This window comes from Rhipicephalus microplus, chromosome X (assembly GCF_043290135.1).
Source record: "Rhipicephalus microplus isolate Deutch F79 chromosome X, USDA_Rmic, whole genome shotgun sequence".
Lineage (NCBI taxonomy): Eukaryota > Metazoa > Arthropoda > Arachnida > Ixodida > Ixodidae > Rhipicephalus > Rhipicephalus microplus.
In genome coordinates this window covers 512,999,371-513,143,549 of record NC_134710.1, presented here as the reverse complement: position 1 = coordinate 513,143,549, position 144,179 = coordinate 512,999,371, and the positions used below count along the sequence as shown (strand labels likewise).

At 41.4% G+C, this 144,179-nt stretch overlaps 1 protein-coding gene across 1 annotated transcript; it reads left to right on the top strand.

Moving 5' to 3' along the window:
• Positions 1-51,458: 51,458 nt before the first annotated feature.
• On the top strand, positions 51,459-52,638 carry LOC142775573 (uncharacterized; the record flags this gene model as incomplete). The annotated part of the gene is made up of 2 exons (XM_075877030.1): positions 51,459-52,369; positions 52,471-52,638. Coding segments are annotated over 2 exons (1,079 nt in total), but the record flags the coding sequence as incomplete, so codon positions are not given.
• Positions 52,639-144,179: the final 91,541 nt, after the last annotated feature.

Genomic DNA, 144,179 nt, shown 5'->3' with positions numbered 1-144,179 from the left:
CCTAACCTAACCTAACGTAACCAAACCTAACTTAACGTAACCTAACCTAACCTAACGACGGTTGCAAGCGCTTTCACATTAGATATCGCAGTTCCCGACTTGTAATGCTGAAAAACACCGCATCTCACTAAGTGACATTGTTTAATGCAGTTTTACGACGGTTCATTACTTAACATAACCTAACATAACCTTCGCACTTCTATCGTTAAAAAACGCTTTACTCGCTACTTTACAATGCTCTCTACAATATACGACGGTTTCATGCGCTTTCACATTAGATATCGGAGTTCCGGACTTGTAATGGTGAAAAACACTGCATCTCACTAAGTGACATTGTTTAATGCGGTTTTGCGATGGTTCATATGTTAACCTAACGTAACATTCGCACTTGTATCTCAAAACGCTCTATTACACTTTTTCGTTCACAATTACGATATTTGCATGACCTCACAGTTTTTCACCAACTTATTACAGTACAAAACGCTGTATCTCGCTAAATGACATCATTCTTTAAGGTTTCACGATGCTTGCATGCGCTTTAACGAGAATATCACAACATAGCAGTTTCGCACTTGTAACGGTACAACACGCAGTATTTGGCTTGTTCATGCCGTTTTGTGTGCTTTCACAACTTTTACCACCTATCGCAGTTTCGTACTCGCAATAAAACAACACTATCTCGTTAGATGACGTCGTTTTTGGTGGTTTCACGACGATACCTAGCTTAAACTAACTTAACCTAACATAACCTTCGCACTTCTATCGTTAGAAAACGTTTTACTCGCTACTTTCTAATGCTTTCTACAACATTACGACGGTTGCATGCGATTTAACATAAGATGTCGCAGTTACTGACTTGTAATGGTGAAAAACACTGCATCCCACTAAGTGACATTGTTTATTGCGGTTTTACGATGGTTCATATCTTAACCTAACCTAACCTAACCCAACCTTACCTTACCTAACCTAACCTAACCAAACTTAACCTAACCTAACCTAACCTAAGCCAACCCAACCCAACCCAACCCTACCCAACCCAACCCAACCCTACCCTACCCAACCCAACCCAACCCAAACTAACCTAAACTAACCTAAACTAACCTAAACTAACCCCACCCAACCTAACCCAACCTAACGTAACCCAACGTAACATAACGTAACCCAACGTAACCTAACCTAACCCAACCTAACCTAACCTAACGTAACCCAACCTAACCTAACCTAACGTAACCCAACCTAACCTAACGTAACCAAACCTAACCTAACGTAACCCAACCTAACCTAACGTAACCTAACCTAACCTAACCTAACGACGGTTGCAAGCGCTTTCACATTAGATATCGCAGTTCCCGACTTGTAATGGTGAAAAACACCGCATCTCACTAAGTGACATTGTTTAATGCAGTTTTACGACGGTTCATATCTTAACATAACCTAACATCGCACTTGTATCTAAAAACGCTCTATTACACTGTTTCGTTCACAAATACGATATTTGCATAACCTCACAGTTTTTCACCAACTTATTGCAGTACAGAACTCTGTATCTCGCTAAATGACATCGTTTTATAAGGTTTCACGATGCTTGCATGCGCTTTAACGAGAATATCACAATATAGCAGTTTCGCACTTGTAACGGTACAACACGCAGTACCTGGCTAGTTCATGCTGTTTTGTGTCCTTTCACAATATTTCACCTATCGCAGTTTCGTAGTCACAATAAAAAACACTATCTCGTTAGATGACGTCGTTTTTGGTGGTTTCACGACGCTACCTAGCTTAAACTAACTTAACCTAACATAACCTTCGCACTTCTATCGTTAGAAAACGTTTTACTCGCTACTTTACAATGTTTTCTACAACATTACGACGGTTGCATGCGATTTCACATTAGATATCGCAGTTCCCGACTTGTAATGGTGAAAAACACTGCATCTCACTAAGTGACATTGTTTAATGCGGCTTTACGACGGTTCATATCTTAACCTAACCCAACATTCGCACTTGTATCTCAAAACGCTCTATTACACTGTTTCGTTCACAATTACGATATTTGCATGACCTCACAGTTTTTCACCAACTATTTACAGTACAGAACGCTGTATCTCGCTAAATGACATCATTCTTTAAGGTTTCACGATGCTTGCATGCGCTTTAACGAGAATATCACAACATAGCAGTTTCGCACTTGTAACGGTACAACGCGCAGTATTTGGCTTGTTCATGCCGTTTTGTGTGCTTTCACAACATTTCACCTATCGCAGTTTCGTACTCGCAATAAAACAGCACTATCTTGCTAGATGACGTCGTTTTTGGTGGTTTCACGACGCTACCTAGCCTAAACTAACGTAACCTAACATAACCTTCGCACTTCTATCGTTAGAAAACGCTTTACTCGCTACTTTACAATGCTGTCTACAATATACGACGGTTTCATGCGCTTTCATATTAGATATCGGAGTTCCCGACTTGTAATGGTGAAAAACACTGCATCTCACTAAGTGACATTGTTTAATACGGTTTTGCGACGGTTCATATGTTAACCTAACGTAACATTCGCACTTGTATCTCAAAACGCTCTATTACACTTTTTCGTTCACAATTACAATATTTGCATGACCTCACAGTTTTTCACCAACTTATTACAGTACAGAACGCTGTATCTCGCTAAATGACATCATTCTTTAAGGTTTCACGATGCTTGCATGCGCTTTAACGAGAATATCACAACGTAGCAGTTTCGCACTTGTAACGGTACAACACACAGTATTTGGCTTGTTCATGCCGTTTTGTGTGCTTCCACAACTATTACCACCTATCGCAGTTTCGTACTCGCAATAAAACAACACTATCTGGTTAGATGACGTCGTTTTTGGTGGTTTCACGACGCTACCTAGCTTAAACTAACATAACTACACCTAACATAACCTTCGCATTTTTGTCGGTTGAAAACGTTTTACTGGCTACTTTACATTGCTTTCTACAACATTACGACGGTTTCAAGCGCTTTCACATTAGACAATGCAGTTCCCGACTTGTAATGGTGAAAAACACTGCATCTCACTAAGTGACATTGTTTAATGCGGTTTTACGACGGTTCATATCAACCTAACCTAACCTAACCTAACATAACCTAACCCAATCTTACCTAACCTGACCTAACCTCACCAAACCTAACCTAAACCAACCCAACCCAACCCAACCCAACCCAACCTAACCTAACCTAACCTAACCTAACCGAACCGAACCTAACCTAACCTAACCTAACCGAACCTAACCTCACCTAACCTTACCTAACCTAACCTAACCTAATCTTACCTAACCTAACCTAACCTAACCTAACGTAACCTAACCTAACGTAACCTAACCTAACCTAACCTAATGTAACGTAACGTAACGTAACCTAACCTAACCTAACCCAACTTAACCCAACCCAACCCCCGACCCAACCCAACCCAACCCAACCCAACCTAACCTAATCCAACCCAAACCAACCTAACCTAACCTAACCTAACCTAACGACGGTTGCATGCGCTTTAACGAGAATATCACAATATAGCAGTTTCGCACTTGTAACGGTACAACACGCAGTATCTGGCTTGTTCATGCCGTTTTGTGTGCTTTTACAACATTTCTTCTATTGCAGTTTCGTACATGCAATAAAACAACACTATCTCGTTAGATGACGTCCTTTTTGGTTGTTTCACGACGCTACCTAGCTTAAACTAACTTAACCTAACATAACCTTCGCACTTCTATCGTTAGAAAACGTTTTACTCGCTACTTTACAATGCTTTCTACAACATTACGACGGTTGCATGCGATTTAATATAAGATGTCGCAGTTACCGACTTGTAATTGTGAAAAACACTGCATCCCACTAAGTGACATTGTTTATTGCGGTTTTACGATGGTTCATATCTTAACCTAACCTAACCTAACCCAACCTTACGTTACCTAACCTAACCTAACCAAACTTAACCTAACCTAACCTAACCCAACCCAACCCAAACCAACCCTACCCAACCCAACCCAACCCTACCCTACCCAACCCAAACCAACCCAAACTAACCTAAACTAACCTAAACTAACCCAACCCAACCCAACCCAACCTAACGTAACCCAACGTAACATAACGTAACCCAACGTAACCTAACCTAACCCAACCTAACCTAACCTAAAGTAACCCAACCTAACCTAACCTAACGTAACCCAACCTAACCTAACGTAACCAAACCTAACCTAACGTAACCCAACCTAACCTAACGTAACCTAACCTAACCTAACGACGGTTGCAAGCGCTTTCACATTAGATATCGCAGTTCCCGACTTGTAATGGTGAAAAACACCGCATCTCACTAAGTGACATTGTTTAATGCAGTTTTACGACGGTTCATATCTTAACATAACCTAACATCGCACTTGTATCTAAAAACGCTCTATTACACTGTTTCGTTCACAAATACGATATTTGCATAACCTCACAGTTTTTCACCAACTTATTGCAGTAGAGAACTCTGTATCTCGCTAAATGACATCGTTTTATAAGGTTTCACGATGCTTGCATGAGCTTTAACGAGAATATCTCAATATAGCAGTTTCGCACTTGTAACGGTACAACACGCAGTACCTGGCTAGTTCATGCTGTTTTGTGTCCTTTCACAATATTTCACCTATCGCAGTTTCGTAGTCACAATAAAAAACACTATCTCGTTAGATGACGTCGTTTTTGGTGGTTTCACGACGCTACCTAGCCTAAACTAACTTAACCTAACATAACCTTCGCACTTCTATCGTTAGAAAACGTTTTACTCGCTACTTTACAATGTTTTCTACAACATTACGACGGTTGCATGCGATTTCACATTAGATATCGCAGTTCCCGACTTGTATTGGTGAAAAACACTGCATCTCACTAAGTGACATTGTTTAATGCGGCTTTACGGCGGTTCATATCTTAACCTAACCCAACATTCGCACATGTACCTCAAAACGCTCTATTACACTGTTTCGTTCACAATTACGATATTTGCATGACCTCACAGTTTTTCACCAACTATTTACAGTACAGAACGCTGTATCTCGCTAAATGACATCATTCTTTAAGGTTTCACGATGCTTGCATGCGCTTTAACGAGAATATCACAACATAGCAGTTTCGCACTTGTAACGGTACAACGCGCAGTATTTGGCTTGTTCATGCCGTTTTGTGTGCTTTCACAACATTTCACCTATCGCAGTTTCGTTCTCGCAATAAAACAACACTATCTTGTTAGATGACGTCGTTTTTGGTGGTTTCACGACGCTACCTAGCCTAAACTAACATAACCTAACATAACCTTCGCACTTCTATCGTTAGAAAACGCTTTACTCGCTACTTTACAATGCTGTCTACAATATACGACGGTTTCATGCGCTTTCATATTAGATATCGGAGTTCCCGACTTGTAATGGTGAAAAACACTGCATCTCACTAAGTGACATTGTTTAATACGGTTTTGCGACGGTTCATATGTTAACCTAACGTAACATTCGCACTTGTATCTCAAAACGCTCTATTACACTTTTTCGTTCACAATTACAATATTTGCATGACCTCACAGTTTTTCACCAACTTATTACAGTACAGAACGCTGTATCTCGCTAAATGACATCATTCTTTAAGGTTTCACGATGCTTGCATGCGCTTTAACGAGAATATCACAACGTAGCAGTTTCGCACTTGTAACGGTACAACACACAGTATTTGGCTTGTTCATGCCGTTTTGTGTGCTTTCACAACTATTACCACCTATCGCAGTTTCGTACTCGCAATAAAACAACACTATCTCGTTAGATGACGTCGTTTTTGGTGGTTTCACGACGCTACCTAGCTTAAACAAACATAACTACACCTAACATAACCTTCGCATTTTTGTCGGTTGAAAACGTTTTACTGGCTACTTTACATTGCTTTCTACAACATTACGACGGTTTCAAGCGCTTTCACATTAGACGATGCAGTTCCCGACTTGTAATGGTGAAAAACACTGCATCTCACTAAGTGACATTGTTTAATGCGGTTTTACGACGGTTCATATCAACCTAACCTAACCTAACCTAACATAACCTAACCCAATCTTACCTAACCTGACCTAACCTCACCAAACTTAACCTAAACCAACCCAACCCAACCCAACCCAACCCAACCTAACCTAACCTAACCTGACCTAACCGAACCGAACCTAACCTAACCTAACCTAACCGAACCTAACCTCACCTAACCTTGCCTAACCTAACCTAACCTAATCTTACCTAACCTAACCTAACCTAACCTAACGTAACCTAACCTAACGTAACCTAACCTAACCTAATGTAACGTAACGTAACGTAACCTAACCTAACCTAACCCAACTTAACCCAACCCAACCTCCGACCCGACCCAACCCAACCCAACCCAACCCAACCTAACCTAATCCAACCCAAACCAACCTAACCTAACCTAACTTAACCTAACCTAACGACGGTTGCATGCGCTTTAACGAGAATATCACAATATAGCAGTTTCGCACTTGTAACGATACAACACGCAGTATCTGGCTTGTTCATGCCGTTTTGTGTGCTTTCACAACATTTCTTCTATTGCAGTTTCGTACATGCAATAAAACAACACTATCTCGTTAGATGACGTCCTTTTTGGTTGTTTCACGACGCTACCTAGCTTAAACTAACTTAACCTAACATAACCTTCGCACTTCTATCGTTAGAAAACGTTTTACTCGCTACTTTACAATGCTTTCTACAACATTACGACGGTTGCATGCGATTTAACATAAGATGTCGCAGTTACCGACTTGTAATGGTGAAAAACACTGCATCCCACTAAGTGACATTGTTTATTGCGGTTTTACGATGGTTCATATATTAACCTAACCTAACCTAACCGAACCTTACCTTACCTAACCTAACCTAACCAAACTTAACTTAACCTAACCTAACCTAACCCAACCCAACCCAAACCAACCCTACCCAACCCAACCCAACCCTACCCTACCCAACCCAACCCAAACTAACCTAAACTAACCTAAACTAACCCAAACCAACCCAACCCAACCTAACGTAACCCAACGTAACATAACGTAACCCAACGTAACCTAACCTAACCCAACCTAACCTAACCTAAAGTAACCCAACCTAACCTAACCTAACGTAACCCAACCAACCTAACGTAACCAAACCTAACCTAACGTAACCCAACCCAACCTAACCCAACCTAACCTAACCTAACCTGACGACGGTTGCAAGCGCTTTCACATTACATATCGCAGTTCCCGACTTGTAATGGTGAAAAACACTGCATCTCACTAAGTGACATTGTTTAATGCGGCTTTACGACGGTTCATATCTTAACCTAACCCAACATTCGCACTTGTCTCTCAAAACGCTCTATTACACTGTTTCGTTCACAATTACGATATTTGCATGACCTCACAATTTTTCACCAACTATTTACAGTACAGAACGCTGTATCTCGCTAAATGACATCATTCTTTAAGGTTTCACGATGCTTGCATGCGCTTTAACGAGAATAACACAACATAGCAGTTTCGCACTTGTAACGGTACAACGCGCATTATTTGGCTTGTTCATGCCGTTTTGTGTGCTTTCACAACATTTCACCTATCGCAGTTTCGTACTCGCAATAAAACAACACTATCTTGTTAGATGACGTCGTTTTTGGTGGTTTCACGACGCTACCTAGCCTTAACTAACATAACCTAACATAACCTTCGCACTTCTATCGTTAGAAAACGCTTTACTCGCTACTTTACAATGCTGTCTACAATATACGACGGTTTCATGCGCTTTCACATTAGATATCGGAGTTCCCGACTTGTAATGGTGAAAAACACTGCATCTCACTAAGTGACATTGTTTAATACGGTTTTGCGACGGTTCATATGTTAATCTAACGTAACATTCGCACTTGTATCTCAAAACGCTCTATTACACTTTTTCGTTCACAATTACGATATTTCCATGACCTCACAGTTTTTCACCAAATTATTACAGTACAGAACGCTGTATCTCGCTAAATGACATCATTCTTTAAGGTTTCACGATGCTTGCATGCGCTTTAACGAGAATATCACAACGTAGCAGTTTCGCACTTGTAACGGTACAACACGCAGCATTTGGCTTGTTCATGCCGTTTTGTGTGCTTTCACAACTTTTACCACCTATCGCAGTTTCGTACTCGCAATAAAACAACACTATCTCGTTAGATGACGTCGTTTTTGGTGGTTTCACGACGCTACCTAGCTTAAACTAACATAACTACACCTAACATAACCTTCGCATTTTTGTCGTTAGAAAACGTTTTACTGGCTACTTTACATTGCTTTCTACAACATTACGACGGTTTCAAGCGCTTTCACATTAGACAATGCAGTTCCCGACTTGTAATGGTGAAAAACACTGCATCTCACTAAGTGACATTGTTTAATGCGGTTTTACGACGGTTCATATCAACCTAACCTAACCTAACCTAACATAACCTAACCCAATCTTACCTAACCTGACCTAACCTCACCAAACTTAACCTAAACCAACCCAACCCAACCCAACCGAACCCAACCCAACCTAACCTAACCTAACCTAACCTAACCGAACCGAACCTAACCTAACCTAACCTAACCTAACCGAACCTAACCTCACCTAACCTTACCTAACCTAACCTAATCTTACCTAACCTAACCTAACCTAACCTAACGTAACCTAACCAAACGTAACCTAACCTAACCTAACCTAACGTAACGTAACGTAACGTAACCTAACCTAACCCAACTTAACCCAACCCAACCCCCGACCCGACCCAACCCAACCCAACCCAACCCAACCTAACCTAATCCAACCCAAACCAACCTAACCTAACCTAACCTAACCTAACGACGGTTGCATGCGCTTTAACGAGAATATCACAATATAGCAGTTTCGCACCTGTAACGGTACAACACGCAGTATCTGGCTTGTTCATGCCGTTTTGTGTGCTTTCACAACATTTCATCTATTGCAGTTTCGTACATGCAATAAAACAACACTATCTCGTTAGATGACGTCCTTTTTGGTTGTTTCACGACGCTACCTAGCTTAAACTAACTTAACCTAACATAACCTTCGCACTTCTATCGTTAGAAAACGTTTTACTCGCTACTTTCTAATGCTTTTTACAACATTACGACGGTTGCATGCGATTTAACATAAGATGTCGCAGTTACTCACTTGTAATGGTGAAAAACACTGCATCCCACTAAGTGACATTGTTTATTGCGGTTTTACGATGGTTCATATCTTAACCTAACCTAAACTAACCCAACCTTACCTTACCTAACCTAACCTAACCAAACTTAACCTAACCTAACCTAACCTAAGCCAACCCAACCCAACCCAACCCTACCTAACCCAACCCAACCCTACCCTACCCAACCCAACCCAACCCAAACTAACCTAAACTAACCTAAACTAACCTAAACTAGCCCAACCCAACCCAACCCAACCTAACGTAACCCAACGTAACATAACGTAACCCAACGTAACCTAACCTAACCCAACCTAACCTAACCTAACGTAACCCAACCTAACCTAACCTAACGTAACCCAACCTAACCTAACGTAACCAAACCTAACCTAACGTAACCCAACCTAACCTAACGTAACCTAACCTAACCTAACCTAACGACGGTTGCAAGCGCTTTCACATTAGATATCGCAGTTCCCGACTTGTAATGGTGAAAAACACCGCATCTCACTAAGTGACATTGTTTAATGCAGTTTTACGACGGTTCATATCTTAACATAACCTAACATCGCACTTGTATCTAAAAACGCTCTATTACATTGTTTCGTTCACAAATACGATATTTGCATAACCTCACAGTTTTTCAACAACTTATTGCAGTACAGAACTCTGTATCTCGCTAAATGACATCGTTTTATAAGGTTTCACGATGCTTGCATGCGCTTTAACGAGAATATCACAATATAGCAGTTTCGCACTTGTAACGGTACAACACGCAGTACCTGGCTAGTTCATGCTGTTTTGTGTCCTTTCACAATATTTCACCTATCGCAGTTTCGTAGTCACAATAAAAAACACTATCTCGTTAGATGACGTCGTTTTTGGTGGTTTCACGACGCTACCTAGCTTAAACTAACTTAACCTAACATAACCTTCGCACTTCTATCGTTAGAAAACGTTTTACTCGCAACTTTACAATGCTTTCTACAACATTACGACGGTTGCATGCGATTTCACATTAGATATCGCAGTTCCCGACTTGTAACGGTGAAAAACACTCTATCTCACTAAGTGACATTGTTTAATGCGGTTTTACGACGGTTCAAATCTTAACCTAACCTAACATTCGCACTTGTATCTCAAAACGCTCTATTACACTGTTTCGTTCACAATTACGATATTTGCCTGACCTCAGTTTTTCACCAACTTATTACAGTACAGAACGCTGTATATCGCTAAATGACATCGTTCTTTAAGGTTTCACGGTGCTTGCATGCGCTTTAACGAGAATATCACAATATAGCAGTTTCGCACTTGTAACGGTACAACACGCAGTACCTGGCTAGTTCATGCCGTTTTGTGTGCTTTCACAACATTTCACCTATTGCAGTTTCGTACATGCATTGATACAACACATCTCGTTAGATGACGTCCTTTTTGGTGCTTTCACGACGCTGCCTAGCTTAAACTAACATAACTCAACCTAACATAACCTTCGCACTTCTATCGTTAGAAAACGCTTAACTCGCTACTTTACAATGCTCTCTACAACATTACGACGGTTTCATGCGCTTTCACATTAGATATCACAGTTCCCGACTTGTAACGGTGAAAAAATCTCTATCTCACTAAGTGACATTGTTTAATGCGGTTTTACGACAGTTCATAACTTAACCTAACCTAACATTCGCACTTGTATCTCAAAACGCTCTATTACACTGTTTCGTACACAGTTACGATATTTGCATGACCTCACAGTTTTTCACCAACTTATTACAGTACAGAACGCTGTATCTCGCTAAATGACATCATTCTTTAAGGTTTCACGATGCTTGCATGCGCTTTAACGAGAATATCACAACATAGCAGTTTCGCACTTGTAACGGTACAACACGCAGTATTTGGCTTGTTTATGCCGTTTGTGTGCTTTCACAACATTTCACCTATCGCAGTTTTGTACATGCAATAAAACAACACTATCTCGTTAGATGACGTCTTTTTTGGTGGTTTCACGACGCTACCTAGCTTAAACTAACATAACTCAACCTAACATTGCCTTCGCACTTCTATCGTTATAAAACGTTTTACTCGCTACTTTACAATGCTCTCTACAACATTACGACGGTTTCATGCGATTTAAAATAAGATATCGCAGTTCCCGACTTGTAATGATGAAAAACACTGCATCTGAGTAAGTGACATTGTTTAATGCGGTTTTACGACGGATAATATCTTAACCTAACCTAACCTAACCTTACCTAACCTAACCTAACCTAACCTAACCCAACCCAACCTAACCTAACCTAACCTAACCTAACCCAACCCAACCCAACGCAACCCCACCCAACCCAACCTAACCTAACCTAACCTAACCCAACCTAACCTAACCTAACCTAACCTAACCTTACCTAACCTAACGTAACCTAACCTAACCTAACCTAACCTAACCTAAAGTAACCTAACCTAACCTAACCTAACCCAACCCAACCCAACCTATTCTAACCTAATCCAACCCAAACCAACCTAACCTAACCTAACATAACCTTCGCACTTCTATCGTTAGAAAACGTTTTACTCGCTACATTACAATGCTTTCTACAACATTACGACGGTTTCATGCGATTTAACATAAGATATCGCAGTTCTCGACTTGTATAGGTGAAAAACACTGCATCTCACTAAGTGACATTGTTTAATGCGGTTTTACGACGGTTCATATCTTAACCTAACCTAACCTAACCTAACCTTACCTAACCTAACCTAAGCTAACCTAACCTAACCTAACTTAACCTAACCTAACCGAACCTAACCTAACCTAACCCAACCCAACCCAACCCAACCTAACCTAACCTAACCTAACCCAACCCAATCCAACCCAACCCCACCCAACCCAACCTAACCTAACCTAACCTAACCCAACCCAACCCAACCCAACCTAACCTAAACTAACCTAAAATTACCTAACCTAACCTAACCTAACCCAACCCAACCAACCTAACCTAACCTAACCTAACCCAACCCAACCCAACCCAACCCAACCTAACCTAACCTAACAAACCTAACCTAACCTGACCTAACCTAACCTTACCTAACCTAACGTAACCTAACCTAACCTAACCTAACGTAACCTAATGTAACCTAACTTAACCCAACCTAACCCAACCCAAGCCAACCCAACCTAACCTAATCCAACCCAAACCAACCTAACCTAACCTAACTAACCTAACCCAACCTAACGACGGTTGCAAGCGTTTTCACATTAGATATCGCAGTTCCCGACTTGTAATGGTGAAAAACACTGCATCTCACTAAGTGACATTGTTTATAGCGGTTTTACGACGGTTCATATCTTAACCTAACCTAACATTCGCACTTGTATCTAAAAACGCTCTATTACACTGTTTCATTCAAAATTACGATATTTTCATAACCTCACAGTTTTCAGCAACTTATTGCAGTACAGAACGCTGTATCTCGCTAAATGACATCGTTCTTTAAGGTTTCACGATGCTTGCATGCGCTTTAACGAGAATATCACAATATAGCAGTTTCGCACTTGTAACGGTACAACACGCAGTAACTGGCTAGTTCATGCCGTTTTGTGTCCTTTCACAATATTTCACCTATCGCAGTTTCGTAGTCACAATTAAACAACACTATCTCGTTAGATGACGTCGTTTTTGGTGGTTTCACGACGCTACCTAGCCTAAACTAACTCAACCTAACATAACCTTCGCACTTCTATTGTTAGAAAACGTTTTACTCGCTACTTTACAATGCTTTCTACAACATTACGATGGTTCATGCGATTTAACATAAGATATCGCAGTTCCCGACTTGTAATGGTGAAAAACACTGCATCTCACTAAGTGACATTGTTTAATGCGGTTTTACGACGGTTCATTTCTTAACCTAACCTAACCTAACCTAACCTAACATAACCTAACTTAACCTAACCTAACCTAACCTAACCTAACCCAACCCAACCCAATGACACCCAACCTATCCAACCTAACCTAACCTAATCCAACCAAACCCAACCCAACCCCACCCAACCCAACCTAACCTAACCCAACCCAACCCAACCTAACCTAAACTAACCTAAAATTACCCAACGTAACCTAACCTAACACAACCCAACCCAACCCAACCCAACCTAACCTAACCTAACCCAACCTAACCTAACCTAACCTAACCCAACCCAACCCAACCCAACCCAACCCAACCCAACCTAACCTAACCTAACCTAACCAAACCTAACCTAACCTAACCTAACCTAACCTAACGTAACCTTACCTAACCTAACCTAACATAACCTAACCTAACCTAACCTAACCTAACCTAACCCAACCTAACCCAACCCAACCCAACCCAACCTAACCTAATCCAACCCAAACCAACCTAACCTAACCTAACCTAACCTAACCCAACCTAACGACGGTTGCAAGCGCTTTCACAATAGATATCGCAGTTCCAGAATTGTAATGGTGAAAAACACTGCATCTCACTAAGTGACATTGTTTATTGCGGTTTTACGACGGTTCATATCTTAACCTAACCCAACATTCGCACTTGTATTTAAAAACGCTCTATTACACTGTTTCGTTCACAATTACGATATTTGCATAACCTCACAGTTTTTCAGCAACGTATTGCAGTACAGAACGCTGTATCTCGCTAAATGACATCGTTCTTTAAGGTTTCACGATGCTTGCATGTGCTTTAACGAGAATATACAATATATCAGTTTCGCAGTTGTAACGGTACAACAAGCAGTACCTGGCTAGTTCATGCCGTTTTGTGTCCTTTCACAATATTTCACCTATCGCAGTTTCGTAGTCACAATAAAACAACACTATCTCGTTAGATGACGTCGTTTTTGATGGTTTCACGACGCTACCTAACCTAACCTAACATAACCTTCGCACTTCTATCGTTAGAAAACGTTTTACTCGCTACTTTACAATGCTTTCTGCAACATTACGACGGTTTCATACGATTTAACATAAGATATCGCAGTTCCCGACTTGTAATGGTGAAAAACACTGCATCTCACTAAGTGACATTGTTTATTGCGGTTTTACGACGGTTCATATCTTAACCTAACCTAACCTACCCTAACCTTACCTAACCTAACCTAACCTAACCTGACATAACTTAACCTAACCTAACCTAACCTAACCCAACCCAACCCAACCCCACCCAACCCAACCTAACCTAACCTAACCTAACCTAACCCAACCCAACTCAACCTAACCTAAACTAACCTAAAATCACCTAACCTAACCTAACCAAACCCAACCCAACCCAACCCAACCTAACCTAACCTAACCTAACCCAACCTAACCTAACCTAACCTAACCTAACCCTACCCAACCCAACCCAACCTAACCTAACCTAACCAAACCTAACCTAACCTAACCTAACCTAACCTAACCTTACCTAACCTAACGTAACCTAACCTAACCTAACCTAACCTAACCTAACGTAACCTAACCTAACCTAACCTAACCCAACCTAACCTAACCTAACCTCACCTAACCCTACCCAACCCAACCCAACCCAACCCAACTTAACCTAACCTAACCTAACCTAACCAAACCTAACCGAACCTAACCTAACGTAACCTAACCTAACCTAACCTAACCTATCCCAACCTAACCCAACCCAACCCAACCCAACCCAACCTAACCTAATCCAACCCAAACTAACCTAACCAAACCTAACCTAACCTAACCCAGCCTAACAACGGTTGCTAGCGCTTTCACATTAGATATCGCAGTTCCCGACTTGTAATGGTGAAAAACACTGCATCTCACTAAGTGACATTGTTTAATGCGGTTTTACGACGGTTCATATCTTAACCTAACCTAACATTCGCACTTGTATCTAAAAACGCTCTAATACACTGTTTTGTTCACAATTACGATATTTGCATAACCTCACAGTTTTTCAGCAACTTATTTCAGTACAGAACGCTGTATCGTCCTAAATGACATCGTTCTTTAAGGTTTCACGACGCTTGCATGCGCTTTAACGAGAATATCACAATATAGCAGTTTCGCACTTGTAACGGTACAACACGCAGTACCTGGCTAGTTCATGCCGTTTTGTGTCCTTTCACAATATTTCACCTATCGCAGTTTCGTAGTCACATTAAAACAACACTATATCGTTAGATGACGTCGTTTTTGGTGGTTTCACGACGCTACCTAGCTTAAACTAACTCAACCTAACATAACCTTCGCACTTCTATCGTTAGAAAACGTTTTACTCGCTACTTTACATTGCTTTCTACAACATTACGACGGTTGCAAGCACTTTCATATTAGATATCGCAGTTCCAGAATTGTAATGGTGAAAAACACTGCATCTCACTAAGTGACATTGTTTATTGCGGTTTTACGACGGTTCATATCTTAACCTAACCCAACATTCGCACTTGTATTTAAAAACGCTCTATTACACTGTTTCGTTCACAATTACGATATTTGCATAACCTCACAGTTTTTCAGCAACGTATTGCAGTACAGAACGCTGTATCTCGCTAAATGACATCGTTCTTTAAGGTTTCACGATGCTTGCATGTGCTTTAACGAGAATATACAATATATCAGTTTCGCAGTTGTAACGGTACAACAAGCAGTACCTGGCTAGTTCATGCCGTTTTGTGTCCTTTCACAATATTTCACCTATCGCAGTTTCGTAGTCACAATAAAACAACACTATCTCGTTAGATGACGTCGTTTTTGATGGTTTCACGACGCTACCTAACCTAACCTAACATAACCTTCGCACTTCTATCGTTAGAAAACGTTTTACTCGCTACTTTACAATGCTTTCTGCAACATTACGACGGTTTCATACGATTTAACATAAGATATCGCAGTTCCCGACTTGTAATGGTGAAAAACACTGCATCTCACTAAGTGACATTGTTTATTGCGGTTTTACGACGGTTCATATCTTAACCTAACCTAACCTACCCTAACCTTACCTAACCTAACCTAACCTAACCTAACATAACTTAACCTAACCTAACCTAACCTAACCCAACCCAACCCAACCCCACCCAACCCAACCTAACCTAACCTAACCTAACCTAACCCAACCCAACTCAACCTAACCTAAACTAACCTAAAATCACCTAACCTAACCTAACCAAACCCAACCCAACCCAACCCAACCTAACCTAACCTAACCTAACCCAACCTAACCTAACCTAACCTAACCTAACCCTACCCAACCCAACCCAACCTAACCTAACCTAACCAAACCTAACCTAACCTAACCTAACCTAACCTAACCTTACCTAACCTAACGTAACCTAACCTAACCTAACCTAACCTAACCTAACCTAACGTAACCTAACCTAACCTAACCTAACCCAACCTAACCTAACCTAACCTCACCTAACCCTACCCAACCCAACCCAACCCAACCCTACTTAACCTAACCTAACCTAACCTAACCAAACCTAACCGAACCTAACCTAACGTAACCTAACCTAACCTAACCTAACCTATCCCAACCTAACCCAACCCAACCCAACCCAACCCAACCTAACCTAATCCAACCCAAACTAACCTAACCAAACCTAACCTAACCTAACCCAGCCTAACAACGGTTGCTAGCGCTTTCACATTAGATATCGCAGTTCCCGACTTGTAATGGTGAAAAACACTGCATCTCACTAAGTGACATTGTTTAATGCGGTTTTACGACGGTTCATATCTTAACCTAACCTAACATTCGCACTTGTATCTAAAAACGCTCTAATACACTGTTTCGTTCACAATTACGATATTTGCATAACCTCACAGTTTTTCAGCAACTTATTTCAGTACAGAACGCTGTATCGTCCTAAATGACATCGTTCTTTAAGGTTTCACGACGCTTGCATGCGCTTTAACGAGAATATCACAATATAGCAGTTTCGCACTTGTAACGGTACAACACGCAGTACCTGGCTAGTTCATGCCGTTTTGTGTCCTTTCACAATATTTCACCTATCGCAGTTTCGTAGTCACATTAAAACAACACTATATCGTTAGATGACGTCGTTTTTGGTGGTTTCACGACGCTACCTAGCTTAAACTAACTCAACCTAACATAACCTTCGCACTTCTATCGTTAGAAAACGTTTTACTCGCTACTTTACATTGCTTTCTACAACATTACGACGGTTGCAAGCACTTTCATATTAGATATCGCCGTTCCCGACTTGTAATGGTGAAAAACTCTGCATCTCACTAAGTGACATTGTTTAATGCGGTTTTACGACGGTTGATATCCTAACCTAACCTAACATTCGCACTTGTATCTAAAAACGCTCTATTACACTGTTTCGTTCACAATTACGATATTTGCATAACCTCAGTTTTTCAGCAACTTATTGCAGTACAGAACGCTGTATCTCGCTAAATGACATCGTTCTTTAAGGTTTCACGATGCTTGCATGCGCTTTAACGAGAATATCACAATAAAGCAGTTTCGCACTTGTAACGGTACAACACGCAGTAACTGGCTAGTTCATGCCGTTTTGTGTCCTTTCACAATATTTCACCTATCGCAGTTTCGTAGTCACAATAAAACAACACTATCTCGTTAGATGACGTCGTTTTTGGAGGTTTTACGACGCTACCTAGCCTAAACTAACTCAACCTAACATAACCTTCGCACTTCTATTGTTAGAAAATGTTTTACTCGCTACTTTACAATGCTTTCTACAACATTACGACGGTTCATGCGATTTAACATAAGATATCGCAGTTCCCGACTTGTAATGGTGAAAAACACTGCATCTCACTAAGTGACATTGTTTAATGCGGTTTTACGACCGTTCATATTTTAACCTAACCTAACCTAACCTAACCTAACGTAACCTAACTTAACCTAACCTAACCTAACCTAACCCAACCCAACCCATTGACACCCAACCTATCCAACCTAACCTAACCTAACCCAACCAAACCCAACCCAACCCCACCCAACCCAACCTAACCTAACCTAACCTAACCCAACCCAACCCAACTCAACCTAACCTAAACTAACCTAAAATTACCCAACGTAACCTAACCTAACACAACCCAACCCAACCCAACCCAACCTAACCTAACCTAACCCAACCTAACCTAACCTAACCCAACCCAACCCAACCCAACCCAACCTAACCTAACCTAACCTAACCAAACCTAACCTAACCTAACCTAACCTAACCTAACGTAACCTAACCTAACCTAACCTGACCTAACATAACCTAACCTAACCTAACCTAACCTAACCCAACCTAACCTAACCCAACCCAACCCAACCTAACCTAATCCAACCCAAACCAACCTAACCTAACCTAACCTAACCCAACCTAACGACGGTTGCAAGCGCTTTCACAATAGATATCGCAGTTCCAGAATTGTAATGGTGAAAAACACTGCATCTCACTAAGTGACATTGTTTATTGCAGTTTTACGACGGTTCATATCTTAACCTAACCCAACATTCGCACTTGTATCTAAAAATGCTCTATTACACTGTTTCGTTCACAATTACGATATTTGCATAACCTCACAGTTTTTCAGCAACGTATTGCAGTACAGAACGCTGTATCTCGCTAAATGACATCCTTTTTTAAGGTTTCACGATGCTTGCATGCGCTTTAACGAGAATATACAATATATCAGTTTCGCAGTTGTAACGGTACAACACGCAGTACCTGGCTAGTTCATGCCGTTTTGTGTCCTTTCACAATATTTCACCTATCGCAGTTTCGTAGTCACAATAAAACAACACTATCTCGTTAGATGACGTCGTTTTTGATGGTTTCACTACGCTACCTAACCTAACCTAACATAACCTTCGCACTTCTATCGTTAGAAAACGTTTTACTCGCTACTTTACAATGCTTTCTGCAACATTACGACGGTTTCATGCGATTTAACATAAGATATCGCAGTTCCCGACTTGTAATGGTGAAAAACACTGCATCTCACTAAGTGACATTGTTTAATGCGGTTTTACGACAGTTCATAGTTTAACCTAACCTAACATTCGCACTTGTATCTAAAAACGCTCTAATACACTGTTTCGTCCATAATTACGATATTTGCATAACCTCACAGTTTTTCAGCAACTTATTGCAGTACAGAATGCTGTATCGTCCTAAATGACATCGTTCTTTAAGGTTTCACGACGCTTGCATGCGCTTTAACGAGAATATCACAATATAGCAGTTTCGCACTTGTAACGGTACAACACGCAGTACCTGGCTAGTTCATGCCGTTTTGTGTCTTTTCACAATATTTCACCTATCGCAGTTTCGTAGTCACATTAAAACAACACTATATCGTTAGATGACGTCGTTTTTGGTGGTTTCACGACGCTACCTAGCTTAAACTAACTCAACCTAAAGTAACCTTCGCACTTCGATCGTTAGAAAACGTTTTACTCGCTACTTTACAATGCTTTCTACAACATTACGACGGTTCATGCGATTTAACATAAGATATCGCAGTTCCCGACTTGTAATGGTGAAAAACACTGCATCTCACTAAGTGGCATTGTTTAATGCGGTTTATGACGGTTCACATCTTAACCTAACCTAACCTAACCTAACCTTACCTAACCTAACCTAACCTAACCTAACTTAACCTAACCTAACCTAACCTAACTCAACCCAACCCAACCCAAACCAACCTAACCTAACCTAACTTAACCTAACCCAACCCAACCCAACCCAACCAAACCCCACCCAACCCAACCTAACTTAACCCAACCCAACCCAACCCAACCTAACCTAACCTAACCTAACAAACCTAACCTAACCCAACCCAACCTAACCTAACCTAACCTAACCTAACAAACCTAACCTAACCTAGCCTAACCTAACCAAACCTAACGTAACCTAACCTAACCTAACCTAACGTAACCTAACCTAAACGAACCCAAACCAACCTAACCTAACCTAACCTAACCTAACCCAACCTAACGACGGTTGCAAGCGCTTTCACATTGGATATCGCAGTTCCCGACTTGTAATGGTGAAAAACACTGCATCTCACTAAGTGACATTGTTTAATGCGGTTTTACGACGGTTCACATCTTAACCTAACCTAACCTAACCTAACCTTACCTAACCTAACCTAACCTAACCTAACTTAACCTAACCTAACCTAACCTAACCTAACCTAACTCAACCCAACCCAACCCAAACCAACCTAACCTAACCTAACTTAACCTAACCCAACCCAACCCAACCCCACCCAACCCAACCTAACCTGACCTAACACAACCCAACTCAACCTAAACTAAACTAACCTAAAATTACCTAACCTAACCTAATCAAACCCAACCCAACCCAACCCAACCTAACCTAACCTAACCTAACCCAACCTAACCTAACCTAACCTAACCCTACCCAACCCAACCCAACCCAACCTAACCTAACCTAACTAACCAAACCTAATCTAACCTAGCCTAACCTAACCTAACCTTACCTAACCTAACGTAACCTAACCTAACCTAACCTAACCTAACCTAACCCAACCTAACCCAACCCAACCCAACCCAACCTAACCTAATCCAACCCAAACTAACCTAACCTAACCTAACCTAACCCAACGTAACGACGGTTGCAAGCGCTTTCACATTAGATATCGCAGTTCCCGACTTGTAATGGTGAAAAACACTGCATCTCACTAAGTGACATTGTTTAATGCGGTTTTACGACGGTTCATATCCTAACCTAACCTAACATTCGCACTTGTATCTAAAAACGCTCTATTACACTGTTTCGTTCACAATTACGATATTTGCATAACCTCACAGTTTTTCAGCAACTTATTGCAGTGCAGAACGCTGTATCTTGCTAAATGACATCATTCTTTAAGGTTTCACGATGCTTGCCTGCGCTTTAACGAGAATATCAAAACATAGCAGTTTCGCGCTTGTAACGGTACAACACGCAGTACCTGGCTAGTTCATGCCGTTTTGTGTCCTTTCACATTATTTCACCTATCGCAGTTTCGTAGTCACAATTAAACAACACTATCTCGTTAGATGACGTCTTTTTTGGTGGTTTCACGACGCTACCTCGCTTAAACTAACTCAACCTAACATAACCTTCGCACTTCTATCGTTAGAAAACATTTACTCGCTACTTTACAATGCTTTCTACAACATTACGACGGTTCATGCGATTTAACATAAGATATCGCAGTTCCCGACTTGTAATGGTGAAAAACACTGCATCTCACTAAGTGACATTGTTTAATGCGGTTTTACGACCGTTCATATTTTAACCTAACCTAACCTAACCTAACCTAACGTAACCTAACTTAACCTAACCTAACCTAACCTAACCCAACCCAACCCAATGACACCCAACCTATCCTACCTAACCTAACCTAACCCAACCAAACCCAACCCAACCCCACCCAACCCAACCTAACCTAACCTAACCTAACCTAACCCAACCTAACCTAACCTAACCCAACCCAACCCAACCCAACCTAACCCAACCCAACCCAACCTAACCTAACCTAACCTAACCAAACCTTACCTAACCTAACCTAACATAACCTAACGTAACCTAACCTAACCTAACCTAACCCAACCTAACCCAACCCAACCCAACCCAACCTAACCTAATCCAACCCAAACCAACCTAACCTAACCTAACCTACCTAACCCAACCTGACGACGGTTGCAAGCGCTTTCACAATAGATATCGCAGTTCCAGAATTGTAATGGTAAAAAACACTGCATCTCACTAAGTGACATTGTTTATTGCGGTTTTACGACGGTTCATATCTTAACCTAACCCAACATTCGCACTTGTATCTAAAAACGCTCTATTACACTGTTTCGTTCACAATTACGATATTTGCATAACCTCACAGTTTTTCAGCAACGTATTGCAGTACAGAACGCTGTATCTCGCTAAATGACATCGTTCTTTAAGGTTTCACGATGCTTGCATGCGCTTTAACGAGAATATACAATATATCAGTTTCGCAGTTGTAACGGTACAACACGCAGTACCTGGCTAGTTCATGCCGTTTTGTGTCCTTTCACAATATTTCACCTATCGCAGTTTCGTAGTCACAATAAAACAACACTATCTCGTTAGATGACGTCGTTTTTGATGGTTTCACGACGCTACCTAACCTAACCTAACATAACCTTCGCACTTCTATCATTAGAAAACGTTTTACTCGCTACTTTACAATGCTTTCTGCAACATTACGACGGTTTCATGCGATTTAACATAAGATATTGCAGTTCCCGACTTGTAATAGTGAAAAACACTGCATCTCACTAAGTGACATTGTTTATTGCGGTTTTACGACGGTTCATATCTTAACCTAACCTAACCTAACCTTACCTAACCTCACCTAACCTAACCTAACATAACTTAACCTAACGTAACCTAACCTAACCCAACCCAACCCAACCCCACCCAACCCAACCTAACCTAACCTAACCTAACCCAACCCAACCCAACCTAACCTAAACTAACCTAAAATCACCTAACCTAACCTAACCAATCCCAACCCAACCCAACCCAACGTAACCTAACCTAACCCAACCTAACCTAACCTAACCTAACCCTACCCAACCCTACCCAACCTAACCTAACCTAACCTAACCTAACCTAACTTGACCTATGCTAACCTAACCCAACCCAACCCAACCCAACCTAACCTAACCTAACCTAACCTAACCAAACCTAACCTAACCTAACCTAACCTTACCTAACCTAACCTAACCTAACCTAACCTAACCTAACCTAACCCAACCCAACCCAACCCAACCCAACCTAACCAAACCTAACCTAACCTTACCTAACCTAACGTAACCTAACCTAACCTAACCTAACCTAACCCAACCTAACCCAACCCAACCCAACCTAACCTAACCTAACCTAACCAAACCTAACCTAACCTAACCCAACCTAACAACGGTTGCAAGCGCTTTCACATTAGATATCGCAGTTCCCGACTTGTAATGGTAAAAAACACTGCATATCACTAAGTGACATTGTTTATTGCGGTTTTACGACGGTTCATATCCTAACCTAACCTAACATTCGCACTTGTATCCAAAAACGCTCTATTACACTGTTTCGTTCACAATTACGATATTTGCATAACCTCACAGTTTTTCAGCAACTTATTGCAGTACAGAACGCTGTATCTCGCTAAATGACATCGTTCTTTAAGGTTTCACGATGCTTGCATGCGCTTCAACGAGAATATCACAATATATCAGTTTCGCACTTGTAACGGTACAACACGCAGTATCTGGCTAGTTCATGCCGTTTTGTGTCGTTTCACAATATTTCACCTATCGCAGTTTCGTAGTCACAATAAAACAACACTATCTCGTTAGATGACGTCGTTTTTGGTGGTTTCACGACGCTACCTAGCCTAAACTAACTCAACCTAACATAACCTTCGCACTTCTATCGTTAGAAAACGTTTTACTCGCTACTTTACAATGCTTTCTACAACATTACGACGGTTCATGCGATTTAACATAAGATATCGCAGTTCCCGACTTGTAATGGTGAAAAACACTGCATCTCACTAAGTGACATTGTTTAATGCGGTTTTACGACGGTTCACATCTTAACCTAACCTAACCTAACCTTACCTAACCTAACCTAACCTAACCTAACTCAACCCAACCCATCCCAAACCAACCTAACCTAACCTAACCTAACTTAACCTAACCCAACCCAACCCAACCCCACCCAACCCAACCCCACCCAACCCAACCTAACTTAACCCAACCCAACCCAACCCAACCTAACCTAACCTAACCTAACAAACCTAACCTAACCCAACCCAACCCAACCCAACCTAACCTAACCTAACCTAACAAACCTAACCTAACCTAACCCAACCTTACCAAACCTAACGTAACCTAACCTAACCTAACCTAACGTAACCTAACCTAACCTAACCTAACCTAACCCAACCTAACCCAACCCAACGCAACCCAACCCAACCTAACCTAAACGAACCCAAACCAACCTAACCTAACCTAACCTAACCTAACCTAACCCAACCTAACGACGGTTGCAAGCGCTTTCACATTGGATATCGCAGTTCCCGACTTGTAATGGTGAAAAACACTGCATCTCACTAAGTGACATTGTTTAATGCGGTTTTACGACGGTTCATATCTTAACCTAACCTAACATTCGCACTTGTATCTAAAAACGCTCTATTACACTGTTTCGTTCACAATTACGATATTTGCATAACCTCACAGTTTTTTACCAACCTATTGCAGTACAGAACGCTGTATCTCGCTAAATGACATCGTTCTTTGAGGTTACACGATGCTTGCATGCGCTTTAACGAGAATATCACAATATAGCAGTTTCTCACTTGTAACGGTACAACACGCAGTACCTGGCTAGTTCATGCCGTTTTGTGTCCTTTCACAATATTTCACCTATCGCAGTTTCGTAGTCACAATAAAACAACACTATCTCGTTAGATGACGTCGTTTTTGGTGGTTTCACGACGTTACCTAGCCTAAACTAACTCAACCTAACATAACCTTCGCACTTCTATCGTTAGAAAACGTTTTACTCGCTACTTTACAATGCTTTCTACAACATTACGACGGTTCATGCGATTTAACATAAGATATCGCAGTTCCCGACTTGTAATGGTGAAAAACACTGCATCTCACTAAGTGGCACTGTTTAATGCGGTTTATGACGGTTCACATCTTAACCTAACCTAACCTAACCTAACCTTACCTAACCTAACCTAACCTAACCTAACTTAACCTAACCTAACCTAACCTAACTCAACCCAACACAACCCAAACCAACCTAACCTAACCTAACTTAACCTAACCCAACCCAACCCAACCCAACCCCACCCAACCCAACCTAACATAACCCAACCCAACCCAACCCAACCTAACCTAACCTAACCTAACAAACCTAACCTAACCCAACCCAACCTAACCTAACCTAACCTAACAAACCTAACCTAACCTAACCTAACCAAACCTAACGTAACCTAACCTAACCTAACCTAACGTAACCTAACCTAACCTAACCTAACCTAACCCAACCTAACGACGGTTGCAAGCGCTTTCACATTGGATATCGCAGTTCCCGACTTGTAATGGTGAAAAACACTGCATCTCACTAAGTGACATTGTTTAATGCGGTTTTACGACGGTTCACATCTTAACCTAACCTAACCTAACCTAACCTTACCTAACCTAACCTAACCTAACCTAACTTAACCTAACCTAACCTAACCTAACTCAACCCAACCCAACCCAAACCAACCTAACCTAACCTAACTTAACCTAACCCAACCCAACCCAACCCAACCCAACCCCACCCCACCCAACCCAACCTAACTTAACCCAACCCAACCCAACCCAACCTAACCTAACCTAACCTAACAAACCTAACCTAACCCAACCCAACCTAACCTAACCTAACCTAACCTAACAAACCTAACCTAACCTAACCTAACGTAACCTAATCTAACCTAACCTAACCTAACCCAACCCAACGCAACCCAACCCAACCTAACCTAAACGAACCAAACCAACCTAACCTAACCTAACCTAACCTAACCTAACCCAACCTAACGACGGTTGCAAGCGCTTTCACATTGGATATCGCAGTTCCCGACTTGTAATGGTGAAAAACACTGCATCTCACTAAGTGACATTGTTTAATGCGGTTTTACGACGGTTCACATCTTAACCTAACCTAACCTAACCTAACCTTACCTAACCTAACCTAACCTAACCTAACTTAACCTAACCTAACCTAACCTAACCTAACTCAACCCAACCCAACCCAAACCAACCTAACCTAACCTAACTTAACCTAACCCAACCCAACCCAACCCCACCCAACCCAACCTAACCTTACCTAACACAACCCAACCCAACCTAAACTAAACTAACCTAAAATTACCTAACCTAACCTAATCTAACCCAACCCAACCGAACCCAACCTAACCTAACCTAACCTAACCCAACGTAACCTAACCTAACCTAACCTAACCCTACCCAACCCAACCCAACCCAACCTAACCTAACCTAACCTAACCAAACCTAATCTAACCTAGCCTAACCTAACCTAACCTTACCTAACCTAACGTAACCTAACCTAACCTAACCTAACCTAACCCAACCTAACCCAACCCAACCCAACCCAACCTAACCTAATCCAACCCAAACTAACCTAACCTAACCTAACCTAACCCAACGTAACGACGGTTGCAAGCGCTTTCACATTAGATATCGCAGTTCCCGACTTGTAATGGTGAAAAACACTGCATCTCACTAAGTGACATTGTTTAATGTGGTTTTTCGACGGTTCATATCTTAACCTAACCTAACATTCGCACTTGTATCTAAAAACGCTCTTATACACTGTTGCGTTCACAATTACGATATATGCATAACCTCACAGTTTTTCACCAACTTATTACAGTGCAGAACGCTGTATCTTGCTAAATGACATCATTCTTTAAGGTTTCACGATGCTTGCCTGCGCTTTAACGAGAATATCACAACATAGCAGTTTCGCGCTTGTAACGGTACAACACGCAGTACCTGGCTAGTTCATGCCGTTTTGTGTCCTTTCACATTATTTCACCTATCGCAGCTTCGTAGTCACAATTAAACAACACTATCTCGTTAGATGACGTCTTTTTTGGTGGTTTCACGACGCTACCTCGCTTAAACTAACTCAACCTAACATAACCTTCCCACTTCTATCGATAGAAAACGTTGTACTCGCTATTTTACAATGCTTTCTACAACATTACGACAGTTTCATGCGATTTAACATAAGATATCGCAGTTCCCGACTTGTAATGGTGAAAAACACTGCATCTCACTAAGTGACATTGTTTAATGCGGTTTTACGACAGTTCATACCTTAACCTAACCTAACATTCGCACTTGTATCTCAAAACGCTCTATTACACTGTTTCGTTCACAGTTACGATATTTGCATGACCTCCCAGTTTTTCACCAACTTATTACAGTACAGAACGCTGTATCTCGCTAAATGACATCATTCTTTAAGGTTTTACGATGCTTGCATGCGCTTTAACGAGAATATCACAACATAGCAGTTTCGCACTTGTAACGGTACAACACGCAGTATTTGGCTTGTTTATGCCGTTTTGTGTGCTTTCACAACATTTCACCTATCGCAGTTTTGTACATGCAATAAAACAACACTATCTCGTTAGCTGACGTCTTTTTTGGTGGTTTCACGACGCTACCTAGCTTAAACTAACATAACTCAACCTAACATAGCCTTCGCACTTCTATCGTTATAAAACGTTTTACTCGCTACTTTACGATGCTCTCTACAACATTACGACGGTTTCATGCGATTTAAAATAAGATATCGCAGTTCCCAACTTGTAATGATGAAAAACACTGCATCTGACTAAGTGACATTGTTTAATGCGGTTTTACGACGGTTAATATCTTAACCTAACCTAACCTAACCTTACCTAACCTAACCTAACCTAACCTAACCCAACCCAACCCAACCTAACCTAACCTAACCTAACCTAACCCAACCCAACCCAACGCAACCCCACCCAACCCAACCTAACCTAACCTAACCTAACCTTACCTAACCTAACGTAACCTAACCTAACCTAACCTAACCTAAAGTAACCTAACCTAACCTAACCTAACCTAACCAACCCAATCCAACCTATTCTTACCTAATCCAACCCAAACCAACCTAACCTAACCTAACATAACCTTCGCACTTCTATCGTTAGAAAACGTTTTACTCGCTACAATACAATGCTTTCTACAACATTACGACGGTTTCATGCGATTTAACATAAGATATCGCAGTTCTCGACTTGTGTAGGTGAAAAACACTGCATCTCACTAAGTGACATTGTTTAATGCGGTTTTACGACGGTTCATATCTTAACCTAACCTAACCTAACCTAACCTTACCTAACCTAAGCTAACCTAACCTAACCTAACTTAACCTAACCTAACCGAACCTAACCTAACCTAACCCAACCCAACCCAACCCAACCTAACCTAACCTAACCTAACCTAACCCAACCCAATCCAACCCAACCCCACCCAACCCAACCTAACCTAACCTAACCTAAAATTACCTAACCTAACCTAACCTAACCCAACCCAACCAACCTAACCTAACCTACCCTACCCTAACGCAACCCAACCCAACTTAACCTAACCTAACCTAACCTAACCAAACCTAACCGAACCTAACCTAACGTAACCTAACCTAACCTAACGTAACCTAACCTAACCTAACCTAACCTAACCCAACCTAACCCAACCCAACCCAACCCAACCTAACCTAATCCAACCCAAACTAACCTAACCAAACCTAACCTAACCTAACCCAACCTAACAACGGTTGCAAGCGCTTTCACATTAGATATCGCAGTTCCCGACTTGTAATGGTGAAAAACACTGCATCTCACTAAGTGACATTGTTTAATGCGGTTTTACGACGGTTCATATCCTAACCTAACCTAACATTCGCACTTGTATCTAAAAACGCTCTATTACACTGTTTCGTTCACAATTACGATATTTGCATAACCTCACAGTTTTTCAGCAACTTATTGCAGTACAGAATGCTGTATCTCGCTAAATGACATCGTTCTTTAAGGTTTCACGATGCTTGCATGCGCTTTAACGAGAATATCACAATATAGCAGTTTCTCACTTGTAACGGTACAACACGCAGTACCTGGCTAGTTCATGCCGTTTTGTGTCCTTTCACAATATTTCACCTATCGCAGTTTCGTAGTCACAATAAAACAACACTATCTCGTTAGATGACGTCGTTTTTGGTGGTTTCACGACGTTACCTAGCCTAAACTAACTCAACCTAACATAACCTTCGCACTTCTATCGTTAGAAAACGTTTTACTCGCTACTTTACAATGCTTTCTACAACATTACGACGGTTCATGCGATTTAACATAAGATATCGCAGTTCCCGACTTGTAATGGTGAAAAACACTGCATCTCACTAAGTGGCACTGTTTAATGCGGTTTATGACGGTTCACATCTTAACCTAACCTAACCTAACCTAACCTTACCTAACCTAACCTAACCTAACCTAACTTAACCTAACCTAACCTAACCTAACTCAACCCAACCCAACCCAAACCAACCTAACCTAACCTAACTTAACCTAACCCAACCCAACCCAACCCAACCCCACCCAACCCAACCTAACTTAACCCAACCCAACCCAACCCAACCTAACCTAACCTAACCTAACAAACCTAACCTAACCCAACCCAACCTAACCTAACCTAACCTAACAAACCTAACCTAACCTAACCTAACCAAACCTAACGTAACCTAACCTAACCTAACCTAACGTAACCTAACCTAACCTAACCTAACCCAACCCAACGCAACCCAACCCAACCTAACCTAAACGAACCCAAACCAACCTAACCTAACCTAACCTAACCCAACCTAACGACGGTTGCAAGCGCTTTCACATTGGATATCGCAGTTCCCGACTTGTAATGGTGAAAAACACTGCATCTCACTAAGTGACATTGTTTAATGCGGTTTTACGACGGTTCACATCTTAACCTAACCTAACCTAACCTAACCTTACCTAACCTAACCTAACCTAACCTAACTTAACCTAACCTAACCTAACCTAACTCAACCCAACCCAACCCAAACCAACCTAACCTAACCTAACTTAACCTAACCCAACCCAACCCAACCCAACCTAACTTAACCCAACCCAACCCAACCCAACCTAACCTAACCTAACCTAACAAACCTAACCTAACCCAACCCAACCTAACCTAACCTAACCTAACCTAACAAACCTAACCTAACCTAACCTAACGTAACCTAATCTAACCTAACCTAACCTAACCCAACCCAACGCAACCCAACCCAACCTAACCTAAACGAACCAAACCAACCTAACCTAACCTAACCTAACCTAACCTAACCCAACCTAACGACGGTTGCAAGCGCTTTCACATTGGATATCGCAGTTCCCGACTTGTAATGGTGAAAAACACTGCATCTCACTAAGTGACATTGTTTAATGCGGTTTTACGACGGTTCACATCTTAACCTAACCTAACCTAACCTAACCTTACCTAACCTAACCTAACCTAACCTAACTTAACCTAACCTAACCTAACCTAACTCAACCCAACCCAACCCAAACCAACCTAACCTAACCTAACTTAACCTAACCCAACCCAACCCAACCCCACCCAACCCAACCTAACCTTACCTAACACAACCCAACCCAACCTAAACTAAACTAACCTAAAATTACCTAACCTAACCTAATCTAACCCAACCCAACCGAACCCAACCTAACCTAACCTAACCTAACCCAACGTAACCTAACCTAACCTAACCTAACCCAACCTAACCCAACCCAACCCAACCCAACCTAACCTAATCCAACCCAAACTAACCTAACCTAACCTAACCTAACCCAACGTAACGACGGTTGCAAGCGCTTTCACATTAGATATCGCAGTTCCCGACTTGTAATGGTGAAAAACACTGCATCTCACTAAGTGACATTGTTTAATGTGGTTTTTCGACGGTTCATATCTTAACCTAACCTAACATTCGCACTTGTATCTAAAAACGCTCTTATACACTGTTGCGTTCACAATTACGATATATGCATAACCTCACAGTTTTTCACCAAATTATTACAGTGCAGAACGCTGTATCTTGCTAAATGACATCATTCTTTAAGGTTTCACGATGCTTGCCTGCGCTTTAACGAGAATATCACAACATAGCAGTTTCGCGCTTGTAACGGTACAACACGCAGTACCTGGCTAGTTCATGCCGTTTTGTGTCCTTTCACATTATTTCACCTATCGCAGCTTCGTAGTCACAATTAAACAACACTATCTCGTTAGATGACGTCTTTTTTGGTGGTTTCACGACGCTACCTCGCTTAAACTAACTCAACCTAACATAACCTTCCCACTTCTATCGTTAGAAAACGTTGTACTCGCTATTTTACAATGCTTTCTACAACATTACGACAGTTTCATGCGATTTAACATAAGATATCGCAGTTCCCGACTTGTAATGGTGAAAAACACTGCATCTCACTAAGTGACATTGTTTAATGCGGTTTTACGACAGTTCATATCTTAACCTAACCTAACATTCGCACTTGTATCTCAAAACGCTCTATTACACTGTTTCGTTCACAGTTACGATATTTGCATGACCTCCCAGTTTTTCACCAACTTATTACAGTACAGAACGCTGTATCTCGCTAAATGACATCATTCTTTAAGGTTTTACGATGCTTGCATGCGCTTTAACGAGAATATCACAACATAGCAGTTTCGCACTTGTAACGGTACAACACGCAGTATTTGGCTTGTTTATGCCGTTTTGTGTGCTTTCACAACATTTCACCTATCGCAGTTTTGTACATGCAATAAAACAACACTATCTCGTTAGCTGACGTCTTTTTTGGTGGTTTCACGACGCTACCTAGCTTAAACTAACATAACTCAACCTAACATAGCCTTCGCACTTCTATCGTTATAAAACGTTTTACTCGCTACTTTACGATGCTCTCTACAACATTACGACGGTTTCATGCGATTTAAAATAAGATATCGCAGTTCCCAACTTGTAATGATGAAAAACACTGCATCTGACTAAGTGACATTGTTTAATGCGGTTTTACGACGGTTAATATCTTAACCTAACCTAACCTAACCTTACCTAACCTAACCTAACCTAACCTAACCCAACCCAACCCAACCTAACCTAACCTAACCTAACCTAACCCAACCCAACCCAACGCAACCCCACCCAACCCAACCTAACCTAACCTAACCTAACCTTACCTAACCTAACGTAACCTAACCTAACCTAACCTAACCTAAAGTAACCTAACCTAACCTAACCTAACCTAACCAACCCAACCCAACCTATTCTAACCTAATCCAACCCAAACCAACCTAACCTAACCTAACATAACCTTCGCACTTCTATCGTTAGAAAACGTTTTACTCGCTACAATACAATGCTTTCTACAACATTACGACGGTTTCATGCGATTTAACATAAGATATCGCAGTTCTCGACTTGTATAGGTGAAAAACACTGCATCTCACTAAGTGACATTGTTTAATGCGTTTTTACGACGGTTCATATCTTAACCTAACCTAACCTAACCTAACCTTACCTAACCTAAGCTAACCTAACCTAACCTAACTTAACCTAACCTAACCGAACCTAACCTAACCTAACCCAACCCAACCCAACCCAACCTAACCTAACCTAACCTAACCTAACCCAACCCAATCCAACCCAACCCCACCCAACCCAACCTAACCTAACCTAACCTAAAATTACCTAACCTAACCTAACCTAACCCAACCCAACCAACCTAACCTAACCTACCCTACCCTAACGCAACCCAACCCAACTTAACCTAACCTAACCTAACCTAACCAAACCTAACCGAACCTAACCTAACGTAACCTAACCTAACCTAACGTAACCTAACCTAACCTAACCTAACCTAACCCAACCTAACCCAACCCAACCCAACCCAACCTAACCTAATCCAACCCAAACTAACCTAACCAAACCTAACCTAACCTAACCCAACCTAACAACGGTTGCAAGCGCTTTCACATTAGATATCGCAGTTCCCGACTTGTAATGGTGAAAAACACTGCATCTCACTAAGTGACATTGTTTAATGCGGTTTTACGACGGTTCATATCCTAACCTAACCTAACATTCGCACTTGTATCTAAAAACGCTCTATTACACTGTTTCGTTCACAATTACGATATTTGCATAACCTCACAGTTTTTCAGCAACTTATTGCAGTACAGAATGCTGTATCTCGCTAAATGACATCGTTCTTTAAGGTTTCACGATGCTTGCATGCGCTTTAACGAGAATATCACAATATATCAGTTTCGCACTTGTAACGGCACAACACGCAGTACCTGGCTAGTTCATGCCGTTTTGTGTCCTTTCACAATATTTCACCTATCGCAGTTTCGTAGTCACAATAAAACAACACTATCTCGTTAGATGACGTCGTTTTTGGTGGTTTCACGACGCTACCTAGCCTAAACTAACTCAACCTAACATAACCTTCGCACTTCTATCGTTAGAAAACGTTTTACTCGCTACTTTACAATGCTTTCTACAACATTACGACGGTTCATGCGATTTAACATAAGATATCGCAGTTCCCGACTTGTAATGGTGAAAAACACTGCATCTCACTAAGTGGCATTGCTTAATGCGGTTTATGACGGTTCACATCTTAACCTAACCTAACCTAACCTAACCTTACCTAACCTAACCTAACCTAACCTAACTTAACCTAACCTAACCTAACCTAACTCAACCCAACCCAACCCAAACCAACCTAACCTAACCTAACTTAACCTAACCCAACCCAACCCAACCCAACCAAACCCCACCCAACCCAACCTAACTTAACCCAACCCAACCCAACCCAACCTAACCTAACCTAACCTAACAAACCTAACCTAACCCAACCCAACCTAACCTAACCTAACCTAACCTAACAAACCTAACCTAACCTAACCTAACCTAACCTAACCTAACGTAACCTAACCTAACCTAACCTAACGTAACCTAACCTAACCTAACCTAACCCAACCCAACGCAACCCAACCCAACCTAACCTAAACGAACCCAAACCAACCTAACCTAACCTAACCTAACCTAACCCAACCTAACGACGGTTGCAAGCGCTTTCACATTGGATATCGCAGTTCCCGACTTGTAATGGTGAAAAACACTGCATCTCACTAAGTGACATTGTTTAATGCGGTTTTACGACGGTTCACATCTTAACCTAACCTAACCTAACCTAACCTTACCTAACCTAACCTAACCTAACCTAACTTAACCTAACCTAACCTAACCTAACCTAACCTAACCTAACTCAACCCAACCCAACCCAAACCAACCTAACCTAACCTAACTTAACCTAACCCAACCCAACCCAACCCCACCCAACCCAACCTAACCTGACCTAACACAACCCAACCCAACCTAAACTAAACTAACCTAAAATTACCTAACCTAACCTAATCTAACCCAACCCAACCCAACCCAACCTAACCTAACCTAACCTAACCTAACCCAACCTAACCTAACCTAACCTAACCTAACCCTACCCAACCCAACCCAACCTAACCTAACCTAACCTAACCAAACCTAATCTAACCTAGCCTAACCTAACCTAACCTTACCTAACCTAACGTAACCTAACCTAACCTAACCTAACCTAACCCAACTTAACCCAACCCAACCCAACCCAACCTAACCTAACCCAACCCAAACTAACCTAACCTAACCTAACCTAACCCAACGTAACGACGGTTGCAAGCGCTTTCACATTAGATATCGCAGTTCCCGACTTGTAATGGTGAAAAACACTGCATCTCACTAAGTGACATTGTTTAATGTGGTTTTACGACGGTTCATATCTTAACCTAACCTAACATTCGCACTTGTATCTAAAACGCTCTTATACACTGTTTCGTTCACAATTACGATATTTGCATAACCTCACAGTTTTCACCAACTTATTACAGTGCAGAACGCTGTATCTTGCTAAATGACATCATTCTTTAAGGTTTCACGATGCTTGCCTGCGCTTGAACGAGAATATCAAAACATAGCAGTTTCGCGCTTGTAACGGTACAACACGCAGTACCTGGCTAGTTCATGCCGTTTTGTGTCCTTTCACATTATTTCACCTATCGCAGTTTCGTAGTCACAATTAAACAACACTATCTCGTTAGATGACGTCTTTTTTGGTGGTTTCACGACGCTACCTCGCTTAAACTAACTCAACATAACATAACCTTCCCACTTCTATCGTTAGAAAACGTTGTACTCGCTACTTTACAATGCTTTCTACAACATTACGACGGTTTCATGCGATTTAACATAAGATATCGCAGTTCCCGACTTGTAATGGTGAAAAACACTGCATCTCACTAAGTGACATTGTTTAATGCGGTTTTACGACAGTTCATACCTTAACCTAACCTAACATTCGCACTTGTATCTCAAAACGCTCTATTACACTGTTTCGTTCACAGTTACGATATTTGCATGACCTCCCAGTTTTTCACCAACTTATTACAGTACAGAACGCTGTATCTCGCTAAATGACATCATTCTTTAAGGTTTTACGATGCTTGCATGCGCTTTAACGAGAATATCACAACATAGCAGTTTCGCACTTGTAACGGTACAACACGCAGTATTTGGCTTGTTTATGCCGTTTTGTGTGCTTTCACAACATTTCACCTATCGCAGTTTTGTACATGCAATAAAACAACACTATCTCGTTAGCTGACGTCTTTTTTGGTGGTTTCACGATGCTACCTAGCTTAAACTAACATAACTCAACCTAACATAGCCTTCGCACTTCTATCGTTATAAAACGTTTTACTCGCTACTTTACGATGCTCTCTACAACATTACGACGGTTTCATGCGATTTAAAATAAGATATCGCAGTTCCCGACTTGTAATGATGAAAAACACTGCATCTGACTAAGTGACATTGTTTAATGCGGTTTTACGACGGTTAATATCTTAACCTAACCTAACCTAACCTTACCTAACCTAACCTAACCTAACCTAACCCAACCCAACCTAACCTAACCTAACCTAACCTAACCCAACCCAACCCAACGCAACCCCACCCAACCCAACCTAACCTAACCTAACCTAACCTTACCTAACCTAACGTAACCTAACCTAACCTAACCTAACCTAAAGTAACCTAACCTAACCTAACCTAACCTAACCAACCCAACCCAACCCAACCTATTCTAACCTAATCCAACCCAAACCAACCTAACCTAACCTAACATAACCTTCGCACTTCTATCATTAGAAAACGTTTTACTCGCTACAATACAATGCTTTCTACAACATTACGACGGTTTCATGCGATTTAACATAAGATATCGCAGTTCTCGACTTGTATAGGTGAAAAACACTGCATCTCACTAAGTGACATTGTTTAATGCGGTTTTACGACGGTTCATATCTTAACCTAACCTAACCTAACCTAACCTTACCTAACCTAAGCTAACCTAACCTAACCTAACTTAACCTAACCTAACCGAACCTAACCTAACCTAACCCAACCCAACCTAACCCAACCTAACCTAACCTAACCTAACCTAACCCAACCCAATCCAACCCAACCCCACCCAACCCAACCTAACCTAACCTAACCTAAAATTACCTAACCTAACCTAACCTAACCCAACCCAACCAACCTAACCTAACCTACCCTACCCTAACCCAACCCAACCCAACTTAACCTAACCTAACCTAACCTAACCAAACCTAACCGAACCTAACCTAACGTAACCTAACCTAACCTAACGTAACCTAACCTAACCTAACCTAACCTAACCCAACCTAACCTAACCCAACCCAACCCAACCTAACCTAATCCAACCCATACTAACCTAACCAAACCTAACCTAACCTAACCCAACCTAACAACGGTTGCAAGCGCTTTCACATTAGATATCGCAGTTCCCGACTTGTAATGGTGAAAAACACTGCATCTCACTAAGTGACATTGTTTAATGCGGTTTTACGACGGTTCATATCCTAACCTAACCTAACATTCGCACTTGTATCTAAAAACGCTCTATTACACTGTTTCGTTCACAATTACGATATTTGCATAACCTCACAGTTTTTCAGCAACTTATTGCAGTACAGAACGCTGTATCTCGCTAAATGACATCGTTCTTTAAGGTTTCACGATGCTTGCATGCGCTCTAACGAGAATATCACAATATATCAGTTTCGCACTTGTAACGGTACAACACGCAGTACCTGGCTAGTTCATGCCGTTTTGTGTCCTTTCACAGTATTTCAGCTATCGCAGTTTCGTAGTCACAATAAAACAACACTATCTCGTTAGATGACGTCGTTTTTGGTGGTTTCACGACGCTACCTAGCCTAAACTAACTCAACCTAACATAACCTTCGCACTTCTATCGTTAGAAAACGTTTTACTCGCTACTTTACAATGCTTTCTACAACATTACGACGGTTCATGCGATTTAACATAAGATATCGCAGTTCCCGACTTGTAATGGTGAAAAACACTGCATCTCACTAAGTGGCATTGTTTAATGCGGTTTATGACGGTTCACATCTTAACCTAACCTAACCTAACCTAACCTTACCTAACCTAACCTAACTTAACCTAACCTAACCTAACCTAACTCAACCCAACCCAACCCAAACCAACCTAACCTAACCTAACTTAACCTAACCCAACCCAACCCAACCCAACCCAACCAAACCCCACCCAACCCAACCTAACTTAACCCAACCCAACCCAACCCAACCTAACCTAACCTAACCTAACAAACCTAACCTAACCCAACCCAACCTAACCTAACCTAACCTAACCTAACAAACCTAACCTAACCTAACCTAACCTAACCAAACCTAACGTAACCTAACCTAACCTAACCTAACGTAACCTAACCTAACCTAACCTAACCCAACCCAACGCAACCCAACCCAACCTAACCTAAACGAACCCAAACCAACCTAACCTAACCTAACCTAACCTAACCCAACCTAATGACGGTTGCAAGCGCTTTCACATTGGATATCGCAGTTCCCGACTTGTAATGGTGAAAAACACTGCATCTCACTAAGTGACATTGTTTAATGCGGTTTTACGACGGTTCACATCTTAACCTAACCTAACCTAACCTAACCTTACCTAACCTAACCTAACCTAACCTAACTTAACCTAACCTAACCTAACCTAACCTAACTCAACCCAACCCAACCCAAACCAACCTAACCTAACCTAACTTAACCTAACCCAACCCAACCCAACCCCACCCAACCCAACCTAACCTGACCTAACACAACCCAACCCAACCTAAACTAAACTAACCTAAAATTACCTAACCTAACCTAATCTAACCCAACCCAACCCAACCCAACCTAACCTAACCTAACCTAACCTAACCCAACCTAACCTAACCTAACCTTACCTAACCCTACCCAACCCAACCCAACCCAACCTAACCTAACCTAACCTAACCAAACCTAATCTAACCTAGCCTAACCTAACCTAACCTTACCTAACCTAACGTAACCTAACCTAACCTAACCTAACCTAACCCAACCTAACCCAACCCAACCCAACCCAACCTAACCTAATCCAACCCAAACTAACCTAACCTAACCTAACCTAACCCAACGTAACGACGGTTGCAAGCGCTTTCACATTAGATATCGCAGTTCCCGACTTGTAATGGTGAAAAACACTGCATCTCACTAAGTGACATTGTTTAATGTGGTTTTACGACGGTTCATATCTTAACCTAACCTAACATTCGCACTTGTATCTAAAACGCTCTTATACACTGTTTCGTTCACAATTACGATATTTGCATAACCTCACAGTTTTTCACCAACTTATTACAGTGCAGAACGCTGTATCTTGCTAAATGACATCATTCTTTAAGGTTTCACGATGCTTGCCTGCGCTTTAACGAGAATATCAAAACATAGCAGTTTCGCGCTTGTAACGGTACAACACGCAGTACCTGGCTAGTTCATGCCGTTTTGTGTCCTTTCACATTATTTCACCTATCGCAGTTTCGTAGTCACAATTAAACAACACTATCTCGTTAGATGACGTCTTTTTTGGTGGTTTCACGACGCTACCTCGCTTAAACTAACTCAACCTAACATAACCTTCGCACTTCTATCGTTAGAAAACATTTACTCGCTACTTTACAATGCTTTCTACAACATTACGACGGTTCATGCGATTTAACATAAGATATCGCAGTTCCCGACTTGTAATGGTGAAAAACGCTGCATCTCACTAAGTGACATTGTTTAATGCGGTTTTACGACCGTTCATATTTTAACCTAACCTAACCTAACCTAGCCTAACGTAACCTAACTTAACCTAACCTAACCTAACGTAACCCAACCCAATGACACCCAACCTATCCTACCTAACCTAACCTAACCCAACCAAACCCAACCCAACCCCACCCAACCCAACCTAACCTAACCTAACCTAACCTAACCCAACCTAACCTAACCTAACCCAACCCAACCCAACCCAACCTAACCCAACCCAACCCAACCTAACCTAACCTAACCTAACCAAACCTTACCTAACCTAACCTAACATAAACTAACGTAACCTAACCTAACCTAACCTAACCCAACCTAACCCAACCCAACCCAACCCAACCTAACCTAATCCAACCCAAACCAACCTAACCTAACCTAACCTACCTAACCCAACCTGACGACGGTTGCAAGCGCTTTCACAATAGATATCGCAGTTCCAGAATTGTAATGGTAAAAAACACTGCATCTCACTAAGTGACATTGTTTATTGCGGTTTTACGACGGTTCATATCTTAACCTAACCCAACATTCGCACTTGTATCTAAAAACGCTCTATTACACTGTTTCGTTCACAATTACGATATTTGCATAACCTCACAGTTTTTCAGCAACGTATTGCAGTACAGAACGCTGTATCTCGCTAAATGACATCGTTCTTTAAGGTTTCACGATGCTTGCATGCGCTTTAACGAGAATATCACAATATAGCAGTTTCTCACTTGTAACGGTACAACACGCAGTACCTGGCTAGTTCATGCCGTTTTGTGTCCTTTCACAATATTTCACCTATCGCAGTTTCGTAGTCACAATAAAACAACACTATCTCGTTAGATGACGTCGTTTTTGGTGGTTTCACGACGTTACCTAGCCTAAACTAACTCAACCTAACATAACCTTCGCACTTCTATCGTTAGAAAACGTTTTACTCGCTACTTTACAATGCTTTCTACAACATTACGACGGTTCATGCGATTTAACATAAGATATCGCAGTTCCCGACTTGTAATGGTGAAAAACACTGCATCTCACTAAGTGGCACTGTTTAATGCGGTTTATGACGGTTCACATCTTAACCTAACCTAACCTAACCTAACCTTACCTAACCTAACCTAACCTAACCTAACTTAACCTAACCTAACCTAACCTAACTCAACCCAACCCAACCCAAACCAACCTAACCTAACCTAACTTAACCTAACCCAACCCAACCCAACCCAACCCCACCCAACCCAACCTAACTTAACCCAACCCAACCCAACCCAACCTAACCTAACCTAACCTAACAAACCTAACCTAACCCAACCCAACCTAACCTAACCTAACCTAACAAACCTAACCTAACCTAACCTAACCAAACCTAACGTAACCTAACCTAACCTAACCTAACGTAACCTAACCTAACCTAACCTAACCCAACCCAACGCAACCCAACCCAACCTAACCTAAACGAACCCAAACCAACCTAACCTAACCTAACCTAACCTAACCCAACCTAACGACGGTTGCAAGCGCTTTCACATTGGATATCGCAGTTCCCGACTTGTAATGGTGAAAAACACTGCATCTCACTAAGTGACATTGTTTAATGCGGTTTTACGACGGTTCACATCTTAACCTAACCTAACCTAACCTAACCTTACCTAACCTAACCTAACCTAACCTAACTTAACCTAACCTAACCTAACCTAACTCAACCCAACCCAACCCAAACCAACCTAACCTAACCTAACTTAACCTAACCCAACCCAACCCAACCCAACCTAACTTAACCCAACCCAACCCAACCCAACCTAACCTAACCTAACCTAACAAACCTAACCTAACCCAACCCAACCTAACCTAACCTAACCTAACCTAACAAACCTAACCTAACCTAACCTAACGTAACCTAATCTAACCTAACCTAACCTAACCCAACCCAACGCAACCCAACCCAACCTAACCTAAACGAACCAAACCAACCTAACCTAACCTAACCTAACCTAACCCAACCTAACGACGGTTGCAAGCGCTTTCACATTGGATATCGCAGTTCCCGACTTGTAATGGTGAAAAACACTGCATCTCACTAAGTGACATTGTTTAATGCGGTTTTACGACGGTTCACATCTTAACCTAACCTAACCTAACCTAACCTTACCTAACCTAACCTAACCTAACCTAACTTAACCTAACCTAACCTAACCTAACTCAACCCAACCCAACCCAAACCAACCTAACCTAACCTAACTTAACCTAACCCAACCCAACCCAACCCCACCCAACCCAACCTAACCTTACCTAACACAACCCAACCCAACCTAAACTAAACTAACCTAAAATTACCTAACCTAACCTAATCTAACCCAACCCAACCGAACCCAACCTAACCTAACCTAACCTAACCCAACGTAACCTAACCTAACCTAACCTAACCCAACCTAACCCAACCCAACCCAACCCAACCTAACCTAATCCAACCCAAACTAACCTAACCTAACCTAACCTAACCCAACGTAACGACGGTTGCAAGCGCTTTCACATTAGATATCGCAGTTCCCGACTTGTAATGGTGAAAAACACTGCATCTCACTAAGTGACATTGTTTAATGTGGTTTTTCGACGGTTCATATCTTAACCTAACCTAACATTCGCACTTGTATCTAAAAACGCTCTTATACACTGTTGCGTTCACAATTACGATATATGCATAACCTCACAGTTTTTCACCAAATTATTACAGTGCAGAACGCTGTATCTTGCTAAATGACATCATTCTTTAAGGTTTCACGATGCTTGCCTGCGCTTTAACGAGAATATCACAACATAGCAGTTTCGCGCTTGTAACGGTACAACACGCAGTACCTGGCTAGTTCATGCCGTTTTGTGTCCTTTCACATTATTTCACCTATCGCAGCTTCGTAGTCACAATTAAACAACACTATCTCGTTAGATGACGTCTTTTTTGGTGGTTTCACGACGCTACCTCGCTTAAACTAACTCAACCTAACATAACCTTCCCACTTCTATCGTTAGAAAACGTTGTACTCGCTATTTTACAATGCTTTCTACAACATTACGACAGTTTCATGCGATTTAACATAAGATATCGCAGTTCCCGACTTGTAATGGTGAAAAACACTGCATCTCACTAAGTGACATTGTTTAATGCGGTTTTACGACAGTTCATATCTTAACCTAACCTAACATTCGCACTTGTATCTCAAAACGCTCTATTACACTGTTTCGTTCACAGTTACGATATTTGCATGACCTCCCAGTTTTTCACCAACTTATTACAGTACAGAACGCTGTATCTCGCTAAATGACATCATTCTTTAAGGTTTTACGATGCTTGCATGCGCTTTAACGAGAATATCACAACATAGCAGTTTCGCACTTGTAACGGTACAACACGCAGTATTTGGCTTGTTTATGCCGTTTTGTGTGCTTTCACAACATTTCACCTATCGCAGTTTTGTACATGCAATAAAACAACACTATCTCGTTAGCTGACGTCTTTTTTGGTGGTTTCACGACGCTACCTAGCTTAAACTAACATAACTCAACCTAACATAGCCTTCGCACTTCTATCGTTATAAAACGTTTTACTCGCTACTTTACGATGCTCTCTACAACATTACGACGGTTTCATGCGATTTAAAATAAGATATCGCAGTTCCCAACTTGTAATGATGAAAAACACTGCATCTGACTAAGTGACATTGTTTAATGCGGTTTTACGACGGTTAATATCTTAACCTAACCTAACCTAACCTTACCTAACCTAACCTAACCTAACCTAACCCAACCCAACCCAACCTAACCTAACCTAACCTAACCTAACCCAACCCAACCCAACGCAACCCCACCCAACCCAACCTAACCTAACCTAACCTAACCTTACCTAACCTAACGTAACCTAACCTAACCTAACCTAACCTAAAGTAACCTAACCTAACCTAACCTAACCTAACCAACCCAACCCAACCTATTCTAACCTAATCCAACCCAAACCAACCTAACCTAACCTAACATAACCTTCGCACTTCTATCGTTAGAAAACGTTTTACTCGCTACAATACAATGCTTTCTACAACATTACGACGGTTTCATGCGATTTAACATAAGATATCGCAGTTCTCGACTTGTATAGGTGAAAAACACTGCATCTCACTAAGTGACATTGTTTAATGCGTTTTTACGACGGTTCATATCTTAACCTAACCTAACCTAACCTAACCTTACCTAACCTAAGCTAACCTAACCTAACCTAACTTAACCTAACCTAACCGAACCTAACCTAACCTAACCCAACCCAACCCAACCCAACCTAACCTAACCTAACCTAACCTAACCCAACCCAATCCAACCCAACCCCACCCAACCCAACCTAACCTAACCTAACCTAAAATTACCTAACCTAACCTAACCTAACCCAACCCAACCAACCTAACCTAACCTACCCTACCCTAACGCAACCCAACCCAACTTAACCTAACCTAACCTAACCTAACCAAACCTAACCGAACCTAACCTAACGTAACCTAACCTAACCTAACGTAACCTAACCTAACCTAACCTAACCTAACCCAACCTAACCCAACCCAACCCAACCCAACCTAACCTAATCCAACCCAAACTAACCTAACCAAACCTAACCTAACCTAACCCAACCTAACAACGGTTGCAAGCGCTTTCACATTAGATATCGCAGTTCCCGACTTGTAATGGTGAAAAACACTGCATCTCACTAAGTGACATTGTTTAATGCGGTTTTACGACGGTTCATATCCTAACCTAACCTAACATTCGCACTTGTATCTAAAAACGCTCTATTACACTGTTTCGTTCACAATTACGATATTTGCATAACCTCACAGTTTTTCAGCAACTTATTGCAGTACAGAATGCTGTATCTCGCTAAATGACATCGTTCTTTAAGGTTTCACGATGCTTGCATGCGCTTTAACGAGAATATCACAATATATCAGTTTCGCACTTGTAACGGCACAACACGCAGTACCTGGCTAGTTCATGCCGTTTTGTGTCCTTTCACAATATTTCACCTATCGCAGTTTCGTAGTCACAATAAAACAACACTATCTCGTTAGATGACGTCGTTTTTGGTGGTTTCACGACGCTACCTAGCCTAAACTAACTCAACCTAACATAACCTTCGCACTTCTATCGTTAGAAAACGTTTTACTCGCTACTTTACAATGCTTTCTACAACATTACGACGGTTCATGCGATTTAACATAAGATATCGCAGTTCCCGACTTGTAATGGTGAAAAACACTGCATCTCACTAAGTGGCATTGCTTAATGCGGTTTATGACGGTTCACATCTTAACCTAACCTAACCTAACCTAACCTTACCTAACCTAACCTAACCTAACCTAACTTAACCTAACCTAACCTAACCTAACTCAACCCAACCCAACCCAAACCAACCTAACCTAACCTAACTTAACCTAACCCAACCCAACCCAACCCAACCAAACCCCACCCAACCCAACCTAACTTAACCCAACCCAACCCAACCTAACCTAACCTAACCTAACAAACCTAACCTAACCCAACCCAACCTAACCTAACCTAACCTAACCTAACAAACCTAACCTAACCTAACCTAACCTAACCTAACCTAACGTAACCTAACCTAACCTAACCTAACGTAACCTAACCTAACCTAACCTAACCCAACCCAACGCAACCCAACCCAACCTAACCTAAACGAACCCAAACCAACCTAACCTAACCTAACCTAACCTAACCCAACCTAACGACGGTTGCAAGCGCTTTCACATTGGATATCGCAGTTCCCGACTTGTAATGGTGAAAAACACTGCATCTCACTAAGTGACATTGTTTAATGCGGTTTTACGACGGTTCACATCTTAACCTAACCTAACCTAACCTAACCTTACCTAACCTAACCTAACCTAACCTAACTTAACCTAACCTAACCTAACCTAACCTAACCTAACCTAACTCAACCCAACCCAACCCAAACCAACCTAACCTAACCTAACTTAACCTAACCCAACCCAACCCAACCCCACCCAACCCAACCTAACCTGACCTAACACAACCCAACCCAACCTAAACTAAACTAACCTAAAATTACCTAACCTAACCTAATCTAACCCAACCCAACCCAACCCAACCTAACCTAACCTAACCTAACCTAACCCAACCTAACCTAACCTAACCTAACCTAACCCTACCCAACCCAACCCAACCTAACCTAACCTAACCTAACCAAACCTAATCTAACCTAGCCTAACCTAACCTAACCTTACCTAACCTAACGTAACCTAACCTAACCTAACCTAACCTAACCCAACTTAACCCAACCCAACCCAACCCAACCTAACCTAACCCAACCCAAACTAACCTAACCTAACCTAACCTAACCCAACGTAACGACGGTTGCAAGCGCTTTCACATTAGATATCGCAGTTCCCGACTTGTAATGGTGAAAAACACTGCATCTCACTAAGTGACATTGTTTAATGTGGTTTTACGACGGTTCATATCTTAACCTAACCTAACATTCGCACTTGTATCTAAAACGCTCTTATACACTGTTTCGTTCACAATTACGATATTTGCATAACCTCACAGTTTTCACCAACTTATTACAGTGCAGAACGCTGTATCTTGCTAAATGACATCATTCTTTAAGGTTTCACGATGCTTGCCTGCGCTTGAACGAGAATATCAAAACATAGCAGTTTCGCGCTTGTAACGGTACAACACGCAGTACCTGGCTAGTTCATGCCGTTTTGTGTCCTTTCACATTATTTCACCTATCGCAGTTTCGTAGTCACAATTAAACAACACTATCTCGTTAGATGACGTCTTTTTTGGTGGTTTCACGACGCTACCTCGCTTAAACTAACTCAACATAACATAACCTTCCCACTTCTATCGTTAGAAAACGTTGTACTCGCTACTTTACAATGCTTTCTACAACATTACGACGGTTTCATGCGATTTAACATAAGATATCGCAGTTCCCGACTTGTAATGGTGAAAAACACTGCATCTCACTAAGTGACATTGTTTAATGCGGTTTTACGACAGTTCATACCTTAACCTAACCTAACATTCGCACTTGTATCTCAAAACGCTCTATTACACTGTTTCGTTCACAGTTACGATATTTGCATGACCTCCCAGTTTTTCACCAACTTATTACAGTACAGAACGCTGTATCTCGCTAAATGACATCATTCTTTAAGGTTTTACGATGCTTGCATGCGCTTTAACGAGAATATCACAACATAGCAGTTTCGCACTTGTAACGGTACAACACGCAGTATTTGGCTTGTTTATGCCGTTTTGTGTGCTTTCACAACATTTCACCTATCGCAGTTTTGTACATGCAATAAAACAACACTATCTCGTTAGCTGACGTCTTTTTTGGTGGTTTCACGATGCTACCTAGCTTAAACTAACATAACTCAACCTAACATAGCCTTCGCACTTCTATCGTTATAAAACGTTTTACTCGCTACTTTACGATGCTCTCTACAACATTACGACGGTTTCATGCGATTTAAAATAAGATATCGCAGTTCCCGACTTGTAATGATGAAAAACACTGCATCTGACTAAGTGACATTGTTTAATGCGGTTTTACGACGGTTAATATCTTAACCTAACCTAACCTAACCTTACCTAACCTAACCTAACCTAACCTAACCCAACCCAACCTAACCTAACCTAACCTAACCTAACCCAACCCAACCCAACGCAACCCCACCCAACCCAACCTAACCTAACCTAACCTAACCTTACCTAACCTAACGTAACCTAACCTAACCTAACCTAACCTAAAGTAACCTAACCTAACCTAACCTAACCTAACCAACCCAACCCAACCCAACCTATTCTAACCTAATCCAACCCAAACCAACCTAACCTAACCTAACATAACCTTCGCACTTCTATCATTAGAAAACGTTTTACTCGCTACAATACAATGCTTTCTACAACATTACGACGGTTTCATGCGATTTAACATAAGATATCGCAGTTCTCGACTTGTATAGGTGAAAAACACTGCATCTCACTAAGTGACATTGTTTAATGCGGTTTTACGACGGTTCATATCTTAACCTAACCTAACCTAACCTAACCTTACCTAACCTAAGCTAACCTAACCTAACCTAACTTAACCTAACCTAACCGAACCTAACCTAACCTAACCCAACCCAACCTAACCCAACCTAACCTAACCTAACCTAACCTAACCCAACCCAATCCAACCCAACCCCACCCAACCCAACCTAACCTAACCTAACCTAAAATTACCTAACCTAACCTAACCTAACCCAACCCAACCAACCTAACCTAACCTACCCTACCCTAACCCAACCCAACCCAACTTAACCTAACCTAACCTAACCTAACCAAACCTAACCGAACCTAACCTAACGTAACCTAACCTAACCTAACGTAACCTAACCTAACCTAACCTAACCTAACCCAACCTAACCTAACCCAACCCAACCCAACCTAACCTAATCCAACCCATACTAACCTAACCAAACCTAACCTAACCTAACCCAACCTAACAACGGTTGCAAGCGCTTTCACATTAGATATCGCAGTTCCCGACTTGTAATGGTGAAAAACACTGCATCTCACTAAGTGACATTGTTTAATGCGGTTTTACGACGGTTCATATCCTAACCTAACCTAACATTCGCACTTGTATCTAAAAACGCTCTATTACACTGTTTCGTTCACAATTACGATATTTGCATAACCTCACAGTTTTTCAGCAACTTATTGCAGTACAGAACGCTGTATCTCGCTAAATGACATCGTTCTTTAAGGTTTCACGATGCTTGCATGCGCTCTAACGAGAATATCACAATATATCAGTTTCGCACTTGTAACGGTACAACACGCAGTACCTGGCTAGTTCATGCCGTTTTGTGTCCTTTCACAGTATTTCAGCTATCGCAGTTTCGTAGTCACAATAAAACAACACTATCTCGTTAGATGACGTCGTTTTTGGTGGTTTCACGACGCTACCTAGCCTAAACTAACTCAACCTAACATAACCTTCGCACTTCTATCGTTAGAAAACGTTTTACTCGCTACTTTACAATGCTTTCTACAACATTACGACGGTTCATGCGATTTAACATAAGATATCGCAGTTCCCGACTTGTAATGGTGAAAAACACTGCATCTCACTAAGTGGCATTGTTTAATGCGGTTTATGACGGTTCACATCTTAACCTAACCTAACCTAACCTAACCTTACCTAACCTAACCTAACTTAACCTAACCTAACCTAACCTAACTCAACCCAACCCAACCCAAACCAACCTAACCTAACCTAACTTAACCTAACCCAACCCAACCCAACCCAACCCAACCAAACCCCACCCAACCCAACCTAACTTAACCCAACCCAACCCAACCCAACCTAACCTAACCTAACCTAACAAACCTAACCTAACCCAACCCAACCTAACCTAACCTAACCTAACCTAACAAACCTAACCTAACCTAACCTAACCTAACCAAACCTAACGTAACCTAACCTAACCTAACCTAACGTAACCTAACCTAACCTAACCTAACCCAACCCAACGCAACCCAACCCAACCTAACCTAAACGAACCCAAACCAACCTAACCTAACCTAACCTAACCTAACCCAACCTAATGACGGTTGCAAGCGCTTTCACATTGGATATCGCAGTTCCCGACTTGTAATGGTGAAAAACACTGCATCTCACTAAGTGACATTGTTTAATGCGGTTTTACGACGGTTCACATCTTAACCTAACCTAACCTAACCTAACCTTACCTAACCTAACCTAACCTAACCTAACTTAACCTAACCTAACCTAACCTAACCTAACTCAACCCAACCCAACCCAAACCAACCTAACCTAACCTAACTTAACCTAACCCAACCCAACCCAACCCCACCCAACCCAACCTAACCTGACCTAACACAACCCAACCCAACCTAAACTAAACTAACCTAAAATTACCTAACCTAACCTAATCTAACCCAACCCAACCCAACCCAACCTAACCTAACCTAACCTAACCTAACCCAACCTAACCTAACCTAACCTAACCTAACCCTACCCAACCCAACCCAACCCAACCTAACCTAACCTAACCTAACCAAACCTAATCTAACCTAGCCTAACCTAACCTAACCTTACCTAACCTAACGTAACCTAACCTAACCTAACCTAACCTAACCCAACCTAACCCAACCCAACCCAACCCAACCTAACCTAATCCAACCCAAACTAACCTAACCTAACCTAACCTAACCCAACGTAACGACGGTTGCAAGCGCTTTCACATTAGATATCGCAGTTCCCGACTTGTAATGGTGAAAAACACTGCATCTCACTAAGTGACATTGTTTAATGTGGTTTTACGACGGTTCATATCTTAACCTAACCTAACATTCGCACTTGTATCTAAAACGCTCTTATACACTGTTTCGTTCACAATTACGATATTTGCATAACCTCACAGTTTTTCACCAACTTATTACAGTGCAGAACGCTGTATCTTGCTAAATGACATCATTCTTTAAGGTTTCACGATGCTTGCCTGCGCTTTAACGAGAATATCAAAACATAGCAGTTTCGCGCTTGTAACGGTACAACACGCAGTACCTGGCTAGTTCATGCCGTTTTGTGTCCTTTCACATTATTTCACCTATCGCAGTTTCGTAGTCACAATTAAACAACACTATCTCGTTAGATGACGTCTTTTTTGGTGGTTTCACGACGCTACCTCGCTTAAACTAACTCAACCTAACATAACCTTCGCACTTCTATCGTTAGAAAACATTTACTCGCTACTTTACAATGCTTTCTACAACATTACGACGGTTCATGCGATTTAACATAAGATATCGCAGTTCCCGACTTGTAATGGTGAAAAACGCTGCATCTCACTAAGTGACATTGTTTAATGCGGTTTTACGACCGTTCATATTTTAACCTAACCTAACCTAACCTAGCCTAACGTAACCTAACTTAACCTAACCTAACCTAACGTAACCCAACCCAATGACACCCAACCTATCCTACCTAACCTAACCTAACCCAACCAAACCCAACCCAACCCCACCCAACCCAACCTAACCTAACCTAACCTAACCTAACCCAACCTAACCTAACCTAACCCAACCCAACCCAACCCAACCTAACCCAACCCAACCCAACCTAACCTAACCTAACCTAACCAAACCTTACCTAACCTAACCTAACATAAACTAACGTAACCTAACCTAACCTAACCTAACCCAACCTAACCCAACCCAACCCAACCCAACCTAACCTAATCCAACCCAAACCAACCTAACCTAACCTAACCTACCTAACCCAACCTGACGACGGTTGCAAGCGCTTTCACAATAGATATCGCAGTTCCAGAATTGTAATGGTAAAAAACACTGCATCTCACTAAGTGACATTGTTTATTGCGGTTTTACGACGGTTCATATCTTAACCTAACCCAACATTCGCACTTGTATCTAAAAACGCTCTATTACACTGTTTCGTTCACAATTACGATATTTGCATAACCTCACAGTTTTTCAGCAACGTATTGCAGTACAGAACGCTGTATCTCGCTAAATGACATCGTTCTTTAAGGTTTCACGATGCTTGCATGCGCTTTAACGAGAATATACAATATATCAGTTTCGCAGTTGTAACGGTACAACACGCAGTACCTGGCTAGTTCATGCCGTTTTGTGTCCTGTCACAATATTTCACCTATCGCAGTTTCGTAGTCACAATAAAACAACACTATCTCGTTAGATGACGTCGTTTTTGATGGTTTCACGACGCTACCTAACCTAACCTAACATAACCTTCGCACTTCTATCGTTAGAAAACGTTTTACTCGCTACTTTACAATGCTTTCTGCAACATTACGACGGTTTCATGCGATTTAACATAAGATATTGCAGTTCCCGACTTGTAATGGTGAAAAACACTGCATCTCACTAAGTGACATTGTTTATTGCGGTTTTACGACGGTTCATATCTTAACCTAACCTAACCTAACCTTACCTAACCTCACCTAACCTAACCTAACATACATTCATGACTTCTTTGCGCAAACACGTACTGTGAGTGTTAGACCACTTTTGTCCTTTTTTGCAGAAGAAAAACTGAGGCTAATTCTCTCGGATAAAGAAGGCCATTTTGTGGTGCTATCAGAAAGCCTGTTCGCAGAAAAGGCTAGTGCAGCCGTAGAGAAAAATTTTAAAAAAGTGCAGGCCAAGTCGGCCAACGTAAAGAAGAATGCACTTCAGTTATTGTCGAGTCTGGGACTCGACGCCGTCGCAGCAAATGTCAAGAAAGCAAAAGGAATGCAGCTTGACATGTTTTTCGTTGCCAAAACGCACAAGAATGACGTTCCTTTTCGAGCGATCGTATCAGAAAGACACACGTGGCTCGAAGTGGTCTCCCGCTTTCTGCAAGGACAGTTGTCTGCCCTAACAATTAATGACCCCTACCGAATCTGCAACTCGCAAGCCCTGGTTGACTTCCTTCGCAAAGATAACCCGTCATGCCTGAGCGCAGCGAGTATCGATGTAGAAGACCTCTACTATTCGCTTCCACACAGTGAACTAGTGGAGAGCGTACAAGTTTGCATCACGCAACACAACGACGAGTTGGAGTTCCGGTCAAGGTGCGGGTTAACAGTGGAGGCATTTCTGGAACTGCTCATGATGTATTTACAGTCCACTGTTGTTGGCGTTGGCAAGGACCTATATGTGCAGAAGGCTGGTGTATGTATCGGGTCGGCTGTAGCACCCATCCTAAGTGACATTTTCCTCAGTCGCGTTGATAGAAAAGTGTCAGATAGTCTAGCAGGGATTGCGGAACACATTTTCCGGTATGTGGACGACTATCTTGTACTCGTACCTAAAGATAACTATAACCAGAACGTCATCAATGTTCTCAAGGTGTTTAGAGAGAATTCCTGTGGGCTGAAGTTCACATTAGAGTTTGTACAAGACAAGTCTCTACAGTTTCTGGACATCAAGTTGCTCTTCAAGGCAGATCACGTGTGTTGGCGGTATAGTCCACGAGCCAAAAAACCACTGCTAAATTTTGCATCTAGTCACTCAAAAGTAATAAAAAATGCGATAGTATCCTCATGCTTTAGATCTTCGTTGCTTCGGTCATGTGTGCACGAGATTGCTGCCAGCTTTCAGGACCAGCTAAGCAGGCTCAGGGCAGCTGGGTATCCCAGCCATTTGCTGAACACCATTTGCAAAAAACTCATCCCAGTGATAAAAGGTACGGAAAGAAGTCCCAGAAGAGTACAAAGTGAAAAAAGAAAACTTGCAGTTCTCCCATATGTTCATAGGTTGTCCCATGGCTTAAAAAACGTAGCAGCGAGATACGGAGTAACCTCGGTTTTTTCAGCACCCAACAAGCTGTCTAAGTTGTGTCCACGACTTCGGAACATGGTGGAGTCCGGCACTACGCAGAGTAAGAACAAGTGCCAGATGAAACACAGCCAACATTACCGGTCTTGCAGAACAGCAGTGGTATACCAGGTTCCGTTCAGCTGTGGCAGATGTTATGTCGGGCAATCTGGAAGGTGTATAAACACACGGTTGAGGGAGCATGACTCGGCATTACGTAGTTCAGGAAGAACACATCTGGTGGATCACTGCAAGTCTTGTGGGTGCGTACCAATATTTACAGACACAAAGATTTTGTCAACTCACAAGAGAAAAATTAACAGGGAGTTGATTGAAGCTTTTCATATTAGAAACTTGGGAGAAAAATGTGTTAGCCAAGCTTCCGTCACCTTGTCCGATAAAGAATTTCGCTTTTTGAAAGGCACGTGCTACAATCCGTCTGCAGATGCGTGAACTCTTCAATTTTTTGCCGTTTTTTTTTCGTGGTTCTTATCATGACGTAGCGCTGAATAAGCTTGCTTTGGGTTATCTCGTTTGTTCCTGGATCCACTGATGGGGGGCGTGTGGGCTACGTTAAGATATAAGTACAGTTCGTTGTTCAAAATAAACCAGTTGTGAGTTTGCGCCCGTGTTGTTTGCCTCTTTTTCTTGTGTCCTTGTACGTGTTTGCGCAAAGAAGTCATGAATGAGTACCAACTCGCCCAACTTTCAGTACTGTTGTCTAACCTAACATAACTTAACCTAACGTAACCTAACCTAACCCAACCCAACCCAACCCCACCCAACCCAACCTAACCTAACCTAACCTAACCTAACCAATCCCAACCCAACCCAACCCAACCTAACCTAACCTAACCCAACCTAACCTAACCTAACCTAACCCTACCCAACCCTACCCAACCTAACCTAACCTAACCTAACCTAACCTAACTTAACCTATGCTAACCTAACCCAACCCAACCCAACCCAACCTAACCTAACCTAACCTAACCTAACCAAACCTAACCTAACCTAACCTAACCTTACCTAACCTAACCTAACCTAACCTAACCTAACCCAACCCAACCCAACCCAACCCAACCCAACCTAACCTAACCTAACCTAACCTTACCTAACCTAACGTAACCTAACCTAACCTAACCTAACCCAACCTAACCCAACCCAACCCAACCTAACCTAACCTAACCTAACCAAACCTAACCTAACCTAACCCAACCTAACAACGGTTGCAAGCGCTTTCACATTAGATATCGCAGTTCCCGACTTGTAATGGTGAAAAACACTGCATCTCACTGACTTTGTTTAATGCGGTTTTACGACGGTTCATATCTTAACCTAACCTAACATTCGCACTTGTATCTAAAAACGCTCTATTACACTGTTTCGTTCACAATTACGATATTTGCATAACCTCACAGTTTTTCAGCAACTTATTTCAGTACAGAACGCTGTATCGTCCTAAATGACATCGTTCTTTAAGGTTTCACGACGCTTGCATGCGCTTTAACGAGAATATCACAATATAGCAGTTTCGCACTTGTAACGGTACAACACGCAGTACCTGGCTAGTTCATGCCGTTTTGTGTCCTTTCACAATATTTCACCTATCGCAGTTTCGTAGTCACATTAAAACAACACTATATCGTTAGATGACGTCGTTTTTGGTGGTTTCACGACGCTACCTAGCTTAAACTAACTCAACCTAACATAACCTTCGCACTTCTATCGTTAGAAAACGTTTTACTCGCTACTTTACATTGCTTTCTACAACATTACGACGGTTGCAAGCACTTTCATATTAGATATCGCAGTTCCCGACTTGTAATGGTAAAAAACACTGCATATCACTAAGTGACATTGTTTAATGCGGTTTTACGACGGTTCATATCCTAACCTAACCTAACATTCGCACTTGTATCCAAAAACGCTCTATTACACTGTTTCGTTCACAATTACGATATTTGCATAACCTCACAGTTTTTCAGCAACTTATTGCAGTACAGAACGCTGTATCTCGCTAAATGACATCGTTCTTTAAGGTTTCACGATGCTTGCATGCGCTTCAACGAGAATATCACAATATATCAGTTTCGCACTTGTAACGGTACAACACGCAGTATCTGGCTAGTTCATGCCGTTTTGTGTCGTTTCACAATATTTCACCTATCGCAGTTTCGTAGTCACAATAAAACAACACTATCTCGTTAGATGACGTCGTTTTTGGTGGTTTCACGACGCTACCTAGCCTAAACTAACTCAACCTAACATAACCTTCGCACTTCTATCGTTAGAAAACGTTTTACTCGCTACTTTACAATGCTTTCTACAACATTACGACGGTTCATGCGATTTAACATAAGATATCGCAGTTCCCGACTTGTAATGGTGAAAAACACTGCATCTCACTAAGTGACATTGTTTAATGCGGTTTTACGACGGTTCACATCTTAACCTAACCTAACCTAACCTTACCTAACCTAACCTAACCTAACCTAACTTAACCTAACCTAACCTAACCTAACTCAACCCAACCCATCCCAAACCAACCTAACCTAACCTAACCTAACTTAACCTAACCCAACCCAACCCAACCCCACCCAACCCAACCCCACCCAACCCAACCTAACTTAACCCAACCCAACCCAACCCAACCTAACCTAACCTAACCTAACAAACCTAACCTAACCCAACCCAACCCAACCCAACCCAACCTAACCTAACCTAACCTAACAAACCTAACCTAACCTAACCCAACCTTACCAAACCTAACGTAACCTAACCTAACCTAACCTAACGTAACCTAACCTAACCTAACCTAACCTAACCCAACCTAACCCAACCCAACGCAACCCAACCCAACCTAACCTAAACGAACCCAAACCAACCTAACCTAACCTAACCTAACCTAACCTAACCCAACCTAACGACGGTTGCAAGCGCTTTCACATTGGATATCGCAGTTCCCGACTTGTAATGGTGAAAAACACTGCATCTCACTAAGTGACATTGTTTATTGCGGTTTTACGACGGTTCATATCTTAACCTAACCTAACATTCGCACTTGTTTCTAAAAACGCTCTATTACACTGTTTCGTTCACAATTACGATATTTGCATAACCTCACAGTTTTTTACCAACCTATTGCAGTACAGAACGCTGTATCTCGCTAAATGACATCGTTCTTTGAGGTTACACGATGCTTGCATGCGCTTTAACGAGAATATCACAATATAGCAGTTTCTCACTTGTAACGGTACAACACGCAGTACCTGGCTAGTTCATGCCGTTTTGTGTCCTTTCACAATATTTCACCTATCGCAGTTTCGTAGTCACAATAAAACAACACTATCTCGTTAGATGACGTCGTTTTTGGTGGTTTCACGACGCTACCTAGCCTAAACTAACTCAACCTAACATAACCTTCGCACTTCTATCGTTAGAAAACGTTTTACTCGCTACTTTACAATGCTTTCTACAACATTACGACGGTTCATGCGATTTAACATAAGATATCGCAGTTCCCGACTTGTAATGGTGAAAAACACTGCATCTCACTAAGTGGCATTGTTTAATGCGGTTTATGACGGTTCACATCTTAACCTAACCTAACCTAACCTAACCTTACCTAACCTAACCTAACCTAACTTAACCTAACCTAACCTAACCTAACTCAACCCAACCCAACCCAAACCAACCTAAACTAACCTAACTTAACCTAACCCAACCCAACCCAACCCAACCCCACCCAACCCAACCTAACTTAACCCAACCCAACCCAACCCAACCTAACCTAACCTAACCTAACAAAGCTAACCTAACCCAACCCAACCTAACCTAACCTAACCTAACCTAACAAACCTAACCTAACCTAACCTAACCAAACCTAACGTAACCTAACCTAACCTAACCTAACGTAACCTAACCTAACCTAACCTAACCCAACCCAACGCAACCCAACCCAACCTAACCTAAACGAACCCAAACCAACCTAACCTAACCTAACCTAACCTAACCCAACCTAACGACGGTTGCAAGCGCTTTCACATTGGATATCGCAGTTCCCGACTTGTAATGGTGAAAAACACTGCATCTCACTAAGTGACATTGTTTAATGCGGTTTTACGACGGTTCACATCTTAACCTAACCTAACCTAACCTAACCTTACCTAACCTAACCTAACCTAACCTAACTTAACCTAACCTAACCTAACCTAACCTAACTCAACCCAACCCAACCCAAACCAACCTAACCTAACCTAACTTAACCTAACCCAACCCAACCCAACCCCACCCAACCCAACCTAACCTGACCTAACACAACCCAACCCAACCTAAACTAAACTAACCTAAAATTACCTAACCTAACCTAATCTAACCCAACCCAACCCAACCCAACCTAACCTAACCTAACCTAACCTAACCTAACCTAACCTAACCCTACCCAACCCAACCCAACCCAACCTAACCTAACCTAACCTAACCAAACCTAATCTAACCTAGCCTAACCTAACCTAACCTTACCTAACCTAACCTAACCTAACCTAACCTAACCTAACCCAACCTAACCCAACCCAACGCAACCCAACCTAACCTAATCCAACCCAAACTAACCTAACCTAACCTAACCTAACCCAACGTAACGACGGTTGCAAGCGCTTTCACATTAGATATCGCAGTTCCCGACTTGTAATGGTGAAAAACACTGCATCTCACTAAGTGACATTGTTTAATGTGGTTTTACGACGGTTCATATCTTAACCTAACCTAACATTCGCACTTGTATCTAAAACGCTCTTATACACTGTTTCGTTCACAATTACGATATTTGCATAACCTCACAGTTTTTCACCAACTTATTACAGTGCAGAACGCTGTATCTTGCTAAATGACATCATTCTTTAAGGTTTCACGATGCTTGCCTGCGCTTTAACGAGAATATCAAAACATAGCAGTTTCGCGCTTGTAACGGTACAACACGCAGTACCTGGCTAGTTCATGCCGTTTTGTGTCCTTTCACATTATTTCACCTATCGCAGTTTCGTAGTCACAATTAAACAAAACTATCTCGTTAGATGACGTCTTTTTTGGTGGTTTCACGACGCTACCTCGCTTAAACTAACTCAACCTAACATAACCTTCGCACTTCTATCGTTAGAAAACATTTACTCGCTACTTTACAATGCTTTCTACAACATTACGACGGTTCATGCGATTTAACATAAGATATCGCAGTTCCCGCCTTGTAATGGTGAAAAACACTGCATCTCACTAAGTGACATTGTTTAATGCGGTTTTACGACCGTTCATATTTTAACCTAACCTAACCTAACCTAACGTAACCTAACTTAACCTAACCTAACCTAACCTAACCCAACCCAACCCAATGACACCCAACCTATCCTACCTAACCTAACCTAACCCAACCAAACCCAACCCAACCCCACCCAACCCAACCTAACCTAACCTAACCTAACCTAACCCAACCTAACCTAACCTAACCCAACCCAACCCAACCCAACCTAACCCAACCCAACCCAACCTAACCTAACCTAACCTAACCTAACCAAACCTTACCTAACCTAACCTAACATAACCTAACGTAACCTAACCTAACCTAACCTAACCCAACCTAACCCAACCCAACCCAACCCAACCTAACCTAATCCAACCCAAACCAACCTAACCTAACCTACCTAACCCAACCTGACGACGGTTGCAAGCGCTTTCACAATAGATATCGCAGTTCCAGAATTGTAATGGTAAAAAACACTGCATCTCACTAAGTGACATTGTTTATTGCGGTTTTACGACGGTTCATATCTTAACCTAACCTAACATTCGCACTTGTATCCAAAAACGCTCTATTACACTGTTTCGTTCACAATTACGATATTTGCATAACCTCACAGTTTTTCAGCAACTTATTGCAGTACAGAACGCTGTATCTCGCTAAATGACATCGTTCTTTAAGGTTTCACGATGCTTGCATGCGCTTCAACGAGAATATCACAATATATCAGTTTCGCACTTGTAACGGTACAACACGCAGTATCTGGCTAGTTCATGCCGTTTTGTGTCGTTTCACAATATTTCACCTATCACAGTTTCGTAGTCACAATAAAACAACACTATCTCGTTAGATGACGTCATTTTTGGTGGTTTCACGACGCTACCTAGCCTAAACTAACTCAACCTAACATAACCTTCGCACTTCTATCGTTAGAAAACGTTTTACTCGCTACTTTACAATGCTTTCTACAACATTACGACGGTTCATGCGATTTAACATAAGATATCGCAGTTCCCGACTTGTAATGGTGAAAAACACTGCATCTCACTAAGTGACATTGTTTAATGCGGTTTTACGACGGTTCACATCTTAACCTAACCTAACCTAACCTTACCTAACCTAACCTAACCTAACCTAACTTAACCTAACCTAACCTAACCTAACTCAACCCAACCCATCCCAAACCAACCTAACCTAACCTAACCTAACTTAACCTAACCCAACCCAACCCAACCCCACCCAACCCAACCCCACCCAACCCAACCTAACTTAACCCAACCCAACCCAACCCAACCTAACCTAACCTAACCTAACAAACCTAACCTAACCCAACCCAACCCAACCCAACCCAACCTAACCTAACCTAACCTAACAAACCTAACCTAACCTAACCCAACCTTACCAAACCTAACGTAACCTAACCTAACCTAACCTAACGTAACCTAACCTAACCTAACCTAACCTAACCCAACCTAACCCAACCCAACGCAACCCAACCCAACCTAACCTAAACGAACCCAAACCAACCTAACCTAACCTAACCTAACCTAACCCAACCTAACGACGGTTGCAAGCGCTTTCACATTGGATATCGCAGTTCCCGACTTGTAATGGTGAAAAACACTGCATCTCACTAAGTGACATTGTTTAATGCGGTTTTACGACGGTTCATATCTTAACCTAACCTAACATTCGCACTTGTTTCTAAAAACGCTCTATTACACTGTTTCGTTCACAATTACGATATTTGCATAACCTCACAGTTTTTTACCAACCTATTGCAGTACAGAACGCTGTATCTCGCTAAATGACATCGTTCTTTGAGGTTACACGATGCTTGCATGCGCTTTAACGAGAATATCACAATATAGCAGTTTCTCACTTGTAACGGTACAACACGCAGTACCTGGCTAGTTCATGCCGTTTTGTGTCCTTTCACAATATTTCACCTATCGCAGTTTCGTAGTCACAATAAAACAACACTATCTCGTTAGATGACGTCGTTTTTGGTGGTTTCACGACGCTACCTAGCCTAAACTAACTCAACCTAACATAACCTTCGCACTTCTATCGTTAGAAAACGTTTTACTCGCTACTTTACAATGCTTTCTACAACATTACGACGGTTCATGCGATTTAACATAAGATATCGCAGTTCCCGACTTGTAATGGTGAAAAACACTGCATCTCACTAAGTGGCATTGTTTAATGCGGTTTATGACGGTTCACATCTTAACCTAACCTAACCTAACCTAACCTTACCTAACCTAACCTAACCTAACTTAACCTAACCTAACCTAACCTAACTCAACCCAACCCAACCCAAACCAACCTAAACTAACCTAACTTAACCTAACCCAACCCAACCCAACCCAACCCCACCCAACCCAACCTAACTTAACCCAACCCAACCCAACCCAACCTAACCTAACCTAACCTAACAAAGCTAACCTAACCCAACCCAACCTAACCTAACCTAACCTAACAAACCTAACCTAACCTAACCTAACCAAACCTAACGTAACCTAACCTAACCTAACCTAACGTAACCTAACCTAACCTAACCTAACCCAACCCAACGCAACCCAACCCAACCTAACCTAAACGAACCCAAACCAACCTAACCTAACCTAACCTAACCTAACCCAACCTAACGACGGTTGCAAGCGCTTTCACATTGGATATCGCAGTTCCCGACTTGTAATGGTGAAAAACACTGCATCTCACTAAGTGACATTGTTTAATGCGGTTTTACGACGGTTCACATCTTAACCTAACCTAACCTAACCTAACCTTACCTAACCTAACCTAACCTAACCTAACTTAACCTAACCTAACCTAACCTAACCTAACTCAACCCAACCCAACCCAAACCAACCTAACCTAACCTAACTTAACCTAACCCAACCCAACCCAACCCCACCCAACCCAACCTAACCTGACCTAACACAACCCAACCCAACCTAAACTAAACTAACCTAAAATTACCTAACCTAACCTAATCTAACCCAACCCAACCCAACCCAACCTAACCTAACCTAACCTAACCTAACCTAACCTAACCCTACCCAACCCAACCCAACCCAACCTAACCTAACCTAACCTAACCAAACCTAATCTAACCTAGCCTAACCTAACCTAACCTTACCTAACCTAACCTAACCTAACCTAACCTAACCTAACCCAACCTAACCCAACCCAACGCAACCCAACCTAACCTAATCCAACCCAAACTAACCTAACCTAACCTAACCTAACCCAACGTAACGACGGTTGCAAGCGCTTTCACATTAGATATCGCAGTTCCCGACTTGTAATGGTGAAAAACACTGCATCTCACTAAGTGACATTGTTTAATGTGGTTTTACGACGGTTCATATCTTAACCTAACCTAACATTCGCACTTGTATCTAAAACGCTCTTATACACTGTTTCGTTCACAATTACGATATTTGCATAACCTCACAGTTTTTCACCAACTTATTACAGTGCAGAACGCTGTATCTTGCTAAATGACATCATTCTTTAAGGTTTCACGATGCTTGCCTGCGCTTTAACGAGAATATCAAAACATAGCAGTTTCGCGCTTGTAACGGTACAACACGCAGTACCTGGCTAGTTCATGCCGTTTTGTGTCCTTTCACATTATTTCACCTATCGCAGTTTCGTAGTCACAATTAAACAAAACTATCTCGTTAGATGACGTCTTTTTTGGTGGTTTCACGACGCTACCTCGCTTAAACTAACTCAACCTAACATAACCTTCGCACTTCTATCGTTAGAAAACATTTACTCGCTACTTTACAATGCTTTCTACAACATTACGACGGTTCATGCGATTTAACATAAGATATCGCAGTTCCCGCCTTGTAATGGTGAAAAACACTGCATCTCACTAAGTGACATTGTTTAATGCGGTTTTACGACCGTTCATATTTTAACCTAACCTAACCTAACCTAACGTAACCTAACTTAACCTAACCTAACCTAACCTAACCCAACCCAACCCAATGACACCCAACCTATCCTACCTAACCTAACCTAACCCAACCAAACCCAACCCAACCCCACCCAACCCAACCTAACCTAACCTAACCTAACCTAACCCAACCTAACCTAACCTAACCCAACCCAACCCAACCCAACCTAACCCAACCCAACCCAACCTAACCTAACCTAACCTAACCAAACCTTACCTAACCTAACCTAACATAACCTAACGTAACCTAACCTAACCTAACCTAACCCAACCTAACCCAACCCAACCCAACCCAACCTAACCTAATCCAACCCAAACCAACCTAACCTAACCTACCTAACCCAACCTGACGACGGTTGCAAGCGCTTTCACAATAGATATCGCAGTTCCAGAATTGTAATGGTAAAAAACACTGCATCTCACTAAGTGACATTGTTTATTGCGGTTTTACGACGGTTCATATCTTAACCTAACCTAACATTCGCACTTGTATCCAAAAACGCTCTATTACACTGTTTCGTTCACAATTACGATATTTGCATAACCTCACAGTTTTTCAGCAACTTATTGCAGTACAGAACGCTGTATCTCGCTAAATGACATCGTTCTTTAAGGTTTCACGATGCTTGCATGCGCTTCAACGAGAATATCACAATATATCAGTTTCGCACTTGTAACGGTACAACACGCAGTATCTGGCTAGTTCATGCCGTTTTGTGTCGTTTCACAATATTTCACCTATCACAGTTTCGTAGTCACAATAAAACAACACTATCTCGTTAGATGACGTCATTTTTGGTGGTTTCACGACGCTACCTAGCCTAAACTAACTCAACCTAACATAACCTTCGCACTTCTATCGTTAGAAAACGTTTTACTCGCTACTTTACAATGCTTTCTACAACATTACGACGGTTCATGCGATTTAACATAAGATATCGCAGTTCCCGACTTGTAATGGTGAAAAACACTGCATCTCACTAAGTGACATTGTTTAATGCGGTTTTACGACGGTTCACATCTTAACCTAACCTTACCTAACCTAACCTAACCTAACCTAACTTAACCTAACCTAACCTAACCTAACTCAACCCAACCCATCCCAAACCAACCTAACCTAACCTAACCTAACTTAACCTAACCCAACCCAACCCAACCCCACCCAACCCAACCCCACCCAACCCAACCTAACTTAACCCAACCCAACCCAACCCAACCTAACCTAACCTAACCTAACAAACCTAACCTAACCCAACCCAACCCAACCCAACCCAACCTAACCTAACCTAACCTAACAAACCTAACCTAACCTAACCCAACCTTACCAAACCTAACGTAACCTAACCTAACCTAACCTAACGTAACCTAACCTAACCTAACCTAACCTAACCCAACCTAACCCAACCCAACGCAACCCAACCCAACCTAACCTAAACGAACCCAAACCAACCTAACCTAACCTAACCTAACCTAACCCAACCTAACGACGGTTGCAAGCGCTTTCACATTGGATATCGCAGTTCCCGACTTGTAATGGTGAAAAACACTGCATCTCACTAAGTGACATTGTTTAATGCGGTTTTACGACGGTTCATATCTTAACCTAACCTAACATTCGCACTTGTTTCTAAAAACGCTCTATTACACTGTTTCGTTCACAATTACGATATTTGCATAACCTCACAGTTTTTTACCAACCTATTGCAGTACAGAACGCTGTATCTCGCTAAATGACATCGTTCTTTGAGGTTACACGATGCTTGCATGCGCTTTAACGAGAATATCACAATATAGCAGTTTCTCACTTGTAACGGTACAACACGCAGTACCTGGCTAGTTCATGCCGTTTTGTGTCCTTTCACAATATTTCACCTATCGCAGTTTCGTAGTCACAATAAAACAACACTATCTCGTTAGATGACGTCGTTTTTGGTGGTTTCACGACGCTACCTAGCCTAAACTAACTCAACCTAACATAACATTCGCACTTCTATCGTTAGAAAACGTTTTACTCGCTACTTTACAATGCTTTCTACAACATTACGACGGTTCATGCGATTTAACATAAGATATCGCAGTTCCCGACTTGTAATGGTGAAAAACACTGCATCTCACTATGTGGCATTGTTTAATGCGGTTTATGACGGTTCACATCTTAACCTAACCTAACCTAACCTAACCTTACCTAACCTAACCTAACCTAACCTAACTTAACCTAACCTAACCTAACCTAACTCAACCCAACCCAACCCAAACCAACCTAACCTAACCTAACTTAACCTAACCCAACCCAACCCAACCCAACCCCACCCAACCCAACCTAACTTAACCCAACCCAACCCAACCCAACCTAACCTAACCTAACCTAACAAAGCTAACCTAACCCAACCCAACCTAACCTAACCTAACCTAACCTAACAAACCTAACCTAACCTAACCTAACCAAACCTAACGTAACCTAACCTAACCTAACCTAACGTAACCTAACCTAACCTAAGCTAACCCAACCCAACGCAACCCAACCCAACCTAACCTAAACGAACCCAAACCAACCTAACCTAACCTAACCTAACCTAACCCAACCTAACGACGGTTGCAAGCGCTTTCACATTGGATATCGCAGTTCCCGACTTGTAATGGTGAAAAACACTGCATCTCACTAAGTGACATTGTTTAATGCGGTTTTACGACTGTTCACATCTTAACCTAACCTAACCTAACCTAACCTTACCTAACCTAACCTAACCTAACCTAACTTAACCTAACCTAACCTAACCTAACCTAACTCAACCCAACCCAACCCAAACCAACCTAACCTAACCTAACTTAACCTAACCCAACCCAACCCAACCCCACCCAACCCAACCTAACCTGACCTAACACAACCCAACCCAACCTAAACTAAACTAACCTAAAATTACCTAACCTAACCTAATCTAACCCAACCCAACCCAACCCAACCTAACCTAACCTAACCTAACCTAACCTAACCCAACCTAACCTAACCTAAGCTAACCTAACCCTACCCAACCCAACCCAACCCAACCTAACCTAACCTAATCTAACCAAACCTAATCTAACCTAGCCTAACCTAACCTAACCTTACCTAACCTAACCTAACCTAACCTAACCTAACCTAACCCAACCTAACCCAACCCAACGCAACCCAACCTAACCTAATCCAACCCAAACTAACCTAACCTAACCTAACCTAACCCAACGTAACGACGGTTGCAAGCGCTTTCACATTAGATATCGCAGTTCCCGACTTGTAATGGTGAAAAACTGCATCTCACTAAGTAACGTTGTTCAATGCGGTTTTACGACGGTTCATTTCTTAACCAAACCTAACATTTGCACTTGTATCTAAAAACGCTCTATTACACTGTTTAGTTCACAATTACGATATTTGCATAACCTCACAGTTTTTCACCAACTTATTACAGTGCAGAACGCTGTATCTTGCTAAATGACATCATTCTTTAAGGTTTCACGATGCTTGCCTGCGCTTTAACGAGAATATCAAAACATAGCAGTTTCGCGCTTGTAACGGTACAACACGCAGTACCTGGCTAGTTCATGCCGTTTTGTGTCCTTTCACATTATTTCACCTATCGCAGTTTCGTAGTCACAATAAAACAACACTAACTCGTTAGATGACGTCTTTTTTGGTGGTTTCACGACGCTACCTCGCTTAAACTAACTCAACCTAACATAACCTTCGCACTTCTATCGTTAGAAAACATTTACTCGCTACTTTACAATGCTTTCTACAACATTACGACGGTTCATGCGATTTAACATAAGATATCGCAGTTCCCGCCTTGTAATGGTGAAAAACACTGCATCTCACTAAGTGACATTGTTTAATGCGGTTTTACGACCGTTCATATTTTAACCTAACCTAACCTAACCTAACCTAACGTAACCTAACTTAACCTAACCTAACCTAACCTAACCCAACCCAACCCAATGACACCCAACCTATCCTACCTAACCTAACCTAACCCAACCAAACCCAACCCAACCCCACCCAACCCAACCTAACCTAACCTAACCTAACCTAACCCAACCTAACCTAACCTAACCCAACCCAACCCAACCCAACCTAACCCAACCCAACCCAACCTAACCTAACCTAACCTAACCAAACCTTACCTACCCTAACCTAACATAACCTAACGTAACCTAACCTAACCTAACCTAACCCAACCTAACCCAACCCAACCCAACCCAACCTAACCTAATCCAACCCAAACCAACCTAACCTAACCTAACCTACCTAACCCAACCTGACGACGGTTGCAAGCGCTTTCACAATAGATATCGCAGTTCCAGAATTGTAATGGTAAAAAACACTGCATCTCACTAAGTGACATTGTTTATTGCGGTTTTACGACGGTTCATATCTTAACCTAACCCAACATTCGCACTTGTATCTAAAAACGCTCTATTACACTGTTTCGTTCACAATTACGATATTTGCATAACCTCACAGTTTTTCAGCAACGTATTGCAGTACAGAACGCTGTATCTCGCTAAATGACATCGTTCTTTAAGGTTTCACGATGCTTGCATGCGCTTTAACGAGAATATACAATATATCAGTTTCGCAGTTGTAACGGTACAACACGCAGTACCTGGCTAGTTCATGCCGTTTTGTGTCCTTTCACAATATTTCACCTATCGCAGTTTCGTAGTCACAATAAAACAACACTATCTCGTTAGATGACGTCGTTTTTGATGGTTTCACGACGCTACCTAACCTAACCTAACATAACCTTCGCACTTCTATCGTTAGAAAACGTTTTACTCGCTACTTTACAATGCTTTCTGCAACATTACGACGGTTTCATGCGATTTAACATAAGATATTGCAGTTCCCGACTTGTAATGGTGAAAAACACTGCATCTCACTAAGTGACATTGTTTATTGCGGTTTTACGACGGTTCATATCTTAACCTAACCTAACCTAACCTAACCTTACCTAACCTCACCTAACCTAACCTAACATAACTTAACCTAACCTAACCTAACCTAACCCAACCCAACCCAACCCCACCCAACCCAACCTAACCTAACCTAACCTAACCCAACCCAACCCAACCTAACCTAAACTAACCTAAAATCACCTAACCTAACCTAACCAAACCCAACCCAACCCAACCTAATTTAACCTAACCCAACCTAACCTAACCTAACCTAACCCTACCCAACCTAACCTAACCTAACCTAACCTAACTTAACCTATGCTAACCTAACCCAACCCAACCCAACCCAACCTAACCTAACCTAACCTAACCTAACCAAACCTAACCTAACCTAACCTAACCTAACCTTACCTAACCTAACCTAACCTAACCTAACCTAACCCAACCCAACCCAACCCAACCCAACCCAACCTAACCTAACCTAACCTAACCTTACCTAACCTAACGTAACCTAACCTAACCTAACCTAACCCAACCTAACCCAACCCAACCCAACCTAACCTAACCTAACCTAATCAAACCTAACCTAACCTAACCCAACCTAACAACGGTTGCAAGCGCTTTCACATTAGATATCGCAGTTCCCGACTTGTAATGGTGAAAAACACTGCATCTCACTGACATTGTTTAATGCGGTTTTACGACGGTTCATATCTTAACCTAACCTAACATTCGCACTTGTATCTAAAAACGCTCTATTACACTGTTTCGTTCACAATTACGATATTTGCATAACCTCACAGTTTTTCAGCAACTTATTTCAGTACAGAACGCTGTATCGTCCTAAATGACATCGTTCTTTAAGGTTTCACGACGCTTGCATGCGCTTTAACGAGAATATCACAATATAGCAGTTTCGCACTTGTAACGGTACAACACGCAGTACCTGGCTAGTTCATGCCGTTTTGTGTCCTTTCACAATATTTCACCTATCGCAGTTTCGTAGTCACAATAAAACAACACTATCTCGTTAGATGGCGTCGTTTTTGGTGGTTTCACGACGCTACCTAGCCTAAACTAACTCAACCTAACATAACCTTCGCACTTCTATCGTTAGAAAACGTTTTACTCGCTACTTTACATTGCTTTCTACAACATTACGACGGTTGCAAGCACTTTCATATTAGATATCGCAGTTCCCGACTTGTAATGGTAAAAAACACTGCATATCACTAAGTGACATTGTTTAATGCGGTTTTACGACGGTTCATATCCTAACCTAACCTAACATTCGCACTTGTATCTAAAAACGCTCTATTACACTGTTTCGTTCACAATTACGATATTTGCATAACCTCACAGTTTTTCAGCAACTTATTGCAGTACAGAACGCTGTATCTCGCTAAATGACATCGTTCTTTAAGGTTTCACGATGCTTGCATGCGCTTCAACGAGAATATCACAATATATCAGTTTCGCACTTGTAACGGTACAACACGCAGTATCTGGCTAGTTCATGCCGTTTTGTGTCGTTTCACAATATTTCACCTATCGCAGTTTCGTAGTCACAATAAAACAACACTATCTCGTTAGATGACGTCGTTTTTGGTGGTTTCACGACGCTACCTAGCCTAAACTAACTCAACCTAACATAACCTTCGCACTTCTATCGTTAGAAAACGTTTTACTCGCTACTTTACAATGCTTTCTACAACATTACGACGGTTCATGCGATTTAACATAAGATATCGCAGTTCCCGACTTGTAATGGTGAAAAACACTGCATCTCACTAAGTGACATTGTTTAATGCGGTTTTACGACGGTTCACATCTTAACCTAACCTAACCTAACCTTACCTAACCTAACCTAACCTAACTTAACCTAACCTAACCTAACCTAACTCAACCCAACCCAACCCAAACCAACCTAACCTAACCTAACCTAACTTAACCTAACCCAACCCAACCCAACCCCACCCAACCCAACCCCACCCAACCCAACCTAACTTAACCCAACCCAACCCAACCCAACCTAACCTAACCTAACCTAACAAACCTAACCTAACCCAACCCAACCCAACCCAACCCAACCCAACCCAACCCAACCTAACCTAACCTAACCTAACCTAACAAACCTAACCTAACCTAACCCAACCTTACCAAACCTAACGTAACCTAACCTAACCTAACCTAACGTAACCTAACCTAACCTAACCTAACCCAACCTAACCCAACCCAACGCAACCCAACCCAACCTAACCTAAACGAACCCAAACCAACCTAACCTAACCTAACCTAACCTAACCTAACCCAACCTAACGACGGTTGCAAGCGCTTTCACATTGGATATCGCAGTTCCCGACTTGTAATGGTGAAAAACACTGCATCTCACTGACATTGTTTAATGCGGTTTTACGACGGTTCATATCTTAACCTAACCTAACATTCGCACTTGTATCTTAAAACGCTCTATTACACTGTTTCGTTCACAATTACGATATTTGCATAACCTCACAGTTTTTCAGCAACTTATTTCAGTACAGAACGCTGTATCGTCCTAAATGACATCGTTCTTTAAGGTTTCACGACGCTTGCATGCGCTTTAACGAGAATATCACAATATAGCAGTTTCGCACTTGTAACGGTACAACACGCAGTACCTGGCTAGTTCATGCCGTTTTGTGTCCTTTCACAATATTTCACCTATCGCAGTTTCGTAGTCACAATAAAACAACACTATCTCGTTAGATGACGTCGTTTTTGGTGGTTTCACGACGCTACCTAGCCTAAACTAACTCAACCTAACATAACCTTCGCACTTCTATCGTTAGAAAACGTTTTACTCGCTACTTTACATTGCTTTCTACAACATTACGACGGTTGCAAGCACTTTCATATTAGATATCGCAGTTCCCGACTTGTAATGGTAAAAAACACTGCATATCACTAAGTGACATTGTTTAATGCGGTTTTACGACGGTTCATATCCTAACCTAACCTAACATTCGCACTTGTATCTAAAAACGCTCTATTACACTGTTTCGTTCACAATTACGATATTTGCATAACCTCACAGTTTTTCAGCAACTTATTTCAGTACAGAACGCTGTATCGTCCTAAATGACATCGTTCTTTAAGGTTTCACGACGCTTGCATGCGCTTTAACGAGAATATCACAATATAGCAGTTTCGCACTTGTAACGGTACAACACGCAGTACCTGGCTAGTTCATGCCGTTTTGTGTCCTTTCACAATATTTCACCTATCGCAGTTTCGTAGTCACATTAAAACAACACTATATCGTTAGATGACGTCGTTTTTGGTGGTTTCACGACGCTACCTAGCTTAAACTAACTCAACCTAACATAACCTTCGCACTTCTATTGTTAGAAAACGTTTTACTCGCTACTTTACAATGCTTTCTACAACATTACGACGGTTCATGCGATTTACCATAAGATATCGCAGTTCCCGACTTGTAATGGTGAAAAACACTGCATCTCACTAAGTGACATTGTTTAATGCGGTTTTACGACGGTTCACATCTTAACCTAACCTAACCTAACCTTACCTAACCTAACCTAACCTAACCTAACTTAACCTAACCTAACCTAACCTAACTCAACCCAACCCAACCCAAACCAACCTAACCTAACCTAACCTAACTTAACCTAACCCAACCCAACCCAACCCCACCCAACCCAACCCCACCCAACCCAACCTAACTTAACCCAACCCAACCCAACCCAACCTAACCTAACCTAACCTAACAAACCTAACCTAACCCAACCCAACCCAACCCAACCCAACCTAACCTAACCTAACCTAACAAACCTAACCTAACCTAACCCAACCTTACCAAACCTAACGTAACCTAACCTAACCTAACCTTACCTAACCTAACGTAACCTAACCTAACCTAACCTAACCTAACCCAACCTAACCCAACCCAACCCAACCTAACCTAACCTAACCTAACCTAACCAAACCTAACCTAACCTAACCCAACCTAACAACGGTTTCAAGCGCTTTCACATTAGATACCGCAGTTCCCGACTTGTAATGGTGAAAAACACTGCATCTCACTGACATTGTTTAATGCGGTTTTACGACGGTTCATATCTTAACCTAACCTAACATTCGCACTTGTATCTAAAAACGCTCTATTACACTGTTTCGTTCACAATTACGATATTTGCATAACCTCACAGTTTTTCAGCAACTTATTTCAGTACAGAACGCTGTATCGTCCTAAATGACATCGTTCTTTAAGGTTTCACGACGCTTGCATGCGCTTTAACGAGAATATCACAATATAGCAGTTTCGCACTTGTAACGGTACAACACGCAGTACCTGGCTAGTTCATGCCGTTTTGTGTCCTTTCACAATATTTCACCTATCGCAGTTTCGTAGTCACAATAAAACAACACTATCTCGTTAGATGACGTCGTTTTTGGTGGTTTCACGACGCTACCTAGCCTAAACTAACTCAACCTAACATAACCTTCGCACTTCTATCGTTAGAAAACGTTTTACTCGCTACTTTACATTGCTTTCTACAACATTACGACGGTTGCAAGCACTTTCATATTAGATATCGCAGTTCCCGACTTGTAATGGTAAAAAACACTGCATATCACTAAGTGACATTGTTTAATGCGGTTTTACGACGGTTCATATCCTAACCTAACCTAACATTCGCACTTGTATCTAAAAACGCTCTATTACACTGTTTCGTTCACAATTACGATATTTGCATAACCTCACAGTTTTTCAGCAACTTATTGCAGTACAGAACGCTGTATCTCGCTAAATGACATCGTTCTTTAAGGTTTCACGATGCTTGCATGCGCTTCAACGAGAATATCACAATATATCAGTTTCGCACTTGTAACGGTACAACACGCAGTATCTGGCTAGTTCATGCCGTTTTGTGTCGTTTCACAATATTTCACCTATCGCAGTTTCGTAGTCACAATAAAACAACACTATCTCGTTAGATGACGTCGTTTTTGGTGGTTTCACGACGCTACCTAGCCTAAACTAACTAAACCTAACATAACCTTCGCACTTCTATCGTTAGAAAACGTTTTACTCGCTACTTTACAATGCTTTCTACAACATTACGACGGTTCATGCGATTTAACATAAGATATCGCAGTTCCCGACTTGTAATGGTTAAAAACACTGCATCTCACTAAGTGACATTGTTTAATGCGGTTTTACGACGGTTCACATCTTAACCTAACCTAACCTAACCTTACCTAACCTAACCTAACCTAACTTAACCTAACCTAACCTAACCTAACTCAACCCAACCCAACCCAAACCAACCTAACCTAACCTAACCTAACTTAACCTAACCCAACCCAACCCAACCCCACCCAACCCAACCCCACCCAACCCAACATAACTTAACCCAACCCAACCCAACCCAACCTAACCTAACCTAACCTAACAAACCTAACCTAACCCAACCCAACCCAACCCAACCCAACCTAACCTAACCTAACCTAACAAACCTAACCTAACCTAACCCAACCTTACCAAACCTAACGTAACCTAACCTAACCTAACCTAACGTAACCTAACCTTACCTAACCTAACCTAACCCAACCTAACCCAACCCAACGCAACCCAACCCAACCTAACCTAAACGAACCCAAACCAACCTAACCTAACCTAACCTAACCTAACCCAACCTAACGACGGTTGCAAGCGCTTTCACATTGGATATCGCAGTTCCCGACTTGTAATGGTGAAAAACACTGCATCTCACTAAGTGACATTGTTTAATGCGGTTTTACGACGGTTCATATCTTAACCTAACCTAACATTCGCACTTGTATCTAAAAACGCTCTATTACACTGTTTCGTTCACAATTACGATATTTGCATAACCTCACAGTTTTTTACCAACCTATTGCAGTACAGAACGCTGTATCTCGCTAAATGACATCGTTCTTTGAGGTTACACGATGCTTGCATGCGCTTTAACGAGAATATCACAATATAGCAGTTTCTCACTTGTAACGGTACAACACGCAGTATCTGACTTGTTCATGCCGTTTTGTGTGCTTTCACAACAATTCACCTATTGCAGTTTCGTACCTGCAATAAAACAACACTATTTCGTTAGATGACGTCCTTTTTTGGTGGTTTCACGACGCTACCTAGCTTAAACTAACATAACTTAACCTAACGTAACCTTCGCACTTCTCTCGTTAGAAAACGTTTTACTCGCTACTTTACAATGCTTTCTACAACATTACGACGGTTCATGCGATTTAACATAAGATATCGCAGTTCCCGACTTGTAATGGTGAAAAACACTGCATCTCACTAAGTGACATTGTTTAATGCGGTTTTACGACGGTTCATATCTTAACCTAACCTAACATTCGCACTTGTATCTAAAAACGCTCTATTACACTGTTTCGTTCACAATTACGATATTTGCATAACCTCACAGTTTTTCAGCAACTTATTTCAGTACAGAACGCTGTATCGTCCTAAATGACATCGTTCTTTAAGGTATCACGACGCTTGCATGCGCTTTAACGAGAATATCACAATATAGCAGTTTCGCACTTGTAACGGTACAACACGCAGTACCTGGCTATTTCATGCCGTTTTGTGTCCTTTCACAATATTTCACCTATCGCAGTTTCGTAGTCACAATAAAACAACACTATCTCGTTAGATGACGTCGTTTTTGGTGGTTTCACGACGCTACCTAGCCTAACCTAACTCAACCTAACATAACCTTCGCACTTCTATCGTTAGAAAACGTTTTACTTGCTACTTTACATTGCTTTCTACAACATTACGACGGTTGCAAGCACTTTCATATTAGATATCGCAGTTCCCGACTTGTAATGGTAAAAAACACTGCATATCACTAAGTGACATTGTTTAATGCGGTTTTACGACGGTTCATATCCTAACCTAACCTAACATTCGCACTTGTATCTAAAAACGCTCTATTACACTGTTTCGTTCACAATTACGATATTTGCATAACCTCACAGTTTTTCAGCAACTTATTGCAGTACAGAACGCTGTATCTCGCTAAATGACATCGTTCTTTAAGGTTTCACGATGCTTGCATGCGCTTCAACGAGAATATCACAATATATCAGTTTCGCACTTGTAACGGTACAACACGCAGTATCTGGCTAGTTCATGCCGTTTTGTGTCGTTTCACAATATTTCACCTATCGCAGTTTCGTAGTCACAATAAAACAACACTATCTCGTTAGATGACGTCGTTTTTGGTGGTTTCACGACGCTACCTAGCCTAAACTAACTCAACCTAACATAACCTTCGCACTTCTATTGTTAGAAAACGTTTTACTCGCTACTTTACAATGCTTTCTACAACATTACGACGGTTCATGCGATTTAACATAAGATATCGCAGTTCCCGACTTGTAATGGTGAAAAACACTGCATCTCACTAAGTGACATTGTTTAATGCGGTTTTACGACGGTTCACATCTTAACCTAACCTAACCTAACCTTACCTAACCTAACCTAACCTAACCTAACTTAACCTAACCTAACCTAACCTAACTCAACCCAACCCAACCCAAACCAACCTAACCTAACCTAACCTAACTTAACCTAACCCAACCCAACCCAACCCCACCCAACCCAACCCCACCCAACCCAACACAACTTAACCCAACCCAACCCAACCCAACCTAACCTAACCTAACCTAACAAACCTAACCTAACCCAACCCAACCCAACCCAACCCAACCTAACCTAACCTAACCTAACAAACCTAACCCAACCCAACCCAACCCAACCCAACCCAACCCAACCTAACCTAACCTAACCTAACCTTACCTAACCTAACGTAACCTAACCTAACCTAACCTAACCCAACCTAACCCAACCGAACCCAACTTAACCTAACCTAACCTAACCTAACCAAACCTAACCTAACCTAACCCAACCTAACAACGGTTGCAAGTGCTTTCACATTAGATATCGCAGTTCCCGACTTGTAATGGTGAAAAACACTGCATCTCACTGACATTGTTTAATGCGGTTTTACGACGGTTCATATCTTAACCTAACCTAACATTCGGACTTGTATCTAAAAACGCTCTATTACACTGTTTCGTTCACAATTACGATATTTGCATAACCTCACAGTTTTTCAGCAACTTATTTCAGTACAGAACGCTGTATCGTCCTAAATGACATCGTTCTTTAAGGTTTCACGACGCTTGCATGCGCTTTAACGAGAATATCACAATATAGCAGTTTCGCACTTGTAACGGTACAACACGCAGTACCTGGCTAGTTCATGCCGTTTTGTGTCCTTTCACAATATTTCACCTATCGCAGTTTCGTAGTCACAATAAAACAACACTATCTCGTTAGATGACGTCGTTTTTGGTGGTTTCACGACGCTACCTAGCCTAAACTAACTCAACCTAACATAACCTTCGCACTTCTATCGTTAGAAAACGTTTTACTCGCTACTTTACATTGCTTTCCACAACATTACGACGGTTGCAAGCACTTTCATATTAGATATCGCAGTTCCCGACTTGTAATGGTAAAAAACACTGCATATCACTAAGTGACATTGTTTAATGCGGTTTTACGACGGTTCATATCCTAACCTAACCTAACATTCGCACTTGTATCTAAAAACGCTCTATTACACTGTTTCGTTCACAATTACGATATTTGCATAACCTCACAGTTTTTCAGCAACTTATTGCAGTACAGAACGCTGTATCTCGCTAAATGACATCGTTCTTTAAGGTTTCACGATGCTTGCATGCGCTTCAACGAGAATATCACAATATATCAGTTTCGCACTTGTAACGGTACAACACGCAGTATCTGGCTAGTTCATGCCGTTTTGTGTCGTTTCACAATATTTCACCTATCGCAGTTTCGTAGTCACAATAAAACAACACTATCTCGTTAGATGACGTCGTTTTTGGTGGTTTCACGACGCTACCTAGCCTAAACTAACTCAACCTAACATAACCTTCGCACTTCTATCGTTAGAAAACGTTTTACTCGCTACTTTACAATGCTTTCTACAACATTACGACGGTTCATGCGATTTAACATAAGATATCGCAGTTCCCGACTTGTAATGGTGAAAAACACTGCATCTCACTAAGTGACATTGTTTAATGCGGTTTTACGACGGTTCACATCTTAACCTAACCTAACCTAACCTTACCTAACCTAACCTAACCTAACCTAACTTAACCTAACCTAACCTAACCTAACTCAACCCAACCCAACCCAAACCAACCTAACCTAACCTAACCTAACTTAACCTAACCCAACCCAACCCAACCCCTCCCAACCCAACCCCACCCAACCCAACCTAACTTAACCCAACCCAACCCAACCCAACCTAACCTAACCTAACCTAACAAACCTAACCTAACCCAACCCAACCCAACCCAACCAAACCTAACCTAACCTAACCTAACAAACCTAACCTAACCTAACCCAACCTTACCAAACCTAACGTAACCTAACCTAACCTAACGTAACCTAACCTAACCTAACCTAACCTAACCCAACCTAACCCAACCCAACGCAACCCAACCCAACCTAACCTAAACGAACCCAAACCAACCTAACCTAACCTAACCTAACCTAACCTAACCCAACCTAACGACGGTTGCAAGCGCTTTCACATTGGATATCGCAGTTCCCGACTTGTAATGGTGAAAAACACTGCATCTCACTAAGTGACATTGTTTAATGCGGTTTTACGACGGTTCATATCTTAACCTAACCTAACATTCGCACTTGTATCTAAAAACGCTCTATTAGACTGTTTCGTTCACAATTACGATATTTGCATAACCTCACAGTTTTTTACCAACCTATTGCAGTACAGAACGCTGTATCTCGCTAAATGACATCGTTCTTTAAGGTTTCACGACGCTTGCATGCGCTATAACGAGAATATCACAATATAGCAGTTTCGCACTTGTAACGGTACAACACGCAGTACCTGGCTAGTTCATGCCGTTTTGTGTCCTTTCACAATATTTCACCTATCGCAGTTTCGTAGTCACAATAAAACAACACTATCTCGTTAGATGACGTCGTTTTTGGTGGTTTCACGACGCTACCTAGCCTAAACTAACTCAACCTAACATAACCTTCGCACTTCTATCGTTAGAAAACGTTTTACTCGCTACTTTACATTGCTTTCCACAACATTACGACGGTTGCAAGCACTTTCATATTAGATATCGCAGTTCCCGACTTGTAATGGTAAAAAACACTGCATATCACTAAGTGACATTGTTTAATGCGGTTTTACGACGGTTCATATCCTAACCTAACCTAACATTCGCACTTGTATCTAAAAACGCTCTATTACACTGTTTCGTTCACAATTACGATATTTGCATAACCTCACAGTTTTTCAGCAACTTATTGCAGTACAGAACGCTGTATCTCGCTAAATGACATCGTTCTTTAAGGTTTCACGATGCTTGCATGCGCTTCAACGAGAATATCACAATATATCAGTTTCGCACTTGTAACGGTACAACACGCAGTATCTGGCTAGTTCATGCCGTTTTGTGTCGTTTCACAATATTTCACCTATCGCAGTTTCGTAGTCACAATAAAACAACACTATCTCGTTAGATGACGTCGTTTTTGGTGGTTTCACGACGCTACCTAGCCTAAACTAACTCAACCTAACATAACCTTCGCACTTCTATCGTTAGAAAACGTTTTACTCGCTACTTTACAATGCTTTCTACAACATTACGACGGTTCATGCGATTTAACATAAGATATCGCAGTTCCCGACTTGTAATGGTGAAAAACACTGCATCTCACTAAGTGACATTGTTTAATGCGGTTTTACGACGGTTCACATCTTAACCTAACCTAACCTAACCTTACCTAACCTAACCTAACCTAACCTAACTTAACCTAACCTAACCTAACCTAACTCAACCCAACCCAACCCAAACCAACCTAACCTAACCTAACCTAACTTAACCTAACCCAACCCAACCCAACCCCACCCAACCCAACCTAACTTAACCCAACCCAACCCAACCCAACCTAACCTAACCTAACCTAACAAACCTAACCTAACCCAACCCAACCCAACCCAACCCAACCTAACCTAACCTAACCTAACAAACCTAACCTAACCTAACCCAACCTTACCAAACCTAACGTAACCTAACCAAACCTAACCTAACGTAACCTAAGCTAACCTAACCTAACCTAACCCAACCTAACCCAACCCAACGCAACCCAACCCAACCTAACCTAAACGAACCCAAACCAACCAAACCTAACCTAACCTAACCTAACCCAATCTAACGACGGTTGCAAGCGCTTTCACATTGGATATCGCAGTTCCCGACTTGTAATGGTGAAAAACACTGCATCTCACTAAGTGACATTGTTTAATGCGGTTTTACGACGGTTCATATCTTAACCTAACCTAACATTCGCACTTGTATCTAAAAACGCTCTATTACACTGTTTCGTTCACAATTACGATATTTGCATAACCTCACAGTTTTTTACCAACCTATTGCAGTACAGAACGCTGTATCTCGCTAATTGACATCGTTCTTTGAGGTTACACGATGCTTGCATGCGCTTTAACGAGAATATCACAATATAGCAGTTTCTCACTTGTAACGGTACAACACGCAGTATCTGACTTGTTCATGCCGTTTTGTGTGCTTTCACAACAATTCACCTATTGCAGTTTCGTACCTGCAATAAAACAACACTATTTCGTTAGATGACGTCCTTTTTTGGTGGTTTAACGACGCTACCTAGCTTAAACTAACATTACTTAACCTAACATAACCTTCGCACTTCTCTCGTTAGAAAACGTTTTACTCGCTACTTTACAATGCTTTCTACAACATTACGACGGTTCATGCGATTTAACATAAGATATCGCAGTTCCCGACTTGTAATGGTGCAAAACACTCCATCTCACTAAGTGACATTGTTTAATGCGGTTTTACGACGTTTCATATCTTAACCTAACCTAACCTAACCTAACTTAACCTAACTTAACCTAACCTAACCCAACCCAACCCAACCCAACCCAACCTAACCTAACGTAACCTAACCTAACCAAACCTAACCTAACCTAACCTAACCTTACCTAACCTAACATAACGTAACCTAACCTAACCTAACCCAACCAAACCCAACCCAACCCAACCCAACCCAACCCAACCTAACCTAACCTAACCTAACCTAACCTAACCTTACCTAACCTAACGTAACCTAACGTAACCTAACCTAACCTAACCTAACCCAACCTAACCCAACCCAACCCAACCCAACCTAACCTAATCCAACCCAAACCAACCTAACCTAACCTAACCTAACCTAACCCAACCTAACGACGGTTGCAAGCGCTTTCACATTAGATATCGCAGTTCCCGACTTGTAATGGTGAAAAACACTGCATCTCACTAAGTGACATTGTTTAATGCGGTTTCACGACAGTTCATATCCTAACCTAACCTAACATTCGCACTTGTATCTAAAAACGCTCTATTACACTGTTTCGTTCACAATTACGATATTTGCATAACCTCACAGTTTTTCAGCAACTTATTGCAATACAGAACGCTGTATCTCGCTAAATGACATCGTTCTTTAAGGTTTCACGATGCTTGCATGCGCTTTAACGAGAATATCACAATATATCAGTTTCGCACTTGTAACGGTACAACACGCAGTACCTGGCTAGTTCATGCCGTTTTGCGTCCTTTCACAATATTTCACCTATCGCAGTTTCGTAGTCACAATAAAACAACACTATCTCGTTAGATGACGTCTTTTTTGGTGGTTTCACGACGCTACCTAGCTTAAACTAACATAACTCAACCTAACATAACCTTCGCACTTCTATCGTTAGAAAACGTTTTACTCGCTACTTTACATTGCTTTCTACATCATTACGACGGTTCATGCGATTTAACATAAGATATCACAGTTCCCGACTTGTAATGGTGAAAAACACTGCATCTCACTAAGTGACATTGTTTAATGCGGTTTTACGACGGTTCACATCTTAACCTAACCTAACCTAACCTAACCTTACCTAACCTAACCTAACCTAACCTAACCTAACCTAACCTAACCCTACTCAACCCAACCCAACCCAACCCAACCTAACCTAACCTAACCTAACCTAACCAAACCTAATCTAACCTAGCCTAACCTAACCTAACCTTACCTAACCTAACGTAACCTAACCTAACGTAACCTAACCTAACCTAACCTAACCCAACCTAACCCAATGCAACCCAACCCAACCTAACCTAATCCAACCCAAACTAACCTAACCTAACCTAACCTAACCTAACCTAACCTAACCCAACGTAACGACGGTTGCAAGCGCTTTCACATTAGATATCGCAGTTCCCGACTTGTAATTGTGAAAAACACTACATCTCACAAAGTGACATTGTTTAATGTGGTTTTACGACGGTTCATAACTTAACCTAACCTAACATTCGCACTTGTATCTAAAAACGCTCTAATACACTGTTTCGTTCACAATTACGATATTTGCATAACCTCACAGTTTTTCACCAACTTATTACAGTGCAGAACGCTGTATCTCGCTAAATGACATCATTCTTTAAGGTTTCACAATGCTTGCCTGCGCTTTAACGAGAATAACACAACATAGCAGTTTCGCACTTGTAACGGTACAACACGCAGTATTTGGCTTGTTCATGCTGTTTTGTGTGCTTTCACAACATTTCAGCTATCGCACTTTCGTACTCGCAATAAAACAACACTATCTCGTTAGATGACGTCGTTTTTGGTGGTTTCACGACGCTACCTAGCTTAAACTAACATAACTCAACCTAACATAACCTTCGCACTTCTATCGTTAGAAAACGTTTTACTCGCTACTTTACAATGCTTTCTACAACATTACGACGGTTTCATGCGATTTAACATAAGATATCGCAGTTCCCGACTTGTAATGGTGAAAAACACTGCATCTCACTAAGTGACATTGTTTAATGCGGTTTTACGACGTTTCATATCTTAACCTAACCTAACCTAACCTTACCTTACCTAACCTAACCTAACCTAACCTAACGTAACCTAACTTAACATAACCTAACCTAACCTAACCTAACCCAACCCAACCAAACCCAACCTAACCTAACCTAACCTAACCTAACTCAACCTAACCCAACCCAACCCCACCAAACCCAACCAAACCTAACCTAACCTAATCTAACCTAACCTAACCTAACCTAACCCAACCCAACTCAACCTAACCTCAACTAACCTAAAATTACCTAACCTAACCTAACCTAACCCAACCCAACCCAACCTAACCTAACCTAACCTAACCCAACCTAACCTAACCTAACCCAACCCAATCCAACCCAACCCAACCCAACCTAACCTAACCTAACCTAACTAAATCTAACCTAACCTAACCTAACCTTACTTAACCTAACGTAACCTAACCTAACCTAACCTAACCCAACCCAACCCAACCCAACCCAACCTAACCTAACCTAACCTAACCTAACCTAACCTAACCTAACCCAACCTAACCCAACCCAACCCAACCCAACCTAACCTAATCCAACCCAAACCAACCGAACCTAACCTAACCTAACCCAACCTAACGACGGTTGCAAGCGCTTTCACATTAGATATCGCAGTTCCCGACTTGTAATGGTGAAAAACACTGCATTTCACTAAGTGTCATTGTTTATTGCGGTTTTACGACGGTTCATATATTAACCTAACCTAACATTCGCACTTGTATCTAAAAACGCTCTATTACACTGTTTCGTTCTTAATTACGATATTTGCATAACCTCACAGTTTTTCAGCAACTTATTGCAGTACAGAACGCTGTATCTCGCTAAATGACATCGTTCTTTAAGGTTTCACGATGCTTGCATGCGCTTTAACGAGAGTATCACAATATATTATTTTCGCACTTGTAACTGTACAACACGCAGTACCTGGCTAGTTCATGCCGTTTTGTGTCCTTTCACGATATTTCACCTATCGCAAGACCGTAGTCACAATAAAACAACACTATCTCGTTAGATGACGTCGTTTTTGGTGATTTCACGACGCTACCTAGCTTAAACTAACTCAACCTTACATAACCTTCGCACTTCTATCGTTAGAAAACGTTTTACTCGCTACTTTACAATGCTTTCTACAACGTTACGACGGTTCATGCGATTTAACATAAGATATCGCAGTTCCCGACTTGTAATGATGAAAAACACTGCATCTCACTAAGTGACATTGTTTATTGCGGTTTTACGACGGTTCATATCTTAACCTAACCTAACATTCGCACTTGTATCTCAAAATGCTCTATTACATTGTTTCGTTCAAAATTACGATATTTGCATGACCTCACAGTTTTCAGCAACTTATTGCAGTACAGAAAGCTGTATCTCGCTAAATGACATCGTTCTTTAAGGTTTCACGATGCTTGCATGCGCTTTAACCAGAATATCCCAACATAGCAGTTTCGCACTTGTAACGGAACAACACGCAGTATTTGGCTTGTTTATGCCGTTTTGTGTGCTTTCACAACATTTCACCTATCGCAGTATTGTACTCGCAATAAATAAACACTATCTCGTTAGATGCCGTCGTTTTTGGTGGTTTCACGACGCTACCTAGCTTAAAGTAACATAACTCAACCTAACATAACCTTCGCACTTCTACCATTAGAAAACGTTTTACTCGCTACTTTACAATGCTTTCTACATCAATACGACGGTTCATGCGATTTAACATAAGATATCGCAGTTCCCGACATGTAATGGTGAAAAACACTGCATCTCACTAAGTGACATTGTTTAATGCGGTTTTACGACGGTTCACATCTTAACCTAACCTAACCTAACCTAACCTTACCTAACCTAACCTAACCTAACCTAACTTAACCTAACCTAACCTAACCTAACCTATTTCAACCCAACCCAACCCAAACCAACCTAACCTAACCTAACTTAACCTAACCCAACCCAACCCAACCCCACCCAACCCAACCTAACCTAACCTAACCTAACCTAACCTAACCTAACCAAACCAAATCTAACATAGCCTAACCTAACCTAACCTTACCTAACCTAACGTAACGTAACCTAACCTAACCTAACCTAACGTAACCTAACCTAACCTAACCTAACCCAACCTAACCCAACCCAACCCAACCCAACCTAACCTAATCCAACCCAAACTAACTAACCTAACCTAACCTAACCCAACGTAACGACGGTTGCAAGCGCTTTCACATTAGATATCGCAGTTCCCGACTTGTAATGGTGAAAAACACTGCATCTCACTAAGTGACATTGTTTAATGTGGTTTTACGACGGTTCATATCTTAACCTAACCTAACATGCGCACTTGTATCTAAAAACGCTCTAATACACTGTTTCGTTCACAATTACGATATTTGCATAACCTCACAGTTTTTCAGCAACTTATTTCAGTACAGAACGCTGTATCGTCCTAAATGACATCGTTCTTTAAGGTTTCACGACGCTTGCATGCGCTTTAACGAGAATATCACAATATAGCAGTTTCGCACTTGTAACGGTACAACACGCAGTACCTGGCTAGTTCATGCCGTTTTGTGTCCTTTCACAATATTTCAACTATCGCAGTTTCGTAGTCACAATAAAACAACACTATCTCGTTAGATGACGTCGTTTTTGGTGGTTTCACGACGCTACCTAGCTTCAACTAACTCAACCTTACATAACCTTCGCACTTCTATCGTTAGAAAACGTTTCACTCGCTACTTTACAATGCTTTCTACAACATTTCGACGGTTCATGCGATTTAACATATCGCAGTTCCCTACTTTTAATGGTGAAAAACACTGCATCTCACTAAGTGACATTGTTTATAGCGGTTTTACGACGGTTCATATCTTAACCTAACCTAACCTAACCTAACCTTACCTAACCTTACCTAACCTAACCTAACCTAACCTAACTCAACCTAACCTAACCTAACCTAACCCAACCCAACCCAACCCAACCCTACCTAACCTAACCTAACCTAACCTAACCCAACCCAACCCAACCCAACCCAACCCAACCCCACCGCACCCAACCTAACCTAACCTAACCCAACCCAACCCAACCTAACCTAACCTAACCTAACAAAGCTAACCTAACCCAACCCAACCCAACCCAACCTAACCTAACCTAACAAACCTAACCTAACCTAACCTAACCTTACCAAACCTAACGTAACCTAACCTAACCTTACCTAACCTAACGTAACCTAACCTAACCTAACCTAACCCAACCTAACCCAACCCAACCCAACCCAACCCAACCTAACGTAATCGAACCCAAACCAACCTAACCTAACCTAACCTAACCTAACCTAACCCAACCTAACGACGGTTGCAAGCGCTTTCACATTGGATATCGCAGTTCCCGACTTGTAATGGTGAAAAACACTGCATCTCACTAAGTGACATTATTTAATGCGGTTTTACGACGGTTCATATCTTAACCTAACCTAACATTCGCACTTGTATCTAAAAACGCTCTATTACACTGTTTCGTTCACAATTACGATATTTGCATAACCTCACAGTTTTTTACCAATCTATTGCAGTACAGAACGCTGTATCTCGCTAAATGACATCGTTCTTTGAGGTTACACGATGCTTGCATGCGCTTTAACGAGAATATCACAATATAGCAGTTTCTCACTTGTAACGGTACAACACGCAGTATCTGACTCTTTCATGCCGTTTTGTGTGCTTTCACAACAATTCACCTATTGCAGTTTCGTACCTGCAATAAAACAACACTATTTCGTTAGATGACGTCCTTTTTTGGTGGTTTCACGACGCTACCTAGCTTAAACTAACATAACTTAACCTAACATAACCTTCGCACTTCTCTCGTTAGAAAACGTTTTACTCGCTACTTTACAATGCTTTCTACAACATTACGACGGTTCATGCGATTTAACATAAGATATCGCAGTTCCCGACTTGTAATGGTGAAAAACACTGCATCTCACTAAGTGACATTGTTTAATGCGGTTTTACGACCGTTCATATTTTAACCTAACCTAACCTAACCTAACCTAACATAACCTAACTTAACCTAACCTAACCTAACCTAACCCAACCCAACCCAATGACACCCAACCTATCCTACCTAACCTAACCTAACCCAACCAAACCCAACCCAACCCCAACCAACCCAACCTAACCTAACCTAACCTAACCTAACCCAACCTAACCTAACCTAACCCAACCCAACCCAACCCAACCTAACCCAACCCAACCCAACCTAACCTAACCTAACCTAACCAAACCTAACCTAACCTAACCTAACATAACCTAACGTAACCTAACCTAACCTTACCTAACCCAACCTAACCCAACCCAACCCAACCCAACCTAAGCTAATCCAACCCAAACCAACCTAACCTAACCTAACCTACCTAACCCAACCTAACGACGGTTGCAAGCGCTTTCACAATAGATATCGCAGTTCCAGAATTGTAATGGTAAAAAACACTGCATCTCACTAAGTGACATTGTTTATTGCGGTTTTACGACGGTTCATATCTTAACCTAACCCAACATTCGCACTTGTATCTAAAAACGCTCTATTACACTGTTTCGTTCACAATTACGATATTTGCATAACCTCACAGTTTTTCAGCAACGTATTGCAGTACAGAACGCTGTATCTCGCTAAATGACATCGTTCTTTAAGGTTTCACGATGCTTGCATGCGCTTTAACGAGAATATACAATATATCAGTTTCGCAGTTGTAACGGTACAACACGCAGTACCTGGCTAGTTCATGCCGTTTTGTGTCCTTTCACAATATTTCACCTATCGCAGTTTCGTAGTCACAATAAAACAACACTATCTCGTTAGATGACGTCGTTTTTGATGGTTTCACGACGCTACCTAACCTAACCTAACATAACCTTCGCACTTCTATCGTTAGAAAACGTTTTACTCGCTACTTTACAATGCTTTCTGCAACATTACGACGATTTCATGCGATTTAACATAAGATATTGCAGTTCCCGACTTGTAATGGTGAAAAACACTGCATCTCACTAAGTGACATTGTTTATTGCGGTTTTACGACGGTTCATATCTTAACCTAACCTAACCTAACCTAACCTTACCTAACCTCACCTTACCTAACCTAACATAACTTAACCTAACCTAACCTAACCTAACCCAACCCAACCCAACCCCACCCAACCCAACCTAACCTAACCTAACCTAACCCAACCCAACCCAACCTAACCTAAACTAACCTAAAATCACCTAACCTAACATAACCAAACCCAACCCAACCCAACCCAACCTAACCTAACCTAACCCAACCTAACCTAACCTAACCGAACCTAACCCTACCCAACCCTACCCAACCTAACCTAACCTAACCTAACCTAACCTAACCTAACCTTACCTAACCTAACGTAACCTAACCTAACCTAACCTAACGTAACCTAACCTAACCTAACCTAACCCAACCTAACCTAACCTTACCTAACCTAACGTAACCTAACCTAACCTAACCTAACGTAACCTAACCTAACCTAACCAAACCTAACCGAACCTAACCTAACGTAACCTAACCTAACCTAACGTAACCTAACCTAACCTAACCTAACCCAACCCAACCCAACCCAACTCAACCTAACCTAATCCAACCCAAACTAACCTAACCAAACCTAACCTAACCTAACCCAACCTAACAACGGTTGCAAGCGCTTTCACATTAGATATCGCAGTTCTCGACTTGTAATGGTGAAAAACACTGCATCTCACTAAGTGACATTGTTTAATGCGGTTTTACGACGGTTCATATCTTAACCTAACCTAACATTCGCACTTGTATCTAAAAACGCTCTAATACACTGTTTCGTTCACAATTACGATATTTGCATAACCTCACAGTTTTTCAGCAACTTATTTCAGTACAGAACGCTGTATCGTCCTAAATGACATCGTTCTTTAAGGTTTCACGATGCTTGCATGCGCTTTAACGAGAATATCACAATATAGCAGTTTCGCACTTGTAACGGTACAACACGCAGTACCTGGCTAGTTCATGCCGTTTTGTGTCCTTTCACAATATTTCACCTATCGAAGTTTCGTAGTCAGATTAAAACAACACTATATCGTTACATGACGTCGTTTTTGGTGGTTTCACGACGCTACCTAGCTTAAAATAACTCAACCTAACATAACCTTCGCACTTCTATCGTTAGAAAACGTTTTACTCGCTACTTTACATTGCTTTTTACAGCATTACGACGGTTGCAAGCACTTTCATATTAGATATCGCAGTTCCCGACTTGTAATGGTGAAAAACACTGCATCTCACTAAGTGACATTGTTTAATGCAGTTTTACGACGGTTCATATCCTAACCTAACCTAACATTCGCACTTGTATCTAAAAACGCTCTATTACACTGTTTCGTTCACAATTACGATATTTGCATAACCTCACAGTTATTCAGCAACTTATTGCAGTACAGAACGCTGTATCTCGCTAAATGACATCGTTCTTTAAGGTTTCACGATGCTTGCATGCGCTTCAACGAGAATATCACAATATATCAGTTTCGCACTTGTAACGGTACAACACGCAGTATCTGGCTAGTTCATGCCGTTTTGTGTCGTTTCACAATATTTCACCTATCGCAGTTTCGTAGTCACAATAAAACAACACTATCTCTTTAGATGACGTCGTTTTTGGTGGTTTCACGACGCTACCTAGCCTAAACTAACTCAACCTAACATAACCTTCGCACTTCTATCGTTAGAAAACGTTTTACTCGCTACTTTACAATGCTTTCTACAACATTACGACGGTTCATGCGATTTAACATAAGATATCGCAGTTCCGGACTTGTAATGGTGAAAAACACTGCATCTCACTAAGTGACATTGTTTAATGCGGTTTTACGACGGTTCACATCTTAACCTAACCTAACCTAACCTTACCTAACCTAACCTAACCTAACCTAACTTAACCTAAGCTAACCTAACCTAACTCAACCCAACCCAACCCAAACCAACCTAACCTAACCTAACCTAACTTAACCTAACCCAACCCAACCCAACCCCACCCAACCCAACCCCACCCAACCCAACCTAACTTGACCCAACCCAACCCAACCCAACCTAACCTAACCTAACCTAACAAACCTAACCTAACCCAACCCAACCCAACCCAACCCAACCTAACCTAACCTAACCTAACAAACCTAACCTAACCTAACCTAACCTTACCAAACCTAACGTAACCTAACCTAACCTAACCTAACCTAACGTAACCTAACCTAACCTAACCTAACCTAACCCAACCTAACCCAACCCAACGCAACCCAACCCAACCTAACCTAAACGAACCCAAACCAACCTAACCTAACCTAACCTAACCTAACCTAACCCAACCTAACGACGGTTGCAAGCGCTTTCACATTGGATATCGCAGTTCCCGACTTGTAATGGTGAAAAACACTGCATCTCACTAAGTGACATTGTTTAATGCGGTTTTACGACGGTTCATATCTTAACCTAACCTAACATTCGCACTTGTATCTAAAAACGCTCTATTACACTGTTTCGTTCACAATTACGATATTTGCATAACCTCACAGTTTTTTACCAACCTATTGCAGTACAGAACGCTGTATCTCGCTAAATGACATCGTTCTTTGAGGTTACACGATGCTTGCATGCGCTTTAACGAGAATATCACAATATAGCAGTTTCTCACTTGTAACGGTACAACACGCAGTATCTGACTTGTTCATGCCGTTTTGTGTGCTTTCACAACAATTCACCTATTGCAGTTTCGTACCTGCAATAAAACAACACTATTTCGTTAGATGACGTCCTTTTTTGGTGGTTTCACGACGCTACCTAGCTTAAACTAACATAACCTAACATAACCTTCGCACTTCTCTCGTTAGAAAACGTTTTACTCGCTACTTTACAATGCTTTCTACAACATTACGACGGTTCATGCGATTTAACATAAGATATCGCAGTTCCCGACTTGTAATGGTGCAAAACACTCCATCTCACTAAGTGACATTGTTTAATGCGGTTTTACGACGTTTCATATCTTAACCTAACCTAACCTAACCTTACCTAACCTAACGTAACCTAACTTAACCTAACCTAACCTAACCCAACCCAACCCAACCCAACCCAACCCAACCTAACCTAACGTAACCTAACCTAACCAAACCTAACCTAACCTAACCTAACCTTACCTAACCTAACATAACCTAACCTAACCTAACCTAACCCAACCAAACCCAACCCAACCCTACCCAACCCAACCCAACCTAACCTAACCTAACCTAACCTAACCTTACCTAACCTAACGTAACCTAACCTAACCTAACCTAACCCAACCTAACCCAACCCAACCCAACCTAACCTAATCCAACCCAAACCAACCTAACCTAACCTAACTCAACCTAACGACGGTTGCAAGCGCTTTCACATTAGATATCGCAGTTCCCGACTTGTAATGGTGAAAAACACTGCATCTCACTAAGTGACATTGTTTAATGCGGTTTCACGACAGTTCATATCCTAACCTAACCTAACATTCGCACTTGTATCTAAAAACGCTCTATTACACTGTTTCGTTCACAATTACGATATTTGCATAACCTCACAGTTTTTCAGCAACTTATTGCAGTACAGAACGCTGTGTCTCGCTAAATGACATCGTTCCTCAAGGTTTCACGATGCTTGCATGCGCTTTAACGAGAATATCACAATATATCAGTTTCGCACTTGTAACGGTACAACACGCAGTATCTGACTTGTTCATGCCGTTTTGTGTGCTTTCACAACAATTCACCTATTGCAGTTTCGTACCTGCAATAAAACAACACTATTTCGTTAGATGACGTCCTTTTTTGGTGGTTTCACGACGCTACCTAGCTTAAACTAACATAACCTAACATAACCTTCGCACTTCTCTCGTTAGAAAACGTTTTACTCGCTACTTTACAATGCTTTCTACAACATTACGACGGTTCATGCGATTTAACATAAGATATCGCAGTTCCCGACTTGTAATGGTGCAAAACACTCCATCTCACTAAGTGACATTGTTTAATGCGGTTTTACGACGTTTCATATCTTAACCTAACCTAACCTAACCTTACCTAACCTAACGTAACCTAACTTAACCTAACCTAACCTAACCCAACCCAACCCAACCCAACCCAACCTAACCTAATGTAACCTAACCTAACCAAACCTAACCTAACCTAACCTAACCTTACCTAACCTAACATAACCTAACCTAACCTAACCTAACCCAACCAAACCCAACCAAACCCTACCCAACCCAACCCAACCTAACCTAACCTAACCTAACCTAACCTTACCTAACCTAACGTAACCTAACGTAACCTAACCTAACCTAACCTAACCCAACCTAACCCAACCCAACCCAACCTAACCTAATCCAACCCAAACCAACCTAACCTAACCTAACTCAACCTAACGACGGTTGCAAGCGCTTTCACATTAGATATCGCAGTTCCCGACTTGTAATGGTGAAAAACACTGCATCTCACTAAGTGACATTGTTTAATGCGGTTTCACGACAGTTCATATCCTAACCTAACCTAACATTCGCACTTGTATCTAAAAACGCTCTATTACACTGTTTCGTTCACAATTACGATATTTGCATAACCTCACAGTTTTTCAGCAACTTATTGCAGTACAGAACGCTGTGTCTCGCTAAATGACATCGTTCCTCAAGGTTTCACGATGCTTGCATGCGCTTTAACGAGAATATCACAATATATCAGTTTCGCACTTGTAACGGTACAACACGCAGTACCTGGCTAGTTCATGCCGTTTTGCGTCCTTTCACAATATTTCACCTATCGCAGTTTCGTAGTCACATTAAAACAACACTATCTCGTTAGATGACGTCGTTTTTGTTGGTTTCACGACGCTACCTAGCTTAATCTAACTCAACCTAACATAACCTTCGCACTTCTATCGTTAGAAAACGTTTTACTTGCTACTTTACATTGCTTTCTACATCATTACGACGGTTCATGCGATTTAACATAAGATATCACAGTTCCCGACTTGTAATGGTGAAAAACACTGCATCTCACTAAGTGACATTGTTTAATGCGGTTTTACGACGGTTCACATCTTAACCTAACCTAACCTAACCTAACCTTACCTAACCTAACCTAACTTAACCTAACCTAACCTAAACTAACCTAACTCAACCCAACCCAACCCAAACCAACCTAACCTAACCTAACCTAACCCAACCCAACCCAACCCCACCCAACCCAACCTAACCTAACCCAACCCAACCCAACCTAAACTAAACTGACCTAAAATTACCTAACCTAACCTAATCTAACCCAACCCAACCCAACCTAACCTAACCTAACCTACCCCAACCTAACCTAACCTAACCTAACCTAACCCTACTCAACCTAACCCAACCCAACCTAACCTAACCTAACCTAACCTAACCAAACCTAATCTAACCTAGCCTAACCTAACCTAACCTTACCTAACCTAACGTAACCTAACCTAACCTAACGTAACCTAACCTAACCTAACCTAACCTAACCCAACCTAACCCAACCCAACCCAAACCAACCCAACCTAACCTAATCCAACCCAAACTAACCTAACCTAACCTAACCTAACCCAACGTAACGACGGTTGCAAGCGCTGTCACATTAGATATCGCAGTTCCCGACTTGTAATTGTGAAAAACACTGCATCTCACTAAGTGACATTGTTTAATGTGGTTTTACGACGGTTCATATCTTAACCTAACCTAACATTCGCACTTGTATCTAAAAACGCTCTAATACACTGTTTCGTTCACAATTACGATATTTGCATAACCTCACAGTTTTTCACCAACTTATTACAGTACAGAACGCTGTGTCTCGCTAAATGACATCATTCTTTAAGGTTTCACAATGCTTGCCTGCGCTTTAACGAGAATATCACAAAATAGCAGTTTCGTACTTGTAACGGTACAACACGCAGTATTTGGCTTGTTCATGCCATTTTGTGTGCTTTCACAACATTTCAGCTATCGCACTTTCGTACTCGCAATAAAACAACACTATCTCGTTAGATGACGTCGTTTTTGGTGGTTTCACGACGCTACCTAGCTTAAACTAACATAACTCAACCTAACATAACCTTCGCACTTCTATCGTTAGAAAACGTTTTACTCGCTACTTTACAATGCTTTCTACAACATTATGACGGTTTCATGCGATTTAACATATGATATCGCAGTTCCCGACTTGTAATGGTGAAAAACACTGCATCTCACTAAGTGACATTGTTTATTGCGGTTTTACGACGGTTCACATCTTAACCTAACCTAACCTAACCTTACCTAACCTAACCTAACCTAACCTAACCTATTTCAACCCAACCCAACCCAAACCAACCTAACCTAACCTAACTTAACCTAACCCAACCCAACCCAACCCCACCCAACCCAACCTAACCTAATCTAACCCAACCCAACCCAACCTAAACTAAACTAACCTAAAATTACCTAACCTAACCTTATCTAACCCAACCCAACCCAACCCAACCCAACCCAACCCAACCTAACCTAACCTAACCTAACCCAACCTAACCTAACCTAACCTAACCTAACCCTACCCAACCCAACCCAACCCAACCCAACCTAACCTAACCTAACCTAACCAAACCTAATCTAACCTAGCCTAACCTAACCTAACCTTACCTAACCTAACGTAACCTAACCTAACCTAACCTAACCTAACGTAACCTAACCTAACCTAACCTAACCCAACCTAACCCAACCCAACCCAAACCAACCCAACCTAACCTAATCCAACCCAAACTAACCTAACCAAACCTAACCTAACCCAACGTAACGACGGTTGCAATTGCTTTCACATTAGATATCGCAGTTCCCGACTTGTAATGGTGAAAAACACTGCATCTCACTAAGTGACATTGTTTAATTTGGTTTTCCGATGGTTCATATCTTAACCTAACCAAACATTCGCACTTGTATCTAAAAACGCTCTAATACACTGTTTCGTTCACAATTACGATATTTGCATAACCTCACAGTTTTTCACCAACTTATTACAGTACAGAACGCTGTATCTTGCTAAATGACATCATTCTTTAAGGTTTCACGTTGCTTGCATGCGCTTGAACGAGAATATCACAATATAGCAGTTTCTCACTTGTAACAGTACAACACGCAGTATCTGACTTGTTCATGCCGTTTTGTGTGCTTTCACAACAATTCACCTATTGCAGTTTAGTACCTGCAATAAAACAACACTATTTCGTTAGATGACGTCCTTTTTTGGTGGTTTCACGACGCTACCTAGCTTAAACTAACATAACTTAACCTAACATAACCTTCGCACTTCTCTCGTTAGAAAACGTTTTACTCGCTACTTTACAATGCTTTCTACAACATTACGACGGTTCATGCAATTTAACATAAGATATCGCAGTTCCCGACTTGTAATGGTCAAAAACACTCCATCTCATTAAGTGACATTGTTTAATGCGGTTTTACGACGTTTCATATCTTAACCTAACCTAACCTAACCTTACCTAACCTAACCTAACCTAACGTAACCTAACTTAACCTAACCTAACCTAACCCAACCCAACCCAACCCAACCCAACCTAACCTAACCTAACTTCACCCAACTTCACCTAACCTAACCAAACCTAACCTTACCTAACCTAACCTAACCAGACCCAACCCAACCCAACCCAACCCAACCCAACCCAACCTAACCTAACCTAACCTTACCTAACCTAACGTAACCTAACGTAACCTAACCTACCCTAACGACGGTTGCAAGCGCTTTCACATTAGATATCGCAGTTCCCGACTTGTAATGGTGAAAAACACTGCATCTCACTAAGTGACATTGTTTATTGCGGTTTTACGACGGTTCATATCCTAACCTAACCTAACATTCGCACTTGTATCTAAAAACGCTCTATTACACTGTTTCGTTCACAATTACGATATTTGCATAACCTCACAGTTTTTCAGCAACTTATTGCAGTACAGAACGCTGTGTCTCGCTAAATGACATCGTTCTTCAAGGTTTCACGATGCTTGCATGCGCTTTAACGAGAATATCACAATATATCAGTTTCGCACTTGTAACGGTACAACACGCAGTACCTGGCTAGTTCATGCCGTTTTGCGTCCTTTCACAATATTTCACCTATCGCAGTTTCGTAGTCACAATAAAACAACACTATCTCGTTAGATGACGTCGTTTTTGTTGGTTTCACGACGCTACCTAGCTTAATCTAACTCAACCTAACATAACCTTCGCACTTCTATCGTTAGAAAACGTTTACTTGCTACTTTACATTGCTTTCTACATCATTACGATGGTTCATGCGATTTAACATAAGATATCACAGTTCCCGACTTGTAATGGTGAAAAACACTGCATCTCACTAAGTGACATTGTTTAATGCGGTTTTACGACGGTTCACATCTTAACCTAACCTAACCTAACCTAACCTTACCTAACCTAACCTAACCTAACTTAACCTAACCTAATCTAACCTAACCTAACTCAACCCAACCCAACCCAAACCAACCTAACCTAACCTAACCTAACCCAACCCAACCCAACCCCACCCAACCCAACCTAACCTAACCCAACCCAACCCAACCTAAACTAAACTGACCTAAAATTACCTAACCTAACCTAATCTAACCCAACCCAACCCAACCTAACCTAACCTAACCTACCCCAACCTAACCTAACCTAACCTAACCTAACCCTACTCAACCTAACCCAACCCAACCCAACCTAACCTAACCTAACCTAACCTAACCAAACCTAATCTAACCTAGCCTAACCTAACCTAACCTTACCTAACCTAACGTAACCTAACCTAACCTAACGTAACCTAACCTAACCTAACCTAACCCAACCTAACCCAACCCAACCCAAACCAACCCAACCTAACCTAATCCAACCCAAACTAACCTAACCTAACCTAACCTAACCCAACGTAACGACGGTTGCAAGCGCTGTCACATTAGATATCGCAGTTCCCGACTTGTAATTGTGAAAAACACTGCATCTCACTAAGTGACATTGTTTAATGTGGTTTAACGACGGTTCATATCTTAACCTAACCTAACATTCGCACTTGTATCTAAAAACGCTCTAATACACTGTTTCGTTCACAATTACGATATTTGCATAACCTCACAGTTTTTCACCAACTTATTACAGTACAGAACGCTGTATCTTGCTAAATGACATCATTCTTTAAGGTTTCACGTTGCTTGCATGCGCTTGAACGAGAATATCACAATATAGCAGTTTCTCACTTGTAACAGTACAACACGCAGTATCTGACTTGTTCATGCCGTTTTGTGTGCTTTCACAACAATTCACCTATTGCAGTTTAGTACCTGCAATAAAACAACCCTATTTCGTTAGATGACGTCCTTTTTTGGTGGTTTCACGACGCTACCTAGCTTAAACTAACATAACTTAACCTAACATAACCTTCGCACTTCTCTCGTTAGAAAACGTTTTACTTGCTACTTTACAATGCTTTCTACAACATTACGACGGTTCATGCAATTTAACCTAAGATATCGCAGTTCCCGACTTGTAATGGTGAAAAACACTCCATCTCATTAAGTGACATTGTTTAATGCGGTTTTACGACGTTTCATATCTTAACCTAACCTAACCTAACCTTACCTAACCTAACCTAACCTAACGTAACCTAACTTAACCTAACCTAACCTAACCCAACCCAACCCAACCCAACCCAACCTAACCTAACCTAACTTCATCTAACTTCACCTAACCTAACCAAACCTAACCTTACCTAACCTAACCTAACCAGACCCAACCCAACCCAACCCAACCCAACCCAACCTAACCTAACCTAACCTAACCTTACCTAACCTAACGTAACCTAACGTAACCTAACCTACCCTAACGACGGTTGCAAGCGCTTTCACATTAGATATCGCAGTTCCCGACTTGCAATGGTGAAAAACACTGCATCTCACTAAGTGACATTGTTTATTGCGGTTTTACGACGGTTCATATCCTAACCTAACCTAACATTCGCACTTGTATCTAAAAACGCTCTATTACACTGTTTCGTTCACAATTACGATATTTGCATAACCTCACAGTTTTTCAGCAACTTATTGCAGTAGAGAACGCTGTATCTCGCTAAATGACATCGTTCTTTAAGGTTTCACGATGCTTGCATGCGCTTTAACGAGAATATCACAATATATCAGTTTCGCACTTGTAACGGTACAACACGCAGTACCTGGCTAGTTCATGCCGTTTTGCGTCCTTTCACAATATTTCACCTATCGCAGTTTCGTAGTCACAATAAAACAACACTATCTCGTTAGATGACGTCGTTTTTGGTGGTTTCACGACGCTACCTAGCTTAAACTAACTCAACCTGACATAACCTTCACACTTCTATCGTTAGAAAACGTTTTACTCGCTACTTTACATTGCTTTCTACATCATTACGACGGTTCATGCGATTTAACATAAGATATCACAGTTCCCGACTTGTAATGGTGAAAAACACTGCATCTCACTAAGTGACATTGTTTAATGCGGTTTTACGACGGTTCACATCTTAACGTAACCTAACCTAACCTTACCTAACCTAACCTAACCTAACCTAACTTAACCTAACCTAACCTAACCTAACTCAACCCAACCCAACCCAACCCAAACCAACCTAACCTAACCTAACCTAACCCAACCCAACCCAACCTAAACTAAACTAACCTAAAATTACCTAACCTAACCTAAGCTAACCCAACCCAACCCAACCCAACCTAACCTAACCTAACCTCACCCAACCTAACCTAACCTAACCTAACCTAACCCTACTCAACCCAACCCAACCCAACCTAACCTAACCTAACCTAACCAAACCTAATCTAACCTAGCCTAACCTAACCTAACCTTACCTAACCTAACGTAACCTAACGTAACCTAACGTAACCTAACCTAACCTAACCTAAACTAACCCAACCTAACCCAACGCAACCCAACCCAACCTAACCTAATCCAACCCAAACTAACCTAACCTAACCTAACCTAACCTAACCCAACGTAACGACGGTTGCAAGCGCTTTCACATTAGATATCGCAGTTCCCGACTTGTAATGGTGAAAAACACTGCATTTCACTAAGTGTCATTGTTTAATGCGGTTTTACGACGGTTCATATATTAACCTAACCTAACATTCGCACTTGTATCTAAAACGCTCTATTACACTGTTTCGTTCTTAATTACGATATTTGCATAACCTCACAGTTTTTCAGCAACGTATTGCAGTACAGAACGCTGTATCTCGCTAAATGACATCGTTCTTTAAGGTTTCACGATGCTTGCATGCGCTTTAACGAGAATATACAATATATCAGTTTCGCAGTTGTAACGGTACAACACGCAGTACCTGGCTAGTTCATGCCGTTTTGTGTCCTTTCACAATATTTCACCTATCGCAGTTTCGTAGTCACAATAAAACAACACTATCTCGTTAGATGACGTCGTTTTTGATGGTTTCACGACGCTACCTAACCTAACCTAACATAACCTTCGCACTTCTATCGTTAGAAAACGTTTTACTCGCTACTTTACAATGCTTTCTGCAACATTACGACGGTTTCATGCGATTTAACATAAGATATTGCAGTTCCCGACTTGTAATGGTGAAAAACACTGCATCTCACTAAGTGACATTGTTTATTGCGGTTTTACGACGGTTCATATCTTAACCTAACCTAACCTAACCTAACCTTACCTAACCTCACCTTACCTAACCTAACATAACTTAACCTAACCTAACCTAACCTAACCCAACCCAACCCAACCCCACCCAACCCAACCTAACCTAACCTAACCTAACCCAACCCAACCCAACCTAACCTAAACTAACCTAAAATCACCTAACCTAACCTAACCAAACCCAACCCAAGCCAACCCAACCTAACCTAACCTAACCCAACCTAACCTAACCTAACCTAACCTAACCCTACCCAACCCTACCCAACCTAACCTAACCTAACCTAACCTAACCTAACCTAACCTTACCTAACCTAACGTAACCTAACCTAACCTAACCTAACCTAACGTAACCTAACCTAACCTAACCTAACCCAACCTAACCTAACCTAACCTAACCCTACCCAACCCAACCCAACCCAACCCAACTTAACCTAACCTAACCTAACCAAACCTAACCGAACCTAACCTAACGTAACCTAACCTAACCTAACGTAACCTAACCTAACCTAACCTAACCCAACCCAACCCAACCCAACTCAACCTAACCTAATCCAACCCAAACTAACCTAACCAAACCTAACCTAACCTAACCCAACCTAACAACGGTTGCAAGCGCTTTCACATTAGATATCGCAGTTCCCGACTTGTAATGGTGAAAAACACTGCATCTCACTAAGTGACATTGTTTAATGCGGTTTTACGACGGTTCATATCTTAACCTAACCTAACATTTGCACTTGTATCTAAAAACGCTCTAATACACTGTTTCGTTCACAATTACGATATTTGCATAACCTCACAGTTTTCCAGCAACTTATTTCAGTACAGAACGCTGTATCGTCCTAAATGACATCGTTCTTCAAGGTTTCACGATGCTTGCATGCGCTTTAACGAGAATATCACAATATAGCAGTTTCGCACTTGTAACGGTACAACACGCAGTACCTGGCTAGTTCATGCCGTTTTGTGTCCTTTCACAATATTTCACCTATCGAAGTTTCGTAGTCACATTAAAACAACACTATATCGTTAGATGACGTCGTTTTTGGTGGTTTCACGACGCTACCTAGCTTAAACTAACTCAACCTAACATAACCTTCGCACTTCTATCGTTAGAAAACGTTTTACTCGCTACTTTACATTGCTTTTTACAGCATTACGACGGTTGCAAGCACTTTCATATTAGATATCGCAGTTCCCGACTTGTATAGGTGAAAAACACTGCATCTCACTAAGTGACATTGTTTAATGCGGTTTTACGACGGTTCATATCCTAACCTAACCTAACATTCGCACTTGTATCTAAAAACGCTCTATTACACTGTTTCGTTCACAATTACGATATTTGCATAACCTCACAGTTATTCAGCAACTTATTGCAGTACAGAACGCTGTATCTCGCTAAATGACATCGTTCTTTAAGGTTTCACGATGCTTGCATGCGCTTCAACGAGAATATCACAATATATCAGTTTCGCACTTGTAACGGTACAACACGCAGTATCTGGCTAGTTCATGCCGTTTTGTGTCGTTTCACAATATTTCACCTATCGCAGTTTCGTAGTCACAATAAAACAACACTATCTCTTTAGATGACGTCGTTTTTGGTGGTTTCACGACGCTACCTACCCTAAACTAACTCAACCTAACATAACCTTCGCACTTCTATCGTTAGAAAACGTTTTACTCGCTACTTTACAATGCTTTCTACAACATTACGACGGTTCATGCGATTTAACATAAGATATCGCAGTTCCCGACTTGTAATGGTGAAAAACACTGCATCTCACTAAGTGACATTGTTTAATGCGGTTTTACGACGGTTCACATCTTAACCTAACCTAACCTAACCTTACCTAACCTAACCTAACCTAACCTAACTTAACCTAACCTAACCTAACCTAACTCAACCCAACCCAACCCAAACCAACCTAGCCTAACCTAACCTAACTTAACCTAACCCAACCCAACCCAACCCCACCCAACCCAACCTAACTTGACCCAACCCAACCCAACCCAACCTAACCTAACCTAACCTAACAAACCTAACCTAACCCAACCCAACCCAACCCAACCCAACCTAACCTAACCTAACCTAACAAACCTAACCTAACCTAACCTAACCTTACCAAACCTAACGTAACCTAACCTAACCTAACCTAACCTAACGTAACCTAACCTAACCTAACCTAACCCAACCTAACCCAACCCAACGCAACCCAACCCAACCTAACCTAAACGAACCCAAACCAACCTAACCTAACCTAACCTAACCTAACCCAACCTAACGACGGTTGCAAGCGCTTTCACATTGGATATCGCAGTTCCCGACTTGTAATGGTGAAAAACACTGCATCTCACTAAGTGACATTGTTTAATGCGGTTTTACGACGGTTCATATCTTAACCTAACCTAACATTCGCACTTGTATCTAAAAACGCTCTAATACACTGTTTCGTTCACAATTACGATATTTGCATAACCTCACAGTTTTTCACCAACTTATTACAGTACAGAACGCTGTATCTTGCTAAATGACATCATTCTTTAAGGTTTCACGTTGCTTGCATGCGCTTGAACGAGAATATCACAATATAGCAGTTTCTCACTTGTAACAGTACAACACGCAGTATCTGACTTGTTCATGCCGTTTTGTGTGCTTTCACAACAATTCACCTATTGCAGTTTAGTACCTGCAATAAAACAACACTATTTCGTTAGATGACGTCCTTTTTTGGTGGTTTCACGACGCTACCTAGCTTAAACTAACATAACTTAACCTAACATAACCTTCGCACTTCTCTCGTTAGAAAACGTTTTACTCGCTACTTTACAATGCTTTCTACAACATTACGACGGTTCATGCAATTTAACATAAGATATCGCAGTTCCCGACTTGTAATGGTCAAAAACACTCCATCTCATTAAGTGACATTGTTTAATGCGGTTTTACGACGTTTCATATCTTAACCTAACCTAACCTAACCTTACCTAACCTAACCTAACCTAACGTAACCTAACTTAACCTAACCTAACCTAACCCAACCCAACCCAACCCAACCCAACCTAACCTAACCTAACTTCACCCAACTTCACCTAACCTAACCAAACCTAACCTTACCTAACCTAACCTAACCAGACCCAACCCAACCCAACCCAACCCAACCCAACCTAACCTAACCTAACCTTACCTAACCTAACGTAACCTAACGTAACCTAACCTACCCTAACGACGGTTGCAAGCGCTTTCACATTAGATATCGCAGTTCCCGACTTGTAATGGTGAAAAACACTGCATCTCACTAAGTGACATTGTTTATTGCGGTTTTACGACGGTTCATATCCTAACCTAACCTAACATTCGCACTTGTATCTAAAAACGCTCTATTACACTGTTTCGTTCACAATTACGATATTTGCATAACCTCACAGTTTTTCAGCAACTTATTGCAGTACAGAACGCTGTGTCTCGCTAAATGACATCGTTCTTCAAGGTTTCACGATGCTTGCATGCGCTTTAACGAGAATATCACAATATATCAGTTTCGCACTTGTAACGGTACAACACGCAGTACCTGGCTAGTTCATGCCGTTTTGCGTCCTTTCACAATATTTCACCTATCGCAGTTTCGTAGTCACAATAAAACAACACTATCTCGTTAGATGACGTCGTTTTTGTTGGTTTCACGACGCTACCTAGCTTAATCTAACTCAACCTAACATAACCTTCGCACTTCTATCGTTAGAAAACGTTTACTTGCTACTTTACATTGCTTTCTACATCATTACGATGGTTCATGCGATTTAACATAAGATATCACAGTTCCCGACTTGTAATGGTGAAAAACACTGCATCTCACTAAGTGACATTGTTTAATGCGGTTTTACGACGGTTCACATCTTAACCTAACCTAACCTAACCTAACCTTACCTAACCTAACCTAACCTAACTTAACCTAACCTAATCTAACCTAACCTAACTCAACCCAACCCAACCCAAACCAACCTAACCTAACCTAACCTAACCCAACCCAACCCAACCCCACCCAACCCAACCTAACCTAACCCAACCCAACCCAACCTAAACTAAACTGACCTAAAATTACCTAACCTAACCTAATCTAACCCAACCCAACCCAACCTAACCTAACCTAACCTACCCCAACCTAACCTAACCTAACCTAACCTAACCCTACTCAACCTAACCCAACCCAACCCAACCTAACCTAACCTAACCTAACCTAACCAAACCTAATCTAACCTAGCCTAACCTAACCTAACCTTACCTAACCTAACGTAACCTAACCTAACCTAACGTAACCTAACCTAACCTAACCTAACCTAACCCAACCTAACCCAACCCAACCCAAACCAACCCAACCTAACCTAATCCAACCCAAACTAACCTAACCTAACCTAACCTAACCCAACGTAACGACGGTTGCAAGCGCTGTCACATTAGATATCGCAGTTCCCGACTTGTAATTGTGAAAAACACTGCATCTCACTAAGTGACATTGTTTAATGTGGTTTAACGACGGTTCATATCTTAACCTAACCTAACATTCGCACTTGTATCTAAAAACGCTCTAATACACTGTTTCGTTCACAATTACGATATTTGCATAACCTCACAGTTTTTCACCAACTTATTACAGTACAGAACGCTGTATCTTGCTAAATGACATCATTCTTTAAGGTTTCACGTTGCTTGCATGCGCTTGAACGAGAATATCACAATATAGCAGTTTCTCACTTGTAACAGTACAACACGCAGTATCTGACTTGTTCATGCCGTTTTGTGTGCTTTCACAACAATTCACCTATTGCAGTTTAGTACCTGCAATAAAACAACCCTATTTCGTTAGATGACGTCCTTTTTTGGTGGTTTCACGACGCTACCTAGCTTAAACTAACATAACTTAACCTAACATAACCTTCGCACTTCTCTCGTTAGAAAACGTTTTACTTGCTACTTTACAATGCTTTCTACAACATTACGACGGTTCATGCAATTTAACCTAAGATATCGCAGTTCCCGACTTGTAATGGTGAAAAACACTCCATCTCATTAAGTGACATTGTTTAATGCGGTTTTACGACGTTTCATATCTTAACCTAACCTAACCTAACCTTACCTAACCTAACCTAACCTAACGTAACCTAACTTAACCTAACCTAACCTAACCCAACCCAACCCAACCCAACCCAACCTAACCTAACCTAACTTCATCTAACTTCACCTAACCTAACCAAACCTAACCTTACCTAACCTAACCTAACCAGACCCAACCCAACCCAACCCAACCCAACCCAACCCAACCTAACCTAACCTAACCTAACCTTACCTAACCTAACGTAACCTAACGTAACCTAACCTACCCTAACGACGGTTGCAAGCGCTTTCACATTAGATATCGCAGTTCCCGACTTGCAATGGTGAAAAACACTGCATCTCACTAAGTGACATTGTTTATTGCGGTTTTACGACGGTTCATATCCTAACCTAACCTAACATTCGCACTTGTATCTAAAAACGCTCTATTACACTGTTTCGTTCACAATTACGATATTTGCATAACCTCACAGTTTTTCAGCAACTTATTGCAGTAGAGAACGCTATATCTCGCTAAATGACATCGTTCTTTAAGGTTTCACGATGCTTGCATGCGCTTTAACGAGAATATCACAATATATCAGTTTCGCACTTGTAACGGTACAACACGCAGTACCTGGCTAGTTCATGCCGTTTTGCGTCCTTTCACAATATTTCACCTATCGCAGTTTCGTAGTCACAATAAAACAACACTATCTCGTTAGATGACGTCGTTTTTGGTGGTTTCACGACGCTACCTAGCTTAAACTAACTCAACCTGACATAACCTTCACACTTCTATCGTTAGAAAACGTTTTACTCGCTACTTTACATTGCTTTCTACATCATTACGACGGTTCATGCGATTTAACATAAGATATCACAGTTCCCGACTTGTAATGGTGAAAAACACTGCATCTCACTAAGTGACATTGTTTAATGCGGTTTTACGACGGTTCACATCTTAACGTAACCTAACCTAACCTTACCTAACCTAACCTAACCTAACCTAACTTAACCTAACCTAACCTAACCTAACTCAACCCAACCCAACCCAACCCAAACCAACCTAACCTAACCTAACCTAACCCAACCCAACCCAACCTAAACTAAACTAACCTAAAATTACCTAACCTAACCTAAGCTAACCCAACCCAACCCAACCCAACCTAACCTAACCTAACCTCACCCAACCTAACCTAACCTAACCTAACCTAACCCTACTCAACCCAACCCAACCCAACCTAACCTAACCTAACCTAACCAAACCTAATCTAACCTAGCCTAACCTAACCTAACCTTACCTAACCTAACGTAACCTAACGTAACCTAACGTAACCTAACCTAACCTAACCTAAACTAACCCAACCTAACCCAACGCAACCCAACCCAACCTAACCTAATCCAACCCAAACTAACCTAACCTAACCTAACCTAACCTAACCCAACGTAACGACGGTTGCAAGCGCTTTCACATTAGATATCGCAGTTCCCGACTTGTAATGGTGAAAAACACTGCATTTCACTAAGTGTCATTGTTTAATGCGGTTTTACGACGGTTCATATATTAACCTAACCTAACATTCGCACTTGTATCTAAAAACGCTCTATTACACTGTTTCGTTCTTAATTACGATATTTGCATAACCTCACAGTTTTTCAGCAACGTATTGCAGTACAGAACGCTGTATCTCGCTAAATGACATCGTTCTTTAAGGTTTCACGATGCTTGCATGCGCTTTAACGAGAATATACAATATATCAGTTTCGCAGTTGTAACGGTACAACACGCAGTACCTGGCTAGTTCATGCCGTTTTGTGTCCTTTCACAATATTTCACCTATCGCAGTTTCGTAGTCACAATAAAACAACACTATCTCGTTAGATGACGTCGTTTTTGATGGTTTCACGACGCTACCTAACCTAACCTAACATAACCTTCGCACTTCTATCGTTAGAAAACGTTTTACTCGCTACTTTACAATGCTTTCTGCAACATTACGACGGTTTCATGCGATTTAACATAAGATATTGCAGTTCCCGACTTGTAATGGTGAAAAACACTGCATCTCACTAAGTGACATTGTTTATTGCGGTTTTACGACGGTTCATATCTTAACCTAACCTAACCTAACCTAACCTTACCTAACCTCACCTTACCTAACCTAACATAACTTAACCTAACCTAACCTAACCTAACCCAACCCAACCCAACCCCACCCAACCCAACCTAACCTAACCTAACCTAACCCAACCCAACCCAACCTAACCTAAACTAACCTAAAATCACCTAACCTAACCTAACCAAACCCAACCCAAGCCAACCCAACCTAACCTAACCTAACCCAACCTAACCTAACCTAACCTAACCTAACCCTACCCAACCCTACCCAACCTAACCTAACCTAACCTAACCTAACCTAACCTAACCTTACCTAACCTAACGTAACCTAACCTAACCTAACCTAACCTAACGTAACCTAACCTAACCTAACCTAACCCAACCTAACCTAACCTAACCTAACCCTACCCAACCCAACCCAACCCAACCCAACTTAACCTAACCTAACCTAACCAAACCTAACCGAACCTAACCTAACGTAACCTAACCTAACCTAACGTAACCTAACCTAACCTAACCTAACCCAACCCAACCCAACCCAACTCAACCTAACCTAATCCAACCCAAACTAACCTAACCAAACCTAACCTAACCTAACCCAACCTAACAACGGTTGCAAGCGCTTTCACATTAGATATCGCAGTTCCCGACTTGTAATGGTGAAAAACACTGCATCTCACTAAGTGACATTGTTTAATGCGGTTTTACGACGGTTCATATCTTAACCTAACCTAACATTTGCACTTGTATCTAAAAACGCTCTAATACACTGTTTCGTTCACAATTACGATATTTGCATAACCTCACAGTTTTTCAGCAACTTATTTCAGTACAGAACGCTGTATCGTCCTAAATGACATCGTTCTTCAAGGTTTCACGATGCTTGCATGCGCTTTAACGAGAATATCACAATATAGCAGTTTCGCACTTGTAACGGTACAACACGCAGTACCTGGCTAGTTCATGCCGTTTTGTGTCCTTTCACAATATTTCACCTATCGAAGTTTCGTAGTCACATTAAAACAACACTATATCGTTAGATGACGTCGTTTTTGGTGGTTTCACGACGCTACCTAGCTTAAACTAACTCAACCTAACATAACCTTCGCACTTCTATCGTTAGAAAACGTTTTACTCGCTACTTTACATTGCTTTTTACAGCATTACGACGGTTGCAAGCACTTTCATATTAGATATCGCAGTTCCCGACTTGTATAGGTGAAAAACACTGCATCTCACTAAGTGACATTGTTTAATGCGGTTTTACGACGGTTCATATCCTAACCTAACCTAACATTCGCACTTGTATCTAAAAACGCTCTATTACACTGTTTCGTTCACAATTACGATATTTGCATAACCTCACAGTTATTCAGCAACTTATTGCAGTACAGAACGCTGTATCTCGCTAAATGACATCGTTCTTTAAGGTTTCACGATGCTTGCATGCGCTTCAACGAGAATATCACAATATATCAGTTTCGCACTTGTAACGGTACAACACGCAGTATCTGGCTAGTTCATGCCGTTTTGTGTCGTTTCACAATATTTCACCTATCGCAGTTTCGTAGTCACAATAAAACAACACTATCTCTTTAGATGACGTCGTTTTTGGTGGTTTCACGACGCTACCTACCCTAAACTAACTCAACCTAACATAACCTTCGCACTTCTATCGTTAGAAAACGTTTTACTCGCTACTTTACAATGCTTTCTACAACATTACGACGGTTCATGCGATTTAACATAAGATATCGCAGTTCCCGACTTGTAATGGTGAAAAACACTGCATCTCACTAAGTGACATTGTTTAATGCGGTTTTACGACGGTTCACATCTTAACCTAACCTAACCTAACCTTACCTAACCTAACCTAACCTAACTTAACCTAACCTAACCTAACCTAACTCAACCCAACCCAACCCAAACCAACCTAGCCTAACCTAACCTAACTTAACCTAACCCAACCCAACCCAACCCCACCCAACCCAACCTAACTTGACCCAACCCAACCCAACCCAACCTAACCTAACCTAACCTAACAAACCTAACCTAACCCAACCCAACCCAACCCAACCCAACCCAACCTAACCTAACCTAACCTAACAAACCTAACCTAACCTAACCTAACCTTACCAAACCTAACGTAACCTAACCTAACCTAACCTAACCTAACCTAACGTAACCTAACCTAACCTAACCTAACCTAACCCAACCTAACCCAACCCAACGCAACCCAACCCAACCTAACCTAAACGAACCCAAACCAACCTAACCTAACCTAACCTAACCTAACCCAACCTAACGACGGTTGCAAGCGCTTTCACATTGGATATCGCAGTTCCCGACTTGTAATGGTGAAAAACACTGCATCTCACTAAGTGACATTGTTTAATGCGGTTTTACGACGGTTCATATCTTAACCTAACCTAACATTCGCACTTGTATCTAAAAACGCTCTATTACACTGTTTCGTTCACAATTACGATATTTCCATAACCTCACAGTTTTTTACCAACCTATTGCAGTACAGAACGCTGTATCTCGCTAAATGACATCGTTCTTTGAGGTTACACGATGCTTGCATGCGCTTTAACGAGAATATCACAATATAGCAGTTTCTCACTTGTAACGGTACAACACGCAGTATCTGACTTGTTCATGCCGTTTTGTGTGCTTTCACAACAATTCACCTATTGCAGTTTCGTACCTGCAATAAAACAACACTATTTCGTTAGATGACGTCCTTTTTTGGTGGTTTCACGACGCTACCTAGCTTAAACTAACATAACTTAACCTAACATAACCTTCGCACTTCTCTCGTTAGAAAACGTTTTACTCGCTACTTTACAATGCTTTCTACAACATTACGACGGTTCATGCGATTTAACATAAGATATCGCAGTTCCCGACTTGTATGGTGCAAAACACTCCATCTCACTAAGTGACATTGTTTAATGCGGTTTTACGACGTTTCATATCTTAACCTAACCTAACCTAACCTTACCTAACCTAACGTAACCTAACTTAACCTAACCTAACCTAACCCAACCCAACCCAACCCAACCTAACCTAACGTAACCTAACCTAACCAAACCTAACCTAACCTAACCTAACCTTACCTAACCTAACATAACCTAACCTAACCTAACCTAACCCAACCAAACCCATTCCAACCCTACCCAACCCAACCCAACCTAACCTAACCTAACCTAACCTAACCTTACCTAACCTAACGTAACCTAACGTAACCTAACCTAACCTAACCTAACCCAACCTAACCCAACCCAACCCAACCCAACCTAACCTAATCCAACCCAAACCAACCTAACCTAACCTAACTCAACCTAACGACGGTTGCAAGCGCTTTCACATTAGATATCGCAGTTCCCGACTTGTAATGGTGAAAAACACTGCATCTCACTAAGTGACATTGTTTAATGCGGTTTCACGACAGTTCATATCCTAACCTAACCTAACATTCGCACTTGTATCTAAAAACGCTCTATTACACTGTTTCGTTCACAATCACGATATTTGCATAACCTCACAGTTTTTCAGCAACTTATTGCAGTACAGAACGCTGTGTCTCGCTAAATGACATCGTTCTTCAAGGTTTCACGATGCTTGCATGCGCTTTAACGAGAATATCACAATATATCAGTTTCGCACTTGTAACGGTACAACACGCAGTACCTGGCTAGTTCATGCCGTTTTGCGTCCTTTCACAATATTTCACCTATCGCAGTTTCGTAGTCACAATAAAACAACACTATCTCGTTAGATGACGTCGTTTTTGTTGGTTTCACGACGCTACCTAGCTTAATCTAACTCAACCTAACATAACCTTCGCACTTCTATCGTTAGAAAACGTTTTACTTGCTACTTTACATTGCTTTCTACATCATTACGACGGTTCATGCGATTTAACATAAGATATCACAGTTCCCGACTTGTAATGGTGAAAAACACTGCATCTCACTAAGTGACATTGTTTAATGCGGTTTTACGACGGTTCACATCTTAACCTAACCTAACCTAACCTAACCTTACCTAACCTAACCTAACCTAACTTAACCTAACCTAACCTAACCTAACCTAACTCAACCCAACCCAACCCAAACCAACCTAACCTAACCTAACCTAACCCAACCCAACCCAACCCCACCCAACCCAACCTAACCTAACCCAACCCAACCCAACCTAAACTAAACTGACCTAAAATTACCTAACCTAACCTAATCTAACCCAACCCAACCCAACCTAACCTAACCTAACCTACCCCAACCTAACCTAACCTAACCTAACCTAACCCTACTCAACCTAACCCAACCCAACCCAACCTAACCTATCCTAACCTAACCTAACCAAACCTAATCTAACCTAGCCTAACCTAACCTAACCTTACCTAACCTAACGTAACCTAACCTAACCTAACGTAACCTAACCTAACCTAACCTAACCTAACCCAACCTAACCCAACCCAACCCAAACCAACCCAACCTAACCTAATCCAACCCAAACTAACCTAACCTAACCTAACCTAACCCAACGTAACGACGGTTGCAAGCGCTGTCACATTAGATATCGCAGTTCCCGACTTGTAATTGTGAAAAACACTGCATCTCACTAAGTGACATTGTTTAATGTGGTTTTACGACGGTTCATATCTTAACCTAACCTAACATTCGCACTTGTATCTAAAAACGCTCTAATACACTGTTTCGTTCACAATTACGATATTTGCATAACCTCACAGTTTTTCACCAACTTATTACAGTACAGAACGCTGTATCTCGCTAAATGACATCATTCTTTAAGGTTTCACAATGCTTGCCTGCGCTTTAACGAGAATATCACAAAATAGCAGTTTCGTACTTGTAACGGTACAACACGCAGTATTTGGCTTGTTCATGCCATTTTGTGTGCTTTCACAACATTTCAGCTATCGCACTTTCGTACTCGCAATAAAACAACACTATCTCGTTAGATGACGTCGTTTTTGGTGGTTTCACGACGCTACCTAGCTTAAACTAACATAACTCAACCTAACATAACCTTCGCACTTCTATCGTTAGAAAACGTTTTACTCGCTACTTTACAATGCTTTCTACAACATTATGACGGTTTCATGCGATTTAACATAAGATATCGCAGTTCCCGACTTGTAATGGTGAAAAACACTGCATCTCACTAAGTGACATTGTTTAATGCGGTTTTACGACGTTTCATATCTTAACCTAACCTAACCTAACCTTACCTAACCTAACCTAACCTAACGTAACCTAACTTAACCTAACCTAACCTAACCCAACCCAACCCAACCCAACCCAACCCAACCTAACCTAACCTAACCTAACCTAACCTAACCAAACCTAACCTAACCTAACCTAACCTTACCTAACCTAACCTAACCTAACCCAACCCAACCCAACCCAACCCAACCTAACCTAACCTAACCTAACCTAACCTTACCTAACCTAACGTAACCTAACGTAACCTAACCTAACCTAACCTAACGCAACCCAACCCAACCCAACCTAACCTAATCCAACCCAAACCAACCTAACCTAACCTAACCTAACCTAACCCAACCTAACGACGGTTGCAAGCGCTTTCACATTAGATATCGCAGTTCCCGACTTGTAATGGTGAAAAACACTGCATCTCACTAAGTGACATTGTTTAATGCGGTTTTACGATGGTTCATATCCTAACCTAACCTAACATTCGCACATGTATCTAAAAACGCTCTATTACACTGTTTCGTTCACAATTACGATATTTGCATAACCTCACAGTTTTTCAGCAACTTATTGCAGTACAGAACGCTGTATCTCGCTAAATGACATCGTTCTTTAAGGTTTCACGATGCTTGCATGCGCTTTAACGAGAATATCACAATATAAGTTTCGCACTTGTAACGGTACAACACGCAGTACCTGGCTAGTTCATGCCGTTTTGTGTCCTTTCACAATAATTCACCTATCGCAGTTTCGTAGTCATAATAAAACAACACTATCTCGTAAGATGACGTCGTTTTTGGTGGTTTCACGACGCTACCTAGCTTAAACTAACTCAACCTTACATAACCTTCGCACTTCTATCGTTAGAAAACGTTTTACTGGCTACTTTACAATGCTTTCTACAACGTTACGACGGTTCATGCGACTTAACATAAGATATCGCAGTTCCCGACTTGTAATGATGAAAAACACTGCATCTCACTAAGTGGCATTGTTTATTGCGGTTTTACGACGGTTCATATCTTAACCTAACCTAACATTCGCACTTGTATCTCAAAATGCTCTATTACATTGTTTCGTTCAAAATTACGATATTTGCATAACCTCACAGTTTTCAGCAACTTATTGCAGTACAGAAAGCTGTATCTCGCTAAATGACATCGTTCTTTAAGGTTTCACGATGCTTGCATGCGCTTTAACGAGAATATCCCAACATAGCAGTTTCGCACTTGTAACGGAACAACACGCAGTATTTGGCTTCTTCATGCCGTTTTTTGTGCTTTCACAACATTTCACCTATCGCAGTTTTGTACTCGCAATAAATAAACACTATCTCGTTAGATGCCGTCGTTTTTGGTGGTTTCACGACGCTACCTAGCTTAAACTAACATAACTCAACCTAACATAACCTTCGCACTTCTACCGTTAGAAAACGTTTTACTCGCTACTTTACAATGCTTTCTACAACATTACGAGGGTTTCATGCGATTTAACATAAGATATCGCAGTTCCCGACTTGTAATGGTGAAAAACACCGCATCTCACTAAGTGACATTGTTTAATGCGGTTTTACGACGGTTCATATCTTAACCTAACCTAACCTAACCTAACCTTACCTAACCTATCCTAAGCTAACCTAACATAACCTAACTTAACCTAACCTAACCTAACCTAACCCAACCCAACCCAACCCAACCCAACCCAACCTAACCTAACCTAACCCAACCCAACCCAACCTAACCTAAACTAACCTAAAATTACCTAACCTAACCTAACCTAACCCAACCCAACCCAACCTAACCTAACCTAACCTAACCTAACCTAACCCAACCCAACCCAACCCAACCCAACCTAACCTAACCTAACTTAACCCAACCTAACCTAACCTAACCTAACCCAACCCAACCCAACCCAACCTAACCTGACCCAACAAACCTAAAATAACCTAATTTAACCTAACCTAACCTTACCTATACTAACGTAACCTAACCTAACCTAACCTAACCTAACCCAACCTAACCCAACCCAACCCAACCCAACCTAACCTAATCCAACCCAAACAAACGTAACCTAACCTAACCTAACATAACCTAACCTAACCTAACCCAACCTAACCCAACCCAACCCAACCCAACCTAACCTAATCCAACCCAAACCAACCTAACCTAACCTAACCTAACCTAACCCAACCTAACGATGGTTGCAAGCGCTTTCACATTAGATATCGCAGTTCCCGACTTGTAATAGTGAAAAACACTGCATTTCACTAAGTGACATTGTTTAATGCGGTTTTACGACGGTTCATATCTTAACCTAACCTAACATTCGCACTTGTATCTAAAAACGCTCTAATACACTGTTTCGTTCACAATTACAATATTTGCATAACCTCACAGTTTTCCAGCAACTTATTTCAGTACAGAACGCTGTATCGTCCTAAATGACATCGTTCTTTAAGGTTTCACGACGCTTGCATGCGCTTTAACGAGAATATCACAATATAGCAGTTTCGCACTTGTAACGGTACAACACGCAGTACCTGGCTAGTTCATGCCGTTTTGTGTCCTTTCACAATATTTCAACTATCGCAGTTTCGTAGTCACAATAAAACAACACTATCTCGTTAGATGACGTCGTTTTTGGTGGTTTCACGACGCTACCTAGCTTCAACTAACTCAACCTTACATAACGTTCGCACTTCTATCGTTAGAAAACGTTTTACTCGCTACTTTACAATGCTTTCTACAACATTTCGACGGTTCATGCGATTTAACATATCGCAGTTCCCTACTTTTAATGGTGATAAACACTGCATCTCACTAAGTGACATTGTTTATAGCGGTTTTACGACGGTTCATATCTTAACCTAACCTAACCTAACCTAACCTAACCTTACCTAACCTTACCTAACCTAACCTAACCTAACTTAACCTAACCTAACCTAACCTAACCCAACCCAACCCAACCCAACCCAACCCAACCTAACCTAACCTAACCTAACCTAACCCAACCCAACCCAACCCAACCCAACCCAACCTAACCTAACCTAACCCAACCCAACCCAACCTAACCTAACCTAACCTAACAAACCTAACCTAACCCAACCCAACCCAACCCAACCCAACCTAACCTAACCTAACCTAACCTAACAAACCTAACCTAACCTAACCTAACCTTACCAAACCTAACCTAACCTAACCTAACCTAACGTAACCTAACCTAACCTAACCCAACCTAACCCAACCCAACCCAACCCAACCCAACCTAACGTAATCGAACCCAAACCAACCTAACCTAACCTAACCTAACCCAACCTAACGACGGTTGCAAGCGCTTTCACATTGGATATCGCAGTTCCCGACTTGTAATGGTGAAAAACACTGCATCTCACTAATTGACATTGTTTAATGCGGTTTTACGACGGTTCATATCTTAACCTAACCTAACATTCGCACTTGTATCTAAAAACGCTCTATTACACTGTTTCGTTCACAATTACGATATTTGCATAACCTCACAGTTTTTTACCAATCTATTGCAGTACAGAACGCTGTATCTCGCTAAATGACATCGTTCTTTGAGGTTACACGATGCTTGCATGCGCTTTAACGAGAATATCACAATATAGCAGTTTCTCACTTGTAACGGTACAACACGCAGTATCTGACTTGTTCATGCCGTTTTGTGTGCTTTCACAACAATTCACCTATTGCAGTTTCGTACCTGCAATAAAACAACACTATTTCGTTAGATGACGTCCTTTTTTGGTGGTTTCACGACGCTACCTAGCTTAAACTAACATAACTTAACCTAACATAACCTTCGCACTTCTCTCGTTAGAAAACGTTTTACTCGCTACTTTACAATGCTTTCTACAACATTACGACGGTTCATGCGATTTAACATAAGATATCGCAGTTCCCGACTTGTAATGGTGAAAAACACTGCATCTCACTAAGTGACATTGTTTAATGCGGTTTTACGACGTTTCATATCTTAACCTAACCTAACCTAACCTTACCTAACCTAACCTAACCTAACGTAACCTAACTTAACCTAACCTAACCTAACCCAACCCAACCCAACCCAACCCAACCTAACCTAACCTAACCTAACCTAACCTAACCTAACCTAACCAAACCTAACCTAACCTAACCTTACCTAACCTAACCTAACCTAACCCAACCCAACCCAACCCAACCCAACCCAACCTAACCTAACCTAACCTAACCTAACCTTAGCTAACCTAACGTAACCTAACGTAACCTAACCTAACCTAACCTAACCTAACCCAACCTAACGCGACCCAACCCAACCCAACCCAACCTAACCTAATCCAACCCAAACCAACCTAACCTAACCTAACCTAACCTAACCCAACCTAACGACGGTTGCAAGCGCTTTCACATTAGATATCGCAGTTCCCGACTTGTAATGGTGAAAAACACTGCATCTCACTAAGTGACATTGTTTATTGCGGTTTTACGACGGTTCATATCTTAAACTAACCTAACATTCGCACTTGTATCTCAAAATGCTCTATTACATTGTTTCGTTCAAAATTACGATATTTGCATGACCTCACAGTTTTCAGCAACTTATTGCAGTACAGAAAGCTGTATCTCGCTAAATGACATCGTTCTTTAAGGTTTCACGATGCTTGCATGCGCTTTAACGAGAATATCCCAACATAGCAGTTTCGCACTTGTAACGAAACTACACGCAGTATTTGGCTTGTTCATGCCGTTTTGTGTGCTTTCACAACATTTCACCTATCGCAGTTTTGTACTCGCAATAAATAAACACTATCTCGTTAGATGCCGTCGTTTTTGGTGGTTTCACGACGCTACCTAGCTTAAACTAACATAACTCAACCTAACATAACCTTCGCACTTCTACCGTTAGAAAACGTTTTACTCGCTACTTTACAATGCTTTCTACAACATTACGAGGGTTTCATGCGATTTAACATAAGATATCGCAGTTCCCGACTTGTAATGGTGAAAAACACCGCATCTCACTAAGTGACATTGTTTAATGCGGTTTTACGACGGTTCATATCTTAACCTAACCTAACCTAACCTAGCCTTACCTAACCTAACCTAAGCTAACCTAACATAACCTAACTTAACCTAACCTAACCCAACCCAACCCAACCCAACCTAACCTAACCTAACCTAACCCAACCCAACCCAACCTAAACTAACCTAAAATTACCTAACCTAACCTAACCTAACCCAACCCAACCCAACATAACCTAACCTAACCTAACCTAACCTAACCCAACCCAACCCAACCCAACCCAACCCAACCTAACCTAACCTAACTTAACCCAACCTAACCTAACCTAACCTAACCCAACCCAACCCAACCTAACCTGACCCAACAAACCTAAAATAACCTAATTTAACTTAACCTAACCTTACCTATACTAACGTAACCTAACCTAACCTAACCTAACCTAACCTAACCCAACCTAACCCAACCCAACCCAACCCAACTTAACCTAATCCAACCCAAACAAACGTAACCTAACATAACCTAACATAACCTAACCTAACCCAACCTAACCCAACCCAACCCAACCCAACCCAACTTAACCTAATCCAACCCAAACCAACCTAACCTAACCTAACCTAACCTAACCCAACCTAACGACGGTTGCAAGCGCTTTCACATTAGATAACGCAGTTCCCGACTTGTAATAGTGAAAAACACTGCATTTCACTAAGTGACATTGTTTAATGCGGTTTTACGACGGTTCATATCTTAACCTAACCTAACATTCGCACTTGTATCTAAAAACGCTCTATTACACTGTTTCGTTCTTAATTACGATATTTGCATAACCTCACAGTTTTTCAGCAACTCATTGCAGTACAGAACGCTGTATCTCGCTAAATGACATCGTTCTTTAAGGTTTCATGATGCTTGCATGCGCTTTAACGTGAATATCACAATATATTAGTTTCGCACTTGTAACGGTACAACACGCAGTACCTGGCTAGTTCATGCCGTTTTGTGTCCTTTCACAATATTTCACCTATTGCAGTTTCGTAGTCACAATAAAACAACACTATTTCGTTAGATGACGTCGTTTTTGGTGGTTTCACGACGCTACCTAGCTTAAACTAACTCAACCTAACACACCCTTCGCACTTCTATCGTTAGAAAACGTTTTACTCGCTACTTTACATTGCTTTCTACATCATTACGACGGTTCATGCGATTTAACATAAGATATCGCAGTTCCCGACTTGTAATGGTGAAAAACACTGCATCTCACTAAGTGACATTGTTTAATGCGGTTTTACGACGGTTCACATCTTAACCTAACCTAACCTAACCTAACCTTACCTAACCTAACCTAACCTAACCTAACTTAACCTAACCTAACCTAACCTATTTCAACCCAACCCAACCCAAACCAACCTAACCTAACCTAACTTAACCTAACCCAACCCAACCCAACCCCACCCAACCCAACCTAACCTAACCTAACCCAACCCAACCCAACCTAAACTAAACTAACCTAAAATTACCTAACCTAACCTAATCTAACCCAACCCAACCTAACCTAACCTAACCTAACCCAACCTAACCTAACCTAACCTAACCCTACCCAACCCAACCCAACCCAACCTAACCTAACCTAACCTAACCTAAACAAATCTAACCTAGCCTAACCTAACCTAACCTTACCTAACCTAACCTAACCTAACCTAACGTAACCTAACCTAACCTAACCTAACCCAACCTAACCCAACCCAACCCAACCCAACCTAACCTAATCCAACCCAAACTAACCTAACCTAACCCAACGTAACGACGGTTGCAAGCGCTTTCACATTAGATATCGCAGTTCCCGACTTGTAATGGTGAAAAACACTGCATCTCACTAAGTGACATTGTTTAATGTGGTTTTACGACGGTTCATATCTTAACCTAACCTTACATTTGCACTTGTATCTAAAAACGCTCTAATACACTGTTTCGTTCACAATTACGATATTTGCATAACCTCACAGTTTTTCAGCAACTTATTTCAGTACAGAACGCTGTATCGTCCTAAATGACATCGTTCTTTAAGGTTTCACGACGCTTGCATGCGCTTTAACGAGAATATCACAATATAGCAGTTTCGCACTTGTAACGGTACAACACGCAGTACCTGGCTAGTTCATGCCGTTTTGTGTCCTTTCACAATATTTCAACTATCGCAGTTTCGTAGTCACAATAAAACAACACTATCTCGTTAGATGACGTCGTTTTTGGTGGTTTCACGACGCCACCTAGCTTCAACTAACTCAACCTTACATAACCTTCGCACTTCTATCGTTAGAAAACGTTTTACTCGCTACTTTAAAATGCTTTCTACAACATTTCGACGGTTCATGCGATTTAACATATCGCAGTTCCCTACTTTTAATGGTGATAAACACTGCATCTCACTAAGTGACATTGTTTATAGCGGTTTTACGATGGTTCATATCTTAACCTAACCTAACCTAACCTAACCTAACCTAACCTTACCTAACCTAACCTAACCTAACCTAACTTAACCTAACCTAACCTAACCTAACCCAACCCAACCCAACCCAACCCAACCCAACCTAACCTAACCTAACCTAACCTAACCTAACCTAACCCAACCCAACCCAACCCAACCCAACCCCACCCAACCCAACCTAACCTAACCTAACCCAACCCAACCCAACCTAACCTAACCTAACCTAACAAACCTAACCTAACCCAACCCAACCCAACCCAACCTAACCTAACCTAACCTAACAAACCTAACCTAACCTAACCTAACCTTACCAAACCTAACCTAACCTAACCTAACGTAACCTAACCTAACCTAACCTAACCCAACCTAACCCAACCCAAACCAACCCAACCCAACCTAACGTAATCGAACCCAAACCAACCTAACCTAACCTAACCTAACCTAACCCAACCTAACGACAGTTGCAAGCGCTTTCACATTGGATATCGCAGTTCCCGACTTGTAATGGTGAAAAACACTGCATCTCACTAAGTGACATTGTTTAATGCGGTTTTACGACGGTTCATATCTTAACGTAACCTAACATTCGCACTTGTATCTAAAAACGCTCTATTACACTGTTTCGTTCACAATTACGATATTTGCATAACCTCACAGTTTTTTACCAATCTATTGCAGTACAGAACGCTGTATCTCGCTAAATGACATCGTTCTTTGAGGTTACACGATGCTTGCATGCGCTTTAACGAGAATATCACAATATAGCAGTTTCTCACTTGTAACAGTACAACACGCAGTATCTGACTTGTTCATGCCGTTTTGTGTGCTTTCACAACAATTCACCTATTGCAGTTTCGTACCTGCAATAAAACAACACTATTTCGTTAGATGACGTCCTTTTTTGGTGGTTTCACGACGCTACCTAGCTTAAACTAACATAACTTAACCTAACATAACCTTCGCACTTCTCTCGTTAGAAAACGTTTTACTCGCTACTTTACAATGCTTTCTACAACATTACGACGGTTCATGCGATTTAACATAAGATATCGCAGTTCCCGACTTGTAATGGTGAAAAACACTGCATCTCACTAAGTGACATTGTTTAATGCGGTTTAACGACGTTTCATATCTTAACCTAACCTACCCTAACCTTACCTAACCTAACCTAACCTAACGTAACCTAACTTAACCTAACCTAACCTAACCCAACCCAACCCAACCCAACCCAACCTAACCTAACCTAACCTAACCTAACCTAACCTAACCTAACCAAACCTAACCTAACCTAACCTAACCTTACCTAACCTAACCTAACCTAACCCAACCCAACCCAACCCAACCCAACCTAACCTAACCTAACCTAACCTAACCTTACCTAACCTAACGTAACCTAACGTAACCTAACCTAACCTAACCTAACCTAACCCAACCTAACGCAACCCAACCCAACCCAACCCAACCTAACCTAATCCAACCCAAACCAACCTAACCTAACCTAACCTAACCTAACCCAACCTAACGACGGTTGCAAGCGCTTTCACATTAGATATCGCAGTTCCCGACTTGTAATGGTGAAAAACACTGCATCTCACTAAGTGACATTGTTTAATGCGGTTTTACGATGGTTCATATCCTAACCTAACCTAACATTCGCACTTGTATCTAAAAACGCTCTATTACACTGTTTCGTTCACAATTACGATATTTGCATAACCTCACAGTTTTTCAGCAACTTATTGCAGTACAGAACGCTGTATCTCGCTAAATGACATCGTTCTTTAAGGTTTCACGATGCTTGCATGCGCTTTAACGAGAATATCACAATATATTAGTTTCGCACTTGTAACGGTACAACACGCAGTACCTGGCTAGTTCATGCCGTTTTGTGTCCTTTCACAATATTTCACCTATCGCAGTTTCGTAGTCATAATAAAACAACACTATCTCGTAAGATGACGTCGTTTTTGGTGGTTTCACGACGCTACCTAGCTTAAACTAACTCAACCTTACATAACCTTCGCACTTCTATCGTTAGAAAACGTTTTACTCGCTACTTTACAATGCTTTCTACAACGTTACGACGGTTCATGCGATTTAACATAAGATATCGCAGTTCCCGACTTGTAATGATGAAAAACACTGCATCTCACTAAGTGACATTGTTTATTGCGGTTTTACGACGGTTCATATCTTAACCTAACCTAACCTAACCTTACCTAACCTAACCTAACCTAACGTAACCTAACTTAACCTAACCTAACCTAACCCAACCCAACCCAACCCAACCCAACCTAACCTAACCTAACCTAACCTAACCTAACCTAACCAAACCTAACCTAACCTAACCTTACCTTTCCTAACCTAACCTAACATAACCTAACTTAACCTAACCTAACCTAACCTAACCCAACCCAACCCAACCCAACCCAACCTAATCTAACCTAACCTAACCCAACCCAACCCAACCTAACCTAAACTAACCTAAAATTACCTAACCTAACCTAACCTAACCCAACCCAACCCAACCTAACCTAACCTAACCTAACCCAACCCAACCCAACCCAACCCAACCTAACCTAACCTAACTTAACCCAACCTAACCTAACCTAACCTAACCTAACCTAACCCAACCCAACCCAACCCAACCTAACCTGACCTAACAAACCTGAAATAACCTAAATTAACCTAACCTAACCTTACCTATACTAACGTTACCTAACCTAACCTAACCTAACCTAACCCAACCTAACCCAACCCAACCCAACCCAACCTAACCTAATCCAACCCAAACAAACGTAACCTAACCTAACTTAACATAACCTAACCTAGCCCAACCTAACCCAACCCAACCCAACCCAACCTAACCTAATCCAACCCAAACCAACCTAACCTAACCTAACCTAACCTAACCCAACCTAACGACGGTTGCAAGCGCTTTCACATTAGATATCGCAGTTCCCGACTTGTAATAGTGAAAAACACTGCATTTCACTAAGTGACATTGTTTAATGCGGTTTTACGACGGTTCATATCTTAACCTAACCTAACATTCGCACTTGTATCTAAAAACGCTCTATTACACTGTTTCGTTCTTAATTACGATATTTGCATAACCTCACAGTTTTTCAGCAACTCATTGCAGTACAGAACGCTGTATCTCGCTAAATGACATCGTTCTTTAAGGTTTCACGATGCTTGCATGCGCTTTACCGGGAATATCACAATATATTAGTTTCGCCCTTGTAACGGTACAACACGCAGTACCTGGCTAGTTCATGCCATTTTGTGTCCTTTCACAATATTTCACCTATCGCAGTTTCGTAGTCACAATAAAACAACACTATCTCGTTAGATAACGTCGTTTTTGGTGGTTTCACGACGCTACCTAGCCTAAACTAACTCAACCTAACACACCCTTCGCACTTCTATCGTTAGAAAACGTTTTACTTGCTACTTTACATTGCTTTCTATATCATTACGACGGTTCATGCGATTTAACATAAGATATCGCAGTTCCCGACTTGTAATGGTGAAAAACACTGCATCTCACTAAGTGACATTGTTTAATGCGGTTTTACGACGGTTCACATCTTAACCTAACCTAACCTAACCTAACCTATTTCAACCCAACCCAACCCAAACCAACCTAACCTAACCTAACTTAACCTAACCCAACCCAACCCAACCCACCCAACCCAACCTAACCTAACCTAACCCAACCCAACCCAACCTAAACTAAACTAACCTAAAATTAACTAACCTAACCTAATCTAACCCAACCCAACCCAACCCAACCTAACCTAACCTAACCTAACCCAACCTAACCTAACCTAACCTAACCCTACCCAACCCAACCCAACCCAACCCAACCTAACCTAACCTAACCTAACCTAACCAAACGAAATCTAACCTAGCCTAACCTAACCTTACCTAACCTAACGTAACCTAAACTAACCTAACCTAACCTAACGTAACCTAACCTAACCTAACCTAACCCAACCTAACCCAACCCAACCCAACCCAACCCAACCTAACCTAATCCAACCCAAACTAACCTAACCTAACCTAACCTAACCTAACCCAACGTAACGACGGTTGCAAGCGCTTTCACATTAGATATCGCAGTTCCCGACTTGTAATGGTGAAAAACACTGCATCTCACTAAGTGACATTGTTTAATGTGGTTTTACGACGGTTCATATCTTAACCTAACCTAACATTCGCACTTGTATCTAAAAACGCTCTAATACACTGTTTCGTTCACAATTACGATATTTGCATAACCTCACAGTTTTTCAGCAACTTATTTCAGTACAGAACGCTGTATCGTCCTAAATGACATCGTTCTTTAAGGTTTCACGACGCTTGCATGCGCTTTAACGAGAATATCACAATATAGCAGTTTCGCACTTGTAACGGTACAACACGCAGTACCTGGCTAGTTCATGCCGTTTTGTGTCCTTTCACAATATTTCAACTATCGCAGTTTCGTAGTCACAATAAAACAACACTATCTCGTTAGATGACGTCGTTTTTGGTGGTTTCACGACGCTACCTAGCTTCAACTAACTCAACCTTACATAACCTTCGCACTTCTATCGTTAGAAAACGTTTTACTTGCTACTTTACAATGCTTTCTACAACATTTCGACGGTTCATGCGATTTAACATATCGCAGTTCCCTACTTTTAATGGTGAAAAACACTGCATCTCACTAAGTGACATTGTTTATAGCGGTTTTACGACGGTTCATATCTTAACCTAACCTAACCTAACCTAACCTTACCTAACCTTACCTAACCTAACCTAACCTAACCTAACTCAACCTAACCTAACCTAACCTAACCCAACCCAACCCAACCCAACCCAACCCAACCTAACCTAACCTAACCTAACCTAACCTAACCCAACCCAACCCCACCCAACCCAACCTAACCTAACCTAACCCAACCCAACCCAACCTAACCTAACCTAACCTAACCTAACAAACCTAACCTAACCCAACCCAACCCAACCCAACCCAACCTAACCTAACCTAACCTAACAAACCTAACCTAACATAACCTAACCTTACCAAACCTAACGTAACCTAACCTAACCTAACCTAACCTAACGTAACCCAACCCAAACCAACCCAACCCAACCTAACGTAATCGAACCCAAACCAACCTAACCTAACCTAACCTAACCTAACCCAACCTAACGACGGTTGCAAGCGCTTTCACATTGGATATCGCAGTTCCCGACTTGTAATGGTGAAAAACACTGCATCTCACTAAGTGACATTGTTTAATGCGGTTTTACGACGGTTCATGTCTTAACCTAACCTAACATTCGCACTTGTATCTAAAAACGCTCTATTACACTGTTTCGTTCACAATTACGATATTTGCATAACCTCACAGTTTTTTACCAATCTATTGCAGTACAGAACGCTGTATCTCGCTAAATGACATCGTTCTTTGAGGTTACACGATGCTTGCATGCGCTTTAACGAGAATATCACAATATAGCAGTTTCTCACTTGTAACGGTACAACACGCAGTATCTGACTTGTTCATGCCGTTTTGTGTGCTTTCACAACATTTCACCTATCGCAGTTTTGTACTCGCAATAAATAAACACTATCTCGTTAGATGCCGTCGTTTTTGGTGGTTTCACGACGCTACCTAGCTTAAACTAACATAACTCAACCTAACATAACCTTCGCACTTCTACCGTTAGAAAACGTTTTACTCGCTACTTTACAATGCTTTCTACAACATTACGAGGGTTTCATGCGATTTAACATAAGATATCGCAGTTCCCGACTTGTAATGGTGAAAAACACCGCATCTCACTAAGTGACATTGTCTAATGAGGTTTTACGACGGTTCATATCTTAACCTAACCTAACCTAACCTAACCTTACCAAACCTAACCTAAGCTAACCTAACATAACCTAACTTAACCTAACCTAACCTAACCTAACCCAACCCAACCCAACCCAACCCATTCTAACCTAACCTAACCTAACCTAACCTAACCTAACCTAACCTAACCTAACCTAACCTAACCTAACCTAACCTTACCTAACCTAACCTAAGCTAACCTAACATAACCTAACTTAACCTAACCTAACCTAACCTAACCCAACCCAACCCAACCCAACCCAACCCAACCTAACCTAACCTAACCTAACCCAACCCAACCCAACCTAACCTAAACTAACCTAAAATTACCTAACCTAACCTAACCTAACCCAACCCAACCCAACCTAACCTAACCTAACCTAACCTAACCCAACCCAACCCAACCCAACCTAACCTAACCTAACTTAACCCAACCTAACCTAACCTAACCTAACCCAACCCAACCCAACCTAACCTGACCTAACAAACCTGAAATAACCTAATTTAACCTAACCTAACCTTACCTATACTAACGTAACCTAACCTAACCTAACCTAACCTAACCCAACCTAACCCAACCCAACCCAACCCAACCTAACCTAATCCAACCCAAACAAACGTAACCTAACCTAACTTAACATAACCTAACCTAGCCCAACCTAACCCAACCCAACCCAACCTAACCTAATCCAACCCAAACCAACCTAACCTAACCTAACCTAACCTAACCCAACCTAACGACGGTTGCAAGCGCTTACACATTAGATATCGCAGTTCCCGACTTGTAATAGTGAAAAACACTGCATTTCACTAAGTGACATTGTTTAATGCGGTTTTACGACGGTTGATATCTTAACCTAACCTAACATTCGCACTTGTATCTAAAAACGCTCTATTACACTGTTTCGTTCTTAATTACGATATTTGCATAACCTCACAGTTTTTCAGCAACTCATTGCAGTACAGAACGCTGTATCTCGCTAAATGACATCGTTCTTTGAGGTTTCACGATACTTGCATGCGCTTTAACGTGAATATCACAATATATTAGTTTCGCACTTGTAACGGTACAACACGCAGTACCTGGCTAGTTCATGCCGTTTTGTGTCCTTTCACAATATTTCACCTATCGCAGTTTCGTAGTCACAATAAAACAACACTATCTCGTTAGATAACGTCGTTTTTGGTGGTTTCACGACGCTACCTAGCTTAAACTAACTCAACCTAACACACCCTTCGCACTTCTATCGTTAGAAAACGTTTTACTCGCTACTTTACATTGCTTTCTACATCATTACGACGGTTCATGCGATTTAACATAAGATATCGCAGTTCCCGACTTGTAATGGTGAAAAACACTGCATCTCACTAAGTGACATTGTTTAATGCGGTTTTACGACGGTTCACATCTTAACCTAACCTAACCTAACCTAACCTAACCTATTTTACCCCAACCCAACCCAATCCAACCTAACCTAACCTAACTTAACCTAACCCAACCCAACCCAACCCCACCCAACCCAACCTAACCTAACCTAACCCAACCCAACCCAACCTAAACTAAACTAACCTAAAATTACCTAACCTAACCTAATCTAACCCAACCCAACCCAACCCAACCTAACCTAACCTAACCTAACCCAACCTAACCTAACCTAACCTAACCCTATCCAACCCAACCCAACCCAACCTAACCTAACCTAACCTAACCTAACCAAACCAAATCTAACCTAGCCTAACCTAACCTTACCTAACCTAACGTAACCTAAACTAACCTAACCTAACCTAACGTAACCTAACCTAACCTAACCTAACCCAACCTAACCCAACCCAACCCAACCCAACCCAACCTAACCTAATCCAACCCAAACTAACCTAACTTAACCTAACCTAACCTAACCCAACGTAACGACGGTTGCAAGCGCTTTCACATTAGATATCGCAGTTCCCGACTTGTAATAATGAAAAACACTGCATCTCACTAGGTGACATTGTTTAATGTGGTTTTACGACGGTTCATATCTTAACCTAACCTAACATTCGCACTTGTATCTAAAAACGCTCTAATACACTGTTTCGTTCACAATTACGATATTTGCATAACCTCACAGTTTTTCAGCAACTTATTTCAGTACAGAACGCTGTATCGTCCTAAATGACATCGTTCTTTAAGGTTTCACGACGCTTGCATGCGCTTTAACGAGAATATCACAATATAGCAGTTTCGCACTTGTAACGGTACAACACGCAGTACCTGGCTAGTTCATGCCGTTTTGTGTCCTTTCACAATATTTCAACTATCGCAGTTTCGTAGTCACAATAAAACAACACTATCTCGTTAGATGACGTCGTTTTTGGTGGTTTCACGACGCTACCTAGCTTCAACTAACTCAACCTTACATAACCTTCGCACTTCTATCGTTAGAAAACGTTTTACTCGCTACTTTACAATGCTTTCTACAACATTTCGACGGTTCATGCGATTTAACATATCGCAGTTCCCTACTTTTAATGGTGAAAAACACTGCATCTCACTAAGTGACATTGTTTATAGCGGTTTTACGACGGTTCATATCTTAACCTAACCTAACCTAACCTAACGTTACCTAACCTTACCTAACCTAACCTAACCTAACCTAACTCAACCTAACCTAACGTAACCTAACCCAACCCAACCCAACCCAACCCAACCTAACCTAACCTAACCTAACCTAACCTAACCCAACCCAACCCAACCCAACCCAACCCCACCCAACCCAACCTAACCTAACCTAACCCAACCCAACCCAACCTAACCTAACCTAACCTAACCTAACAAACCTAACCTAACCCAACCCAACCCAACCCAACCCAACCTAACCTAACCTAACCTAACAAACCTAACCTAACCTAACCTAACCTTACCAAACCTAACGTAACCTAACCTAACCTAACCTAACCTAACGTAACCCAACCCAAACCAACCCAACCCAACCTAACGTAATCGAACCCAAACCAACCTAACCTAACCTAACCTAACCCAACCTAACGACGGTTGCAAGCGCTTTCACATTCGATATCGCAGTTCCCGACTTGTAATGGTGAAAAACACTGCATCTCACTAAGTGACATTGTTTAATGCGGTTTTACGACGGTTCATATCTTAACCTAACCTAACATTCGCACTTGTATCTAAAAACGCTCTATTACACTGTTTCGTTCACAATTACGATGTTTGCATAACCTCACAGTTTTTTACCAATCTATTGCAGTACAGAACGCTGTATCTCGCTAAATGACATCGTTCTTTGAGGTTACACGATGCTTGCATGCGCTTTAACGAGAATATCACAATATAGCAGTTTCTCACTTGTAACGGTACAACACGCAGTATCTGACTTGTTCATGCCGTTTTGTGTGCTTTCACAACAATTCACCTATTGCAGTTTCGTACCTGCAATAAAACAACACTATTTCGTTAGATGACGTCCTTTTTTGGTGGTTTCTTGACGCTACCTAGCTTAAACTAACATAACTTAACCTAACATAACCTTCGCACTTCTCTCGTTAGAAAACGTTTTACTCGCTACTTTACAATGTTTTCTACAACATTACGACGGTTCATGCGATTTAACATAAGATATCGCAGTTCCCGACTTGTAATGGTGAAAAACACTGCATCTCACTAAGTGACATTGTTTAATGCGGTTTAACGACGTTTCATATCTTAACCTAACCTACCCTAACCTTACCTAACCTAACCTAACCTAACGTAACCTAACTTAACCTAACCTAACCTAACCCAACCCAACCCAACCCAACCTAACCTAACCTAACCTAACCTAACCTAACCAAACCTAACCTAACCTAACCTAACCTTACCTAACCTAACCTAACCTAACCCAACCCAACCCAACCCAACCCAACCCAACCTAACCTAACCTAACCTAACCTAACCTTACCTAACCTAACGTAACCTAACGTAACCTAACCTAACCTAACCTAAACTAACCCAACCTAACGCAACCCAACCCAACCCAACCCAACCTAACCTAATCCAACCCAAACCAACCTAACCTAACCTAACCTAACCTAACCCAACCTAACGACGGTTGCAAGCGCTTTCACATTAGATATCGCAGTTCCCGACTTGTAATGGTGAAAAACACTGCATCTCACTAAGTGACATTGTTTAATGCGGTTTTACGATGGTTCATATCCTAACCTAACCTAACATTCGCACTTGTATCTAAAGACGCTCTATTACACTGTTTCGTTCACAATTACGATATTTGCATAACCTCACAGTTTTTCAGCAACTTATTGCAGTACAGAACGCTGTATCTCGCTAAATGACATCGTTCTTTAAGGTTTCACGATGCTTGCATGCGCTTTAACGAGAATATCACAATATATCAGTTTCGCACTTGTAACGGTACAACACGCAGTACCTGGCTAGTTCATGCCGTTTTGTGTCCTTTCACAATATTTCACCTATCGCAGTTTCGTAGTCTTAATAAAACAACACTATCTCGTAAGATGACGTCAGTTTTGGTGGTTTCACGACGCTACCTAGCTTAAACTAACTCAACCTTACATAACCTTCGCACTTCTATCGTTAGAAAACGTTTTACTCGCTACTTTATAATGCTTTCTACAACGTTACGACGGTTCATGCGATTTAACATAAGATATCGCAGTTCCCGACTTGTAATGATGAAAAACACTGCATCTCACTAAGTGACATTGTTTATTGCGGTTTTACGACGGTTCATATCTTAACCTAACCTAACATTCGCACTTGTATCTCAAAATGCTCTATTACATTGTTTCGTTCAAAATTACGATATTTGCATGACCTCACAGTTTTCAGCAACTTATTGCAGTACAGAAAGCTGTATCTCGCTAAATGACATCGTTCTTTAAGGTTTCACGATGCTTGCATGCGCTTTAACGAGAATATCCCAACATAGCAGTTTCGCACTTGTAACGGAACAACACGCAGTATTTGGCTTGTTCATGCCGTTTTGTGTGCTTTCACAACATTTCACCTATCGCAGTTTTGTACTCGCAATAAATAAACACTATCTCGTTAGATGCCGTCGTTTTTGGTGGTTTCACGACGCTACCTAGCTTAAACTAACATAACTCAACCTAACATAACCTTCGCACTTTTACCGTTAGAAAACGTTTTACTCGCTACTTTACAATGCTTTCTACAACATTACGAGGGTTTCATGCGATTTAACATAAGATATCGCAGTTCCCGACTTGTAATGGTGAAAAACACCGCATCTCACTAAGTGACATTGTTTAATGCGGTTTTACGACGGTTCATATCTTAACCTAACCTAACCTAACCTAACCTTACCTAACCTAACCTAAGCTAACCTAACATAATCTAACTTAACCTAACCTAACCTAACCTAACCCAACCCAACCCAACCCAACCCAACCCAACCTAACCTAACCTAACCTAACCCAACCCAACCCAACCTAAACTAACCTAAAATTACCTAACCTAACCTAACCTAACCTAACCCAACCCAACCCAACCTAACCTAACCTAACCTAACCTAACCCAACCCAACCCAACCCAACCCAACCTAACCTAACCTAACTTAACCCAACCTAACCTAACCTAACCTAACCCAACCCAACCCAACCCAACCTAACCTGACCTAACAAACCTGAAATAACCTAATTTAACCTAACCTAACCTTACCTATACTAACGTAACCTAACCTAACCTAACCTAACAAACCTAACCTAACCTAACCTAACCTTACCAAACCTAACGTAACCTAACCTAACCTAACCTAACCTAACCTAACTTAACATAACCTAACCTAGCCCAACCTAACCCAACCCAACCCAACCCAACCTAACCTAATCCAACCCAAACCAACCTAACCTAACCTAACCTAACCTAACCCAACCTAACGACGGTTGCAAGTGCTTTCACATTAGATATCGCAGTTCCCGACTTGTAATAGTGAAAAACACTGCATTTCACTAAGTGACATTGTTTAATGCGGTTTTACGACGGTTCATATCTTAACCTAACCTAACATTCGCACTTGTATCTAAAAACGCTCTATTACACTGTTTCGTTCTTAATTACGATATTTGCATAACCTCACAGTTTTTCAGCAACTCATTGCAGTACAGAACGCTGTATCTCGCTAAATGACATCGTTCTTTAAGGTTTCACGATGCTTGCATGCGCTTTAACGTGAATATCACAATATATTAGTTTCGCACTTGTAACGGTACAACACGCAGTACCTGGCTAGTTCATGCCGTTTTGTGTCCTTTCACAATATTTCACCTATCGCAGTTTCGTAGTCACAATAAAACAACACTATCTCGTTAGATGACGTCGTTTTTGGTGGTTTCACGACGCTACCTAGCTTAAACTAACTCAACCTAACACACCCTTCGCACTTCTATCGTTAGAAAACGTTTTACTCGCTACTTTACATTGCTTTCTACATCATTACGACGGTTCATGCGATTTAACATAAGATATCGCAGTTCCCGACTTGTAATGGTGAAAAACACTGCATCTCACTAAGTGACATTGTTTAATGCGGTTTTACGACGGTTCACATCTTAACCTAACCTAACCTAACCTAACCTATTTCAACCCAACCCAACCCAAACCAACCTAACCTAACCTAACTTAACCTAACCCAACCCAACCCAACCCCACCCAACCCAACCTAACCTAACCTAACCCAACCCAACCCAACCTAAACTAAACTAACCTAAAATTACCTAACCTAACCTAATCTAACCCAACCCAACCCAACCCAACCTAACGTAACCTAACCCAACCTAACCTAACCTAACCTAACCCTACCCAACCCAACCCAACCCAACCCAACCTAACCTAACCTAACCTAACCTAACCTAACCAAACCAAATCTAACCTAGCCTAACCTAACCTTACCTAACCTAACGTAACCTAAACTAACCTAACCTAACCTAACGTAACCTAACCTAACCTAACCTAACCCAACCTAACCCAACCCAACCCAACCCAACCCAACCTAACCTAATCCAACCCAAACTAACCTAACCTAACCTAACCTAACCTAACCCAACGTAACGACGGTTGCAAGCGCTTTCACATTAGATATCGCAGTTCCCGACTTGTAATGGTGAAAAACACTGCATCTCACTAAGTGACATTGTTTAATGTGGTTTTACGACGGTTCATATCTTAACCTAACCTAACATTCGCACTTGTATCTAAAAACGCTCTAATACACTGTTTCGTTCACAATTACGATATTTGCATAACCTCACAGTTTTTCAGCAACTTATTTCAGTACAGAACGCTGTATCGTCCTAAATGACATCGTTCTTTAAGGTTTCACGACGCTTGCATGCGCTTTAACGAGAATATCACAATATAGCAGTTTCGCACTTGTAACGGTACAACACGCAGTACCTGGCTAGTTCATGCCGTTTTGTGTCCTTTCACAATATTTCAACTATCGCAGTTTCGTAGTCACAATAAAACAACCCTATCTCGTTAGATGACGTCGTTTTTGGTGGTTTCACGACGCTACCTAGCTTCAACTAAGTCAACCTTACATAACCTTCGCACTTCTATCGTTAGAAAACGTTTTACTCGCTACTTTACAATGCTTTCTACAACATTTCGACGGTTCATGCGATTTAACATATCGCAGTTCCCTACTTTTAATGGTGAAAAACACTGCATCTCACTAAGTGACATTGTTTATAGCGGTTTTACGACGGTTCATATCTTAATCTAACCTAACCTAACCTAACCTTACCTAACCTAACCTAACCTAACCTAACTCAACCTAACCTAACCTAACCTAACCCAACCCAACCCAACCCAACCCAACCTAACCTAACCTAACCTAACCTAACCTAACCCAACCCAACCCAACCCAACCCAACCCAACCTAACCTAACCTAACCCAACCCAACCCAACCTAACCTAACCTAACCTAACCTAACAAACCTAATATAACCCAACCCAACGCAACCCAACCCAACCTAACCTAACCTAACCTAACAAACCTAACCTAACCTAACCTAACCTTACCAAACCTAACGTAACCTAACCTAACCTAACCTAACCTAACGTAACCTAACCTAACCTAACCTAACCCAACCTAACCCAACCCAACCCAACCCAACCTAACGTAATCGAACCCAAACCAACCTAACCTAACCTAACGTAACCTAACCTACCCTAACGACGGTTGCAAGCGCTTTCACATTAGATATCGCAGTTCCCGACTTGTAATGGTGAAAAACACTGCATCTCACTAAGTGACATTGTTTATTGCGGTTTTACGACGGTTCATATCCTAACCTAACCTAACATTCGCACTTGTATCTAAAAACGCTCTATTACACTGTTTCGTTCACAATTACGATATTTGCATAACCTCACAGTTTTTCAGCAACTTATTGCAGTAGAGAACGCTGTATCTCGCTAAATGACATCGTTCTTTAAGGTTTCACGATGCTTGCATGCGCTTTAACGAGAATATCTTAATATATCAGTTTCGCACTTGTAACGGTACAACACGCAGTACCTGGCTAGTTCATGCCGTTTTGCGTCCTTTCACAATATTTCACCTATCGCAGTTTCGTAGTCACAATAAAACAACACTATCTCGTTAGATGACGTCGTTTTTGGTGGTTTCACGACGCTACCTAGCTTAAACTAACTCAACCTGACATAACCTTCGCACTTCTATCGTTAGAAAACGTTTTACTCGCTACTTTACAATGCTTTCTACAACATTACGACGGTTTCATGCGATTTAACATAAGATATCGCAGTTCCCGACTTGTAATGGTGAAAAACACTGCATCTCACTAAGTGACATTGTTTAATGCGGTTTTACGACGTTTCATATCTTAACCTAACCTAACCTAACCTAACCTTACCTAACCTAACCTAACCCAACCCAACCCAACCCAACCTAACCTAACCTAACCTAACCCAACTCAACCTAACCCAACCCAACCCCACCAAACCCAACCAAACCTAACCTAACCTAATCTAACCTAACCTAACCTAACCCAACCCAACCCAACCCAACCCAACCCAACCCAACCTAACCTAACCTAACCTAACCTAACCTAACCTAACCTAACCCAACCTAACCCAACCCAACCCAACCCAACCTAACCTAATCCAACCCAAACCAACCGAACCTAACCTAACCTAACCCAACCTAACGACGGTTGCAAGCGCTTTCACATTAGATATCGCAGTTCCCGACTTGTAATGGTGAAAAACACTGCATTTCACTAAGTGTCATTGTTTAATGCGGTTTTACGACGGTTCATATATTAACCTAACCTAACATTCGCACTTGTATCTAAAAACGCTCTATTACACTGTTTCGTTCTTAATTACGATATTTGCATAACCTCACAGTTTTTCAGCAACTTATTGCAGTACAGAACGCTGTATCTCGCTAAATGACATCGTTCTTTAAGGTTTCACGATGCTTGCATGCGCTTTAACGAGAATATCACAATATATTATTTTCGCACTTGTAACGGTACAACACGCAGTACCTGGCTAGTTCATGCCGTTTTGTGTCCTTTCACGATATTTCACCTATCGCAAGACCGTAGTCACAATAAAACAACACTATCTCGTTAGATGACGTCGTTTTTGGTGGTTTCACGACGCTACCTAGCTTAAACTAACTCAACCTTACATAACCTAAGCACTTCTATCGTTAGAAAACGTTTTACTCGCTACTTTACAATGCTTTCTACAACGTTACGACGGTTCATGCGATTTAACATAAGATATCGCAGTTCCCGACTTGTAATGATGAAAAACACTGCATCTCACTAAGTGACATTGTTTATTGCGGTTTTACGACGGTTCATATCTTAACCTAACCTAACATTCGCACTTGTATCTCAAAATGCTCTATTACATTGTTTCGTTCAAAATTACGATATTTGCATGACCTCACAGTTTTCAGCAACTTATTGCAGTACAGAAAGCTGTATCTCGCTAAATGACATCGTTCTTTAAGGTTTCACGATGCTTGCATGCGCTTTAACGAGAATATCCCAACATAGCAGTTTCGCACTTGTAACGGAACAACACGCAGTATTTGGCTTGTTCGTGCCGTTTTGTGTGCTTTCACAGCATTTCACCTATCGCAGTTTTGTACTCGCAATAAATAAACACTATCTCGTTAGATGCCGTCGTTTTTGGTGGTTTCACGACGCTACCTAGCTTAAACTAACATAACTCAACCTAACATAACCTTCGCACTTCTACCGTTAGAAAACGTTTTACTCGCTACTTTACAATGCTTTCTACAACATTACGAGGGTTTCATGCGATTTAACATAAGATATCGCAGTTCCCGACTTGTAATGGTGAAAAACACCGCATCTCACTAAGTGACATTGTTTAATGCGGTTTTACGACGGTTCATATCTTAACCTAACCTAACCTAACCTAACCTTACCTAACCTAACCTAAGCTAACCTAACGTAACCTAACTTAACCTAACCTAACCTAACCCAACCCAACCCAACCCAACCCAACCCAACCTAACCTAACCTAACCTAACCCAACCCAACCCAACCTAACCTAAACTAACCTAAAATTACCTAACCTAACCTAACCTAACCCAACCCAACCCAACCTAACCTAACCTAACCTAACCCAACCCAACCCAACCCAACCCAACCTAACCTATCCTAACTTAACCCAACCTAACCTAACCTAACCTAACCCATTCCAACCCAACCCAACCTAACCTGACCCAACAAACCTAAAATAACCTAATTTAACCTAACCTAACCTTACCTATACTAACGTAACCTAACCTAACCTAACCTAACCCAACCTAACCCAACCCAACCCAACCGAACCCAACCTAACCTAATCCAACCCAAACAAACGTAACCTAACCTAACCTAACATAACCTAACCTAACCCAACCTAACCCAACCCAACCCAACCCAACCCAACCTAACCTAATCCAACCCAAACCAACCTAACCTAACCTAACCTAACCTAACCCAACCTAACGATGGTTGCAAGCGCTTTCACATTAGATATCGCAGTTCCCGACTTGTAATAGTGAAAAACACTGCATTTCACTAAGTGACATTGTTTAATGCGGTTTTACGACGGTTCATATCTTAACCTAACCTAACATTCGCACTTGTATCTAAAAACGCTCTATTACACTGTTTCGTTCTTAATTAGGATATTTGCATAACCTCACAGTTTTTCAGCAACTCATTGCAGTACAGAACGCTGTATCTCGCTAAATGACATCGTTCTTTAAGGTTTCACGATGCTTGCATGCGCTTTAACGTGAATATCACAATATATTAGTTTCGCACTTGTAACGGTACAACACGCAGTACCTGGCTAGTTCATGCCGTTTTGTGTCCTTTCACAATATTTCACCTATCGCAGTTTCGTAGTCACAATAAAACAACACTATCTCGTTAGATGACGTCGTTTTTGGTGGTTTCACGACGCTACCTAGCTTAAACTAACTCAACCTAACACACCCTTCGCACTTCTATCGTTAGAAAACGTTTTACTCGCTACTTTACATTGCTTTCTACATCATTACGACGGTTCATGCGATTTAACATAAGATATCGCAGTTCCCGACTTGTAATGGTGAAAAACACTGCATCTCACTAAGTGACATTGTTTAATGCGGTTTTACGACGGTTCACATCTTAACCTAACCTAACCTAACCTAACCTATTTCAACCCAACCCAACCCAAACCAACCTAACCTAACCTAACTTAACCTAACCCAACCCAACCCAACCCCACCCAACCCAACCTAACCTAACCTAACCCAACCCAACCCAACCTAAACTAAACTAACCTAAAATTACCTAACCTAACCTAATCTAACCCAACCCAACCCAACCCAACCTAACCTAACCTAACCTAACCCAACCTAACCTAACCTAACCTAACCCTACCCAACCCAACCCAACCCAACCCAACCTAACCTAACCTAACCTAACCTAACCAAACCAAATCTAACCTAGCCTAACCTAACCTTACCTAACCTAACGTAACCTAAACTAACCTAACCTAACCTAACGTAACCTAACCTAACCTAACCTAACCCAACCTAACCCAACCCAACCCAACCCAACCCAACCTAACCTAATCCAACCCAAACTAACCTAACCTAACCTAACCTAACCTAACCCAACGTAACGACGGTTGCATGCGCTTTCACATTAGATATCGCAGTTCCCGACTTGTAATGGTGAAAAACACTGCATCTCACTAAGTGACATTGTTTAATGTGGTTTTACGACGGTTCATATCTTAACCTAACCTAACATTCGCACTTGTATCTAAAAACGCTCTAATACACTGTTTCGTTCACAATTACGATATTTGCATAACCTCACAGTTTTTCAGCAACTTATTTCAGTACAGAACGCTGTATCGTCCTAAATGACATCGTTCTTTAAGGTTTCACGACGCTTGCATGCGCTTTAACGAGAATATCACAATATAGCAGTTTCGCACTTGTAACGGTACAACACGCAGTACCTGGCTAGTTCATGCCGTTTTGTGTCCTTTCACAATATTTCAACTATCGCAGTTTCGTAGTCACAATAAAACAACACTATCTCGTTAGATGACGTCGTTTTTGGTGGTTTCACGACGCTACCTAGCTTCAACTAAGTCAACCTTACATAACCTTCGCACTTCTATCGTTAGAAAACGTTTTACTCGCTACTTTACAATGCTTTCTACAACATTTCGACGGTTCATGCGATTTAACATATCGCAGTTCCCTACTTTTAATGGTGAAAAACACTGCATCTCACTAAGTGACATTGTTTATAGCGGTTTTACGACGGTTCATATCTTAACCTAACCTAACCTAACCTAACCTTACCTAACCTTACCTAACCTAACCTAACCTAACCTAACTCAACCTAACCTAACCTAACCTAACCCAACCCAACCCAACCCAACCCAACCCAACCCAACCCAACCTAACCTAACCTAACCTAACCTAACCTAACCTAACCCAACCCAACCCAACCCAACCCAACCCCACCCAACCCAACCTAACCTAACCTAACCCAACCCAACCCAACCTAACCTAACCTAACCTAACAAACCTAACCTAACCCAACCCAACGCAACCCAACCCAACCTAACCTAACCTAACCTAACAAACCTAACCTAACCTAACCTAACCTTACCAAACCTAACGTAACCTAACCTAACCTAACCTAACCTAACTTAACATAACCTAACCTAGCCCAACCTAACCCAACCCAACCTAACCTAATCCAACCCAAACCAACCTAACCTAACCTAACCTAACCTAACCCAACCTAACGACGGTTGCAAGTGCTTTCACATTAGATATCGCAGTTCCCGACTTGTAATAGTGAAAAACACTGCATTTCACTAAGTGACATTGTTTAATGCGGTTTTACGACGGTTCATATCTTAACCTAACCTAACATTCGCACTTGTATCTAAAAACGCTCTATTACACTGTTTCGTTCTTAATTACGATATTTGCATAACCTCACAGTTTTTCAGCAACTCATTGCAGTACAGAACGCTGTATCTCGCTAAATGACATCGTTCTTTAAGGTTTCACGATGCTTGCATGCGCTTTAACGTGAATATCACAATATATTAGTTTCGCACTTGTAACGGTACAACACGCAGTACCTGGCTAGTTCATGCCGTTTTGTGTCCTTTCACAATATTTCACCTATCGCAGTTTCGTAGTCACAATAAAACAACACTATCTCGTTAGATGACGTCGTTTTTGGTGGTTTCACGACGCTACCTAGCTTAAACTAACTCAACCTAACACACCCTTCGCACTTCTATCGTTAGAAAACGTTTTACTCGCTACTTTACATTGTTTTCTACATCATTACGACGGTTCATGCGATTTAACATAAGATATCGCAGTTCCCGACTTGTAATGGTGAAAAACACTGCATCTCACTAAGTGACATTGTTTAATGCGGTTTTACGACGGTTCACATCTTAACCTAACCTAACCTAACCTAACCTATTTCAACCCAACCCAACCCAAACCAACCTAACCTAACCTAACTTAACCTAACCCAACCCAACCCAACCCCACCCAACCCAACCTAACCTAACCTAACCCAACCCAACCCAACCTAAACTAAACTAACCTAAAATTACCTAACCTAACCTAATCTAACCCAACCCAACCCAACCCAACCTAACCTAACCTAACCTAACCCAACCTAACCTAACCTAACCTAACCCTACCCAACCCAACCCAACCCAACCCAACCTAACCTAACCTAACCTAACCTAACCAAACCAAATCTAACCTAGCCTAACCTAACCTTACCTAACCTAACGTAACCTAAACTAACCTAACCTAACCTAACGTAACCTAACCTAACCTAACCTAACCCAACCTAACCCAACCCAACCCAACCCAACCCAACCTAACCTAATCCAACCCAAACTAACCTAACCTAACCTAACCTAACCTAACCCAACGTAACGACGGTTGCAAGCGCTTTCACATTAGATATCGCAGTTCCCGACTTGTAATGGTGAAAAACACTGCATCTCACTAAGTGACATTGTTTAATGTGGTTTTACGACGGTTCATATCTTAACCTAACCTAACATTCGCACTTGTATCTAAAAACGCTCTAATACACTGTTTCGTTCACAATTACGATATTTGCATAACCTCACAGTTTTTCAGCAACTTATTTCAGTACAGAACGCTGTATCGTCCTAAATGACATCGTTCTTTAAGGTTTCACGACGCTTGCATGCGCTTTAACGAGAATATCACAATATAGCAGTTTCGCACTTGTAACGGTACAACACGCAGTACCTGGCTAGTTCATGCCGTTTTGTGTCCTTTCACAATATTTCAACTATCGCAGTTTCGTAGTCACAATAAAACAACACTATCTCGTTAGATGACGTCGTTTTTGGTGGTTTCACGACGCTACCTAGCTTCAACTAAGTCAACCTTACATAACCTTCGCACTTCTATCGTTAGAAAACGTTTTACTCGCTACTTTACAATGCTTTCTACAACATTTCGACGGTTCATGCGATTTAACATATCGCAGTTCCCTACTTTTAATGGTGAAAAACACTGCATCTCACTAAGTGACATTGTTTATAGCGGTTTTACGACGGTTCATATCTTAACCTAACCTAACCTAACCTAACCTTACCTAACCTAACCTAACCTAACCTAACTCAACCTAACCTAACCTAACCTAACCCAACCCAACCCAACCCAACCCAACCCAACCTAACCTAACCTAACCTAACCTAACCTAACCCAACCCAACCCAACCCAACCCAACCCAACCCAACCCAACCCAACCTAACCTAACCTAACCCAACCCAACCCAACCTAACCTAACCTAACCTAACCTAACAAACCTAACCTAACCCAACCCAACGCAACCCAACCCAACCTAACCTAACCTAACCTAACAAACCTAACCTAACCTAACCTAACCTTACCAAACCTAACGTAACCTAACCTAACCTAACCTAACGTAACCTAACCTAACCTAACCTAACCCAACCTAACCCAACCCAACCCAACCCAACCTAACGTAATCGAACCCAAACCAACCTAACCTAACCTAACGTAACCTAACCTACCCTAACGACGGTTGCAAGCGCTTTCACATTAGATATCGCAGTTCCCGACTTGTAATGGTGAAAAACACTGCATCTCACTAAGTGACATTGTTTATTGCGGTTTTACGACGGTTCATATCCTAACCTAACCTAACATTTGCACTTGTATCTAAAAACGCTCTATTACACTGTTTCGTTCACAATTACGATATTTGCATAACCTCACAGTTTTTCAGCAACTTATTGCAGTAGAGAACGCTGTATCTCGCTAAATGACATCGTTCTTTAAGGTTTCACGATGCTTGCATGCGCTTTAACGAGAATATCTTAATATATCAGTTTCGCACTTGTAACGGTACAACACGCAGTACCTGGCTAGTTCATGCCGTTTTGCGTCCTTTCACAATATTTCACCTATCGCAGTTTCGTAGTCACAATAAAACAACACTATCTCGTTAGATGACGTCGTTTTTGGTGGTTTCACGACGCTACCTAGCTTAAACTAACTCAACCTGACATAACCTTCGCACTTCTATCGTTAGAAAACGTTTTACTCGCTACTTTACAATGCTTTCTACAACATTACGACGGTTTCATGCGATTTAACATAAGATATCGCAGTTCCCGACTTGTAATGGTGAAAAACACTGCATCTCACTAAGTGACATTGTTTAATGCGGTTTTACGACGTTTCATATCTTAACCTAACCTAACCTAACCTAACCTTACCTAACCTAACCTAACACAACCCAACCCAACCCAACCTAACCTAACCTAACCTAACCCAACTCAACCTAACCCAACCCAACCCCACCAAACCCAACCAAACCTAACCTAACCTAATCTAACCTAACCTAACCTAACCCAACCCAACCCAACCCAACCTAACCTAACCTAACCTAACCTAACCTAACCTAACCCAACCTAACCCAACCCAACCCAACCCAACCTAACCTAATCCAACCCAAACCAACCGAACCTAACCTAACCTAACCCAACCTAACGACGGTTGCAAGCGCTTTCACATTAGATATCGCAGTTCCCGACTTGTAATGGTGAAAAACACTGCATTTCACTAAGTGTCATTGTTTAATGCGGTTTTACGACGGTTCATATATTAACCTAACCTAACATTCGCACTTGTATCTAAAAACGCTCTATTACACTGTTTCGTTCTTAATTACGATATTTGCATAACCTCACAGTTTTTCAGCAACTTATTGCAGTACAGAACGCTGTATCTCGCTAAATGACATCGTTCTTTAAGGTTTCACGATGCTTGCATGCGCTTTAACGAGAATATCACAATATATTATTTTCGCACTTGTAACGGTACAACACGCAGTACCTGGCTAGTTCATGCCGTTTTGTGTCCTTTCACGATATTTCACCTATCGCAAGACCGTAGTCACAATAAAACAACACTATCTCGTTAGATGACGTCGTTTTTGGTGGTTTCACGACGCTACCTAGCTTAAACTAACTCAACCTTACATAACCTAAGCACTTCTATCGTTAGAAAACGTTTTACTCGCTACTTTACAATGCTTTCTACAACGTTACGACGGTTCATGCGATTTAACATAAGATATCGCAGTTCCCGACTTGTAATGATGAAAAACACTGCATCTCACTAAGTGACATTGTTTATTGCGGTTTTACGACGGTTCATATCTTAACCTAACCTAACATTCGCACTTGTATCTCAAAATGCTCTATTACATTGTTTCGTTCAAAATTACGATATTTGCATGACCTCACAGTTTTCAGCAACTTATTGCAGTACAGAAAGCTGTATCTCGCTAAATGACATCGTTCTTTAAGGTTTCACGATGCTTGTGTGCGCTTTAACGAGAATATCCCAACATAGCAGTTTCGCACTTGTAACGGAACAACACGCAGTATTTGGCTTGTTCGTGCCGTTTTGTGTGCTTTCACAGCATTTCACCTATCGCAGTTTTGTACTCGCAATAAATAAACACTATCTCGTTAGATGCCGTCGTTTTTGGTGGTTTCACGACGCTACCTAGCTTAAACTAACATAACTCAACCTAACATAACCTTCGCACTTCTACCGTTAGAAAACGTTTTACTCGCTACTTTACAATGCTTTCTACAACATTACGAGGGTTTCATGCGATTTAACATAAGATATCGCAGTTCCCGACTTGTAATGGTGAAAAACACCGCATCTCACTAAGTGACATTGTTTAATGCGGTTTTACGACGGTTCATATCTTAACCTAACCTAACCTAACCTAACCTTACCTAACCTAACCTAAGCTAACCTAACATAACCTAACTTAACCTAACCTAACCTAACCCAACCCAACCCAACCCAACCCAACCCAACCTAACCTAACCTAACCTAACCCAACCCAACCCAACCTAACCTAAACTAACCTAAAATTACCAAACCTAACCTAACCTAACCCAACCCAACCCAACCTAACCTAACCTAACCTAACCTAACCCAACCCAACCCAACCCAACCCAACCTAACCTATCCTAACTTAACCCAACCTAACCTAACCTAACCTAACCCAACCCAACCCAACCCAACCTAACCTGACCCAACAAACCTAAAATAACCTAATTTAACCTAACCTAACCTTACCTATACTAACGTAACCTAACCTAACCTAACCTAACCCAACCTAACCCAACCCAACCCAACCCAACCCAACCTAACCTAATCCAACCCAAACAAACGTAACCTAACCTAACCTAACCTAACATAACCTAACCTAACCCAACCTAACCCAACCCAACCCAACCCAACCCAACCTAACCTAATCCAACCCAAACCAACCTAACCTAACCTAACCTAACCTAACCCAACCTAACGATGGTTGCAAGCGCTTTCACATTAGATATCGCAGTTCCCGACTTGTAATAGTGAAAAACACTGCATTTCACTAAGTGACATTGTTTAATGCGGTTTTACGACGGTTCATATCTTAACCTAACCTAACATTCGCACTTGTATCTAAAAACGCTCTATTACACTGTTTCGTTCTTAATTAGGATATTTGCATAACCTCACAGTTTTTCAGCAACTCATTGCAGTACAGAACGCTGTATCTCGCTAAATGACATCGTTCTTTAAGGTTTAACGATGCTTGCATGCGCTTTAACGTGAATATCACAACATATTAGTTTCGCACTTGTAACGGTACAACACGCAGTACCTGGCTAGTTCATGCCGTTTTGTGTCCTTTCACAATATTTCACCTATCGCAGTTTCGTAGTCACAATAAAACAACACTATCTCGTTAGATGACGTCGTTTTTGGTGGTTTCACGACGCTACCTAGCTTAAACTAACTCAACCTAACACACCCTTCGCACTTCTATCGTTAGAAAACGTTTTACTCGCTACTTTACATTGCTTTCTACATCATTACGACGATTCATGCGATTTAACATAAGATATCGCAGTTCCCGACTTGTAATGGTGAAAAACACTGCATCTCACTAAGTGACATTGTTTAATGCGGTTTTACGACGGTTCACATCTTAACCTAACCTAACCTAACCTAACCTATTTCAACCCAACCCAACCCAAACCAACCTAACCTAACCTAACTTAACCTAACCCAACCCAACCCAACCCCACCCAACCCAACCTAACCTAACCTAACCCAACCCAACCCAACCCAAAATAAACTAACCTAAAATTACCTAACCTAACCTAATCTAACCCAACCCAACCCAACCCAACCTAACCTAACCTAACCTAACCCAACCTAACCTAACCTAACCTAACCCTACCCAACCCAACCCAACCCAACCCAACCTAACCTAACCTAACCTAACCTAACCAAACCAAATCTAACCTAGCCTAACCTAACCTTACCTAACCTAACGTAACCTAAACTAACCTAACCTAACCTAACGTAACCTAACCTAACCTAACCTAACCCAACCTAACCCAACCCAACCCAACCCAACCCAACCTAACCTAATCCAACCCAAACTAACCTAACCTAACCTAACCTAACCCAACGTAACGACGGTTGCAAGCGCTTTCACATTAGATATCGCAGTTCCCGACTTGTAATGGTGAAAAACACTGCATCTCACTAAGTGACATTGTTTAATGTGGTTTTACGACGGTTCATATCTTAACCTAACCTAACATTCGCACTTGTATCTAAAAACGCTCTAATACACTGTTTCGTTCACAATTACGATATTTGCATAACCTCACAGTTTTTCAGCAACTTATTTCAGTACAGAACGCTGTATCGTCCTAAATGACATCGTTCTTTAAGGTTTCACGACGCTTGCATGCGCTTTAACGAGAATATCACAATATAGCAGTTTCGCACTTGTAACGGTACAACACGCAGTACCTGGCTAGTTCATGCCGTTTTGTGTCCTTTCACAATATTTCAACTATCGCAGTTTCGTAGTCACAATAAAACAACACTATCTCGTTAGATGACGTCGTTTTTGGTGGTTTCACGACGCTACCTAGCTTCAACTAAGTCAACCTTACATAACCTTCGCACTTCTATCGTTAGAAAACGTTTTACTCGCTACTTTACAATGCTTTCTACAACATTTCGACGGTTCATGCGATTTAACATATCGCAGTTCCCTACTTTTAATGGTGAAAAACACTGCATCTCACTAAGTGACATTGTTTATAGCGGTTTTACGACGGTTCATATCTTAACCTAACCTAACCTAACCTGACCTTACCTAACCTTACCTAACCTAACCTAACCTAACCTAACTCAACCTAACCTAACCTAACCTAACCCAACCCAACCCAACCCA